The 117,144-nt window shown below is 34.9% G+C and overlaps 1 protein-coding gene and 1 long non-coding RNA gene across 4 annotated transcripts; both read left to right on the top strand.

Moving 5' to 3' along the window:
• The first annotated feature begins 36,199 nt into the window (after positions 1-36,199).
• LOC127850864 (potassium voltage-gated channel subfamily KQT member 1-like) lies at positions 36,200-96,704 on the top strand. Of its 3 annotated transcripts, none has more exons than XM_052384205.1 (15): positions 36,200-36,293; positions 60,715-61,424; positions 63,136-63,226; positions 75,080-75,206; positions 75,645-75,723; positions 77,816-77,912; positions 78,885-79,013; positions 80,065-80,175; positions 80,846-80,941; positions 82,242-82,470; positions 83,133-83,259; positions 86,375-86,450; positions 86,807-86,901; positions 95,243-95,345; positions 95,963-96,704. In XM_052384205.1, the coding sequence occupies exons 2-15, from the start codon at positions 61,087-61,089 to the stop codon at positions 96,065-96,067; spliced, it is 1,803 nt and encodes a 600-aa protein (XP_052240165.1). In that variant the 5' UTR covers positions 36,200-36,293; positions 60,715-61,086; the 3' UTR covers positions 96,068-96,704. The 3 variants fall into 3 exon arrangements, with proteins under 3 accessions (XP_052240165.1, XP_052240164.1, XP_052240166.1); XM_052384204.1 differs by lacking the exon at positions 63,136-63,226 and adding an exon at positions 62,966-63,056 and having other exon boundaries at positions 95,963-96,703; XM_052384206.1 differs by lacking the exons at positions 36,200-36,293; positions 63,136-63,226 and adding exons at positions 43,114-43,207; positions 62,966-63,056 and having other exon boundaries at positions 95,963-96,703.
• Positions 96,705-97,368: 664 nt separating this feature from the next.
• Positions 97,369-100,436, top strand: LOC127850866 (uncharacterized). The gene is made up of 2 exons (XR_008035543.1): positions 97,369-99,276; positions 99,418-100,436. It is a non-coding gene; the product is annotated as an uncharacterized LOC127850866 (long non-coding RNA).
• Positions 100,437-117,144: the final 16,708 nt, after the last annotated feature.

The raw sequence follows: 117,144 nt of genomic DNA, 5'->3' as shown, positions 1-117,144 counted from the left end.
TTTGTGTCAAAAAAACGTACAAAACTCGTCTTGAGCATCTTCAAATCGCAACAATTTGCTGAAAAGAGCTCATGAACACTTTAATAGTGTTCTTCTTTGTTCTACATAGCTTGTAACAATAGGCCATTATTTTGACCGATGAAATTATTTAGGGTAATCGTTTTGCGCCTGGCCCGTTAGACATCAAAGCTCCGAACGCGAAAGCCAAATGGCTTTCAGGCCGTTATAATAATGCATTTTCCAAGCATTGCTATTCTTCTACTGAAGATCGGTCTGAAAATTGCATGCACATAGAAATAGGTTTATAAGTATGCAAGTGCTTATTTTTTTCGATGTTAACAGTAAGCGTTTCTTATAGTTACAATACACTAAATGATCGCTTCATGTAGGGCTGTACTCTCTAAAAAACTATCATAGTTACAGGAAGGCCATGTTTTTACACTTTTTACCATTATTCGGCATGCGGGTGTTATCTTGCGGAATAATGGTAGGGCACATGGTGTTCACAACTGAATCCCTGAAATATGATACACTTGAGACTAATAAAACCATTGCCGTAGAAAAGGTTACATTTCACTAAGAAACGGCCGAAAAAAAAGTTGCAAAAACAGTCGATTTTGATTTGTCAAGTTCTTTCTTGCTTTGACATGACATATCTTTTTTATTGCATATATCGATTCCGCTTAGAATGGCCTTTAAGAAAAGTATGGTTATGGGGGTCTCTATGTGCAAAATGTTGCATTTATTTTCGCTCAAAGTTGTCGCTTTTACATTGAATTATATAGGGAAACTATTTGGTGTATTATGACCTAAACGCAAAACCAGGCCTAGTCCACAAAGGAGCTGTATTTACAGAAAATCATCATTGTTTTAGTGGGATATGACGCGTTTTGGCAAATTTCACGGAATAAATGCGTTTGTTTCACGAATTTAAGGAGCATCGTGAGTTTTTAAGAAAAAAATACGTTTTCAGAGGAAAATAAGAAAAAAAACGTACAAAAACTCGTCTTGAGCATCTCAAATCGCAACAATTTGTGCTGAAAGAGCTCATGAACACGTTTTAATAGTTGTTTACTTCTTTTTCTACATAGCTTGTAACAATATTCCAGTATTTTGACCGATTGAAATTATTTAGGGTAATCGTTTTGCGCCTGAACGCCCGTTATAAATCAAAGCTCCGAACGCGAAAGCCACATGGCTTATCAGGCGTTATAATAAAATGCATTTTCAAGCATTTCTACGTGAAAGATCGGTCTGAAAATTGGCATGCACATAGAAAATAGGTTTATAAGTATCAAGAAGTGCTTATTTTTCGCGATGTTAACAGTAAACGTTGTCTTATAGGTTACAATACACTAAATGATCGCTTCATGTAGGGCTGTACTCTCTAAAAAAATATCATAGTTGACAGGAAGGCATGTTTTACACTTTTTACCATTATTCGGGTGTTATCTTGCGGAGATAATGGTAGGGCACGAATAGGTGTTCACAACTGAATCCCTGAAATATGATACACTTGAAGACTAAAGTAAACCATTGCAGTAGAAAAGGTTACATTTCACTAAGAAACGGCCGAAAAAAAAGTTGCAAAAACAGTCGATTTTGATTTGTGTCAAGTTCTTTCTTGCTTTGTACATGACATATCTTTTTTATTGCATATATCGATTCCGCTTAGAATGGCCTTTAAGAAAAGGTATGGTTATGGGGGTCTCTATGTGCAAAATGTTGCATTTATTTTCGCTCAAAGTTGTCGCTTTTACATTGAATTATATAGGGAAACTATTTGGTGTATTATGACCTAAACGCAAAAACCAGGCCTAGTCACAAAGGAGCTGTATTTACAGAAAATCATCATTGTTTTAGTGGGATATGACGCGTTTTGGCAAATTTCACGGAATAAATGCGTTTGTTTCACGAATTTAAGGAGCATCGTGAGTTTTTTAAGAAAAAAATACGTTTTCAGAGGAAAATAAGAAAAAAAAACGTACAAAAACTCGTCTTGAGCATCTCAAATCGCAACAATTTGTGCTGAAAGAGCTCATGAACACGTTTTAATAGTTGTTTACTTCTTTTTCTACATAGCTTGTAACAATATTCCAGTATTTTGACCGATTGAAATTATTTAGGGTAATCGTTTTGCGCCTGAACGCCCGTTATAAATCAAAGCTCCGAACGCGAAAGCCACATGGCTTATCAGGCGTTATAATAAAATGCATTTTCAAGCATTTCTACGTGAAAGATCGGTCTGAAAATTGGCATGCACATAGAAAATAGGTTTATAAGTATCAAGAAGTGCTTATTTTTCGCGATGTTAACAGTAAACGTTGTCTTATAGGTTACAATACACTAAATGATCGCTTCATGTAGGGCTGTACTCTCTAAAAAAATATCATAGTTGACAGGAAGGCATGTTTTACACTTTTTACCATTATTCGGGTGTTATCTTGCGGAGATAATGGTAGGGCACGAATAGGTGTTCACAACTGAATCCCTGAAATATGATACACTTGAAGACTAAAGTAAACCATTGCAGTAGAAAAGGTTACATTTCACTAAGAAACGGCCGAAAAAAAAGTTGCAAAAACAGTCGATTTGATTTGTGTCAAGTTCTTTCTTGCTTTGTACATGACATATCTTTTTTATTGCATATATCGATTCCGCTTAGAATGGCCTTTAAGAAAAGGTATGGTTATGGGGGTCTCTATGTGCAAAATGTTGCATTTATTTTCGCTCAAAGTTGTCGCTTTTACATTGAATTATATAGGGAAACTATTTGGTGTATTATGACCTAAACGCAAAACCAGGCCTAGTCACAAAGGAGCTGTATTTACAGAAAATCATCATTGTTTTAGTGGGATATGACGCGTTTTGGCAAATTTCACGGAATAAATGCGTTTGTTTCACGAATTTAAGGAGCATCGTGAGTTTTTAAGAAAAAAATACGTTTTCAGAGGAAAATAAGAAAAAAAACGTACAAAAACTCGTCTTGAGCATCTCAAATCGCAACAATTTGTGCTGAAAGAGCTCATGAACACGTTTTAATAGTTGTTTACTTCTTTTTCTACATAGCTTGTAACAATATTCCAGTATTTTGACCGATTGAAATTATTTAGGGTAATCGTTTTGCGCCTGAACGCCCGTTATAAATCAAAGCTCCGAACGCGAAAGCCACATGGCTTATCAGGCGTTATAATAAAATGCATTTTCAAGCATTTCTACGTGAAAGATCGGTCTGAAAATTGGCATGCACATAGAAAATAGGTTTATAAGTATCAAGAAGTGCTTATTTTTTCGCGATGTTAACAGTAAACGTTGTCTTAAACGCAAAACCAGGCCTAGTCACAAAGGAGCTGTATTTACAGAAAATCATCATTGTTTTAGTGGGATATGACGCGTTTTGGCAAATTTCACGGAATAAATGCGTTTGTTTCACGAATTTAAGGAGCATCGTGAGTTTTTAAGAAAAAAATACGTTTTCAGAGGAAAATAAGAAAAAAAAACGTACAAAAACTCGTCTTGAGCATCTCAAATCGCAACAATTTGTGCTGAAAGAGCTCATGAACACGTTTTAATAGTTGTTACTTCTTTTTCTACATAGCTTGTAACAATATTCCAGTATTTTGACCGATTGAAATTATTTAGGGTAATCGTTTTGCGCCTGAACGCCCGTTATAAATCAAAGCTCCGAACGCGAAAGCCACATGGCTTATCAGGCGTTATAATAAAATGCATTTTCAAGCATTTCTACGTGAAAGATCGGTCTGAAAATTGGCATGCACATAGAAAATAGGTTTATAAGTATCAAGAAGTGCTTATTTTTCGCGATGTTAACAGTAAACGTTGTCTTATAGGTTACAATACACTAAATGATCGCTTCATGTAGGGCTGTACTCTCTAAAAAAATATCATAGTTGACAGGAAGGCATGTTTTACACTTTTTACCATTATTCGGGTGTTATCTTGCGGAGATAATGGTAGGGCACGAATAGGTGTTCACAACTGAATCCCTGAAATATGATACACTTGAAGACTAAAGTAAACCATTGCAGTAGAAAAGGTTACATTTCACTAAGAAACGGCCGAAAAAAAAGTTGCAAAAACAGTCGATTTTGATTTGTGTCAAGTTCTTTCTTGCTTTGTACATGACATATCTTTTTTATTGCATATATCGATTCCGCTTAGAATGGCCTTTAAGAAAAGGTATGGTTATGGGGGTCTCTATGTGCAAAATGTTGCATTTATTTTCGCTCAAAGTTGTCGCTTTTACATTGAATTATATAGGGAAACTATTTGGTGTATTATGACCTAAACGCAAAACCAGGCCTAGTCACAAAGGAGCTGTATTTACAGAAAATCATCATTGTTTTAGTGGGATATGACGCGTTTTGGCAAATTTCACGGAATAAATGCGTTTGTTTCACGAATTTAAGGAGCATCGTGAGTTTTTAAGAAAAAAATACGTTTTCAGAGGAAAATAAGAAAAAAAACGTACAAAAACTCGTCTTGAGCATCTCAAATCGCAACAATTTGTGCTGAAAGAGCTCATGAACACGTTTTAATAGTTGTTTACTTCTTTTTCTACATAGCTTGTAACAATATTCCAGTATTTTGACCGATTGAAATTATTTAGGGTAATCGTTTTGCGCCTGAACGCCCGTTATAAATCAAAGCTCCGAACGCGAAAGCCACATGGCTTATCAGGCGTTATAATAAAATGCATTTTCAAGCATTTCTACGTGAAAGATCGGTCTGAAAATTGGCATGCACATAGAAAATAGGTTTATAAGTATCAAGAAGTGCTTATTTTTCGCGATGTTAACAGTAAACGTTGTCTTATAGGTTACAATACACTAAATGATCGCTTCATGTAGGGCTGTACTCTCTAAAAAAATATCATAGTTGACAGGAAGGCATGTTTTACACTTTTTACCATTATTCGGGTGTTATCTTGCGGAGATAATGGTAGGGCACGAATAGGTGTTCACAACTGAATCCCTGAAATATGATACACTTGAAGACTAAAGTAAACCATTGCAGTAGAAAAGGTTACATTTCACTAAGAAACGGCCGAAAAAAAAGTTGCAAAAACAGTCGATTTTGATTTGTGTCAAGTTCTTTCTTGCTTTGTACATGACATATCTTTTTTATTGCATATATCGATTCCGCTTAGAATGGCCTTTAAGAAAAGGTATGGTTATGGGGGTCTCTATGTGCAAAATGTTGCATTTATTTTCGCTCAAAGTTGTCGCTTTTACATTGAATTATATAGGGAAACTATTTGGTGTATTATGACCTAAACGCAAAACCAGGCCTAGTCACAAAGGAGCTGTATTTACAGAAAATCATCATTGTTTTAGTGGGATATGACGCGTTTTGGCAAATTTCACGGAATAAATGCGTTTGTTTCACGAATTTAAGGAGCATCGTGAGTTTTTAAGAAAAAAATACGTTTTCAGAGGAAAATAAGAAAAAAAACGTACAAAAACTCGTCTTGAGCATCTCAAATCGCAACAATTTGTGCTGAAAGAGCTCATGAACACGTTTTAATAGTTGTTTACTTCTTTTTCTACATAGCTTGTAACAATATTCCAGTATTTTGACCGATTGAAATTATTTAGGGTAATCGTTTTGCGCCTGAACGCCCGTTATAAATCAAAGCTCCGAACGCGAAAGCCACATGGCTTATCAGGCGTTATAATAAAATGCATTTTCAAGCATTTCTACGTGAAAGATCGGTCTGAAAATTGGCATGCACATAGAAAATAGGTTTATAAGTATCAAGAAGTGCTTATTTTTCGCGATGTTAACAGTAAACGTTGTCTTATAGGTTACAATACACTAAATGATCGCTTCATGTAGGGCTGTACTCTCTAAAAAAATATCATAGTTGACAGGAAGGCATGTTTTACACTTTTTACCATTATTCGGGTGTTATCTTGCGGAGATAATGGTAGGGCACGAATAGGTGTTCACAACTGAATCCCTGAAATATGATACACTTGAAGACTAAAGTAAACCATTGCAGTAGAAAAGGTTACATTTCACTAAGAAACGGCCGAAAAAAAAGTTGCAAAAACAGTCGATTTTGATTTGTGTCAAGTTCTTTCTTGCTTTGTACATGACATATCTTTTTTATTGCATATATCGATTCCGCTTAGAATGGCCTTTAAGAAAAGGTATGGTTATGGGGGTCTCTATGTGCAAAATGTTGCATTTATTTTCGCTCAAAGTTGTCGCTTTTACATTGAATTATATAGGGAAACTATTTGGTGTATTATGACCTAAACGCAAAACCAGGCCTAGTCACAAAGGAGCTGTATTTACAGAAAATCATCATTGTTTTAGTGGGATATGACGCGTTTTGGCAAATTTCACGGAATAAATGCGTTTGTTTCACGAATTTAAGGAGCATCGTGAGTTTTTAAGAAAAAAATACGTTTTCAGAGGAAAATAAGAAAAAAAAACGTACAAAAACTCGTCTTGAGCATCTCAAATCGCAACAATTTGTGCTGAAAGAGCTCATGAACACGTTTTAATAGTTGTTTACTTCTTTTTCTACATAGCTTGTAACAATATTCCAGTATTTTGACCGATTGAAATTATTTAGGGTAATCGTTTTGCGCCTGAACGCCCGTTATAAATCAAAGCTCCGAACGCGAAAGCCACATGGCTTATCAGGCGTTATAATAAAATGCATTTTCAAGCATTTCTACGTGAAAGATCGGTCTGAAAATTGGCATGCACATAGAAAATAGGTTTATAAGTATCAAGAAGTGCTTATTTTTCGCGATGTTAACAGTAAACGTTGTCTTATAGGTTACAATACACTAAATGATCGCTTCATGTAGGGCTGTACTCTCTAAAAAAATATCATAGTTGACAGGAAGGCATGTTTTACACTTTTTACCATTATTCGGGTGTTATCTTGCGGAGATAATGGTAGGGCACGAATAGGTGTTCACAACTGAATCCCTGAAATATGATACACTTGAAGACTAAAGTAAACCATTGCAGTAGAAAAGGTTACATTTCACTAAGAAACGGCCGAAAAAAAAGTTGCAAAAACAGTCGATTTTGATTTGTGTCAAGTTCTTTCTTGCTTTGTACATGACATATCTTTTTTATTGCATATATCGATTCCGCTTAGAATGGCCTTTAAGAAAAGGTATGGTTATGGGGGTCTCTATGTGCAAAATGTTGCATTTATTTTCGCTCAAAGTTGTCGCTTTTACATTGAATTATATAGGGAAACTATTTGGTGTATTATGACCTAAACGCAAAACCAGGCCTAGTCACAAAGGAGCTGTATTTACAGAAAATCATCATTGTTTTAGTGGGATATGACGCGTTTTGGCAAATTTCACGGAATAAATGCGTTTGTTTCACGAATTTAAGGAGCATCGTGAGTTTTTAAGAAAAAAATACGTTTTCAGAGGAAAATAAGAAAAAAAACGTACAAAAACTCGTCTTGAGCATCTCAAATCGCAACAATTTGTGCTGAAAGAGCTCATGAACACGTTTTAATAGTTGTTTACTTCTTTTTCTACATAGCTTGTAACAATATTCCAGTATTTTGACCGATTGAAATTATTTAGGGTAATCGTTTTGCGCCTGAACGCCCGTTATAAATCAAAGCTCCGAACGCGAAAGCCACATGGCTTATCAGGCGTTATAATAAAATGCATTTTCAAGCATTTCTACGTGAAAGATCGGTCTGAAAATTGGCATGCACATAGAAAATAGGTTTATAAGTATCAAGAAGTGCTTATTTTTCGCGATGTTAACAGTAAACGTTGTCTTATAGGTTACAATACACTAAATGATCGCTTCATGTAGGGCTGTACTCTCTAAAAAAATATCATAGTTGACAGGAAGGCATGTTTTACACTTTTTACCATTATTCGGGTGTTATCTTGCGGAGATAATGGTAGGGCACGAATAGGTGTTCACAACTGAATCCCTGAAATATGATACACTTGAAGACTAAAGTAAACCATTGCAGTAGAAAAGGTTACATTTCACTAAGAAACGGCCGAAAAAAAAGTTGCAAAAACAGTCGATTTTGATTTGTGTCAAGTTCTTTCTTGCTTTGTACATGACATATCTTTTTTATTGCATATATCGATTCCGCTTAGAATGGCCTTTAAGAAAAGGTATGGTTATGGGGGTCTCTATGTGCAAAATGTTGCATTTATTTTCGCTCAAAGTTGTCGCTTTTACATTGAATTATATAGGGAAACTATTTGGTGTATTATGACCTAAACGCAAAACCAGGCCTAGTCACAAAGGAGCTGTATTTACAGAAAATCATCATTGTTTTAGTGGGATATGACGCGTTTTGGCAAATTTCACGGAATAAATGCGTTTGTTTCACGAATTTAAGGAGCATCGTGAGTTTTTAAGAAAAAAATACGTTTTCAGAGGAAAATAAGAAAAAAAAACGTACAAAAACTCGTCTTGAGCATCTCAAATCGCAACAATTTGTGCTGAAAGAGCTCATGAACACGTTTTAATAGTTGTTTACTTCTTTTTCTACATAGCTTGTAACAATATTCCAGTATTTTGACCGATTGAAATTATTTAGGGTAATCGTTTTGCGCCTGAACGCCCGTTATAAATCAAAGCTCCGAACGCGAAAGCCACATGGCTTATCAGGCGTTATAATAAAATGCATTTTCAAGCATTTCTACGTGAAAGATCGGTCTGAAAATTGGCATGCACATAGAAAATAGGTTTATAAGTATCAAGAAGTGCTTATTTTTCGCGATGTTAACAGTAAACGTTGTCTTATAGGTTACAATACACTAAATGATCGCTTCATGTAGGGCTGTACTCTCTAAAAAAATATCATAGTTGACAGGAAGGCATGTTTTACACTTTTTACCATTATTCGGGTGTTATCTTGCGGAGATAATGGTAGGGCACGAATAGGTGTTCACAACTGAATCCCTGAAATATGATACACTTGAAGACTAAAGTAAACCATTGCAGTAGAAAAGGTTACATTTCACTAAGAAACGGCCGAAAAAAAAGTTGCAAAAACAGTCGATTTTGATTTGTGTCAAGTTCTTTCTTGCTTTGTACATGACATATCTTTTTTATTGCATATATCGATTCCGCTTAGAATGGCCTTTAAGAAAAGGTATGGTTATGGGGGTCTCTATGTGCAAAATGTTGCATTTATTTTCGCTCAAAGTTGTCGCTTTTACATTGAATTATATAGGGAAACTATTTGGTGTATTATGACCTAAACGCAAAACCAGGCCTAGTCACAAAGGAGCTGTATTTACAGAAAATCATCATTGTTTTAGTGGGATATGACGCGTTTTGGCAAATTTCACGGAATAAATGCGTTTGTTTCACGAATTTAAGGAGCATCGTGAGTTTTTAAGAAAAAAATACGTTTTCAGAGGAAAATAAGAAAAAAAACGTACAAAAACTCGTCTTGAGCATCTCAAATCGCAACAATTTGTGCTGAAAGAGCTCATGAACACGTTTTAATAGTTGTTTACTTCTTTTTCTACATAGCTTGTAACAATATTCCAGTATTTTGACCGATTGAAATTATTTAGGGTAATCGTTTTGCGCCTGAACGCCCGTTATAAATCAAAGCTCCGAACGCGAAAGCCACATGGCTTATCAGGCGTTATAATAAAATGCATTTTCAAGCATTTCTACGTGAAAGATCGGTCTGAAAATTGGCATGCACATAGAAAATAGGTTTATAAGTATCAAGAAGTGCTTATTTTTCGCGATGTTAACAGTAAACGTTGTCTTATAGGTTACAATACACTAAATGATCGCTTCATGTAGGGCTGTACTCTCTAAAAAAATATCATAGTTGACAGGAAGGCATGTTTTACACTTTTTACCATTATTCGGGTGTTATCTTGCGGAGATAATGGTAGGGCACGAATAGGTGTTCACAACTGAATCCCTGAAATATGATACACTTGAAGACTAAAGTAAACCATTGCAGTAGAAAAGGTTACATTTCACTAAGAAACGGCCGAAAAAAAAGTTGCAAAAACAGTCGATTTTGATTTGTGTCAAGTTCTTTCTTGCTTTGTACATGACATATCTTTTTTATTGCATATATCGATTCCGCTTAGAATGGCCTTTAAGAAAAGGTATGGTTATGGGGGTCTCTATGTGCAAAATGTTGCATTTATTTTCGCTCAAAGTTGTCGCTTTTACATTGAATTATATAGGGAAACTATTTGGTGTATTATGACCTAAACGCAAAACCAGGCCTAGTCACAAAGGAGCTGTATTTACAGAAAATCATCATTGTTTTAGTGGGATATGACGCGTTTTGGCAAATTTCACGGAATAAATGCGTTTGTTTCACGAATTTAAGGAGCATCGTGAGTTTTTAAGAAAAAAATACGTTTTCAGAGGAAAATAAGAAAAAAAAACGTACAAAAACTCGTCTTGAGCATCTCAAATCGCAACAATTTGTGCTGAAAGAGCTCATGAACACGTTTTAATAGTTGTTTACTTCTTTTTCTACATAGCTTGTAACAATATTCCAGTATTTTGACCGATTGAAATTATTTAGGGTAATCGTTTTGCGCCTGAACGCCCGTTATAAATCAAAGCTCCGAACGCGAAAGCCACATGGCTTATCAGGCGTTATAATAAAATGCATTTTCAAGCATTTCTACGTGAAAGATCGGTCTGAAAATTGGCATGCACATAGAAAATAGGTTTATAAGTATCAAGAAGTGCTTATTTTTCGCGATGTTAACAGTAAACGTTGTCTTATAGGTTACAATACACTAAATGATCGCTTCATGTAGGGCTGTACTCTCTAAAAAAATATCATAGTTGACAGGAAGGCATGTTTTACACTTTTTACCATTATTCGGGTGTTATCTTGCGGAGATAATGGTAGGGCACGAATAGGTGTTCACAACTGAATCCCTGAAATATGATACACTTGAAGACTAAAGTAAACCATTGCAGTAGAAAAGGTTACATTTCACTAAGAAACGGCCGAAAAAAAAGTTGCAAAAACAGTCGATTTTGATTTGTGTCAAGTTCTTTCTTGCTTTGTACATGACATATCTTTTTTATTGCATATATCGATTCCGCTTAGAATGGCCTTTAAGAAAAGGTATGGTTATGGGGGTCTCTATGTGCAAAATGTTGCATTTATTTTCGCTCAAAGTTGTCGCTTTTACATTGAATTATATAGGGAAACTATTTGGTGTATTATGACCTAAACGCAAAACCAGGCCTAGTCACAAAGGAGCTGTATTTACAGAAAATCATCATTGTTTTAGTGGGATATGACGCGTTTTGGCAAATTTCACGGAATAAATGCGTTTGTTTCACGAATTTAAGGAGCATCGTGAGTTTTTAAGAAAAAAATACGTTTTCAGAGGAAAATAAGAAAAAAAACGTACAAAAACTCGTCTTGAGCATCTCAAATCGCAACAATTTGTGCTGAAAGAGCTCATGAACACGTTTTAATAGTTGTTTACTTCTTTTTCTACATAGCTTGTAACAATATTCCAGTATTTTGACCGATTGAAATTATTTAGGGTAATCGTTTTGCGCCTGAACGCCCGTTATAAATCAAAGCTCCGAACGCGAAAGCCACATGGCTTATCAGGCGTTATAATAAAATGCATTTTCAAGCATTTCTACGTGAAAGATCGGTCTGAAAATTGGCATGCACATAGAAAATAGGTTTATAAGTATCAAGAAGTGCTTATTTTTCGCGATGTTAACAGTAAACGTTGTCTTATAGGTTACAATACACTAAATGATCGCTTCATGTAGGGCTGTACTCTCTAAAAAAATATCATAGTTGACAGGAAGGCATGTTTTACACTTTTTACCATTATTCGGGTGTTATCTTGCGGAGATAATGGTAGGGCACGAATAGGTGTTCACAACTGAATCCCTGAAATATGATACACTTGAAGACTAAAGTAAACCATTGCAGTAGAAAAGGTTACATTTCACTAAGAAACGGCCGAAAAAAAAGTTGCAAAAACAGTCGATTTTGATTTGTGTCAAGTTCTTTCTTGCTTTGTACATGACATATCTTTTTTATTGCATATATCGATTCCGCTTAGAATGGCCTTTAAGAAAAGGTATGGTTATGGGGGTCTCTATGTGCAAAATGTTGCATTTATTTTCGCTCAAAGTTGTCGCTTTTACATTGAATTATATAGGGAAACTATTTGGTGTATTATGACCTAAACGCAAAACCAGGCCTAGTCACAAAGGAGCTGTATTTACAGAAAATCATCATTGTTTTAGTGGGATATGACGCGTTTTGGCAAATTTCACGGAATAAATGCGTTTGTTTCACGAATTTAAGGAGCATCGTGAGTTTTTAAGAAAAAAATACGTTTTCAGAGGAAAATAAGAAAAAAAACGTACAAAAACTCGTCTTGAGCATCTCAAATCGCAACAATTTGTGCTGAAAGAGCTCATGAACACGTTTTAATAGTTGTTTACTTCTTTTTCTACATAGCTTGTAACAATATTCCAGTATTTTGACCGATTGAAATTATTTAGGGTAATCGTTTTGCGCCTGAACGCCCGTTATAAATCAAAGCTCCGAACGCGAAAGCCACATGGCTTATCAGGCGTTATAATAAAATGCATTTTCAAGCATTTCTACGTGAAAGATCGGTCTGAAAATTGGCATGCACATAGAAAATAGGTTTATAAGTATCAAGAAGTGCTTATTTTTCGCGATGTTAACAGTAAACGTTGTCTTATACGCAAAACCAGGCCTAGTCACAAAGGAGCTGTATTTACAGAAAATCATCATTGTTTTAGTGGGATATGACGCGTTTTGGCAAATTTCACGGAATAAATGCGTTTGTTTCACGAATTTAAGGAGCATCGTGAGTTTTTAAGAAAAAAATACGTTTTCAGAGGAAAATAAGAAAAAAAAACGTACAAAAACTCGTCTTGAGCATCTCAAATCGCAACAATTTGTGCTGAAAGAGCTCATGAACACGTTTTAATAGTTGTTTACTTCTTTTTCTACATAGCTTGTAACAATATTCCAGTATTTTGACCGATTGAAATTATTTAGGGTAATCGTTTTGCGCCTGAACGCCCGTTATAAATCAAAGCTCCGAACGCGAAAGCCACATGGCTTATCAGGCGTTATAATAAAATGCATTTTCAAGCATTTCTACGTGAAAGATCGGTCTGAAAATTGGCATGCACATAGAAAATAGGTTTATAAGTATCAAGAAGTGCTTATTTTTCGCGATGTTAACAGTAAACGTTGTCTTATAGGTTACAATACACTAAATGATCGCTTCATGTAGGGCTGTACTCTCTAAAAAAATATCATAGTTGACAGGAAGGCATGTTTTACACTTTTTACCATTATTCGGGTGTTATCTTGCGGAGATAATGGTAGGGCACGAATAGGTGTTCACAACTGAATCCCTGAAATATGATACACTTGAAGACTAAAGTAAACCATTGCAGTAGAAAAGGTTTCATTTCACTAAGAAACGGCCGAAAAAAAAGTTGCAAAAACAGTCGATTTTGATTTGTGTCAAGTTCTTTCTTGCTTTGTACATGACATATCTTTTTTATTGCATATATCGATTCCGCTTAGAATGGCCTTCAAGAAAAGGTATGGTTATGGGGGTCTCTATGTGCAAAATGTTGCATTTATTTTCGCTCAAAGTTGTCGCTTTTACATTGAATTATATAGGGAAACTATTTGGTGTATTATGACCTAAACGCAAAACCAGGCCTAGTCACAAAGGAGCTGTATTTACAGAAAATCATCATTGTTTTAGTGGGATATGACGCGTTTTGGCAAATTTCACGGAATAAATGCGTTTGTTTCACGAATTTAAGGAGCATCGTGAGTTTTTAAGAAAAAAATACGTTTTCAGAGGAAAATAAGAAAAAAAACGTACAAAAACTCGTCTTGAGCATCTCAAATCGCAACAATTTGTGCTGAAAGAGCTCATGAACACGTTTTAATAGTTGTTTACTTCTTTTTCTACATAGCTTGTAACAATATTCCAGTATTTTGACCGATTGAAATTATTTAGGGTAATCGTTTTGCGCCTGAACGCCCGTTATAAATCAAAGCTCCGAACGCGAAAGCCACATGGCTTATCAGGCGTTATAATAAAATGCATTTTCAAGCATTTCTACGTGAAAGATCGGTCTGAAAATTGGCATGCACATAGAAAATAGGTTTATAAGTATCAAGAAGTGCTTATTTTTCGCGATGTTAACAGTAAACGTTGTCTTAAACGCAAAACCAGGCCTAGTCACAAAGGAGCTGTATTTACAGAAAATCATCATTGTTTTAGTGGGATATGACGCGTTTTGGCAAATTTCACGGAATAAATGCGTTTGTTTCACGAATTTAAGGAACATCGTGAGTTTTTAAGAAAAAAATACGTTTTCAGAGGAAAATAAGAAAAAAAAACGTACAAAAACTCGTCTTGAGCATCTCAAATCGCAACAATTTGTGCTGAAAGAGCTCATGAACACGTTTTAATAGTTGTTTACTTCTTTTTCTACATAGCTTGTAACAATATTCCAGTATTTTGACCGATTGAAATTATTTAGGGTAATCGTTTTGCGCCTGAACGCCCGTTATAAATCAAAGCTCCGAACGCGAAAGCCACATGGCTTATCAGGCGTTATAATAAAATGCATTTTCAAGCATTTCTACGTGAAAGATCGGTCTGAAAATTGGCATGCACATAGAAAATAGGTTTATAAGTATCAAGAAGTGCTTATTTTTCGCGATGTTAACAGTAAACGTTGTCTTATAGGTTACAATACACTAAATGATCGCTTCATGTAGGGCTGTACTCTCTAAAAAAATATCATAGTTGACAGGAAGGCATGTTTTACACTTTTTACCATTATTCGGGTGTTATCTTGCGGAGATAATGGTAGGGCACGAATAGGTGTTCACAACTGAATCCCTGAAATATGATACACTTGAAGACTAAAGTAAACCATTGCAGTAGAAAAGGTTACATTTCACTAAGAAACGGCCGAAAAAAAAGTTGCAAAAACAGTCGATTTTGATTTGTGTCAAGTTCTTTCTTGCTTTGTACATGACATATCTTTTTTATTGCATATATCGATTCCGCTTAGAATGGCCTTTAAGAAAAGGTATGGTTATGGGGGTCTCTATGTGCAAAATGTTGCATTTATTTTCGCTCAAAGTTGTCGCTTTTACATTGAATTATATAGGGAAACTATTTGGTGTATTATGACCTAAACGCAAAACCAGGCCTAGTCACAAAGGAGCTGTATTTACAGAAAAGCATCATTGTTTTAGTGGGATATGACGCGTTTTGGCAAATTTCACGGAATAAATGCGTTTGTTTCACGAATTTAAGGAGCATCGTGAGTTTTTAAGAAAAAAATACGTTTTCAGAGGAAAATAAGAAAAAAAACGTACAAAAATTCGTCTTGAGCATCTCAAATCGCAACAATTTGTGCTGAAAGAGCTCATGAACACGTTTTAATAGTTGTTTACTTCTTTTTCTACATAGCTTGTAACAATATTCCAGTATTTTGACCGATTGAAATTATTTAGGGTAATCGTTTTGCGCCTGAACGCCCGTTATAAATCAAAGCTCCGAACGCGAAAGCCACATGGCTTATCAGGCGTTATAATAAAATGCATTTTCAAGCATTTCTACGTGAAAGATCGGTCTGAAAATTGGCATGCACATAGAAAATAGGTTTATAAGTATCAAGAAGTGCTTATTTTTCGCGATGTTAACAGTAAACGTTGTCTTATAGGTTACAATACACTAAATGATCGCTTCATGTAGGGCTGTACTCTCTAAAAAAATATCATAGTTGACAGGAAGGCATGTTTTACACTTTTTACCATTATTCGGGTGTTATCTTGCGGAGATAATGGTAGGGCACGAATAGGTGTTCACAACTGAATCCCTGAAATATGATACACTTGAAGACTAAAGTAAACCATTGCAGTAGAAAAGGTTACATTTCACTAAGAAACGGCCGAAAAAAAAGTTGCAAAAACAGTCGATTTTGATTTGTGTCAAGTTCTTTCTTGCTTTGTACATGACATATCTTTTTTATTGCATATATCGATTCCGCTTAGAATGGCCTTTAAGAAAAGGTATGGTTATGGGGGTCTCTATGTGCAAAATGTTGCATTTATTTTCGCTCAAAGTTGTCGCTTTTACATTGAATTATATAGGGAAACTATTTGGTGTATTATGACCTAAACGCAAAACCAGGCCTAGTCACAAAGGAGCTGTATTTACAGAAAATCATCATTGTTTTAGTGGGATATGACGCGTTTTGGCAAATTTCACGGAATAAATGCGTTTGTTTCACGAATTTAAGGAGCATCGTGAGTTTTTAAGAAAAAAATACGTTTTCAGAGGAAAATAAGAAAAAAAACGTACAAAAACTCGTCTTGAGCATCTCAAATCGCAACAATTTGTGCTGAAAGAGCTCATGAACACGTTTTAATAGTTGTTTACTTCTTTTTCTACATAGCTTGTAACAATATTCCAGTATTTTGACCGATTGAAATTATTTAGGGTAATCGTTTTGCGCCTGAACGCCCGTTATAAATCAAAGCTCCGAACGCGAAAGCCACATGGCTTATCAGGCGTTATAATAAAATGCATTTTCAAGCATTTCTACGTGAAAGATCGGTCTGAAAATTGGCATGCACATAGAAAATAGGTTTATAAGTATCAAGAAGTGCTTATTTTTCGCGATGTTAACAGTAAACGTTGTCTTATAGGTTACAATACACTAAATGATCGCTTCATGTAGGGCTGTACTCTCTAAAAAAATATCATAGTTGACAGGAAGGCATGTTTTACACTTTTTACCATTATTCGGGTGTTATCTTGCGGAGATAATGGTAGGGCACGAATAGGTGTTCACAACTGAATCCCTGAAATATGATACACTTGAAGACTAAAGTAAACCATTGCAGTAGAAAAGGTTACATTTCACTAAGAAACGGCCGAAAAAAAAGTTGCAAAAACAGTCGATTTTGATTTGTGTCAAGTTCTTTCTTGCTTTGTACATGACATATCTTTTTTATTGCATATATCGATTCCGCTTAGAATGGCCTTTAAGAAAAGGTATGGTTATGGGGGTCTCTATGTGCAAAATGTTGCATTTATTTTCGCTCAAAGTTGTCGCTTTTACATTGAATTATATAGGGAAACTATTTGGTGTATTATGACCTAAACGCAAAACCAGGCCTAGTCACAAAGGAGCTGTATTTACAGAAAATCATCATTGTTTTAGTGGGATATGACGCGTTTTGGCAAATTTCACGGAATAAATGCGTTTGTTTCACGAATTTAAGGAGCATCGTGAGTTTTTAAGAAAAAAATACGTTTTCAGAGGAAAATAAGAAAAAAAAACGTACAAAAACTCGTCTTGAGCATCTCAAATCGCAACAATTTGTGCTGAAAGAGCTCATGAACACGTTTTAATAGTTGTTTACTTCTTTTTCTACATAGCTTGTAACAATATTCCAGTATTTTGACCGATTGAAATTATTTAGGGTAATCGTTTTGCGCCTGAACGCCCGTTATAAATCAAAGCTCCGAACGCGAAAGCCACATGGCTTATCAGGCGTTATAATAAAATGCATTTTCAAGCATTTCTACGTGAAAGATCGGTCTGAAAATTGGCATGCACATAGAAAATAGGTTTATAAGTATCAAGAAGTGCTTATTTTTCGCGATGTTAACAGTAAACGTTGTCTTATAGGTTACAATACACTAAATGATCGCTTCATGTAGGGCTGTACTCTCTAAAAAAATATCATAGTTGACAGGAAGGCATGTTTTACACTTTTTACCATTATTCGGGTGTTATCTTGCGGAGATAATGGTAGGGCACGAATAGGTGTTCACAACTGAATCCCTGAAATATGATACACTTGAAGACTAAAGTAAACCATTGCAGTAGAAAAGGTTACATTTCACTAAGAAACGGCCGAAAAAAAAGTTGCAAAAACAGTCGATTTTGATTTGTGTCAAGTTCTTTCTTGCTTTGTACATGACATATCTTTTTTATTGCATATATCGATTCCGCTTAGAATGGCCTTTAAGAAAAGGTATGGTTATGGGGGTCTCTATGTGCAAAATGTTGCATTTATTTTCGCTCAAAGTTGTCGCTTTTACATTGAATTATATAGGGAAACTATTTGGTGTATTATGACCTAAACGCAAAACCAGGCCTAGTCACAAAGGAGCTGTATTTACAGAAAATCATCATTGTTTTAGTGGGATATGACGCGTTTTGGCAAATTTCACGGAATAAATGCGTTTGTTTCACGAATTTAAGGAGCATCGTGAGTTTTTAAGAAAAAAATACGTTTTCAGAGGAAAATAAGAAAAAAAACGTACAAAAACTCGTCTTGAGCATCTCAAATCGCAACAATTTGTGCTGAAAGAGCTCATGAACACGTTTTAATAGTTGTTTACTTCTTTTTCTACATAGCTTGTAACAATATTCCAGTATTTTGACCGATTGAAATTATTTAGGGTAATCGTTTTGCGCCTGAACGCCCGTTATAAATCAAAGCTCCGAACGCGAAAGCCACATGGCTTATCAGGCGTTATAATAAAATGCATTTTCAAGCATTTCTACGTGAAAGATCGGTCTGAAAATTGGCATGCACATAGAAAATAGGTTTATAAGTATCAAGAAGTGCTTATTTTTCGCGATGTTAACAGTAAACGTTGTCTTATAGGTTACAATACACTAAATGATCGCTTCATGTAGGGCTGTACTCTCTAAAAAAATATCATAGTTGACAGGAAGGCATGTTTTACACTTTTTACCATTATTCGGGTGTTATCTTGCGGAGATAATGGTAGGGCACGAATAGGTGTTCACAACTGAATCCCTGAAATATGATACACTTGAAGACTAAAGTAAACCATTGCAGTAGAAAAGGTTACATTTCACTAAGAAACGGCCGAAAAAAAAGTTGCAAAAACAGTCGATTTTGATTTGTGTCAAGTTCTTTCTTGCTTTGTACATGACATATCTTTTTTATTGCATATATCGATTCCGCTTAGAATGGCCTTTAAGAAAAGGTATGGTTATGGGGGTCTCTATGTGCAAAATGTTGCATTTATTTTCGCTCAAAGTTGTCGCTTTTACATTGAATTATATAGGGAAACTATTTGGTGTATTATGACCTAAACGCAAAACCAGGCCTAGTCACAAAGGAGCTGTATTTACAGAAAATCATCATTGTTTTAGTGGGATATGACGCGTTTTGGCAAATTTCACGGAATAAATGCGTTTGTTTCACGAATTTAAGGAGCATCGTGAGTTTTTAAGAAAAAAATACGTTTTCAGAGGAAAATAAGAAAAAAAACGTACAAAAACTCGTCTTGAGCATCTCAAATCGCAACAATTTGTGCTGAAAGAGCTCATGAACACGTTTTAATAGTTGTTTACTTCTTTTTCTACATAGCTTGTAACAATATTCCAGTATTTTGACCGATTGAAATTATTTAGGGTAATCGTTTTGCGCCTGAACGCCCGTTATAAATCAAAGCTCCGAACGCGAAAGCCACATGGCTTATCAGGCGTTATAATAAAATGCATTTTCAAGCATTTCTACGTGAAAGATCGGTCTGAAAATTGGCATGCACATAGAAAATAGGTTTATAAGTATCAAGAAGTGCTTATTTTTCGCGATGTTAACAGTAAACGTTGTCTTATAGGTTACAATACACTAAATGATCGCTTCATGTAGGGCTGTACTCTCTAAAAAAATATCATAGTTGACAGGAAGGCATGTTTTACACTTTTTACCATTATTCGGGTGTTATCTTGCGGAGATAATGGTAGGGCACGAATAGGTGTTCACAACTGAATCCCTGAAATATGATACACTTGAAGACTAAAGTAAACCATTGCAGTAGAAAAGGTTACATTTCACTAAGAAACGGCCGAAAAAAAAGTTGCAAAAACAGTCGATTTTGATTTGTGTCAAGTTCTTTCTTGCTTTGTACATGACATATCTTTTTTATTGCATATATCGATTCCGCTTAGAATGGCCTTTAAGAAAAGGTATGGTTATGGGGGTCTCTATGTGCAAAATGTTGCATTTATTTTCGCTCAAAGTTGTCGCTTTTACATTGAATTATATAGGGAAACTATTTGGTGTATTATGACCTAAACGCAAAACCAGGCCTAGTCACAAAGGAGCTGTATTTACAGAAAATCATCATTGTTTTAGTGGGATATGACGCGTTTTGGCAAATTTCACGGAATAAATGCGTTTGTTTCACGAATTTAAGGAGCATCGTGAGTTTTTAAGAAAAAAATACGTTTTCAGAGGAAAATAAGAAAAAAAACGTACAAAAACTCGTCTTGAGCATCTCAAATCGCAACAATTTGTGCTGAAAGAGCTCATGAACACGTTTTAATAGTTGTTTACTTCTTTTTCTACATAGCTTGTAACAATATTCCAGTATTTTGACCGATTGAAATTATTTAGGGTAATCGTTTTGCGCCTGAACGCCCGTTATAAATCAAAGCTCCGAACGCGAAAGCCACATGGCTTATCAGGCGTTATAATAAAATGCATTTTCAAGCATTTCTACGTGAAAGATCGGTCTGAAAATTGGCATGCACATAGAAAATAGGTTTATAAGTATCAAGAAGTGCTTATTTTTCGCGATGTTAACAGTAAACGTTGTCTTATAGGTTACAATACACTAAATGATCGCTTCATGTAGGGCTGTACTCTCTAAAAAAATATCATAGTTGACAGGAAGGCATGTTTTACACTTTTTACCATTATTCGGGTGTTATCTTGCGGAGATAATGGTAGGGCACGAATAGGTGTTCACAACTGAATCCCTGAAATATGATACACTTGAAGACTAAAGTAAACCATTGCAGTAGAAAAGGTTACATTTCACTAAGAAACGGCCGAAAAAAAAGTTGCAAAAACAGTCGATTTTGATTTGTGTCAAGTTCTTTCTTGCTTTGTACATGACATATCTTTTTTATTGCATATATCGATTCCGCTTAGAATGGCCTTCAAGAAAAGGTATGGTTATGGGGGTCTCTATGTGCAAAATGTTGCATTTATTTTCGCTCAAAGTTGTCGCTTTTACATTGAATTATATAGGGAAACTATTTGGTGTATTATGACCTAAACGCAAAACCAGGCCTAGTCACAAAGGAGCTGTATTTACAGAAAATCATCATTGTTTTAGTGGGATATGACGCGTTTTGGCAAATTTCACGGAATAAATGCGTTTGTTTCACGAATTTAAGGAGCATCGTGAGTTTTTAAGAAAAAAATACGTTTTCAGAGGAAAATAAGAAAAAAAAACGTACAAAAACTCGTCTTGAGCATCTCAAATCGCAACAATTTGTGCTGAAAGAGCTCATGAACACGTTTTAATAGTTGTTTACTTCTTTTTCTACATAGCTTGTAACAATATTCCAGTATTTTGACCGATTGAAATTATTTAGGGTAATCGTTTTGCGCCTGAACGCCCGTTATAAATCAAAGCTCCGAACGCGAAAGCCACATGGCTTATCAGGCGTTATAATAAAATGCATTTTCAAGCATTTCTACGTGAAAGATCGGTCTGAAAATTGGCATGCACATAGAAAATAGGTTTATAAGTATCAAGAAGTGCTTATTTTTCGCGATGTTAACAGTAAACGTTGTCTTAAACGCAAAACCAGGCCTAGTCACAAAGGAGCTGTATTTACAGAAAATCATCATTGTTTTAGTGGGATATGACGCGTTTTGGCAAATTTCACGGAATAAATGCGTTTGTTTCACGAATTTAAGGAGCATCGTGAGTTTTTAAGAAAAAAATACGTTTTCAGAGGAAAATAAGAAAAAAAAACGTACAAAAACTCGTCTTGAGCATCTCAAATCGCAACAATTTGTGCTGAAAGAGCTCATGAACACGTTTTAATAGTTGTTTACTTCTTTTTTCTACATAGCTTGTAACAATATTCCAGTATTTTGACCGATTGAAATTATTTAGGGTAATCGTTTTGCGCCTGAACGCCCGTTATAAATCAAAGCTCCGAACGCGAAAGCCACATGGCTTATCAGGCGTTATAATAAAATGCATTTTCAAGCATTTCTACGTGAAAGATCGGTCTGAAAATTGGCATGCACATAGAAAATAGGTTTATAAGTATCAAGAAGTGCTTATTTTTCGCGATGTTAACAGTAAACGTTGTCTTATAGGTTACAATACACTAAATGATCGCTTCATGTAGGGCTGTACTCTCTAAAAAAATATCATAGTTGACAGGAAGGCATGTTTTACACTTTTTACCATTATTCGGGTGTTATCTTGCGGAGATAATGGTAGGGCACGAATAGGTGTTCACAACTGAATCCCTGAAATATGATACACTTGAAGACTAAAGTAAACCATTGCAGTAGAAAAGGTTACATTTCACTAAGAAACGGCCGAAAAAAAAGTTGCAAAAACAGTCGATTTTGATTTGTGTCAAGTTCTTTCTTGCTTTGTACATGACATATCTTTTTTATTGCATATATCGATTCCGCTTAGAATGGCCTTTAAGAAAAGGTATGGTTATGGGGGTCTCTATGTGCAAAATGTTGCATTTATTTTCGCTCAAAGTTGTCGCTTTTACATTGAATTATATAGGGAAACTATTTGGTGTATTATGACCTAAACGCAAAACCAGGCCTAGTCACAAAGGAGCTGTATTTACAGAAAATCATCATTGTTTTAGTGGGATATGACGCGTTTTGGCAAATTTCACGGAATAAATGCGTTTGTTTCACGAATTTAAGGAGCATCGTGAGTTTTTAAGAAAAAAATACGTTTTCAGAGGAAAATAAGAAAAAAAACGTACAAAAACTCGTCTTGAGCATCTCAAATCGCAACAATTTGTGCTGAAAGAGCTCATGAACACGTTTTAATAGTTGTTTACTTCTTTTTCTACATAGCTTGTAACAATATTCCAGTATTTTGACCGATTGAAATTATTTAGGGTAATCGTTTTGCGCCTGAACGCCCGTTATAAATCAAAGCTCCGAACGCGAAAGCCACATGGCTTATCAGGCGTTATAATAAAATGCATTTTCAAGCATTTCTACGTGAAAGATCGGTCTGAAAATTGGCATGCACATAGAAAATAGGTTTATAAGTATCAAGAAGTGCTTATTTTTCGCGATGTTAACAGTAAACGTTGTCTTATAGGTTACAATACACTAAATGATCGCTTCATGTAGGGCTGTACTCTCTAAAAAAATATCATAGTTGACAGGAAGGCATGTTTTACACTTTTTACCATTATTCGGGTGTTATCTTGCGGAGATAATGGTAGGGCACGAATAGGTGTTCACAACTGAATCCCTGAAATATGATACACTTGAAGACTAAAGTAAACCATTGCAGTAGAAAAGGTTACATTTCACTAAGAAACGGCCGAAAAAAAAGTTGCAAAAACAGTCGATTTTGATTTGTGTCAAGTTCTTTCTTGCTTTGTACATGACATATCTTTTTTATTGCATATATCGATTCCGCTTAGAATGGCCTTTAAGAAAAGGTATGGTTATGGGGGTCTCTATGTGCAAAATGTTGCATTTATTTTCGCTCAAAGTTGTCGCTTTTACATTGAATTATATAGGGAAACTATTTGGTGTATTATGACCTAAACGCAAAACCAGGCCTAGTCACAAAGGAGCTGTATTTACAGAAAATCATCATTGTTTTAGTGGGATATGACGCGTTTTGGCAAATTTCACGGAATAAATGCGTTTGTTTCACGAATTTAAGGAGCATCGTGAGTTTTTAAGAAAAAAAATACGTTTTCAGAGGAAAATAAGAAAAAAACGTACAAAAACTCGTCTTGAGCATCTCAAATCGCAACAATTTGTGCTGAAAGAGCTCATGAACACGTTTTAATAGTTGTTTACTTCTTTTTCTACATAGCTTGTAACAATATTCCAGTATTTTGACCGATTGAAATTATTTAGGGTAATCGTTTTGCGCCTGAACGCCCGTTATAAATCAAAGCTCCGAACGCGAAAGCCACATGGCTTATCAGGCGTTATAATAAAATGCATTTTCAAGCATTTCTACGTGAAAGATCGGTCTGAAAATTGGCATGCACATAGAAAATAGGTTTATAAGTATCAAGAAGTGCTTATTTTTCGCGATGTTAACAGTAAACGTTGTCTTATAGGTTACAATACACTAAATGATCGCTTCATGTAGGGCTGTACTCTCTAAAAAAATATCATAGTTGACAGGAAGGCATGTTTTACACTTTTTACCATTATTCGGGTGTTATCTTGCGGAGATAATGGTAGGGCACGAATAGGTGTTCACAACTGAATCCCTGAAATATGATACACTTGAAGACTAAAGTAAACCATTGCAGTAGAAAAGGTTACATTTCACTAAGAAACGGCCGAAAAAAAAGTTGCAAAAACAGTCGATTTTGATTTGTGTCAAGTTCTTTCTTGCTTTGTACATGACATATCTTTTTTATTGCATATATCGATTCCGCTTAGAATGGCCTTTAAGAAAAGGTATGGTTATGGGGGTCTCTATGTGCAAAATGTTGCATTTATTTTCGCTCAAAGTTGTCGCTTTTACATTGAATTATATAGGGAAACTATTTGGTGTATTATGACCTAAACGCAAAACCAGGCCTAGTCACAAAGGAGCTGTATTTACAGAAAATCATCATTGTTTTAGTGGGATATGACGCGTTTTGGCAAATTTCACGGAATAAATGCGTTTGTTTCACGAATTTAAGGAGCATCGTGAGTTTTTAAGAAAAAAATACGTTTTCAGAGGAAAATAAGAAAAAAAACGTACAAAAACTCGTCTTGAGCATCTCAAATCGCAACAATTTGTGCTGAAAGAGCTCATGAACACGTTTTAATAGTTGTTTACTTCTTTTTCTACATAGCTTGTAACAATATTCCAGTATTTTGACCGATTGAAATTATTTAGGGTAATCGTTTTGCGCCTGAACGCCCGTTATAAATCAAAGCTCCGAACGCGAAAGCCACATGGCTTATCAGGCGTTATAATAAAATGCATTTTCAAGCATTTCTACGTGAAAGATCGGTCTGAAAATTGGCATGCACATAGAAAATAGGTTTATAAGTATCAAGAAGTGCTTATTTTTCGCGATGTTAACAGTAAACGTTGTCTTATAGGTTACAATACACTAAATGATCGCTTCATGTAGGGCTGTACTCTCTAAAAAAATATCATAGTTGACAGGAAGGCATGTTTTACACTTTTTACCATTATTCGGGTGTTATCTTGCGGAGATAATGGTAGGGCACGAATAGGTGTTCACAACTGAATCCCTGAAATATGATACACTTGAAGACTAAAGTAAACCATTGCAGTAGAAAAGGTTACATTTCACTAAGAAACGGCCGAAAAAAAAAGTTGCAAAAACAGTCGATTTTGATTTGTGTCAAGTTCTTTCTTGCTTTGTACATGACATATCTTTTTTATTGCATATATCGATTCCGCTTAGAATGGCCTTTAAGAAAAGGTATGGTTATGGGGGTCTCTATGTGCAAAATGTTGCATTTATTTTCGCTCAAAGTTGTCGCTTTTACATTGAATTATATAGGGAAACTATTTGGTGTATTATGACCTAAACGCAAAACCAGGCCTAGTCACAAAGGAGCTGTATTTACAGAAAATCATCATTGTTTTAGTGGGATATGACGCGTTTTGGCAAATTTCACGGAATAAATGCGTTTGTTTCACGAATTTAAGGAGCATCGTGAGTTTTTAAGAAAAAAATACGTTTTCAGAGGAAAATAAGAAAAAAAAACGTACAAAAACTCGTCTTGAGCATCTCAAATCGCAACAATTTGTGCTGAAAGAGCTCATGAACACGTTTTAATAGTTGTTTACTTCTTTTTCTACATAGCTTGTAACAATATTCCAGTATTTTGACCGATTGAAATTATTTAGGGTAATCGTTTTGCGCCTGAACGCCCGTTATAAATCAAAGCTCCGAACGCGAAAGCCACATGGCTTATCAGGCGTTATAATAAAATGCATTTTCAAGCATTTCTACGTGAAAGATCGGTCTGAAAATTGGCATGCACATAGAAAATAGGTTTATAAGTATCAAGAAGTGCTTATTTTTCGCGATGTTAACAGTAAACGTTGTCTTATAGGTTACAATACACTAAATGATCGCTTCATGTAGGGCTGTACTCTCTAAAAAAATATCATAGTTGACAGGAAGGCATGTTTTACACTTTTTACCATTATTCGGGTGTTATCTTGCGGAGATAATGGTAGGGCACTGAATAGGTGTTCACAACTGAATCCCTGAAATATGATACACTTGAAGACTAAAGTAAACCATTGCAGTAGAAAAGGTTACATTTCACTAAGAAACGGCCCGAAAAAAAAAGTTGCAAAAACAGTCGATTTTGATTTGTGTCAAGTTCTTTCTTGCTTTGTACATGACATATCTTTTTTATTGCATATATCGATTCTCCGAACGCGAAAGCCACATGGCTTATCAGGCGTTATAATAAAATGCATTTTCAAGCATTTCTACGTGAAAGATCGGTCTGAAAATTGGCATGCACATAGAAAAATAGGTTTATAAGTATCAAGAAGTGCTTATTTTTCGCGATGTTAACAGTAACGTTGTCTTAAACGCAAACAGGCCTAGTCACAAAGGAGCTGTATTTACAGAAAATCTCATTGTTTTAGTGGGATATGACGCGTTTTGGGCAAATTTCACGGAATAAATGCGTTTGTTTTCACGAATTTAAGGAGCATCGTGAGTTTTTAAGAAAAAATACGTTTTCAGAGGAAAATAAGAAAAAAAACGTACAAAAACTCGTCTTGAGCATCTCAAATCGCAACAATTTGTGCTGAAAGAGCTCATGAACACGTTTTAATAGTTGTTTACTTCTTTTTTCTACATAGCTTGTAAACAATATTCCAGTATTTTGACCGATTGAAATTATTAGGGTAATCGTTTTGCGCCTGAACGCCCGTTATAAATCAAAGCTCCGAACGCGAAAGCCACATGGCTTATCAGGCGTTATAATAAAATGCATTTTCAAGCATTTCTACGTGAAAGATCGGTCTGAAAATTGGCATGCACATAGAAAATAGGTTTATAAGTATCAAGAAGTGCTTATTTTTCGCGATGTTAACAGTAAACGTTGTCTTATAGGTTACAATACACTAAATGATCGCTTCATGTAGGGCTGTACTCTCTAAAAAAATATCATAGTTGACAGGAAGGCATGTTTTACACTTTTTACCATTATTCGGGTGTTATCTTGCGGAGATAATGGTAGGGCACGAATAGGTGTTCACAACTGAATCCCTGAAATATGATACACTTGAAGACTAAAGTAAACCATTGCAGTAGAAAAGGTTACATTTCACTAAGAAACGGCCGAAAAAAAAGTTGCAAAAACAGTCGATTTTGATTTGTGTCAAGTTCTTTCTTGCTTTGTACATGACATATCTTTTTTATTGCATATATCGATTCCGCTTAGAATGGCCTTTAAGAAAAGGTATGGTTATGGGGGTCTCTATGTGCAAAATGTTGCATTTATTTTCGCTCAAAGTTGTCGCTTTTACATTGAATTATATAGGGAAACTATTTGGTGTATTATGACCTAAACGCAAAACCAGGCCTAGTCACAAAGGAGCTGTATTTACAGAAAATCATCATTGTTTTAGTGGGATATGACGCGTTTTGGCAAATTTCACGGAATAAATGCGTTTGTTTCACGAATTTAAGGAGCATCGTGAGTTTTTAAGAAAAAAATACGTTTTCAGAGGAAAATAAGAAAAAAACGTACAAAAACTCGTCTTGAGCATCTCAAATCGCAACAATTTGTGCTGAAAGAGCTCATGAACACGTTTTAATAGTTGTTTACTTCTTTTTCTACATAGCTTGTAACAATATTCCAGTATTTTGACCGATTGTAATTATTTAGGGTAATCGTTTTGCGCCTGAACGCCCGTTATAAATCAAAGCTCCGAACGCGAAAGCCACATGGCTTATCAGGCGTTATAATAAAATGCATTTTCAAGCATTTCTACGTGAAAGATCGGTCTGAAAATTGGCATGCACATAGAAAATAGGTTTATAAGTATCGAGAAGTGCTTATTTTTCGCGATGTTAACAGTAAACGTTGTCTTATAGGTTACAATACACTAAATGATCGCTTCATGTAGGGCTGTACTCTCTAAAAAAATATCATAGTTGACAGGAAGGCATGTTTTACACTTTTTACCATTATTCGGGTGTTATCTTGCGGAGATAATGGTAGGGCACTGAATAGGTGTTCACAACTGAATCCCTGAAATATGATACACTTGAAGACTATAAGTAAACCATTGCAGTAGAAAAGGTTACATTTCCACTAAGAAACGGCCGAAAAAAAAGTTGCAAAAACAGTCGATTTTGATTTGTGTCAAGTTCTTTCTTGCTTTGTACATGACATATCTTTTTTATTGCATATATCGATTCCGCTTAGAATGGCCTTTAAGAAAAGGTATGGTTATGGGGGTCTCTATGTGCAAAATGTTGCATTTATTTTCGCTCAAAGTTGTCGCTTTTACATTGAATTATATAGGGAAACTATTTGGTGTATTATGACCTAAACGCAAAACCAGGCCTAGTCACAAAGGAGCTGTATTTACAGAAAATCATCATTTTTTAGTGGGATATGACGCGTTTTGGCAAATTTCACGGAATAAATGCGTTTGTTTCACGAATTTAAGGAGCATCGTGAGTTTTTAAGAAAAAAATACGTTTTCAGAGGAAAATAAGAAAAAAACATGTACAAAAACTCGTCTTGAGCATCTCAAATCGCAACAATTTGTGCTGAAAGAGCTCATGAACACGTTTTAATAGTTGTTTACTTCTTTTTCTACATAGCTTGTAACAATATTCCAGTATTTTGACCGATTGTAATTATTTAGGGTAATCGTTTTACGCCTGAACGCCCGTTATAAATCAAAGCTCCGAACGCGAAAGCCACATGGCTTATCAGGCGTTATAATAAAATGCATTTTCAAGCATTTCTACGTGAAAGATCGGTCTGAAAATTGGCATGCACATAGAAAATAGGTTTATAAGTATCGAGAAGTGCTTATTTTTCGCGATGTTAACAGTAAACGTTGTCTTATAGGTTACAATACACTAAATGATCGCTTCATGTAGGGCTGTACTCTCTAAAAAAATATCATAGTTGACAGGAAGGCATGTTTTACACTTTTTACCATTATTCGGGTGTTATCTTGCGGAGATAATGGTAGGGCATGAATAGGTGTTCACTACTGAATCCCTGAAATATGATACACTTGAAGACTAATAGTAAACCATTGCAGCTAGAAAAGGTTACATTTCACTAAGAAACGGCCGAAAAAAAAAGTTGCAAAAACAGTCGATTTTGATTTGTGTCAAGTTCTTTCTTGCATTGTACATGACATATCTTTTTTATTGCATAATATCGATTCCGCTTAGAATGGCCTTTAAGAAAAGGTATGGTTATGGGGGTCTCTATGTGCAAAATGTTGCATTTATTTTCGCTCAAAGTTGTCGCTTTTACATTGAATTATATAGGGAAACTATTTGGTGTATTATGACCTAAACGCAAAACCAGGCCTAGTCACAAAGGAGCTGTATTTACAGAAAATCATCATTGTTTTAGTGGGATATGACGCGTTTTGGCAAATTTCACGGAATAAATGCGTTTGTTTCACGAATTTAAGGAGCATCGTGAGTTTTTAAGAAAAAAATACGTTTTCAGAGGAAAATAAGAAAAAAAACGTACAAAAACTCGTCTTGAGCATCTCAAATCGCAACAATTTGTGCTGAAAGAGCTCATGAACACGTTTTAATAGTTGTTTACTTCTTTTTCTACATAGCTTGTAACAATATTCCAGTATTTTGACCGATTGTAATTATTTAGGGTAATCGTTTTAGCGCCTGAACGCCCGTTATAAATCAAAGCTCCGAACGCGAAAGCCACATGGCTTATCAGGCGTTATAATAAAATGCATTTTCAATGCATTTCTACGTGAAAGATCGGTCTGAAAATTGGCATGCACATAGAAAATAGGTTTATAAGTATCGAGAAGTGCTTATTTTTCGCGATGTTAACAGTAAACGTTGTCTTATAGGTTACAATACACTAAATGATCGCTTCATGTAGGGCTGTACTCTCTAAAAAAATATCATAGTTGACAGGAAGGCATGTTTTACACTTTTTACCATTATTCAGGGTGTTATCTTGCGGAGATAATGGTAGGGCATGAATAGGTGTTCACTACTGAATCCCTGAAATATGATACACTTGAAGACTATAGTAAACCATTGCACTAGAAAAGGTTACATTCACTAAGAAAAGGCCGAAAAAAAAGTTGCAAAAACAGTCGATTTTGATTTGTGTCAAGTTCTTTCTTGCTTTGTACATGACATATCTTTTTTATTGCATATAATCGATTCCGCTTAGAATGGCCTTTAAGAAAAGGTATGGTTATGGGGGTCTCTATGTGCAAAATGTTGCATTTATTTTCGCTCAAAGTTGTCGCTTTTACATTGAATTATATAGGGAAACTATTTGGTGTATTATGACCTAAACGCAAAACCAGGCCTAGTCACAAAGGTGCTGTATTTATAGAAAATCATCATTTTTTTAGTGAGATATGATGCGTTTTGGCAAATTTCTCGGAATAAATGCGTTTGTTTCACGAATTAAAGGAGCATCGTGAGTTTTTAAGAAAAAAATACGTTTTCAGAGGAAAATAAGAAAAAACATGTACAAAAACTCGTCTTGAGCATCTCAAATCGCAACAATTTGTGCTGAAAGAGCTCATGAACACGTTTTAATAGTTGTTTACTTCTTTTTCTACATAGCTTGTAACAATATTCCAGTATTTTGACCGATTGTAATTATTTAGGGTAATCGTTTTACGCCTGAACGCCCGTTATAAATCAAAGCTCCGAACGCGAAAGCCACATGGCTTATCAGGCGTTATAATAAAATGCATTTTCAAGCATTTCTACGTGAAAGATCGGTCTGAAAATTGGCATGCACATAGAAAATAGGTTTATAAGTATCGAGAAGTGCTTATTTTTCGCGCTGTTAACAGTAAACGTTGTCTAAACGCAAAACCAGGCCTAGTCACAAAGGTGCTGTATTTATAGAAAATCATCATTTTTTTAGTGAGATATGATGCGTTTTGGCAAATTTCACGGAATAAATGCGTTTGTTTCACGAATTAAAGGAGCATCGTGAGTTTTTAAGAAAAAAATACGTTTTCAGAGGAAAATAAGAAAAAACATGTACAAAAACTCGTCTTGAGCATCTCAAATCGCAACAATTTGTGCTGAAAGAGCTCATGAACACGTTTTAATAGTTGTTTACTTCTTTTTCTACATAGCTTGTAACAATATTCCAGTATTTTGACCGATTGTAATTATTTAGGGTAATCGTTTTACGCCTGAACGCCCGTTATAAATCAAAGCTCCGAACGCGAAAGCCACATGGCTTATCAGGCGTTATAATAAAATGCATTTTCAAGCATTTCTACGTGAAAGATCGGTCTGAAAATTGGCATGCACATAGAAAATAGGTTTATAAGTATCGAGAAGTGCTTATTTTTCGCGCTGTTAACAGTAAACGTTGTCTTATAGGTTACAATACACTAAATGATCGCTTCATGTAGGGCTGTACTCTCTAAAAAAATATCATAGTTGACAGGAAGGCATGTTTTACACTTTTTACCATTATTCAGGTGTTATCTTGCGGAGATAATGGTAGGGCATGAATAGGTGTTCACTACTGAATCCCTGAAATATGATACACTTGAAGACTATAGTAAACCATTGCACTAGAAAAGGTTACATTCCACTAAGAAAAGGCCGAAAAAAAAAGTTGCAAAAACAGTCGATTTTGATTTGTGTCAAGTTCTTTCTTGCATTGTACATGACATATCTTTTTTATTGCATAAATCGATTCCGCTTAGAATGGCCTTTAAGAAAAGGTATGGTTATGGGGGTCTCTATGTGCAAAATGTTGCATTTATTTTCGCTCAAAGTTGTCGCTTTTACATTGAATTATATAGGGAAACTATTTGGTGTATTATGACCTAAACGCAAAACCAGGCCTAGTCACAAAGGTGCTGTATTTATAGAAAATCATCATTTTTTTAGTGAGATATGATGCGTTTTGGCAAATTTCACGGAATAAATGCGTTTGTTTCACGAATAAAAGGAGCATCGTGAGTTTTTAAGAAAAAAATACGTTTTCAGAGGAAAATAAGAAAAAAACATGTACAAAAACTCGTCTTGAGCATCTCAAATCGCAACAATTTGTGCTGAAAGAGCTCATGAACACGTTTTAATAGTTGTTTACTTCTTTTTCTACATAGCTTGTAACAATATTCCAGTATTTTGACCGATTGTAATTATTTAGGGTAATCGTTTTACGCCTGAACGCCCGTTATAAATCAAAGCTCCGAACGCGAAAGCCACATGGCTTATCAGGCGTTATAATAAAATGCATTTTCAAGCATTTCTACGTGAAAGATCGGTCTGAAAATTGGCATGCACATAGAAAATAGGTTTATAAGTATCGAGAAGTGCTTATTTTTCGCGCTGTTAACAGTAAACGTTGTCTTATAGGTTACAATACACTAAATGATCGCTTCATGTAGGGCTGTACTCTCTAAAAAAATATCATAGTTGACAGGAAGGCATGTTTTACACTTTTTACCATTATTCAGGTGTTATCTTGCGGAGATAATGGTAGGGCATGAATAGGTGTTCACTACTGAATCCCTGAAATATGATACACTTGAAGACTATAGTAAACCATTGCACTAGAAAAGGTTACATTCCACTAAGAAAAGGCCGAAAAAAAAAGTTGCAAAAACAGTCGATTTTGATTTGTGTCAAGTTCTTTCTTGCATTGTACATGACATATCTTTTTTATTGCATAAATCGATTCCGCTTAGAATGGCCTTTAAGAAAAGGTATGGTTATGGGGGTCTCTATGTGCAAAATGTTGCATTTATTTTCGCTCAAAGTTGTCGCTTTTACATTGAATTATATAGGGAAACTATTTGGTGTATTATGACCTAAACGCAAAACCAGGCCTAGTCACAAAGGTGCTGTATTTATAGAAAATCATCATTTTTTTAGTGAGATATGATGCGTTTTGGCAAATTTCACGGAATAAATGCGTTTGTTTCACGAATTAAAGGAGCATCGTGAGTTTTTAAGAAAAAAATACGTTTTCAGAGGAAAATAAGAAAAAACATGTACAAAAACTCGTCTTGAGCATCTCAAATCGCAACAATTTGTGCTGAAAGAGCTCATGAACACGTTTTAATAGTTGTTTACTTCTTTTTCTACATAGCTTGTAACAATATTCCAGTATTTTGACCGATTGTAATTATTTAGGGTAATCGTTTTACGCCTGAACGCCCGTTATAAATCAAAGCTCCGAACGCGAAAGCCACATGGCTTATCAGGCGTTATAATAAAATGCATTTTCAAGCATTTCTACGTGAAAGATCGGTCTGAAAATTGGCATGCACATAGAAAATAGGTTTATAAGTATCGAGAAGTGCTTATTTTTCGCGCTGTTAACAGTAAACGTTGTCTTATAGGTTACAATACACTAAATGATCGCTTCATGTAGGGCTGTACTCTCTAAAAAAATATCATAGTTGACAGGAAGGCATGTTTTACACTTTTTACCATTATTCAGGTGTTATCTTGCGGAGATAATGGTAGGGCATGAATAGGTGTTCACTACTGAATCCCTGAAATATGATACACTTGAAGACTATAGTAAACCATTGCACTAGAAAAGGTTACATTCCACTAAGAAAAGGCCGAAAAAAAAAGTTGCAAAAACAGTCGATTTTGATTTGTGTCAAGTTCTTTCTTGCATTGTACATGACATATCTTTTTTATTGCATAAATCGATTCCGCTTAGAATGGCCTTTAAGAAAAGGTATGGTTATGGGGGTCTCTATGTGCAAAATGTTGCATTTATTTTCGCTCAAAGTTGTCGCTTTTACATTGAATTATATAGGGAAACTATTTGGTGTATTATGACCTAAACGCAAAACCAGGCCTAGTCACAAAGGTGCTGTATTTATAGAAAATCATCATTTTTTTAGTGAGATATGATGCGTTTTGGCAAATTTCACGGAATAAATGCGTTTGTTTCACGAATAAAAGGAGCATCGTGAGTTTTTAAGAAAAAAATACGTTTTCAGAGGAAAATAAGAAAAAACATGTACAAAAACTCGTCTTGAGCATCTCAAATCGCAACAATTTGTGCTGAAAGAGCTCATGAACACGTTTTAATAGTTGTTTACTTCTTTTTCTACATAGCTTGTAACAATATTCCAGTATTTTGACCGATTGTAATTATTTAGGGTAATCGTTTTACGCCTGAACGCCCGTTATAAATCAAAGCTCCGAACGCGAAAGCCACATGGCTTATCAGGCGTTATAATAAAATGCATTTTCAAGCATTTCTACGTGAAAGATCGGTCTGAAAATTGGCATGCACATAGAAAATAGGTTTATAAGTATCGAGAAGTGCTTATTTTTCGCGCTGTTAACAGTAAACGTTGTCTTATAGGTTACAATACACTAAATGATCGCTTCATGTAGGGCTGTACTCTCTAAAAAAATATCATAGTTGACAGGAAGGCATGTTTTACACTTTTTACCATTATTCAGGTGTTATCTTGCGGAGATAATGGTAGGGCATGAATAGGTGTTCACTACTGAATCCCTGAAATATGATACACTTGAAGACTATAGTAAACCATTGCACTAGAAAAGGTTACATTCCACTAAGAAAAGGCCGAAAAAAAAAGTTGCAAAAACAGTCGATTTTGATTTGTGTCAAGTTCTTTCTTGCATTGTACATGACATATCTTTTTTATTGCATAAATCGATTCCGCTTAGAATGGCCTTTAAGAAAAGGTATGGTTATGGGGGTCTCTATGTGCAAAATGTTGCATTTATTTTCGCTCAAAGTTGTCGCTTTTACATTGAATTATATAGGGAAACTATTTGGTGTATTATGACCTAAACGCAAAACCAGGCCTAGTCACAAAGGTGCTGTATTTATAGAAAATCATCATTTTTTTAGTGAGATATGATGCGTTTTGGCAAATTTCACGGAATAAATGCGTTTGTTTCACGAATTAAAGGAGCATCGTGAGTTTTTAAGAAAAAAATACGTTTTCAGAGGAAAATAAGAAAAAACATGTACAAAAACTCGTCTTGAGCATCTCAAATCGCAACAATTTGTGCTGAAAGAGCTCATGAACACGTTTTAATAGTTGTTTACTTCTTTTTCTACATAGCTTGTAACAATATTCCAGTATTTTGACCGATTGTAATTATTTAGGGTAATCGTTTTACGCCTGAACGCCCGTTATAAATCAAAGCTCCGAACGCGAAAGCCACATGGCTTATCAGGCGTTATAATAAAATGCATTTTCAAGCATTTCTACGTGAAAGATCGGTCTGAAAATTGGCATGCACATAGAAAATAGGTTTATAAGTATCGAGAAGTGCTTATTTTTCGCGCTGTTAACAGTAAACGTTGTCTTATAGGTTACAATACACTAAATGATCGCTTCATGTACTCTCTAAAAAAATATCATAGTTGACAGGAAGGCATGTTTTACACTTTTTACCATTATTCAGGTGTTATCTTGCGGAGATAATGGTAGGGCATGAATATGTGTTCACTACTGAATCCCTGAAATATGATACACTTGAAGACTATAGTAAACCATTGCACTAGAAAAGGTTACATTCCACTAAGAAAAGGCCGAAAAAAAAAGTTGCAAAAACAGTCGATTTTGATTTGTGTCAAGTTCTTTCTTGCATTGTACATGACATATCTTTTTTATTGCATAAATCGATTCCGCTTAGAATGGCCTTTAAGAAAAGGTATGGTTATGGGGGTCTCTATGTGCAAAATGTTGCATTTATTTTCGCTCAAAGTTGTCGCTTTTACATTGAATTATATAGGGAAACTATTTGGTGTATTATGACCTAAACTCGATGTCAGATCAATGTAGAGAGTATAAGATAGATAAGGGGAGGTAACCAATATATTTAGAACCCTCTAATTATGTCCCTTGTTAACAAAATAGCCATAAGTCGTGGTGTAAACACCATACATGTATAATGAAAAAAATAAAGGCATTGCTATTTCGGAAAGGATTAGCGATGTAAAGGTATGTTTAATAATAATGTTTTTATTCATTTGTTTGTTCCTTCTGTTTTGTCTCACGTGTTTACCGGCTCAATGGAAATATAATGTTATCTCTATCATTTATTTAAATTATGTCATTTTCAATGCAGTTGAAACATAATCAGGTTCATGGGGGGGATAAAATTCATTAAAACTGCGCTTTGGTTTTTCTTCATTGAATGTGGTACAATATGGTCAAACTATATATCATTTTAAAGCTTAAGACGGATAGAATAACATAAACACATTCAATATTTGTGTGCTTTATTCGTATTTTGGTTTAAAACCAATACTTTTTTACACTAATTTACAAAATCTCAATCTAAAGTTAGGAATGATATGCACTACCTTAAGTTGAATAAATACAAAGCTATATACATATACAAGGTCAAGTTAGCAACATTTCACAGAAAATTATTGTCATAAAACAACAAATGAGTTTTTATTCAACTGCCTTTTTTGGATAAATATCCTAAACATAGTTCTAAAAATAACTAAAACGTAACTACTTTTTAACAATCCAGGTATGGTGGATAATAAGAGTCACAATTCTATTTCAAAGGATAACAATTTTGTTATTTACCTCTCAACCAAATTGCAAATTTTAAACCATCTCAAATTGAAATAGATTGCAGACGACATATAAAATTGTAAAGGAATATAAAGAAATTGGCAAAACGATTGATTTTATATTTCGATTCCTTCTACCCATTTGAAAGCGTGGCCATCGCTGTGATCCGTAGAAAAACGTGCAAAACAAATCGGTCGAAACCACGTGCAGTGGTGAGAAAACCGGGTATGTGTATACACATACCTGAGATAACACATGCTTATTTTGACAGTTTGGTGGCAACTTGTAAAACAACTATTAACATTAATCAGCAAGAGATCGCACTAAATAACAGAAATGACCGCGTAGAGATATCATCACTTACCCTATTTGAAATAGTTTCCAGCTGAAAATTGTCCCCCACACGTCTTTTTAGTTAATTTGTATTGTTTTTCTGGAGCCGAAGTGCATCTCACAGAATATCCAACCAACTTCCGTTGTTTTCACTTTCGTTATTAAAAACTCCGTTTAAAAGAATTATTACTACTTTTAGATTGTTAAAGCGATGTATTATTATATATTATCACAGTCTTCGAAATTAGCTTTGAAAAGTTACATGCCAGTCGGGCCAGTTACTTAAGAATTTTTACATGCCAAACATATTTTGTACATGCCCGAACTTTTAAACCAAAAATATAACGAATCACAACATTTTAGCACTTAAACGCTACACATAGTAAAGCAGAACATTTGTTTCAATAGTAGTGAATACAATGACATCTAATAAGTCACTAGAATAAGGTCGGTCGTTCGTTACACCGGTTCTCTGGTGTCCTCGTTCCGTTTCTTGGCAGCAATGGCTTCCTTTTTCTCTAAATCATTGTCAATTTTCTATTTTGGAAGTGCTTTACTAGGCATAGCCCTATGAACATACCTTAGATACTGCATAGCCTCTTTGTCGACTCAACAATGACATTTGTCGACATTGACGAAAACAGAAGCGTATTACTTGATTGAAATAAAAAATTCAAAAAGCATCTACTCAATTTAAATTTCTAGAGAAACTATCAATAAGAACTGAATGTGACAGAAATGCATCGGTCAAATACAATAATGATGACAAGCGCAAGCAGGTGCGTGTTTGCATGTTAAACCAATCAAATTTCATTGTTTTACAACTTCCAGCAAGGTGTTTAATCGCAAAATTGAAAAATATATATGTAAATATCAAGAACTTACAATATTTTTTTTATAAACTGTCAATTGGCTTCAATAATTTACATGCCTGGCGGGCTACAAACGTGAATTTTTTATGTGCCCAGCAGTAATTTTACTCGCCACAGGCGATCGGGCGTGTGCTAATTTCGAAGACTGTTATCAATAGAATAGTATACCGTGATGAATTGAACGGAGTAATCTAGATCTTTCTGTCAGTCTGTAAGCGTACTATTTTATGCGCAATAATAAAGTATATGTGATTCGACAACGATTGTAAACATTGGTGAAATGCTTCTTACATAGTTATTCTTTTGAGTGTTTATGAGGTCTGATCGTGCAGTTTGCAAACATCAACGGAAAGATTACAATCCAATGCATTTGTCATCGTCAACCGTATGGAATGTCAATTAGGCGATGAGTGAGTTTTTAGCATGTTTCTTTCTATTTTATTAATTTAAAAATGGCTGCCCCCATGGTGATGAAATGACATGTGTTCGAGTTTTGATATTTCTAGATATGCAAACTTTTTTTACTATTTAAGCGTAACTTGCCCTCGTCAATGTCGATATCATTCACTAGTTATATAATTTTCCGCCGAAATACGTGGAATAAACATGATTCAGATTTTTGAAAACAATGAATATTTTAGTGTTAAAATCTCTTTGTATTTTGATTTATTTTGTGGATGTTATGATACGTTGATGTACAAAATTGGTAGCAGTTTGAAGGAAAAACATCCATTAAAGCATATATGTATACATTATCAATGTGGCACTCTTCCTTTAGTCAAATTTGAGTTCAATGCTAGGGGTCCCACATTTTTCAAAATGAAGCCTCTACATGAACCTTAAACTTCGTCATTTTTTTTAAACATTTATAATTTTCATACATCTTTACTGCAGTGATGATTGAATATATCATACTCAATGTGTTTAGATATTCAACGAATGAAGGAAATGAAGATTCTATTTTGTGGATAATGTACTTGCTGGGCCAACAACTCATTCACTCATTCAAGCATGGATTTTTCATTATAAATATATTAAATGTGCCTTTTCACAGATTTTGGCATGTATTGAAGTTTGCCATTAAATGCTTTATATTGGTAAATGTGAACATTGGATTTAAAAAGCTTCAGTAAAAAAACAAGAATAAAATTAAAGAAAGAAAAAAAAGTAACCCTCAACTGGACTCAAACCACTGGCACTGACCCCTTGCATAAAAGTCTATCGCTTACATCACTCGGCTATCCATGCTAATACAATGAGTCATGTATTTTAAACTTGATATAAGCAATTCTTGTAGTATCACAAAAATATAACGACAACAACAAAACTCTCCAAATTATTCAATCGTTTTGTGTTGCAGCGCTTTATAATTTTCAGTTTTTTAAACAAAACTTGAAAAGGCCCATTTAATTAATATTTCTCTATTGCTATCTCAGTGCTATTTTTATAATGAATACTCTTTTAAAGCTTTATATTTATTTTTATGTAAGTGTTAAAGTTTATGTATGTTGTGTGTACTTGTATTTGCTTCTGATAGACTAATCTTATTTGCATCTAAGCGCAAAGAATTAATTTTCATAAGTTTAATAACATATCTTGTAAAATGATTCTATGATCATTGGTCATTGCAATATGGAATATTTTCTGAGAGAATCACTAACATCTGTTTTTGTATCTCTATTAAGTATATGTTTATATTCCTCTATACATGCACGATCTATGAATGTCATATAAAATAAGTTAGCATGCATGGTAGGGTTAGACATCATAGTCACAAATCTTATAGTGCCTGTTGCAGTAATTTTTTATGCTCCCCGAAATAAAATTTCGGCGGAGCATATAGTTGCCAGTTTGTCCTTCCTTACTTCCTTCCGTCACACTTTTGCTACCGTTTCTCATAGTACCTTCAATTCTTTACTGATCTCTTTCATATTTGGCATGTAGGTACCTTGCATGGACCTCTACCTTTTGATGTGGTTTAAGGTCACTGAGGTCAAGGTCACCGAGGCTAATAATAGATTTTTTTAGGTGGTTATTAACACATAGATTGACAAAGCGCATCACAGGGGAGCATCCATCAGTTTCACTGATATTTTTGTTTATAACTGCTGAATTAAGATATATCAACACAATTAAAATTGTACTTGCATATAAAACTCTATCTCATAACTGTATATGATTCATAGTTTTTAGCTTTTATATTAATATAGCTTTATCATATAATGCATTCAAAAATGATTCTATTGTAAATGCTTTGATCACAATAAATCAACATTATTAGAAAAGCATTTGCATGTGACTTCATGTAATTCAGTTTTACGTTCTGTCTTTAGTTATCCGGTAATCCGCTTATTGTGAATATGGGCTTGCTAGAAAAGAGATGTAATACATGTGCGTAAAGTGTTGTCCCAGATTAGCCAGTGCAGTCCACACAGGCTTATCAGTGACGACACTTTTTGCTTTAATGGTATTTTCCTTTTAAAGATAGAAAAAATCCAGTTAAGACGGAGAGTGTCGTCCCTGATTAGCCTGTGCAGACTGCACAAGATAATCCGGGGCGACACTTTACGCAGATGCATTAAACCCCCTTTTCACAGAGCATTGCTCATTTCAATTTGATGCCTGGACAGTCATTGTTATATCTTACTGTGTGCGTGTGTATGTATTTCCAAGATTATGAGGTCCTTCCCAACCTTAAGCTGCATTATGTACGGATCAAGAGTATGTCCCAGCACTTCTTTATAATTATCTTACTAGACTCTTGAAAGCTGGGACACATTTTAAATTATAGCTGAAATTTTGAGCCATTTAGATTTTTATAAACAATTTCAATTGTGGTGTGGTCTTGTGTTATTTGGCTGGGGGGGACCCCTAATGTCTTTATATTCACTATCAACCAAAGTCACACTCTTTCTGGAAGGGGAATGGAACCTGAGTTGCAGCAGTGAGATGGCTTGTACAAACCATTGCTACTGCAAATCCCTTAATATTTTACTGAAAAGTTAATGCACTTAACCCTTTCCAACTCAAAGTGAAAATGGCTACCGGTATGTGCAAACAGCATAAAACCAGAACAGCCTGGGAATATGCTGTTTGCTGCTCATCAGTATAAATAAATAAAGCCTTTAAATTTTGAATATAGAAAGAAAGACATTTTATTAAAAATAACTTTCTAAGGGACAGTCCTGAAGGGACTACAAATGCCTCTAAATACGTATCTAAGTGGTAAAGGGTTAGTACCATCAAAGCCAAGAGTAACATACAATCTAATTAAGTTAAAATAAATAATGTTTGGGAGGGTCTTAAAGTGGTGAATCTTAGCTGATCATCAAGTTATTTTCCAAATGCATATTTTAGCTAGCTTTAATTGTTTTCTTCCTTTACTTTTGCTTTCATATGAAGCTTTTCTTAAGAAAAAGTAAATTTAGTAAGTGCTAAATATATAAAATATAATTACAGTGTCTCAATGTTTATACCTTGCTAAGAGTGTATCAATTTTCCAGATGTTGAAAAGTAACAAAAATCTTAGAAATAGTGACTTACTTTTCAATTTTACACTTTTCCCTATGCATTTATAGGATTATATTTATGCACCAAAGTTTAAACTTTCAACCATTTGTTGTTAATGTTAGGCCCATATCAATCTTTAATGTGTACAGTTATACCAGATCTCAAACTAAAATGAGAGTTGTGGCTTCTGCATTAGTGTTTGAGAAAATGAACTCCTTATTCTACTTTTTAGTCAATTGACATGCTCATCAAAGTAAAGTCCTTCCTACATTTATCTTAACTAAATATATTGATGGAACACAAAATTGGTTTTTTCTTTATATGGCTATTGTAAAACCTCGTTAACACTCTAGAGGCAACATGTATTGCCCAATCTTCATGAAATTTGTTTAGAAGATTGGTCTCAATGATATCTTGGATGAGTTTCAAAATGATAACGTTTGCTTGAAAAACATGGCTGCAAGGGGCGGGGCATTTTTCCTTGTATGGCTATATATGGCTATAAAAAAACCTAGTTAACACTCTATAGGCCACATTTATTGTCCAATCTGTATGAAACTTGATCAGAAGATTTATCCCAATACTATCTTGGACCAGTTCGAAAATGATGCCAGTTGGTTGAAAAACTGTCAGGGGTCAGGACATTTTTCCTTATATGGCTTTAGTAAAACCTTGTTAACACTATAGAGGCCACATTTATTTTCCAATCATCATGAAACTTGGTCAGGAGATTTGCCCCAATGGTATCTTGGACAAGTTTGAAAATGGTTTCGGTTGCTTAAAAACCTGGCCACCAGGGGGTGGGGCATTTTTTCTTATATGGCTAAATATGGCTTTAGTAAAACCTTGTTAACACTCTTGGAAGCCACTTTTATTGTTCGATCTTCATGAAACATGGTCAGAACATTTGTCCCAATGATATCTTGGATGAGTATAAAAAAGTTTTTGGTTGGTTGAAAAACATGGCCACAAAGGGGGCGGGGCATTTTTCCTTATAGATCTGTAGTAAAACCTTGTTAACACTCTAGAGGCCACATTTATTGTCAGATCATCATGAAACTTGATCAGATGATTTGTGTCAATGATATCTTGGACATGTTGGAAAATGGTTCCGATTGCTTGCAAACATGGCCACCAGGGGGCAGGGCATTTTTGCTAATATGGCTATATATGGCTTTCGTAAAACCTTAACACTCTAGAGGCCACATTTTTGTTCGACATTCTTGAAAGTTTGTCAGAAGATTTATCCTATATAGATCTTGGTGGCGTCTGAAAATGGTTTGAGTTGGTTGAAAACCATGGCAACCAAGGGGGCGGGGCATTTGTCCTTATATGGCATAATAAAACATTTTTTACACTCTATTTAAATATTATTGAAGTTTAAAACTGTTCATAACTTGATTTGTTTGAATTCCAATCATGAATGCACATTTAATTACTCCAACTGACCCTTATCAGCTGCCTGAGCACATATCAATACACATCTCTGGGTGAACCTTGATGTTCTATTTTTAGATCAGCAACTTGATACCTTGTTGTGCTATTTCTTTGATGTGTGGCACCATAGATAAGAGAAGATATACTTTTTGAGGCACACAGTTTATTGATGAGGTCTGAACTTTTTTGTGATTATCAAAGATTTGTGTTTTAAAACGGATGTATTGATTTTTTAATTGGAAATATAAATGCAAGGCGAGTCTGAAAATCGTTCATGTTTTTGTTAAAAAGCAAGGCTTTCAGGGATGTGGTAGTTTTTGTGTATGTCTACAGTTGTTTATAGTGAAACATTGTGAATACTTAAAGTTTTAGTCACATTTTTAGTTCAATCTGAATGACACTCGCTGAGTACATGGTGTTATCATATCTTGATTTAGTTTACTCAATTAGTTTTAAAGGGGCCTTTTCACAGATTTTGGTATATTTTGAAGTTTGTCATTAAATGCTTTATATTGATAAATGCAAACATTGGATCTTAAAAGCTCCAGTAAAAAATCAAGAATAAAATCGAACCAGTGACCCCCGGAGTCCTGGAGTAAGTCTGAAGTAAAAACGCATTAGCCCTCTCGGATATTCCGCCGGGTATACACAGTGTAAGTATTTTATACGTTATATAAGCAATCTTCGTATTTTCGTAAATTTAAACGACAACAACAGAACTCTCCAAATTATTCAATCGTTTCGCGTTGCAACGCTTTATAATTTTTAGGTTTTCAAATCATCAAAAGGTACATATAATGGCTATATTGGACTATGGTAAATGTTCAGTAATACTGTTTCCTCACAAATATAATAACTAAAACGAAAATTTGCGAATCTGAAACAACTTTTTTCAATTTTGTCAATTTACCAAACCGTGAAAAGAATCCCTTTAATAATATTATCTTCAAACATGGTGACAATCTTTATGAGCATAATATTTTTTGCTCATGGTTTTTCTTTGTGATCATCTTTTGTCAATTGTCTGTCTTCCGTTGTGCGTCATGAATATTTGCCTTGTTTACACTGTAGAGGCATAATTTATTGTCGGATCTTTATAAAACTTTGTCAAACGATTTGTCCTTATGATATCTTGGATTAGTTAAAAAATGGTTCCGGTCTGTTGAAAGACATGGCCGCCAGGGGCCTTTTGTTGTTTATTCTTCATGAAACTTGGTTAGAACATTTGTTCTATTGATATCTTGGGCTGCAAAGAACAGGACATTTTTTATATCAGGTGAGCGACTTTGGGACTTTCAAGCCCTCTTGTGTTAAATCATTTCATGAATTTACCAACAAAACTGTAATATTTGATAAACAGTTTTCATTGGTTATGATTACATGGAAAGAATTACCTGTCCTGGGTTTCGGACCCGGGACCTTTACTTAGAAAAGCTGTACAAACACTTGATAGTTATTACGATTTCCATGGATCAATTAATGATCTTATATTTTAAACATGTTAAATGTGTATAGTGAAGGGAGTTATTTTGCTTGTAAGAATTTTATGCATACATACTTTTTTGAAAAATTACACTTTTTCAACTGATATTTTGGCAAATTGTAAATAAGTCCCCTTTAACAATGCAAATGATATTAATCACACAATTGATCAGATAAAACAACGGTATGTTGTTCCAGTGTTTAATTTTGAACAATAAGACATTATGTTGGATAATGAATTATATTTCACTATAAGTAATCAAATCTATATTGAAACTCTACTTAACGGACATGTATAAGGGGGAAAATCTATATCATATTGTATATCAAGAGAAAATATTTACTTGTACATTTCGCCTCCCCCCACCCCCATCACCCACCCCAAACGATCTCTCGGTATGTGTGAATAATTACATGTGTCCCAAAGGAACATTTTTTTTTTAAATCAAACTCAGTGTCAATTATTCTTCTAAATAGCGTTTATAAACTACACGCTGGGTATGCGGATACTTTGATAGCAGATGGCACTTCGATACCAGATAACAACAAAAGCCACGCACGAGAGGTAATTCCTCAGTTTTTTTTAAGTTATATCATAAATATTAGTATTTAGACAATGTGCATGGTCGAGTTTATAAATTGTGTATCCTTTTTATATTGGAAAGAAAAAAATCACTGAAGAATGGCAGATTTTTCACCCAAAAATAGAAAATTCGGTCGGAAAACAGCATGAAATGGATGAACAGTTAACAGTTATTTCGGTAGGGTTAGTAAATCCAGTTCTATAATTGTTTAAAGGCATTTTTGAAATAAAATATATTTTGGTGCATCCAAAGGAGGTATTACCATGTATGTTAGAAAAATCCTGGTTATTAATATTCAGGATTTATTGAAATATGGCTATTTAAATTAAAGTTGACGATGCAGGGATTTTCCCATATTTAGCACTTTATTAACAAATTTCTTTAAAGGTATGCAAGTGAAAAAGTTTTTTCACCGACAATTATATTAACCAATGTCCCCGAGTAACATATCCGCCAGGGTTTCTTAAACAAGTTCGTATTGGTGGAAAAATTCGACTTTACATACAACGTGTTGATGAAAAAATGATATGACGTGGTGCTGTACAAAGATGTCGAGATATGACATGTGTGAAGTTCATTTATAAACTTAAAAGCTCTATTACAGCTGATGTATGCCCACTCTGACGCATTGTAGATCATTTTCATTGAACTTTGAGGTTTAATTATGATATCCGCTCTGAAGCTAAGTTAATTTTCAGCTAATTTGTATCTTTTGTAATTGTTTGAAAATCATTGTAAATTTAAAGCAATTGATTCATACAGGTAAAAGTATACACCCGGTAGGCAATCTAAATATTTCTAATAATATTTTTGCCTATAGTCCCAATTAAGCTCGATTGGTCATTGTCGGCTTGTGACATAACGGTATATCCATATTGTTTATTCTTATGATAGAAATTTAAGTACAGATAGATTTAATAATAGGGAAACATTTTAATAATATGTTTGAGTATGTAACGTTGCTGTATGTTGCGGGTATTTAGGAATTAACATAACAGATGTCAGTTCGGATGGGACATGTAATGAAGTTTGAAAAAATGATTAAGGAAGTATGGTTTCATTTCTTCAATGTAGTTCATTTATCGGGAACACGTGTTGATTTGTATTAGTCCTTGATTAACAATTTGGCTCATATTACTTCAAACCAATACATAACGAGTCCCATTTCAGATATAGTATATAATGAAATTTAAATAATTGATTATATAAGTGTAATTCCAATTTCCCAGATTGAATGTGTATCGAATGTGTATCGGGGTTTACATAATCGATTATATAGTGTTAGGTTTCATATTACCAATGTGGTTTTTCCATAGAGAACATCTGGTTATATGATCGAGTATGCTTAATGAAATTATCTGCACATGGTCATCACAAACTGTGACATATGGTAGATGCATGAGCGATCCATCCAATCAAGAAGGGTTATTCGAAGGGTTGGGTTTAGTAAATCAAGGAAAAAGTACAGTCAATCATTCAAGAATGGGATAGGAAATATCTAAATTTTATGTTTATGTACCCATGAATAAAATGCTGTGTGGTTGTTGTAAGAGAAGATTCTGCGGTTAGATTTGGAAAAGAACTTTGATAGTTGTCACGTCTTCTTGACGTGGTGGCCATGTTGGCCGCCGCGCTGTAAAATTGTATTTCACGAACAATAGTAAGCGTTGTGTAATAATATATTCAACAGAAATTAATCACGATGAAAAAGGAAATGAACTTTGTTTGTTACTGTGTGGTTTCCACGAACGATACATAAATACGTGACAGGCTCGGGTACCTCGGGTACTCTTAAGTATACTTACATGTACCCCGGGTACGGTAAATATACTAAAACGTACCCGGGAATTTGAACGCTTAATCGGTCGTTGTCTGCTTTTTTTAAAAACTAATTATGATCACATTTATGTCAAATTTTCTGTTAAATGGCCTCTATATTATCGAAACTCATACTCAAAAAAGCATGTTGAAGCAGTTTTTTAACAGAGAAGTTTGTTTTAGATAAACAATATCATTTTACGGTAATCGGTAGCGCGTTTTACGACATCGGATTTTTGGAGGGAATACAACTCAGGTACAGTCTAATATCGACCGGGTACGTTTAAGTATATTTACCGTACCCGGGGTACATGTAAGTATACTTAAAAGTACCCGGGGAACATGTTAGTAGTACCCGAGCCGACAACGACCAATCGAGCTAAATTGGGACTATAGGCAAAAAAAGATATTATAAATGTTTAGATCGCCTACCGGACGTTTATTTTTATGCCCCCCTTCGAAGAAGAGGGGGTATATTGCTTTGCTCATGTCGGTCGGTCGGTCTGTCCGTCCACCAGGTGGTTGTCAGACGATAACTCAAGAACGTTTGGGCCTAGGATCATGAAACGTCATAGGTACATTGATCATGACTCGCAGATGACCCCTATTGATTTTGAGGTCACTAGGTCGAAGGTCAAGGTCACGGTGACCCGAAATAGTTAAATGGTTTTTGAATGATAACTCAAGAACGCATACGCCTAGTTACCTGTATGAATCAATTGCTTTACATTTACAATGATTTTCAAACAATAACAAAAGATACAAATTAGCTGGAAATTAACTTAGCTTCAGAGCGGATATCATTATAAAACCTCAAAAGTTCAATGAAAATGATCTACAATGCGTCCGAGTGGGCATAAATGAGCTGTAAAAGTGAGCTTTTAAGTTTATAAACGAACTTCACACATGTCATATCTCGACATCTTTGTACAGCACCATGTCATATCATTTTTTCATCAACACGTTTTATTTAAAGTCGAATTTTTCCACCAATACGAATTTTTCTAAGAAACCCTGGCGGAAATGTTACTCGGGGACGTTGGTTAATATAATTGTCGGTGAAAAAACTTTTTCACTTGCATACCTTAAAAGAAATTTGTAAATAAAGTGCTAAATATGAGACAAATCCCTGTATCGTCGACTTTAAATAGCCATCTTTCAATAAATCCTGAATATTAATAATAACCAGGATTTTTCTAACATAAATGGTAATACCTCCTTTGCATGCACCAAAATATATTTTATTTCAAAAATGCCTTTAAACAATTATACAACTGGATTTACTTACCCTACCGAAATTCTTTGAAATATATCGGCTACATATCCTAGCATGTCCAACTTCTCACAGCATGTCGGGTTTCCGGGGGTGTCAATGAAATATAAACGAAGATAGAGCATGTTTTGATAGATGGTATTCATGAAGTTGCGGATTCTTTGATTCCCGATATAGGGCACTTCGGATAACAGAGACTTTCAACAAATTGGGCACTCTAATAACCGAGTTTTATTTTCTACATGAAATGCAATTATGTATATTATGGCTATTCTTACCAAACATATTGAAGTACGAATCAATTTGAATTGTCAAGCGCGACACATTGGGAATCTATGCGTAACGTAATTACATACACTTGTGAACTATAACCAATGGCGTTGTTCGTTTTCAAAAATCTTATTACTATTAATTTATATAATTAATATTGTGCAAATTTTAAATAAGATTAAAATGCTAAATTCTGCTTTTATAATTATGTCACGTATATCCAAGTTCGTATGCAGAATGTTTTGTGTTTATATTAATAACAATGACGGGTATGCATAACTTTGACACCACCATCGTGATTAAATCGACCGCCTGTACCATTATTGCTATTGTTTATTTCATGGCATTGAGCAAAACAGTTTAAAAAGAATTTCGGACCTGCATCGCTGCTGAAATTTATCCCTTAGCAGTTTTAGAGGAGTGATGTTTCATGACACGCTCTCTAGTATATAAGTAAATGGCCTTAGTACCTTCATTAGGACATAATTATACATGCTTTAGATCAGCCGTTTCGCTACAAAGAATGTAATTTAAAATTAAATTGTACATGAGGTGAAACAATTTACAATTAACATCTTCGATATGTCTGATGAGTTACATTTTAAATGTAATTTAAAATTGTTTAAGCTTGTGTACTATGCGAAGATCCAGCTGTTGGGTGACTAGAAAACTGGAAAATTTATGGCCATAAAGAATGTGCTCATAGGGCATATCGCATTAGTTTCACGTGTGTTTATCACATTTATACGAAATCATTATCATATTCCAAAGGGATAAGAACATGTTTCGGTAATTCGTTTTTAGCTCATCTATTTTTTGAAGAAAAAAATGAGCTATTGTCATCTTGGCGTCGGCGTTGGCGTTGCCGTCGGCGTCCGGTTAAGTTTTGCGTTTAGGTCCACTTTTCTCAGAAAGTATCAATGCTATTGCATTCAAACTTGGTACACTTACTAACTATCATGAGGGGACTGGGCAGGCAAAGTTAGATAACTCTGGCGTGCATTTTGACAGAATTACATGCCCTCTTTATACTTAGAAAATGGAAAATTTTGGTTAAGTTTTGTGTTTAGGTCCATTTTAGTCCTTAAGTATCAAAGCTATTGCTTTCATACTTGCAACACTTACCAACTATCATAAGGGGACTGTGCAGGCAAAGTTAGGTAACTCTGACTTGAATTTTGACAGAATTATGTGCCCTTTTTAGCTCATCTATTTTTTGAAAAAAAAGAGCTATTGTCATCACCATGGCGTCGGCGTTGGCGTCGACGTCCGGTTAAGTTTTGCGTTTAGGTCCACTTTTCTCAGAAAGTATCAATGCTATTGCATTCAAACTTGGTACACTTACTTACTATCATGAGGGGACTGGGCAGGCAAAGTTAGATAACTCTGGCGTGCATTTTGACAGAATTATGTGCCCTTTTTATACTTAGAAAATGGAAAATTTTGGTTAAGTTTTGTGTTAAGGTCCATTTTATTACTTAAGTATCAAAGCTATTGCTTTCATACTTGCAACACTTACTAACTATCATAAGGGGACTGTGCAGGCAAAGTTATGTAACTCTGACTGGCATTTTGACAGAATTATGTGCCCTTTTTATACTTAGACAATTGAAAATTTGGTTAAGTTTTGTGTTTAGGTCCACTTTATTCCTACGGTATCAAAGCTATTGCTTTCATACTTGCAACACTTATTAACTATCATAAGGGTACTGTGCAGGCAAAGTTATGTAACTCTGACTGGCATTTGGACGGAATTATGGGCCCTTTATACTTAGAAAAGTGAAAATTTGGTTAAGTTTTGTGTTTGGTCCACTTTACCCCTAAAGTATCATAGATATTGCTTTTTATACTTGGAACACTCGCAAACTATCATAAGGGTTCAGTAAAAGGACAAGTTGCATAACTCTGGTTGTCATTTTTACGGAATTATGGCCCTTTTTCGACTTAGTAACTTTGAATATATGGTTAAATTTAGTGTTTTGATCCTTTTTACTTCTAAAGTATCAAGGCTATTGCTTTCAAACTTAAAATACTTTCATGCTATCACGAGGTTACTGTACCTGGCAAGTTGAATTTTACCTTGACCTTTGAATGACCTTGACTCTAATGGTCAAATTATTAATTTTTGCTAAAAATGCCATAACTTCTTTATTTATGATTAGATTTGATTGATACTTTGACAAAACTACTCTTACGTGACATACCACAATAGACTCCACCCAAACCATCTCCCGTGCCCCCCCTCCCCCCCCGAATCCTCCCCCCCTAATTTTTTTTTTAAGATCATCTCACAAATGACCACCACACCCTCACACTATACCCCCCCCCACCCCACCCCACCCCCCCAATTTTTTTTCTAAACGGGTAAAAAACACAAATATTTATTTTTATTATTTTATTTTTGAAATACCGTCCAACCATCGCACCCAAGAATCCCCCCCGATGTTATTTTTTTTTTGCATTTTTTTTCGCATTTTTGGAAGATAATGTAATAAATGTCCACACCCCCACACTATACACCCCTCTTCACTCCACCTCTCCCTCCTTTGTGATTTTAATTGAGAGTCCCTTCTCCTTTAAAAAGAAAATAAATGATCGGTCTGCACCCGCAAGGCGGTGCTCTTGTTAATTTACGTCAATGCATACATTTTTATTTATTGCCTGCTTACTATAGCAGTATTTCACAGCGAATTCATCTTTTCTTCTGATTCACTAAATAGAGTGTGTTGTATCTGGTAAAAAGTGTCGAGTAATCTGGAATCGAAGTGCCATTGTCTTTGAGATGATCGGTAAACAATTGTCCATGAAAATTTGGCATCAGACTTTTAAAACATTTGAATTTCTTCAAATACGTTAGTTAACTAAAATTTAAAATGTTGTAACATAAATGGACATATTGATCTTTTATTTCGATTAGTTGGCACGTTCTTGATTTTTTACTTCGCAATACGAAGTACTTTACCATTAATCGACCAAACAATGTTACGTGTCTGAAAACCAAATGAACAGAACATAAATGCAAAAAAAGATGAAGAACTCATCTCTCGCGCATGGCTTTTGTTGTTATCTTGTATCGAAGTGCCATCTGTTATCAAAGTATACGCATACCCGACGTGAAATAGGCGCGTTTTGATTGTATTGGTCTGTTTTTAATCGGCCATTAGTCACGTGCATCAAATTAAAGTCATAGCGGTCAAAGTCTGTATGAAGCGAGGGATTGATTTAATGTTGGACATATTCTCTTGTCATTTGATGGAAACGGCGTTTCCGAATGTCATCAAGTTAAACATGTCCCTCGTTGTGAACATATTGCTTTTATGTCGTTTTCACGTCACGAAATTCTTACATATTTCATTGTCTACGATTTAAATTATTCGGCCAGACAAATGCTTCGAAATATTTAGACATTTGTAAAATGTTTTTTCCCAAACGGTCGATTTAAAGAATTGTCACAAATCCCCAATGGCAACTCAGAAGAAGTGCAACATTAATTTCTTAAAGTGACAAAAAGGTGGATAGCTTTATAATTTTAATGTTTGTCATTTCATTGATTTAAGGAAGACCATATTAATGTAAACTATAAGCCGTGTAAGTGTTTGCATATTTTAATGGCATGTGTACTTGTTCGTCGCTATGTCCATTATTTACACTACACCACCACAATCATCATATTAAATGGACAGTGATTGCCTGAAGCCATCTCCATCAATTATTTTAGATTTTATATTAGTTGTTATATTTAGTTGAAGTATCTTTCACAGGTTCTACTAATCGATTAACAATGTTAGCCAGTGTATATTCCATCATTTACTATTCATTTTTTACCAGATGTAATGTTTGTTATTTGAAGGTCACGCGACTGATTTGAATGTGCACCTGCTCAAGTTGTACTCTCTTGTCGTTTAGAGCCTTTAAAGGGGACTTTGTTCACACTTTTGAAAATGAAAATTTTCTAAACAACTGTCATAAATTAAAAAAAAAGAATGACTACTTTATATTTAGACAGGCAAAATGACATTCCTGGCTAAGAAATGCTTAGTAATGTATGTTCGTGTATTATTTATCATCAAGTCGAAATCGACAAAATAATGAAGCCTGTTAACGCTGTTCTTCGTTAATTAAACAAAAACGTGTATTACCGACATAATGTTAACTCTTTCAGTGCTGGAACCGAATTTTGAAGGCCTTTGCAAACAGTTTGGATCCAGATGAGACGCCACAGAACGTGGCGTCTCATCAGGATCCAAACTGTTTGCTATTCTGATAGTATTCTTTGAAAAAAAATAAAAATAAATGCTAATTTTAGAAATTAAGCAGACGACATTTTAGCAGACGACAAATTTACCAGCATGCAAAGGGTTAAAACTACCCTCCGCAATTCAAGTGCCTGCGTGGTGTAGTGGTAGCTTTTTATGTCCCCCACCCACTATAGTGGGGGACATATTGTTTTTGCCCTGTCTGTTGGTCTGTACGTTGGTCTGTTTGCTCAAACTTTAACATTTGCAATAACTTTATCAATATTCAAGATAGAAACTTGATATTTGGCATGCATGTGTATCTCATGGAGCTGCACATTTTAAGTGGTGAAAGGTCAAGGTCATCCTTCAAGGTCAGAGGTCTTTATATATGTGGCCAATATCGCTCATTTTATGAATACTTTTGCAATATTGGAGATAGCAACTTGATAATTGGCATGCATGTGTATCTCATGGAGCCGCACATTTTGAGTGGTGAAAGGTCAAGGTCATGGTTATCCTTCAAGGTCAGAGGTAAAATATATGTGGCCAAAATCGCTCATTTTATGAATACTTTGGCAATATTGAAGATACCAACTTGATATTTGGCATGCACGTGTATCTCATGGAGCCGCTCAATTTGAGTTGTGAAAGGTCAAGGTCAAGGTCAAGGTAATCCTTTAAGGTCAGAGGTCAAATATATGTGTCAACAATCGCTAATTTTATGAATACTTTGGCAGTATTGAAGATACCAACTTGATATTTGGCATGCATGTGTATCTCATGGAGCCGCACATTTTGAGTGGTGAAAGGTCAAGGTCATCCTTCAAGGTCAGAGGTCAAGTACATTTTGCCAAAATCGCTCATTTTATGAATACTTTGGCAATATTAAAGATACCAACTTGATATTTGGCATGCATGTTTATCTCATGGAGCCGCACATTTTGAGTGGTGAAAGGTCAAAGTCATCCTTCAAGGTCAAATGTCAAAAAAACATTCAAAGCGGCGCAGAAGGGGACATAGTGTTTCTGACAAACACATTTTTAGCTCGGCTGTTTTCGGACAAAACCCGAGCTATTGTCATTGGCCATAACTTTTTCAATATTTAACATAGCAACTTGATATTTGGCATGCATGCGTATCTCATGGAGCTGCACATTTTTAGTGCTAAAATTTTAAGGTGAACATCATCCTTCAAGGTCTAGGGTCGAAAAAACAATGTCGAGGGAACTAATAACCTTTAAATGGACACAGTTATCTGACCTGTCCACGTATATAATTTTTTTTCTAATAAATCAAAGCGGCGCAGTAGGGTACATAGTGTTTCTGACAAACACATTTCTTGTTCTACCTAAAATACCGGGATCGAGTCTCAGGGCAAACACATTCGTGTGTTATCATTTTCCTTGTTATTATAATTATTTAAACCTAATCCAAGTATTTTCTATATTGATTCATCATAATACAACTATAATATTTATTGCGATGACTAGATGCAATTGAAACACTATATGTCTGATTTGTTTGACCTCTTATTAAATGTTTCTATGCATTGCCTCGATAGAACCCAAAACGATTTCTTTCACAACGTCGCCAGTTGTACGCCATACCATATTAAACTGTAATTGAAATCGGCAGTGTATCATAACACATAATAACGCAAAGTTAGTGTTTGGGTTTTAGGAGTTTCTCTTGCGAATGTTTCTATAAATATACGGGGTAGGGGGGTCTTACACCTAACTACCAATTGTATTTTTAAGAATAGAGCAATATATATCGAGAGGGAAATGTATCGGATTACAAACATGCTTCCTTTTGCTCGTAAACATTTCATCTGGAAAATTAATCATATAAGCGCATCGAAGGTTCATTAGTAAAGTTTCTTTGATAAAACGGCGCGCTTATATTTAACATGCGTTAGAATGTCATAAGAAATCATTAGCACTAAATTATTCGATATTTAGTACTGATTTTTCTTTTTATCGCAAATATATAAGCGTTTAGTCAACAAAAGTACAACAAGAGTTGTCAATGGTTTCAACATCAGTCTTTTTGCAATGTACAAATAACAAATACTGGTTAGCAATTTTAACATTTGAGAAATGTATATTGGTTTGATTGCGTACAAGTGTCTTAGTGATATAATACACATCTTAAGGTCTGCTTTCTCATATATGAAACCCCCGATGATTTCAGTAGAGAAAATGTGATATTCATTTACTTAATTAAAGTGAACAATTACCTATATAACGTAGAGCAATTCGTTCAAAGCCTCATCATAAATGTGGTTAGCACCGTGGAACGGTCATTGAAAAGCATTTGAGTTTATACCAGTTGAAGACATGGAGGGCCTTGCACATTACCCAGGATAAATCGCAATGCATGCAGTTGAAAATAAGCATGAACTTATGCAATTTATATTTAAATATCAATTATAAATCGTGTGTCTATACAATCAAATTACAATTATTTAGTCAATAATGTATGGTCAGCAGAGCAACATAGTTGCATTTTTTTTAAAGTAAAATTCAAATATCAGCTATATACCTTCTAATAGACAAGAAAGCACCGTTATCATATACGTGTAGGACATAATCCACATTAATGTTCTGTCAATGCGTTTTAGGTTCTTTATTTGTAGTATTATTGTTGCATATATTTACCATTCATAATATTGAACTCTTTCTATGACTACTTTCTCATTTGGAAACGCAATCTGAAATAAGTGATTAAGATTGTTTTTATATTATCCAAATATAATCATTTTGCAAATAAACGGCTAGATTTGTCATCTGTTAAAATGCCATTTGTTCCTGCACTAAGTGCAAAATTTCGCTTTACGCTTTCACAGAAAGATGTTAATAAACCCACTTAGACCGACCTTGTATCAAGCACTAGGAAAAAAAGTGACATTTTATGTCACGAATCTGGTTATGCAATTTGTTTTCGGCTTACTATTTATTATCAGCTAACACTTTAAAAGCTACGACAGCGTTAAGTGTCTTTGTTTACGATGTCCAACCGCAACATTGCTGGCATCATATCGATTGCTGAAGGTGACCAAGTCCCTTGAGAACCGTAGTTAAAGGAGTATTAAATTATTTATTTATTTCAACGGCTGCTATGTCATGGCGTCCAATTAAACATGAACAACTGATAAAATGTGGTTTTCGCGACTGGTATTTCGGATTTGAATATGCCTAACAAAACAGTGCGTTGCCTTCAAAGATGTGAAAACAGTAGTAACCGTATAGATAAAAGGAAAAAAAACGTTTTACCAATGTTTTATACACACATTGTTTTCAGCTCTCAATGTTCAGATTATCTAAGCGTATATGTGCTAAGCGTATATGTGTCTTCATGGCGGTTGTTGTTTATCAATAAATTCATCCTGACGTGTTAACAAAAAAATACAATTGACTCATAAATATATTTAATATATGTTGGGTTTTATAAAGTAAGACTTTTTTCCAATTACTAAGCATGTTGCGATCGTAATACTATGTTGTAAGTAAGAATTGTTTTCTTTTAAGCTCACCTGAACACAACGTGCTCATGGTGAGCTTTTGTGATCGCCTTTTGTCCGTCGTCCGTTGTGCGACGTCAACATTTGCCTTGTTCACTCTATAGAGGCCACATTTATTGTCCAATCTACATGAAATTTGGTCAGAAGATTGTTCTTAATGATATCTTGGATGAGTTTGAAAATGGTTACGTTTGCTTGAAAAACATGGCTGCCAAGGGGCGGGGCATTTTTCCTTATATGGCTATAGTAAAATCATGTTAACACTATAGAGACCACATTTATTGCCCAATCTTCATGAAATTTGGTCAGAAGATTAATCCCAGTAATATCTTGGACGAGTTCGAAAATGATGCCGGTGGGTTGAAAAACATGGCCGCCAGGGGGCGTGGCATTTTTCCTTATATGGCTAAAGTAAAACCTTGTTAACACTCTAGAGGCCACATTTATTGTCCAATCTTCATAAAACTTGCTCAGATGATTTGTCCCAATGATATTTGGATTGGTTTAAAAATGTTAGCCTTTGCTTGAAAAACATGGCTGCCAAGGGGCTGGGCATTTCTCCTTATATGGCTATATATGGCTATATTAAAATCTTGTTAACACTCTATGGGCCACATTTATTTCCGATCTTCATTAAACTTGGTCAGAACATTCATCCCAATGATATCTTGGACGCGTTTGAAAATGATGCCGGTTGGTTGAAAAACATGGCCGCTAGGGGGCGGGACTTTTTTTTCATATATGACTATAGTAAAACCTTGTTAACACTCTACTTATGTTATAAAGTGCTGCTTTAATGTATTCTTACAATGAACACAATGTTAAGTTAATACCCTTCCTATTTTGCATATTAAACTTGCAATAATCTATAGATTCTTAAAATTAAATAACACCATTAATTCATAACCTCTTTAAAATTATTTATTTAATTCAGTTGCACAATCTTTATGAACTTTGGTCAGAACATTTGTTTCCTATGTAGTAAAGTTTGGTTTTATTATGTCATTATTATGTACCATTAACTGTATTATGTAATTTTTCATAACACAGAATTTTCATAATTAACATAACTGTTTTAGTCATTATTACTTATGGTAAGCCTATCAACTAAGAGATAGCTGAAAGAAAGACACCATGTACACAATTTTGCAGTATCTATCTCCCTTGTTTAACCTGCTGAGTCATGTTTCCCAATCTATTTTTCGGCGTTAGCTGTATTAAGCCAGCTTTTCACCCTGACTTGACCTTTGTAAGTGTCCAATAATATTCAAATAAAATTTCCCGCGGCTAGGTACGAATGAATACACTTCATTTATTTTATTGGCTGATTTGAGTATAACACCAGAACATTGGAAACATATCCGCGTCTTTGTAACACTGTTTTACTGCATGAAACAATTTTATCTCTAATGAAAAGGCTCAATAGATAGAACAGTTTTACAATCAATTTTCGACATAAATACAGTTTGCGCGTTCACCTTTTATTTTCAGAGAATTACCAGCGCAAAAGCGTTTATATTAAAGGCTATATTCTCATATTTAGTACTTACTTGCATTGCATTTCAACCCGCGAGGTTTCGGGTCAATACGCGGCCAGAGTGTGAAAGTCATAGTTTATATACAGTTTATCACCGGAGTTCGCAGAAGGGGTTGCGATCTTTTCATTGAAGGAAAAAAATGGAATCTATGCTATTTTTGTCTGATGGAGTAAATAGTTCGTTTAGTCGCTTTGTCGATATATCAATATTTTAGGCACAGCTGTTGCCTTGGTCGTGTACAGTTGGCGTTAACAAGCCGTCGTTTCAGCAGCAGAATTGTTACCTAACTTTAATGCATTGCATTCCAATCCGCAAGGTATCAAGGTCAGTTTGCGGTCAGTTGCAGAAATCTTTATATAAACGCCGTCTCGTAAACTTTGTGCACTTGAAGTCTGTTTTGATCAGAAAGATACTAAATAAAGATATTCGGCGATATTATTGTGGTAGGTCAGTCATCGATTTTTAATATGTTTTCAACATTTGCATGATAAGGACCAATTTTGATAAAATTAATTAGAAATATTTATCCATTTAGACCAGTTTATTAAGCATGAGCACAATAATTCACTATACTATAATTATGCAATTAAATAAGATTCGAGTATTGCCGGCTGACCTATATGCACTCGTTTATTTTCATGTTTCTTGTGTTTTTCTATTCTGTAAATATAGATATCTGAGTAATAATATCACATAAAGCAAAATAAGCCACGAAATCTGGCGCAACACCCCGTAATTGATTTGCTTGTGATGTAGCTAAGAACTGCGCAGAAAAAAAGGCATCCGCTACTTTTTATCTCATAGAGATAACTTTTGATCGTTCATAAACATCGACCACAATCAACGCCGTATATCTTTTTTAAAGATATTTCTTGTTTCTTCTGCTCTAGAATTTGTTAGACCCCTTGGTTTCAAAACACTTAAAGGGTAAATACTTCAAAATGCATATTTTTCTAGTGTAATGACATTTTTAGCTAAGTTGTAATTTCTTGTGTAAATCTGTAATCATTGTTTTGTCACATTTGTTATCAGTTTGAAGCAAATTAATCTATAATGGGAACTATAACTGATAAGCCATCTTTGAGAAATTCCCTGCAGATATTGATCATTGCAGTGTGTAACTTTTTACCACTCAGCTTTCTTAGCCAGGTAGTGTCTGATACAGTTAGAAAACCAGCATGAGTTGCCCTGAACAAATTGATAATGACCACAGACTTACAGAATCATGATTCCTAGGTACTTAATTATCCTCTCACTGTGCTCTATGCCAGAGGTTAATATCAGTGGTCAGTAATACAAGCTAGTTGGAGTGTTTGATATATTTTATTTCACAGAAGGAGTATTAATTGCATGTGTTTAACAATTAACACAAAATATGTAATTTAAATGGGAACTTCATATCAAAACAAGATTCCATAATAATTCACTCTATATAATCATATTTAGGATATGTTAACACATATCAAATAGATACTCTATGAAAACAATAAAGAACTAATTTAAATTATAAGTTTCTGGAGATAGAAATCAGAATCAGAATAACCTTCAAAGTCAAGATTTACCTTTCTTATTTGCAGAGTTCATTTATCAAGATTTAATCATTTTCAGGCTTTATGTATTTAAACGATGTCAGAAAATTGAAAATAAAACGGTAATGAATGATACACAATAATAATAATAATAATGAAATGAAATATAAAATCGATACATTTTCATATTTCTAAATTGTTTAGTGTAAAACAGCCTACTGTTGAATAATACGTTTATAAAATTATATTTAAGTAAACGGCAATACCTTTAGTTAATTGAATTAAAACCAATCAGCGGTGTCATCTTGACCGGAAATAAGCGTTTGTCGAATAAATATTTCCGCATTACATAAGTGCTCACGAAGTAACATAACCCGTAACCATCCCGTGACCGGTTCACTTGCGTAAGCAAACGAGACCGCAATACCACACCTGGATACGACAGTTGAGTTCGAAAATGGTTTGGAACGGTAAAAAACATGGCCGCCAGGGTTTTTTTTTCCTTATATTTACAGTCACATTTTTTGCCTAATGAAATTTTGTCAAAACATTAGCTATGTGGATGTCTCGGACGAGTTTGAAAATGGTCGTGATAAGTGGAAAACATGGGCACCAGGTGGTGGGGCAGTTTTCTTTATATGTATAAAGTGAAAACATATGAACAGTCTAGAAGACACATTATCTTCATGAAATTTGAACATATCTTGGATGAGTTCAAAAATGGTTCAGGTCTGTTAAAAAAAACATGGCCGCCAGGGGGCCATTTGTTGTTCAGTCTTCATGAAACTTGGTTAGAACATTATTGTGTTTCATTGATATCTTGGGCTGCAAAGAACAGGTCATTTCTTTTTATCTCAGGTGAGCGCCTTTCAGGCCCTCTTGTTTAATTTTCGTACGCATAATAAATTTGTCTTCTATGATTTTACATTTCACTATTAAATGTACAATTTGTTTCCCAACTTTAGTAAATAAAATCACAGCACAGCTTTCTCATCTATAGACGGGTGGTTAAATTAACACATTTATGCCTAGTGGACTCTTCCATCCTTCTAGATTGGATCGATTTATTTCCAAAATTAGGGATGTCTAGTATTTTATTTCTATATTTATAATATTAATACAGAAATTCCTTTAAGCAAACAGCGCAGACCCTGATCTGGGTCTACCCTGTTTGCCAAGGCCTTTTTTCTAGACGCTAGGCTTAAATGGGTAAATGGGGGCGATAATTATTTACTCTTGATCCTATGCATTAGCAATATTTGTCGAAGTAATTATTGTATTGAAACACGACGTCGATTTTTTATGTAACTCGTTCACAGTCCATTCATGCCGTAATAATGTTAATTGTCTGTTCAATTCAGCTTGTTTTTAATCCTCAGCCCACTCACTTTCCATGGTTTTATATTAATAAAATATTTATTTTCAGTGTTGAATTCCCTTCGGATGTCGCACTGTGTTGGGCTACAATGATATTATGGTCAATAGAGCGAACAACAAGAGGCCAGAAAGATAATTGTTGGAATAATAATGAACCAATAATGTAAAATATTAGAGACCGCTATGCAATCCATTGGATCTGCAAGATGTGTCAAATCAACGAGGAACACTCCAATCTACTTTATATTTGAATTCCTGCATGTTTATTCGCGTCGCGAATTGAATAACAGCAGGGGTTGAAATGGGAATTTTATCGTAGAATAACGACTATTGGATAATAAACACCATTGCGTGAAAATAATGTGGAACTTGCTGGAAAACCGTTTGCAAGAAAGCATAGATTAACTTCAATAAAGTGATCATGGATCCCGGTATGAATTACGAAAATGTTAATCCGGTGAAATCTTTTCTTCCAAAGGACATTGGTCGGCGAGGTAACAAGAAACTGTTTGAAATGACGATAGGTGCCAATACAAATACGCCAAATGGTTGCGCCGTACAAATGTCTGAATGTCCTGAATCAGAGGACAACGCAACGGAATCCACGCCCATGCAAGAAGGCAGTGGAAAAACGAACAATGTACCGCATCTCATATATAAAAATTATCACAGACATGGACAGTTGTCTATCCAAGTGAAAATATATAACTTTCTTGAACGGCCTACTGGATGGAAATGTTTTGCATATCATTTCACTGTGTAAGTATATATGTGACAGTTTTTGTTGTGTAAATGACACTGTTGTGCGTCTAAAATCAATAGGTTAAATATTCAGTATTAACCCATGTATGCCTAGCGTCTAGAAAAAAATGCCCTGGCAAACAGCGTAGACCTAGATGAGACGCCGCATGATGCGGCGTCTAATCAGGGTCGGCGCTGTTTGCTTAAAGGAATTTCTGTAAGAAATATTCTAAATGTAGAAATAAATATACAAGACATCCCTAATTTAGGAAATAAATGGATCCAATTTAGAAGGATGGGGGAGTCCACTATGCATAAATGGTTTAATCTCGAGTTGGAATTGTACAAGTATTGCACTGTACGACAGCTTCGACAATTACCTTTAAAAAAATTAACACAATGCACTCATAACGCATGAAGAAATGAGCCATAATTTACCAATTAGCACAAATTGACTAGCGGATTGTAAGAAAAATGATTAAATCTCCTTTTATCTCGGAAATATTCAAGATGTTTTATTATTCCTATTTCTCGCACTATTTGTATATCCCAAACGATGTTGTTTTCGAAAACAATACCACCCCTTCTATCACTTTTGTAAAACGTTTCTCCGAAGCATTGTTGAAAAATGAAACAGTATTTTTTTCTCATATATATTTCGAAAACATTTTTACCGACATAATTATAAAATGTTCAGTTACTAAACTGATGAATAAATACCTGAAAGGCAAAAATTAACAAAAATGCGTTTACATATGGAATGGAGTTTTACGTTTCGAATCTATCGACACAAACGTGAATAGAGAGTTTATTCGTCCTGACCCACTTTGTTTGTTGAACATATATTTAATAAAAACCCAGATATGCTACACAATAGAAGTTGTGGTTATAAAGTACAATATGCGCAACATGCATTATGTCGAATTTCCTGTCAAGTTTTGTGCACACACAATTTTTTAAAAGTACATAGAGTTATCGAAATAATTACTTTATTTATCTAAATATAGTGAAAAATACCAACTTGCTGTCAGAAAACACAATTATCGAAAATTGTGTAATCGATACGATAGTCTTCTTTGAATTAAAACTAATCGTTATTCCTTTGTATAAATACTGACGTTGTTTTCCTGTATGATGCTTTGAATACACATTTTAAGACACAAACGTATTGTCATGGTAGCCTGTTGTCATTACAACCATATGAGCCTCGCTCAGTAAAAGGGGGCGTGATGCATGTGCAATAAGTGACGTCCCAGAATAGTCTGTGCATTCCTCACAGGCTAATCAGAGACGACACTTTCCGCTGAAACTGGATTTTCGCTGAGAAGAGACTATCTTTCAACGACAAATATCATAAAAGCGGAAAGTGTTGTCCCTGATTAGCCTGTGCGGAACACACAGCCTGATATTAGATGACAAACGGACATGCATTGAACCATTTTTCTCGTATTTGTTGCTATAGAACTTTCGTAGCAAAAGAAGATAAATCCAAGGTTACACATTGTCATTAAGACCGTTTTTATTAACGTTCATTTATGTTTATGTTTCTTTGATTCCAGATTCCAAGCCATGCTTTCGTGTCTAATAATTAGCGTTCTCTCTACCATAGATGAATATTCTGGCTTCGCCAACAAAATCCTATTTTATCTGGTAGGTCCTGTCTTTATTCAGTATGCGTCTTTGTGGTTGTTGTAAATCATCGGTTCATTGTGGTGATGCTCTCTTTCAGGTTTATGATGGTTTTGTTCTGCCTCATTAGCAGTGTCCTATCTACCATCGACGATTATGCCGACTATGCTAATCACGCTTTGTTCTGGATGGTAAGTTAGGTGGAATAGGTGCTACCTATAATCACGACCTTCCAAGGTTCTTAATCCACTGCCACCCATATCTACAAGGCATGTCTTCCGCTGAACTTGCATGCTCTCTTTCCAGTATTGGCATGATAGTTATATCCTCTTCGATGTTATTTCAGTAGGTTTTGTTTTTTATTTAAGTTTATATTTGTGTACTGCTTATACTATACATTCTATGCGTCTTATGTTTCAGATGTATACATGTTTTTTTTTGTTTTATTTGATATATTGTTGTGTTATATCCAGAAAAAGCGCATACCAACCACTAAGCTTACATTAAAATATACAAAGTATATTTAATCGTCCATATATTGGATATATGAAACTAGTTTTTGTAACACTTTTTTGTCCCCTACCGGTTTCACCAGAAGGGACTTATGGTTTGCGCTGTGTGCGTCTGTCTGTCTGTCACATTTTTTTTTGATCCTGCGGTTACTTAAAAAGTTCTTATTTTTAGCTCACCTGAGCACAACGTGCTCATGGTGAGCTTTGGGGATCGCCTTTTGTCCGTCGTGCGTCCGTCGTCAACATTTTGCCTTGTGTACACTCTAGAGGCCACATTTCTTGTCCGATCTTCATGAAACTTGGTCAGAACATTTGTCCCGATGATACCTCAATTGAGTTCGAAACTGGGTCATGCTGGGTCAAAAACAAAACTAGGTCACTAGGTCAAACAAAAGAAAAACCTTGTGAACACTGTTGAAGTCACATTTGATGCCCAATCTTCTTGTAACTTTTTCAAAATGTTTGTCCTAATGATATGTTGGTTGAGTTCAAAAATTGTTCCGGTCCGTTGAAAAACATGGCCGCCAGGGGGCGAAGCAGTATTTCTTATATGGCTATAGAGAAACCTTGTGAACACTCTAGAAGTCACAATTTTTGCCCAATCATCATGAAAATTGGTCAAAACATTGGTTTCATTGATATCTCAGATGAGTTCGAAAATGGTCCAGATCGGTGAAAAAACATGGCCGCCAGGGGGCGGTGCAGTTTTCTCAATATGTATATAGTGAAAACATGTGAACACTCTAGAAGTCACATTTTTGGTCCAATCTTCATGACATTTGGTCAGAACATTTGTTTCTTGAAAACGAAGGTTGAGTTTGAAAATGGTTCGGATCATAAAAAAAAAATGGCCGCCAGGGGGGGGGGGTTCCTTATATTTATAAAGTAAAAAAAGCTTGTGAACACTCTAGAAGTCAAAATTTTGCCTAATCATCATGAAATTTGGTCAAAACATTGGTTATGTGGATATCTCGTGATTTTGAAAATAGTCGTGAACATTTGAAAAACATGGCCGCCAGGGGGTGGGGCAGTGTTCTCTATATGTATATAGTGAAAACAAGTGAACAGTCTATAAGGCACATTTTTTGCCCAACCTTTATGAAATTTGCTCAGAACATTTGTTTCTTGATTCGACGGTTGAGTTCAAAAATGGTTCGGATCGGTAAAAAAACCTGGCCGCCAGGGGGGATTCATTTTCCTTATATTTGTTTAGTAAAAATGTTTGTGAAATCTCTAGAAGTCACATTTTTTTGTCCAATCATCATGAAACTTGGTCAAAACAATGGTTTTATGGATATCTTGTTATGATATATAAGCCGAGTTCCTTTATGGTTGCGGTCTGTTGAAAAACATGGCTTTAACTGGCTTTATAGTGTAACCTTGTTTCCACTCTACTATGAAATTGCCGATGTACACGTTAAATGAAATTTATGCATATTATGATATTCATGATCCCCATGCAGTCATGTGAATATTAATATTGCCGATAAGATATACAGTTAAATTGCCAATTTTTTATATTTATTTTTGTTCCTTTCTGAAGAGGATTATTATGTTTATGATTGGTTGGGGATGAAGTGCAACAAAGATATTTTTGCCATCTGAAAACCCTTTATTAAATAATCTCAAAATTGTAAGTAGAAATATATTTCACAGAAAATTACTTAGGGGAGAAACAACTGTAATTCAGGCCCCTATTCCTGTGCTGGCCATTTTTCACACATTTTGTTGCATGTACTTTAATGACCGCAGACCAATGAAATAACCATTAGCCACAGCAGGTACCTTATTATCTCTGACAGTTGCTTGATGCCTAACCCCTTGTTTACAGCCCTTTGCAGTGAACAGCATGGAATAGCAATTGCTATACAGTGGTATCAATTATATAGAGATAAACACATAAATACATCTGTCTGGCATTTATTTTCGTATAAAAATCAGCATGCTGACTGCATAAAAAGAAGAGATTACAACATTGAAGCAAGCTCTTGAAATATCAAATTATGTACTTATATATTTCCAAGAAATGTGTATACAATATATATATATATATATATATATATATATATATATATATATATATATATATATATATATATATATATATATATATATATATATATATATATATATATATATATAATTTAATGGGCATGATATTTCATATTTCTTAGCTTTAAGTTCAGTGATGCCTGATTGAACTTACTCAATATGGCTATTATTTAACTTATAACTATCACAAAGTCCCAGTGTATATTATGAATATCAAGAAAATATAAAGATATGTACGTAAAAATATCCTTTACAGCTTAGGCAACAACTGTTGTCAAAATTCTATTATATTGATCAATAAAAAATAGATTGAAATATTCTCCAACTTTACTGTTGAATATTTATTGGCACAAAACTATCGTGTCTACATGTACACATATCATATCACAGATATACTACTGTTCAAGAATTAAAGAGATAGAGAAAATGTACTTAAAACCAACTATTTGCGATACTTATGATATTAAATTCAGCTTGTATTTGAGAATAATTTTCATAATTTTCACAATTAAAATGCATTTTAGTTTTGCATTGGTTGTAAATAAAGAGTAGAAGCGTAGAGGAATTGTTTACAAACAACACTTACAAATGTGAATAATTAACAAAAAAATAACTCTTTAATGAAGTATGAAATTTCATTTTAAATCATAAATACAGATTGATCTACAAAAGTCATGTAGGCCTACATGGATGATATGTGAAATGCAGTATTATGTGAAAGTCAGAAATACCATAATTCTTATTAATTTTATATACAGACGTCATGTATGATATGTGAAATGCAGTATTACTTGAAAATCAGAGTAATCATTGTTCTAAATAACATTGAATGCAAAACCAGTGAAGACGTATTTTAATAATAGAGCACACTATATCTGTACCACCGCCTGTCTGCTCAGCACTCGTCCTCTTTTGAAGATTTTACACTAAATAATCGAACTATAAAGCGCAAGTTAAGTATGCACGCCGGTCTGTATGAAGTACTTTTATTATTTTGAACTCCACCTTCCCAGAATAGTTTAGTTCCTTTGGGTCTCAGGTGAGCGCCTTAGGGCCCTTGGCCCTCTTTTTTCATGAAACTTTAAACGTGGATAGATGGCAATATGGCCATTATGAACGTCATTTCATTTTGTTCCTACGTCAAAAATTCTGGTTGCTTTGGCAACAAATATATAAACAAAAAATGTGAAAATGGTGGAGCCGGTAGGGGACATATATTGCTTGGCAATAGTCTTGTTCTTCTAAGTTAGCGTGGTTATTGTAGTATAGAGTAACGGCACTCAATAAACAGTTGTGTGATTAAGTATTGTGGTGAAGTTAACAATATACGCATGCTGCATGATTAAACGCCTTAATAAAGCGTGATAGAAAATACTGTGATTCCATTCAATCTACAAAATCTACGACGGACGTCATATTTAGCAATTAAGTAGTATTTCATGCCGCCACACACGCGCCAATTAATCCGATTGTACAACTGGGAAATCAGAAAGTAAAAACAAAATAGCTTTATTGGATTCGCCAATGATTGGAATTAAGGGAAATCGCACAAACAATGATATGCGCAAGTTTCACATCTTTAATCACCAGTAAGCAAGATGTCCAAAACACACGAAAGCCCCATCACATTGCATGTTCCGTTCAATGCATATTATATAAATAAATAAATAAATAAATAGATAAATAAAAATAATAAATAAATATAAATATATAATATATATATATATATATATATATTTATATATATATAAATAAATAAATAAATAAATAAATAAATATATATATATATATATATATATATATATATATATATACACACACTGAAATGCATATATATCACACATTTCCATAGTACAGATAAAAACTTATTGGACGTGGTCACTATATAAAGAAACATGAGTAAAACACCTGTGTCTTTGTTTATTAGTTATTTGCTTAATATATGAGGCTAAATATAAGCAATGTGAATGGTATGGCGCATAATGGATTGGCATTTCTTTGTAACGATGGACATGTTATATAGTTTTAATGTATGTATATGTTTTTAGTTTGGATTATTTTGGACGCGTTAAAGGAGTATGCTTTTCGTGTTCGATCATATTTTGATTCCAGTTGGTGTAGAGTATATCTTGCCTATGATTGTAAAACAAGCTATCTGGGTCCGGTTTAATGAAAAACTACAAAACCCGACCGTAGTCGGTTGACTGTGTGGTCGACCGACGCTCGTCGGCCGCCAACTGACCGTTCGGCGCGTTCAAGGAGCAAGTTGCCGCGACTGTGGTCGCCCGACGGTGTGGTCAGTCGACTGCGGTCGTGGTAGTCGCTATTTTTATGAAAATTACCACTTCCGCCATAAATATCCGACGGCGAAAATACACGCGAAATATGAAAGACGAAGACAGCAACGATTCGATTCAGTGCCATTCGTGGTCCAATAAGGAGATATCATTTTAGAGCTTGTTATCGAGAACAAGAACCTGCTGGAGGGAAAGCACGGGCAATTGATGACCAAGGCAAACAAGCGGAAAAAGTGGCAGGAGATTGTGGCAGCCATAAACGCGTGTGGGGTGGCGTTGAGGACAGCAGACTCATGTAAACAAATAGCTACGGGACATAAAAAGGAATGCACTAGACTGACCACTCGTCGCGTTCAAGGTACCAGCAGGAGACTCCCAGACAGTCTGAGACGGTGCAAAGACCGCCTTGACACCTGCAGGAGACTCCAAGACTATCTGCGACGGTGCAAGACAGTCTCCCAGACCAGCGGAGCACCAGCAGGAGACTCCCAGACAGTCTGCGACGGTGCCAAGACCGTCTGGGTACCTGTACTAGTCTTCCATACAGTCTGCGACGGTGTAAGACAGTCTCCCAGACCGGTGGAGCACCAGCAGATGACACCCAGACAGTCTGTGACGGTGCCAAGACCGTCTGTGTACCTGCACTAGACTTCCACACAGTCTGCGACGGTGCCAAACAGTCTCTCAAACAGGCGGGGCACCTGCAGGAGACTCCCAGACAGTCTGTGACGGTGCCAAGTTAGTCTCCAAGACCGGCGAGGAACCTGCAAGAGACTCCTAGACAGTCTGCGGCGGTGCCAAGATCATATTAGCACCTGCTGGAGACCCCGAGACAGTCTGCGACGCTGCCTGAAAGTCTGCCAGACCGGCGATGCGCCTGCAGGAGACTCCCAGACAGTCTGCAACGATATCATGACCGTCTGGGCACCTGGAGGAGACTTCAAGACAGTCTGCGACGGTGCATGACAGTCTTTAAAAACAGCGGGGCACCTGCATGAGACTCCGAGACAGTGTGCGACGGTGCCAAGACCGTCTGGGCACCAGTAGGAGACTCCCAGACAGTCTGTGACGGTGCCAATGCTTTCTGGGCACATGCAGGAGATTCTCAGACAGTCTGCGACGCTGCCAGAAAATCTCCCAGACCGGCAAGCCACCCACAAGAGACTCGTAGACAGTCTTCGACGGTACCAGGACCGTCTGAGCAGCTGCAGGAGACTTCCAGACGGTGCCATAAGTCTCCTAGACCGTCAGGGCACCTTCAGGAGAATCCCAGACAGTCTGCTACGGTGCGAAGACCTAGTCTAGTCACCAGCAGGATACTCAAAGACGGTCTGCGACGGTGCAAATACCGTCTCGGCACCTGCAGGAGACTTTCAGAAGTCTTTGACGGTGCAAGACAGTCTCTCAGACCGGAGGGGCACCTGCAGGAGACCCCCAGACAATCTGCGACGGTGTCAAGACCGTAAGAACACATACAGGAGATTCCCAGACTGTCTGCGATGGGGCCAGACAGTCTCGCAAACCGGCGGGGCACATGAAAGAGACTCCCATACATTCTGCGACGTGCTAGACTTTCTGTGCAACTTCAAGAGACTCCCAGACAGTCTGTAACAGCACCCGACAGTCTCTCACTCTGTCGAAGCCTATTTAAGAATCTCCTGCAGGTGTCCAGACGGTCTTTGCACCGTCGCAGACTGTCTTGGAGTCTCCTGCAGGTGCCCCGACGGTCTGGGAGACTGTCTGACACCGTCTGAGAGTCTCCTGCAAGTACCAGGACGGTTATGGCACCGTCGCAGACTGTCTGGGAATCGATTGCAGGTGCCCAGACGTACTTGGCAACATCGCAGACTGTCGGTGAGTCTCCTGCAGCTGTCCAGACGGTCTTGGCACCGACGCAGACTGTATTGGAGTCCCTGCAGGTGCCCCACCGGTCTGGGAGACTGTCTGTGAGTATCCGGCTGGTGACCACACTGTCTTGGCATCGTCGCCGTCTGTCTGAGAGTCTCTTGCAGTTGCCCCGACAATCTTTGAGAATTTCTTGCACCGTCTTGGAGTCTTCTGCAGGTGCCCTGTCGGTCTTGTCACCGTCGCAGACTGTCTGAGAGTCTCCTGCTTGTGCCCCGACGGTCTGGTATATTTCTGGCGCCGTGTGCGAGTCTCCTGCCGGTGCGCCGACGGTCTGGGAGACAGTCTTCAGGTACCAAGACGGTCTTGACATCGTCGCCGACTGTCTGAGAGTCTCTTGCAGGTGCCCCGAAGGTCAGGGACACTGTCTGGCACATTCTGGGATTCTCCTGCAGGTGCCCGGACGGTCTTGGCACCATCGTAGACTGTCTGGGAGTGTCCACCAGTCTTGGAGACTGGCAACGTCGCACACTGTCTGGGTGTGTTCTTCAGGTGCCCAGCTGGTCTGGGAGACCTTCTGAAACCGTCGCAGAGTGTCTGGGATTGTCCTACAGGTGCCCAGACGATCTTGGTACCGTCGCAGATTGTCTGGGGGTCTCCTTGCACGGGGTTTGGGTGCCGACAAAGCGTCAAGCGACGAGCAGTCGTGAATGTGAGAGGTGGACTGCGGTCGCTCGACAGTATGTCGAACAACGCGCGGTCGACTGACGATCGTCGCTCTCTATTAAACCCGGTTATCGTCGCACGACGATTATTCGCTGGTACAACCATAGTCGCCCGACCATGGTCGCTCTTATTAAACCAGACCCTGGTTCGATAAGTGGGTTGACGTTGTGGATTTAGTTAACGCGTTTCTTAAATTGTAGTCATTAATTACATTGTTCATCATTCGTGGTATGTTCAAATTAGAAATACAAGTGTAATATAGAGGAGATATGTGTAGACAAATACAAATGTTGGTAGAAATTATCAAGAATACATTTTCGTATAACGTGAACATTTATTAATAAATTATACTAGTTCAAAATATAATCTTGCCCCTCTCGTTCGTTTGCTCGGTCATTTTAAGATAGAGTCTACTAACATCTTTCCCAAAAGTTTACTCTCTTAATCCTTTTCTGAATATAAGATTTTCACATTCGCTTCATTAGACATTCATATATTTAGATAGTATACTCGCCTTAGCTTGATTTGCGTCGAAAAACAATTATACGGCCAATTTAATATTTTCGATTTTGCTCCTTAACAGAACATCATTAGACGACGTGGGATTTGGTTGTATGTAATTTTATATGTATCATTAAGCCGTTCATGCCTAGAGATACATTCCTATTAATGACTTGAATTTGATTATATGTAATAAACTCATATGTATCATTACGCCGTACATGCCTAAGGAGACACGCGTATTAGTGACTCATCGTTTAGAACGAGATATTATGCCCAGAGTCGAAAAATATCAGAATTATGGCGTTATCGGAAGGCTCTTTTCCCGTCTAGCCGTATGTGCCACCGTCCGTCCATAAATTGGTTATGTCCGCTCCATATTCTTTGAAGTTTTTGTTGAACACTGGGCTTAAAATGCTGGCACATTTAGATCTACTCTATACTACTCAGGCATTCCTACTCAGAGGTCAAGGTCATACTGAAGTGAAGTGTTCTGCTTTAATATGAGCCGTGCTCTGTGAAAAAGGAGTTCAATGCACGTGCGTAAAGTTTCGTCCCATATTAGCATGCGCCACAATGATTTTTTTTGGTATCAAAAAAGTCTCGTCTTAGCAAAAATTAAGTTGAAGCGGAAAGTGTCGTCCTTGATTAGCCTGTACAAATTGCAAAGGCTAATCTGGGACGACACTTACGCACATGTATCAAACTTCCTTTTCACAGAGCACGGCTCATTTATGTTGTATTTATTTAACGTGTATGTTTGACGTGCTTACACAATTTTATATTCCATATTCGAACCTATATAAGTTGCAATAATGTTTAAATAAAAATACAAAGAAAATGTAATATATTTATGACGGTTATAAGCGAGCGTCAGAAAAACTTGCATACAGTCATAAAACATTTATTAGTGCAGGGTACTATGGGCATTCAACAAGTCCCTGCAATAACCGTTCTACATTTTAGATTACAATTTAAAACACACACACAAACTGTTTCAAACATGAATGCTTCTTTTTAAGAACAATGTGCAGAACATTTGTCAATTTACTTATCAGATCATTTGTCACTTTACTTATCAGGACATTTGTCAATTTACTTATCAAGAAATTTGTCAATTTACTTAACAACATTTGTCAATTTACTTATCAGGACATTTGTCAATTTACTTTTCAGGACATTTGTCTTCTTACTTATCGGGACATTTGTCAGTTTACTTATACGGACATTTGTCAATTTACTTATCAGGACATTTGTCAATTTACTTATCAGGTCATTTGTCAATTTACTTATCAGGACATTTGTCAATTAACTTATCAGGACATTTGTCAATTTACTTTTCAGGACATTTGTCTTTTTACTTATCAGGACATTTGTCAGTTTACTTATCAGACCATTTGTCAATTTACTTATCAGGACATTTGTCAATTTACATATCAGGCCATTTGTCAATTTACTTATCAGGACATTTGGCAATTTACTTATCAGGACATTTGTCAATTCACTTATCAGGACATTTGTTAATTTACGTATCAACATTAGTCAATTAACTTATCAGGACATTTGTCAATTTACTTTTCAGGACATTTGTCTTTTTACTTATCAGGACATTTATCAGTTTACTTATCAGACCATTTGTCAATTTACTTATCAGGACATTTGTCTTTTTACTTATCAGGACATTTGTCAATTTACTTTTCAGGCAATATGTCAATATACTCATCAAGACATTTGTCAATTTACTTATCAGAGAATTTGTCAATTTATTTATCAGGACATTTGTCAAGTTACTTATCAGGCCATATGTCAATTAACTTATCAGGGCATTTGTCAATTTACTTATCATGACATTTGTCCATTTACTTATCAGGACGTTTGTCCATTTTCTTATCAGGACATGTGTCCATTTACTTATCAGGACATTTGTCCATTTACTTATCAGGACATTTGTCTATTTACTTATCAGGACATTTGTCCATTTACTTATCAGGACACTTCTCCATTTACTTATCAGGACATTTGTCAGTTAACTTATCAAGTTAATTGGTCAATTTACTTATCAGGACATTTGTCAATTCACTTATCAGGACATTTGTTAGTTTACTTATCAGGACATTTTGGTCAGTTTACTTGTCGGGACATTTGTAAGTTTACTTATCAGGATATTTGTCAATTTTTTATCAGGGCCTTTATCAATTTACTTATCAGAACATTTGTAATTTTTTTATCAGAACATTTGTCAATTAACTTATCATGACATTTGTCAATTCACTTATCAGGAAATTTGTCAATTTATTTATCAGGACGTTTGTCAATTTACTTATCAGGCCATATGTCAATAAACTTATCAGGACATTTGTCAATTTACTTATCAGGACATTTGTCCATTTACTTATCAGGACATTTGTCCATTTTCTTATCAGGACATTTGTCCATTTACTTATCAGGACATTTGTCCATTTACTTATCAGGACATTTGTCTATTTACTTATCAGGACATTTGTCCTTTTACTTATCAGGACACTTCTCCATTTACTTATCAGGACATTTGTCAGTTAATTTATCAAGTTAATTTGTCAATTTACTTATCAGGACATTTGTCAATTCACTTATCAGGACATTTGTCAGTTTACTTTTCAGGACATTTTTGTCAGTTTAATTATCGGGACATTTGTAAGTTTACTTATCAGGATATTTGTCAATTTTCTTATCAGGGCATTTATCAATTTACTTATCAGAACATTTGTCAATTTACTTATCAGAACATTTGTCAATTAACTTATCATGACATTTGTCAATTCACTTATCAGGACATGTGTTAATTTACTTATCAGGAAATTTGTCAATTTACATATCAGGACATTTATCAATTTACTTATAAGCACATTTGTCAATTTACTTATCAGGACATTTGTCAATTTATTTATTTCGTTTCGGCGAAGTACATTTGTGTTTGTTCAAAAATCGATTAAAACGTCTCCCTATACGTAACTTCATACACTATTTTAAAAACCAAAACAAATATGAACTCAAAATGTAGCAGCGTCCATAGACATTTTCAGGACAATTACGGCGCAAATATATACATATCCGAAGGCTTTTGTCACACAGAATATAATCATGTCCTGCAATCAGGTTTCAGTAATTTGTACGACACTATAGACAGATAAATGAGAATGTTTCGCACCTAATTTATCCTAAATTTGATTTTCTTTGGTCTAGATGCCCATGGGTATTGACGCAGAAAGAACTACTTGTACTGTCAAGTCTGCTTTTCCTATAGTATGTTCAACGTGAAATGATGTGCTTTAACTGCGGAAACTCAACAGCTGGCCATGTCTAGAATTTCAGGTTATTCTTTGCGAGTAACGCCCATTAATTTATCAGATGCTATACCCTGTTTCCCATGTAATACGACCATTACATATTTTTTTTTTATTACACATGTATAATACAACATTTTTAAGCGTTTTCATTTTCTTAGTTTTCGTTTATTGACCAATCGCATTTTGTTATTTTGCTGAAATGAGGTTGCAACGTCAAATGACGTCACGAAATGTAAACAACACTCGGGATTTATCACTATGATTGCGAAAATATTTATTTAATTTGCTCATCTAAAAGCATGTGATAAAAAAGCTCTGACACTCGATGTCATATCATACCATATTTTATTAAACTAGTCCAGGAAATTCGTAAGTAAGCTCGCCAAAGGCTCGCTTACTAACAAAATTCCTGAATGCGTTTAATAAGATATTGTATGATATGACAACTCGTGCCAGATCCTATTATGTATTACTGCTTAAATTGTATTATTATATTTGTAATAATTTTAAAAATTGTTTTTATTATTATTATTACCGTGTTATTTTTACCGGTATTATTATTATTTAATTATTATTATTATTATTATTATTAGTAGTAGTAGTAGTAGTAGTATTAGTATTATACAATGTGTGTGTCTTAAAAAATACGAACGATCTGTGATATCTTGTGTAAGTTTTTGTATACCTTAAAAAGCACAGTGATGGCAAAAACCCAAACTTATTCTATTGGTGCTTTTATTTTTGACCCGAAGGAATAATGGATTAGTCGTAATTTTTCACTTCAGGAGATAGTTCTGGTTGTCTTTTTCGGCGTCGAGTACGTCATTAGATTATGGTCGTCAGGATGTCGCAGTAAATACATGGGAATTAGAGGACGGATTCGATTTGCCACAAAACCAATCTCTGTTATTGGTAAGAATATAGCGATAATGTGTTTTACAAGACAAAAAAAACATTCATGAACGTAATGCAATATGTGCGGATGGGTGAAGTATATTTACCCAATTCCAAAGTATGCGCCGTGTATGCCGAAGACTGTCTGTTCCTCGTTAGCCCACTATATCAAAGTATTCCAGCAGCTAATTAATATTATCCTGATAACGATTACGCACATTGTGTTAAACACATCAACACAATCTATTATTTAAATAATTATATTTGGCAGTTTGTCGATTTTTTCTGTTTAATAAATTAAATGATTTGGTTTAATAAATGTATGCATGCATATCTTTATAAATACAACAAAAATTATCATGACCTAAAATATGGGCTTCAGCCTTTAATAATGATATCCTACATTTAAAATGGATAAATAACGATGTAAATTGACAGTTCAATTCTCATTTACAGATTTCCTAGTGGTTGCAGCGTCAATAGTCGTGTTCCTAATTGGTTCAGAGGGACAGGTGTTCGCGACGTCAGCAATAAGGTGCTTCTTGTTATCTCTTGTTACACGAGACTCGTCCTTTGAAAACTGTGTTAAATTCATGTGCGTTACGTGTCGTCTCAAATTATCCTGTGTAGTCCGCACAGGCTAATGTGGGGCGACTGTTCTGCTTTTATGATATTTTTCGTATAAAGGAAGTATCTTCATAGAAAAAATCCAGTTTAGGCGTTAACCCTTTGCATGCTGTGAAATTTGTCGTCTGCTAAAATGTCGTCTGTTGAATTTCTAAAATTAGCATTTTCTTCGAATTTTTTTCAAAGAATACTATCAGAATAGCAAACGTTCTGTGGCGTCTCATCTGGATCCAAACTGTTTGCAAAGGCCTTTAAAATTCAGCTCCAGCGCTTTAAGGGTTAAGTGAAATTGCTACCTTATAACAAACCCATCTGGTGATCTACTTGCACGTACTACATTATAAAAAATCGTACATGTCAGATAGTACATGTTGCTTTGTTTGCAAATTAAATGATTAAAGTGTTCTCCGAATAAATAAAATCCAACGTTTAACATGCCATTTTCTAATAGATTCTCATAAAGAAACCGTGACACATCGATGTTAGACATTTCCGTTTATAGTCCGAAAAAGGCATAGGCACTTTAGCATCTGAGTCAAGTGAACGGTGTAAAAGCGATGGTTTTGTTTTATATAATTCCAACCTGTCAACAGCGATCTTTCAATGTTCGGTTGAGACATTAAATACCACGTTGGTTGCGCTAAAGTGCATCGCTTTTATCGTTCCTCATCCAATACCTTAGTTGCACTGATAAGAATTCGTTAATCTGGAAAACTCTGGAGTAAATTAATGTGTAACGTGGATTTGCGCTTTATTTGATCAGTTCATACGATAAGGCACACAAATAACTTCACCAAAAATGCCCTCATAACATCAATTGTTGTTTTATTGTGTGCCATCGCTCACACAGAAGTGGTTCTTGCTAAAAACCTAAAAATACTTCGAATGCACTGCTACTTCACGGGATGTATTTACAATTAATAAAGCAACTCACACAATAACTAAATCTAGTAATGTAAAACAAAAGAATTGATAAAAACATTTATCTATTTTTGTTGTTTTGATTTCATGACAAAAACAAAACGCATGCATTATAGACTTTCAACTTGATATTACGGACAATGAGATTGCGTTCAGCAGCTGTTTATCTCCATACGGATTGCAGCTGATCATATACAATTCTGGCAAATTCAATCAGGGACGAACATTAAGCTTTTCTAATGGCTTCCTATTAGATGATGGCGCAATTGGAAGATATTTAAGTATTGCGTAATTTTAGGCACGCTGACTTCTCATTTATACAGTGTTTGTGAAAATTTAACCAAAATTGCAAAATAAAAAAAATGTATGACGAATCGACAATTTGTTGTTCATGATTAGCTGATAACCCGGATATAATTAGCAAAGTATGTTCACATAACAGTTGATTTTTCGCGTATAGATGTTTGATTTGTTGCATGTTTTTGTAATTAATGCAAGTTACATCTTATTAACTAAAAAGACAATATGGTTTTTACAATATCAATAAACAAATGACCCGCGTCACGCGAAAATGGGTCTTATGCAACATTCGGTCAGCATAGTTCTAGATTCTAGTCCGAATCATAACTATACCTTACTTATTCAGACCTCTAACCACTGCCTGACATTACAGCGGTCAAGGTAGCTCCTGGTCAGACTGTGGTAAAGCGCGTGCTGGTCTGGAGCTACACTGACCGCATATGGGAAAATATGAGCCTTGTTTTGATAGAACTGGGCATTATGCATGTGCGTAAAATGTCGTTCAAGATTATCCTGTGCAATCCGCACAGGCTAATCAGGGACGACACTTTCCGCTCTAATGACATTTTTCGTTTAAATGAAGTCTCTTCTTAGCAAAAATCCAATTTAGGCGGAAAGTGGCGTCCCTGATAAGCCTGTGCGGACTGCACAAGCTAATCTTGGACGACACCAAACGCACATTCATTTGCCAAATTTTCACAGAACAAAACACGTATGTTCACATTGCGCGCCTCAAAGTAAAAATACCTAATACTACTGTGTGTTTTTTCTGTGTTCAGGGGTGTGCGGTTTCTACAGATACTGCGCATGCTCCACGTGGATCGTCAAGGTGGCACGTGGCGGTTGTTAGGCTCAGTAATTTACCTGCACAGACAGGTATGGCCATTAATACCCGGTTAACTCTGCAACAACATTGATTGCATTACAGTTTTACCGATAAAACTTTATCCCAATTCGGGAAGTAATATATTCATTGTGACAGCATTTTAATATAACATATTCGAATTTAAGATACTGTTTTTCTGGGCAACATTCACAAAAACTATTGCAGTTCACTATTTGTGTTTCTTGTTGCCTTATACACTCTATCTTAAGATCAACGTTGAGTTTATAATCGGTTGAAATTCAAAACGATCTACCCTTGTTTATCGCAAAAGCATTAGTTTTATGGGTTCAGCTAGACACTGAATTTCACATATAATTTAAAGTGATTACATATTTTTATACTTCACTTATCTTAGCGATGATAGCCCGAAAGTTATCTGATGTTAATATTATGCTAAACAGAAGAATGCGAACGATTGCAAGAAATAAAATTTTGATAAACATAGTGTGGAGTTGTATCATTCATTGACTGTTCTAATGACGCGACTCAGTAAGCATTCAGCGCATGGCAACGTTTGTCTTTAATGATGTCGTGTAGTTGTCAGTTAGAGAAGTTGACATGCTAATAAACAGCTTTCACTTGCCAATCATGAACATTTTTTGTAACAACACTTTCATCACGAGTCAGGGGCGGATTTCTTTACATTGCCTTCAAACAATCGTATAAAGTATTATGTATCGTACATGATGCGATTTCTTTATATCACTCTTTCCATAGGCTCATATCTCGATGGTTTTTCTCCATCATAGTGCAGGGTATGTGTATCATTTAGATAATTTTTCATTTCACGAGCTCATAATGAAATTGTATGTTTGTTTCCTAGAAATTATTTTTGTGGGACAGATTTTCACGTCGTACAAAGATTGTCTTGGTTTAAAATTGATGAAATGGGTTTTTCATGAATTGAATTACCAAGTTTTAAATATGTTTCATTTGTTTAATGTGTATGTATTTTATTTCAGGAACTGATCACCACGTTGTATATAGGTTTCCTTGGTCTCATTTTCTCGTCTTATTTTGTCTACTTGGCGGAAAGGGAGTTGAATAGCCAAGACTTTAGTAGCTATGCAGACGCTCTTTGGTGGGGCGTGGTAAGTCAATCTTAAGATAAATTATACTTTATAAGCTATGAAGACGCTCTTTGGTGAGGCGTGGTAAGGCAATCTTAAAATACATAAGACTTTAGTAGCTATGCAGACGCTCTTTGGTGGGGCGTGGTAAGTCAATATAAAGATACATAAAACTTGAGTAGCTATGCAGACGCTCTTTGGTGAGGCGTGGTAAGTCAATCCTAATAGCATAAGACTTAAGTAGCTATGCAGACGCTCTTTGGTGGGGCGTGGTTAGTCAATCTTAAGATACATAAGACTTGATAAGCTGTGAAGACGCTCATTGGTGGGGCGTGGTAAGTCAATCTAAAGATACATAAAACTTGAGTGGCTATGCAGACGCTCTTAGGTGGGACGTGGTAAGTCAATCTTAATAGCATAAGACTTTAGTAGCATTGCAGACGCTCTTAGGTAGGGCGAGGTAAGGCAATCTTAATAGCATAAGAATTTAGTAGCTATGCAGACGCTCTTTGGTGGGGCGTGGTAAGTGAATCTTAAGATACATAAGCCTTCAGTAGCTATGCAGACGCTCTTTGGTGGGGCGTGGTAAGTGAATCTTAAGATACATAAGCCTTCAGTAGCTATGCAGACGCTCTTTGGTGGGGCTTGGTAAGTCAATCTTAAGATACATAGTTTATATAAAAAATTCTTCCGAAGCTTAAAGATATAAAATATACCAAAGAACATAGGAACTGAGATAAATTTGAGTTATTAAAGCTTTCGATTTTCTGAAATTTTGTAATTAAATTGGGTATATTATCTCTCATATAATGATGTTGGTTCGTAAGTTGTATGCTACATTAAGATAAAAGTTTAACACTTAAAGACAAATAAGGTTTCATTTAATTAATATGATTTGTTTATCAGTTATAAGCCTTTATCAGTCACAGGCTAATCTGGAACGACACGTTTCGTCCCTGATTAGCATGTACGGACTGCACAGGCTTATCTAAGACGACACATTCATTAAGACCCATTTTCCCAGAGCGCATCTCTTATTAAATCCCAAGCTCGGATTGTGTTTTTTTTCCAGATAACGGTGATGACCATAGGTTATGGGGATAAAGTGCCGAGGACGTGGATGGGGAAGATTGTGGCCTCGTGTTTTGCTGTGTTTGCAATATCTTTCTTTGCTCTACCTGCGGTAAATATACAATTTTATACATTACCTGTTAACCAATGTGCGTTTTTATTGTTTTTATTTAGTATACGCTTCCCAATTTAATGTTGTTTAACTCATTTGATATATAATTGTAAGTGATCTTAGATGCTGCCACATTCAGACACAATGTAAATAATAAATGAATTCAAACAACTTCGTCTTTAATGTTAAACTACTTCTAACTGACTTCTTATTTCTTATTAAAGTTGTATTGTTCAGCAAGTGGTACATTTTTGTAAAAACATCATTACATCGACATTAAACATTTTCATCGTTTTGGCCAGTGAAAATGAATTGTTTGTGTAGAAATAAAACCTCGTGACGTGTCTTGGTCAATTTGACGTCGTCTGTTTTATTATGCATAATGTGAGCCGCGTTCTATAAAAAACTGGGCTTCATGCATGTGCTTAAAGCTTCGTCCACAACTAGCCTGTGCATTTCACACAGGCTTACCAGAGACGACGCTTTTCGCTTCAACTTTTCTTCATTTTCCTAAACGAAACATTCCAAAGAAGCGGAAAGTGCTGTCCATGATTAGCCTACACGGTCTGCACAGGCTAATCTGGGTTGACACTTTACGCACATCCTCTACCGGTAAGCCCAGTTTTCTCAGAGCGAGACGCATGTTGTCACATTGACACTTTGTGTGCAGGGTATACTGGGATCAGGCTTTGCGTTGAAAGTTCAACAGAAGCAGCGTCAAAAACACTTCAACAGACAGATCCCGGCGGCCGCTACTCTCATTCAGGTAGGAAATACACCACAATAGGACACACTGGAATACAAAAAAAACGCTGGATATACAATGTATCGCCGGGCGTTTAAACTTAAGTAACACCAGTTGGGTATTTATAATGATTGCACCAGAGGGACAAAAGGTTGACCTCCGGTCTGTCCATCTGTCTGTGTGCTCGCACGGAGCTTGATCCTGCGATAACTTTAGAAGTACATTAGCTAGTTTCATGAACGTGGATAGAGCGCCATATGGAGCATATGCACGTTATTCAAGTTTTTTACAGAAATAAGTGAAAACTAACCGAAAATTGTTAATCTTGGGAACAGCTAGTTTGATTAAACTCGGGATGTGGATATATGGAGATATGCATGCTATTTCTGGGTCAAAATGTTGATTGCTATGGTCACAGAAATAATGGAAAACTGCAAGAAAAATCAGGGTCTTGCGATTATTGACAATGCACTAAAGCGACACCGATGTCGGCAGAGAGTGCTATTTTCGGAATAAGTATATCAGTTTAATTCGTCAGACAAAAATGTGGTCGCGTTAAAAACAGAAATATTAAAACAAATCTCACATCATGATAAAAGGGTAACTTAAACAGTACCGAAGCAAGGTTGCTGAAACTAGGTGTGTTCATACAAAAGGCATTAAATGAATATACACGCCATTTTTTTTTCGTCACACCAAATTGTGTGTTCGTCGGAAAAAATCGAATTCTTTAATAACTCAAAAAGTACTCATAAAACTCGGTGTGTAGCTGAAGGGACATAAACGTTATTTCAGACAAAAAGTGTGGTTATTATGGTTTCAGAAAAAAAGAAACATAATATCTGGATCCTGCCATAAATGTAATGTACTTTATGTATTAAATTAATGGAGATTCTGTCCAACTGGGTATTATGGTTTCAGAAAAAAAGAAACATAATATCTGGATCCTGCCATAAATGTAATGTACTTTATGTATTAAATTAATGGAGATTCTGTCTAACTCAGACAACGTTAATCCGTTAGGGGGCTTCTGTTATGTCTGTGGCAAAGCTCTTAGCTCTCATAAGTTTAGTTAACAATAGCCTATAAGCCACAAGACAATCTACACAGAAACAAAAGTTACCTAAACATAATTAAAAGTAGGGCGCCACACTTTTCCTGGACAAACTCAACCGATCAAAGACATTTTTCAGTCATAAGTGCACATGTTTACGCCAATAGCTGAGAAGTGCGCTACATTAATGGGAAATCCTATTCATGCATGAAAAGGTTCGAACACATTACTAGCCAGGTAATACACTATGCAAATCGTTTTTTCAAGTGCCTTTGGAGGGTTCACGCTGCCGAACCCGCTTCAAAATCCGAAGCCACCTGGCGTATACACATTCACGACACGAGTTCGGACGAGACCGTCCTGGCCCGCATGGCGCGGCGAGCAAGTCTGACGTTACGTAAGCGACGTTTCAGCACGCGACTCGACGCGGGGTCCCTCAGTCACGTTCCGAGGGAGAGCGTGTCTTCGTCAATAAATTTCGATAACGAGAAAATGGGTAAGCTTTTATTTCATTTGACAGTCTTCATAAACGTTGTCAATAAAATGATGACAACAAGTTACCTTCAGTGTATGCTGTATACAATGCTGTGATCTTAACGTGTGTGTTAAACCCATTCATGCCTAGCGTCTAGAAAAAATGCCTTGGCAAACAGCGTAGACCCAGATTAGACGCCGCATGTTGCGGCGTCTCATCAGGGTCTGCGCTAATTGCTTAAAGGAATGTCTGTAAGAAATAGTATAAATATAGAAATAAGTATACAAGACATCCCTAATTTTGGAAATAAATTGATCCAATTTAGAAGGATGGGAGATTTCACTAAGCATAAATGTGTTAAGAACAAGTAGTTTTTTTTATTAACAGCCACGAGAAAATGACATTATCAGTAGAACGCGGATTTAGAAACTGAAACATTTTGGAGATTCTTCAGCCCACGGCTTGTTTTTTGTAGACACATAATAATAACAAGTGTATTTTAACATGCACATAAAAAAGTATCCAATTTACAAAACCTTGTTCTGGTCGCCGTTAAGACGAACGTTTCTTTAGAAAACGTTCCACTTTGTTTAGACTTAAAACAGGTATGCATTAAGGCACACACTAATGCTTGTACTAATTTTAAGTCCATATTAAGCACATAAATATGTTTGTGCACCTAGCCACACCAAAGTCGCACAGGCGAGACAGTTTCTGGAGCCACAGGCCCAGTATCATAGGCTTCAACTTTGGGAGGGACGACATTGATGACACAGACGCCGAATTCGACGAACCGGAAAAAGTGGTTGTGTACGTATCCTGTACATATATATGGAGAGAAACGCTCCAGAGAAAGGGGCTTATTGAGACTCGGTGGGGTTGTTAAATAATATGTATTATACCTGACCATAATAATAAGTGACAACACCCCGCTTTTATGGAATTTTACGGTTAAAGTAAGTCTCACTAAACGGTTAATCATGTCGTGCCTTTGCGGACTGAACAGGCTAATCTGGGACAACACTGTACGCATATGTGTTAAGCTCTATTTTCAAAGAGGCGGGTTACATATATTTTAATCGAATACTTGGAATTTAAGATGGGTAGGTGAAAAAAGCAAAACAACTGAGCTTTTAATTTCCGCATTTATCGAAAACTAGTTATCAAAAGTGTGAGGAAGAGAACACCAAACATGTTTTATTTACAACAAAAAAACACACACGACATTTGATTAATACAATTTAAAGCGAGCGCTTGCACTTATATATTGTACTTCAATGTTGTACCTATGGTCAATCCACCGCAGTGAATATTTAAAAAAAAGCATGAAAATAAATATATTATTGATTTATCATTTCACTGGTTAACATGGTTAACTTTATTGAATAATTTGTTGTTTTCTTTAAATCTTAAACCATACACGGAAGCAAATATAAAGTTTAGCTCTAGTGTTTTGTTTATCTCAGGAGTCTATAGCCCTTACATATTTGCCAATGCTTGAAACAGACATCAACTAATTTACACAGAAATCAATATACATTGACAAATAATGCAATCACTAAAATGAAAAATTAAATCCCAAAGTGACTGTTACACCTTTAAGTCCACAGCAATTCGCAAAGAATTGTACTTTTATCGTAATTGCTACAACTCGTGTGTACGGTAAAGGTAATTCTCAAACGGAATTGAACACATCAGGTACCTCGGAACGATGAGCGATTAGGAAGAAATCTTTTCTTTGTCTGCTGGCTACAGAGGCGGCTAGATGCCTCTTTTTGATCAATTAATGGAGTTTATTGAGTTGTTGGTATAAGCCCGTTTTACAATAACATGAATACGTGGATTATTCGTAGTTTAAGCCTGTGCAATTATCAATGGGTTTGTGCCTGAGTATTTACAGTACAATACGACAAGATATGATGCGATTCGATACGATAGAATACTATAGAAAACGATACTATAAATACAAAATACGAAACAATGATGTACAATGTTACAGAAAAAATGTTTGGCTTGATGTGTTTGACAATCTCACAATTCAGATTATATATGCATGTACTGGACAAACGGTAATTAAGACATTTTCATTCATATTATCGTTGTGTATTTGTATTACCAGCGTAATTGGGTTGTGAACACCAGAACCAAGGTACATAAAGCACAAGCGAAATCTTCACTGTATTATATGAGTCGCGTTCTGAGACAACTGTGCTTAATGCATTGCGTAAAGTGTTGTCCCAGATTAGCCTGTGCAGTCCGCAAAGACTTATCAGGGACGACACTTTCCGCTTTTATGACATTATTCGATTAAAGGAAGTCTCTTCTATACGAAACTCCAGTTGAGGCTGACCCTGATTAGCCTTTGCGGACACTTAACGCACATGCATTAAGCCCCGTTTTCTCAGACCGCGACCCATATAGTTGTTCTTAAATACGCTAGACGTGCACGCGTATGGCTCTGTCTACATGTATTTTAATTATGCACAATTGCAGCATAACAAGCGTTCAATCGCCGTTCTGGTTTAGTTATACAAAAGCTAATCGCTTTTACTTTACTATGCAAAAAGATCATTCTTGAATATGGTTGCCCCGCAGAACCAACATTCTATATATAACATGTCGGACTCACTAAAACAGTAGTTTGCTGCCATTGGAAAACACACAAAGCCATAATTACTTGTAAACTAGCTGTCATCGGCTGAATATTCCGCCTTAATGCATTACGTAGGCGAAAATTAAGTGCCCGCTTTGCCGTTGGGACCTCGCGTGCTGATTAAATACGGTGTTTGAAATCCGTTCTAATTTAGCAATTAGAGTGTGTGTACTTTAGCATAATACGAACATTTTAAATGTGTTATTTTTTTGTTATTGTCAGACTTTACTTTTGGAATATTTGTTTAATATTGAGATATTGTTAAATATATGAATGTTAATGTGTAACAGGCCCTATATTTAACTTAGAAAACAACATTCGGCCGTGCTATGTGAAAACGGGGTTTAATGCATGTGCGTAAAGTGCCGTCCCAGATTAGCCTGTGCTGTCGGTAGATCTCATCACGAAGATCTGCAGTGCACACGATTTAGAACTGTTTCCATAGTATATGAGTTATAACCCTTTTGTGTATTTCGTGCGGAGCTTATCTTGTAATTTAAAAACATGGATCGACTAGAAAACGTTTGAGTTAGCAAGATCACATTATGGGGGTGTGCAGTGCAATAACTCTTGCTTTCAATTTTTTAGAACTATAACTCTTACTCTTAAATGTTATACATATTGACCTTGTCCATATTATCCTATTGCGTATAAAATATTTATTCAAAACCTTGAAAGGTATCATCATGGCACTTAACCCATTAATGACTAGCGTCTAGAAAAAAGGCCTTGGCAAACAGCGTCTCATCTGGGTCATACGGCGGCGTCTCATCTGGTTCTGCGCTGTTTGCTTAAAGGAATTTCTGTAAGAAATATCATAAATATAGAAATAAATATACTAGACATCCCTAAATTGGGAAATAAATTGAACCAATTTAGAAGGATGGGAGAGTCCACTATGCATAAATGTGGTCACCTCACTGAACTCAAAGACTAGTTAATGGTAAAAAAATATTTCGTTATTGTTATTTTTCTGGATTAGTTGTTTATGTCCTCCAGTCTATACTGGGGGACATATTGTTTTTGCCCTGTCTGTTTGTTGGTTTATTTGTAAAATTGTTTGCGCCAAACTTTAACCATGGCCATAACTTTTGCAATATTGAAGATAGCAATTTGATATTATGCATGCACGTGTATCGCACAGAGCTGCACATTTTGAGTGGTGAAAGGTCAAGGTCAATGTCATTATTCAAGGTTAAAGGTCAAATCTATGGGAGGATATAGTGTTTCACAAACACATCTTGTTTTAAGATTTCTTTATTTTATTTTCAGATTGACAGAAGCTCATAAAACAGCTATAAGAGTTCTCCGAAAAATTAAATACTTCGTTGCTCGAAGGAAGTTTCAGGTATTTTTTAGTTTTCCTTGCCCGAGCTACACGGTCTATCATACTTTCTTAATGTTAGACGATCTAGTAGTCATATCGTTACTGTATGATAAGATATATCAGCCACGCCATGACACCACCTTGTTTCACGAAAGCGTATTTTGTTGGAAAGTTAGCAAAAAAGTATGTTCTGTAATTGTTTAGCGTTATGATGTACGTCATTGTTAAAAACATATTAAATTATTTCTGTCTTCTTTAAAAAAAATTGGAACAAATATTGGCGCATGGAAAAAGAGCTTCGATATAATATGCAAATGGTTTTGCGTCAGTAATCTTGAATTAGTAAACTCTATAAATATAGCTGTGTTACATTTCAGCAAGCGCGCAAACCGTACGACGTTCGTGACGTCATTGAGCAATATTCTCAAGGTCATCTGAACATGATGGTGCGGATCAAAGAACTTCAGCGCAGGTAATAAACAGGATTCAGTTAATCACATTGTAGCAGAACATAAACCAGTCTCAGTAAGGACATGTTTTACATTATACCGTATTATAACCGTAACATTTAGAACTATATTCAGATTTATGGTAGTCATTAACTGCTTCTTTATAATGTAAAGCCTATTTCAAGTATGTGTCAACAATGGGATTTTTTTCACACACTGCTTTAATCCAACATTAAATATTTGATTTATTCATTTTTTTCATCTTCTGTACAAATCATTTCCCGGTCTTACAATTGCAAAGCGATTGCACTTTCATGTTTGTTTACGGATTTACGGAATAACTCGATCGCTAGTAATCATAATGTGATGATTTACGGCAAATCATACGTTTGCATTTTAAAGCGTGACGTCACAGCAATTAACTCTTCTTGGCTCAGATTTATATAAACAATAAAATATGTTCTAAAAATACTGACTTTTGCACAATTTTTACGAATTGAATAATGCAGTTTTAATAGAACGTCATAGAATTAAAGATGTTTCTACAATAACTTTTTGACACATTTATATAAATAAGGCTGAACATCGTTTTCATAAATCCAAACTGACCATCGTGTCTTGAAAAAGCGTTCATCAACAAATGTACAAAGATATACAATCACAACCAATTTTGAAACGTGTTGGCTTTTTCAAGGTCTTAAATGGTTAATTTTTAAAAAGCAAATCAATGCTTTTGCGGGTGTAACGAGCACATTTCCACCTAGTTAAATCACTAATGACATAAAACCATTGATTTCAAAATATAAAAGTTTCAGTATTAAAAAACCTCGATTTCTGTTCGTTCTATTAAAAGTGTATGTATTTTTTCTTAAAGAAAAGCCCGAGCTAAAGAGGTGGTGCTAATAATAGAAAATGGCACCCTTGCACATTTAAAACTACGTATTATGTTTAATTGATTTACCCTTTTATGTTTATTACTTCACTTGTCGAATAGTTATGAGTCATGTACGTATTTACAAAACAAAAGTAAAAACAAGTTGATAGTTCAGACTCACGTATCATAGATGGTTTGCATTAGTAAATGTTAATTACTTAAAAGCGGTTAGTCCGCTTTGAGAACGTTTCGGCAGACAGGATAAAATTACCCATGCAAATATGCAAGCCCTGATGCAAATGCCAGCCCCATGTAATGCACTTGCAAGAGTGAATAATGTTTAGGACAATATGGAAACGTGCATCCGAGTTTTGGGACAGACTCATGAACGTTACGGAAGTCTGTTAGAACCAGTTATTCTGGACTAGATTCCGACGAAATGCAGCATAGACTACGGGAAGAGTAACACACAGATAGGCGATCTAAGATGGTATTGATTAGGCAGAACAATTATGTTCTAGGTTTCCAATAACATCGCCAAAAGTTGGTACATCGGCCAACTAGTTTTCCCCGCCATGATAATGGCAGAAGAACACATAGTTTCACCCTTGTCCTTTAATGTTAGTACACGTATATGTATGCGTGAGTATGCATGTATGATTGTATGTGTATGTGGAGAGAGTGAATTTCTTGTCCGACTCGTACTTGATATATCATTGAGGCATTTAGAAATAAAATTGTAGAAGATATCATCATATGAAGACGACGTTTCGCTTGCAACTCATTTCGAGTGTGTAGCGTACAGACTGCTTTATTTAAGTTTATGACCTTGTTTGGTCCTTTAATGTGAAAAAATGGCAACTGTTATTTTGTAAACGTGTTGATATTATACATAGATTTGGTATAATATATGTTGAAGAATAAATTATCATACGAACATTGAATTTTAACTACCAAAGTAAAGTCATGTGATAATATTATTGTGATATGACTGTCTAGTCAGATATCGTGCTTTGGCAACTAATTGTTTTTTTTACAAATGCACACATCACGGTGCCTATTCCACGTGACTTTTTTGGATCTGTGTTGGGAGAATAAAGCACGACCCAGTTAACATTTTTAAGGATCTCTTTTTAAATATTTCACCATTTTTAATGGGATGAAGTGGAGAGGCCGCTCATTCGTAAGTTTTCTTTAGGTATTCGCGCGTTTGAACGGTTAGAAAAATGTCGGATCAGTGTGGGGACTTCATATTACAAACGCGCGGTTGCACTTTACTGAAAAAAATACTTACTTGTTTAAAAAGCTCATGAAACCTATAGAAGACTGTCACGAATGAGCGGGCTCTCCACTCTATCCCATGAAAATGGTGAAATATTTAAAGAGGCATCATTAAAAATGTTAACTTGGTCGCGCTTTATTCTTTCAACACAGATCTTAAACAGTCACTTGGTATAGGCAACGTGCACATGTCTAGCAGAAAAACCAGAAGCCAATGTTTGTGTTAAGAGAGCAACCTGTATGTTTTGAAAGCATTGATTTTTATAACGCCAACATGTGACAAATTGTAAAGGCCCTTACGTTTTCAAATGAGTAGTGATTGTATTTTTGTATATTTTTTTATCGATAAATCTTACATGAATCGGACCACATCGCCAACTGTTTAAACTTATTCGAAATATTAGGAAATATAGCACATTACACCTACTCATCCTCTTAATTTCTCCTTCGTTTTCAACCAAAGCTTGATGTCGCTTGCGCTACATCAGCAGTATAATCGGCTGTGTTAATATTGCATCTCAAAAGGTGACTCCATTGTGTAACTGGATTCAAATGGCACAACTGTATATTTCGTCATGATAAAATTACACAATTAAACAAAATAATTCGCGAATATTCACAAAATGACAATTATTGGGCGTATTCACAAATTTTGATTAAAAACACCTGTTAATATGTTTTCCGTCAAATAACTCATTCGTCGCTTTTTTCTGCTGCATCTACATATTGATTACAACTAATAAGGGCCGCTGAACCTTCGCCAACGTAGTAAGCCAATAAAATAATACAAGTATAATACACGGAATTTATGAAGGGGCCTTAAATAAAGTAAAATTGAAATATATATATAGGTGTTTATTTCTATCCAATACGCCATAGTAGGCACATGAGGACAACATAAATTCACAATAAAATTAACAACAACGTAGGCAAAGCAAAATGCAAAAAATAAATAAATAATAAGGATAATAATACACACGCACGCCCATCCGCATACACCCACACTCATTCACGCGCACACGAATACACCCACTCCCATACACACATGCCCACACTCACAAGTAAACTAAACATACATAAAACGTACATGGACAACACAATAATCATGAAAACAGGCGGAGAAGCCCATTATGAGTGAAAAACAATTATAATCGAAAAATACATTACAAAATAATAATAATCTAATAATTTCTGAAATGAGCTTAAAAGAGGCGATCAAGAAATAATTTCCGATCACAAGTAAACAAAACATACATACAAAGTACATGAACGGAGGAGCCTTTAATAGAGGCGATTAGGATATAATTGCTGATCACTCAGTATGAGTATATTAACGCATCATAATTTTCTGTGTACATTGGATACATGAAAACGTAAGAAAGAACAGTATTATGAACACCAGCAAAACATAGATAAGTTACTTTTCATATGACTATTTTAATTACCGGTAAACAGGATAAGCAACTTAAGTTAACAATTCGTAATGAAATATGTCAAGCTATAAATGTATGGAAGCTTTAATTTAATGTTAAGTTAAACAATTCGTAATGAAATATGTCAAGCTATACATTTATAGGAGCTTTAGTTTTATGTTAAGTTAAACAATTTGTAATGATATATGTCATGCTATACATGTATAGGAGATTTAATTTAATGAATGACATTACTTATCTAAAGAATTATGGTGTTAATTCTTAACTTTAAAACCATGAAATGTAAAAGAAGCTAGTTTTCTTAATGTTAGTGCATTTTGGGAGTTTATAAGTGCAATACATTTTTGCATGTTAGGTCGTAACCAATACTTTTTATCGATATATTTCTTTCTTAAGTCATTTAGTAAAGAACATTCTAAAATAAAATGATATTCGTCATCATTTTTTTGACAATGTGTACATTTTCTTTCATTATAAGGAGTAGCAATGGGTTTATGCCAGCGGCCAGATTCAATTATCAAACGATGAGATGATACTCTGAGTTTAGAAAGAGCAATGCGATGGTTTTCATTTGAGATGCTTGTAAGGTACATTTTTAAATCATTGTTTATGTTAAGATGCCTGTAAAACAAGGCTCGACTAGACTCCGTTAATCGTGAATTCATATTTTGATAAAAACAATTCTTAATTCTTTGTTTGAATAATGACAAGAAAACTTCTTTTTGTCCTACCCCTTGGTGAATCCATACTTCTAAAAACCCTAAACTTGACAACAGTTGATGCAACGAACTAACCCAATTTTTTTTGACGGTGTTAATTCAAAGTCATGTTTCATTATGTTATATATAAGTTTAATATACTTATTTTCTTTGCTTTCTATTATTTTAAACCAGTATTTAACTATTTTAAAATATCTACTTACAATAAGCGAATGTTGCCCTAACTCACAGTAAACGAAATCATTTTGGGTTGCCCTTTTAACACCCAAGATATTTTTACAAAATTGAGTATGAAGACGTTCAATATTTTGTGCTTTATGAAAGCCCCATACTTTGCAACCGTAGTTCAAAATTGGTTTAACAAGTTTATCAAACAATTCTAATTGATGGCTAACTGATATATTTGTAATGGTATATAAGTATTTTTTCATTTTAAAAATGGCCTTTCTTGCTTGCCCTGCTAAGGTTATTTGCGTCTGGTTAAAAGATCCACCACTCGTGAAAACGACCCCAAGATAAGATATATTACTATCAATTTCAATATTTTCATTATTATATGTAAATTGTATGTTCCTTGCAAGTGGTCCCGCTTTTCGGAACACAATAAACCTTCGTTTTGTTAACATTAACTTTTAATTGCCATTTTTGACAGTAGCTGCTAAGAATTTCAAATCCGCATTGTAAGGCTTGAGGTGTAACCGCAAATAGTACAATGTCATCAGCATATAAGAGAATAAATATTTGAAACATCAAAAGGTCGACCCCTTCGTACCCATTTAAGATGAATGTTTTTCTAAATCGTTTAAAAATAGAGAAAACAGTAATGGAGATAGGCACTCACCTTGTCTTACACCCAAAAGGCAGTTAAAGTCTTTTCCAACTGTGTTATGAATTTTAATTTTGGATTTAATTGAATTATACATACTTTGTATAACATTTAGCATTTTACCTCTTACACCAAGACGGATAAGCTTACACCACAGGTTTGGTCTGACCACATAATCAAATGCTTTGCTAAAATCGACAAAACCACAGTATACTTGTTTATTATTATTAATCATATGTGTTATAAGGCCATGCAAAACAAAAATATTATCTGTAGTACTCATACCCTTTCTAAAACCTGCTTGCGCTTCAACGTAGACAAAATACTTTTCGGCCCATGAATCTATTCGATTGCTAATAATTCTAGTGAACAGTTTACCCATTGAGCTTAATAAAGTTATGCCGCGATAATTGTTGCAATTATTAATACTCCCTTTTTTATGAAGTGGAACTATAAAACCCTCTGACCATGTTTCCGGGAAAAATCCTAATGATAGTACTTTATTAAATATAGAAAGTAGGCAATGCGAAAACGCTTTATGTCCGTACATAAAAAATTAATTAATCATTTTATCAGGCCCGGGGCTACGCCCTCCTTTTAATTGTTTTATTGCTTTATTTATTTCCTCCTGACTTATTTCACATTCAAGCTCATCAAACATAACTTGAAATTCTTGTTTTACAAACCTCTCATTAAAATATAACACGTCTTCATTTGGATTAAAGAAGTGATCATTTGGATTATATATGCTCTCAAAATATTGTTCAAAACAAGACATAGGTATGTTTGGTGTCGGCAGGCCAGCACTTCGTTTAAGCATTTTCCAATATTCTTTCGCATTTTTTACGCGTTTAGTATCTAGCAGTTTTGATTGTTTATTGTCATATTCAAGTCTACACTTACGTAAGGTTTTCTTGTAGTCACCTCTAACCTTTACTAACTCAATTCTATTCTGATTCGAATTACATTGTCGAAATTTATTTAATGTATAATTGAAATGCAGCTTTTTATTTCTACAATTATCATCGTACCATGTATTGTTGTTGTTGTTGCTATGGTTTTCATTGTTATTATTATTCGTTGTTTGTTTTTTAAAATACGGGACTGCTACTCCTTCAACAATATCAACAAAATCATTAACGCATGCGTTTAAGGCGTTTTTATCTTCATGTACATTGTCAAGAGCATTCAATATTGCTAAAAATTGGTTTTGTGTAGCCTCACTTCTAATTGCATCGAGAAAATCATTTTCATAGTCTTTGTTCCAAACAAACTTGTATTGAACCGTGTTACAATCTTCATTGCGTATTGTGCTGTGAATACTATTGTTATGCAAAATACATTCATATTCAAAATGTATAACACAGTGATCCGATAGAACATTTGGATCTTCTACATTGAAAGTTTTAAACATATGCATACATTCCGGCATTACTAAAACATAATCGATGAGACTAGAGCCTCTGCTTCCAATATAAGTACAATTTCCTATACCGTTATCGTTTCCTACCCTTCCATTTAAGATTCGTAAGCCCGACTGTATGCACATATCAATAAGCAAATTTCCATTGTTATTAACACACTTATCTTGTGTAAATCTAGATAAAAATACATCAATATCATAATCATCGGGTAACGGTAAATAATCTGAGTCAACATCGTTAGTGACAAAATCTGGTATATCAGATGTACGGCTATTAAAATCACCACAAAGGATTAATTGGGAACTATTTGAGACGCTTTTAATTTTCACAATCGAATCCAGTATTACAAATACAAACTTTAAGTGCACGTTCAATTTTAAATAAAATCACGTCGTTCATAAAGTTCTTTGTTCCCTCACGCATCGCATCTGTCTCAGAGCTATACAATCAGAGCTTTAGAATCGACATCTTGATATAACATTAAACTAGGAAGTAGTTAAAGACGATATACTGTTTTAAGAAAATGAAATCAAAACTTACGCGTGAATCATGCGCCAGCGTATAGAGATCGATTGCGGGTCATAGTGTTTAGAATTGTACTTACTTTTATTTGTATGACGCATTTTATTGTCAGAGAATTTCAGTACTCTCTCCTGAACACACAGTGCTCAATATAAGCTCTTGTGGTCACCCAAAGTCCGGCATCCGTCGTGCGGTGATGTCGTAAACTTTGAAATTGTAACCTCTCTAGACAGTGGCTACATTTTTCTATCACATCTGAATGCAATCTGAGTAAAGATGTTTATCTTGACAATATATAGGCCGAGTTGGAATCTGGTTTTCACTAGGAAAAATAAATGTAACGTTTTGAAACTTGATGCTATATTTTGCGCAATCTGTCTTGGTGTAACTTGGTTAGAATGTATATCTTTAGGCCGACTATGAATCTAGATCGCTTTCGTAAAAATACATCGCTAGTACGTCAAGGCTTATTTTTAGCTCGGCGTTTTCGAAGAAAACCCGAGGTAGTGTCATAGCCAGCTTGTCGTGTCGTCCGAGGTCCGCCGTCTGACGTCCGACGTCCGCTGTCTGACGTCCGCGTCGTGCTAAAACCTTAACAATGGCTATAAAATCAAATTGCTTCCACCTACAACTTTGAAACTTCAAATGTAGATTCACATTGATGAGTTCTACACGCTACACCCATTTTGGGGTCACTAGATCAAAGGTCAAGGTCACTGTGACCTCTAAAAAAAAAAATTCTGACAAGCTTTCATTTATTCAAAACTGCACTCGTAGCCGAGCGTGGCACCCGCTATGCGGTTCTCTTGTTAAAAATGTGTTATTACTCTTTACGCCACGTTTATAACTCAATCGCGTTAAAACATCAGAATGTTTATCTTGACAATTTCTATGTTTAACTTATGGTTATGTGCACCCGAACTCTAGGTCACCAGATCTAACATTATAAATCCTTTTAACCTCTCTTGAGGAAACAATTATCTCAATCGTTATAAACCTTGGTCGGAATGTTAATCGCGACAATTTGTATGCCAACTTTGAATTTGGGTCACGTGTTACTTAAACTTAGGTCGCCTTGTCAAAATCTAAGAAAACCCATGTTGCCACTCTAGAAGCCACAATTATGACTCAGTTTGTATCAAACTTGGTCCGAATGTTTATCACGACAATATCAAGGCAATATTTAAATCTATATCAGCTATGTAACCAAGTTATTTATTCGACCATTGATGTTCATTTAACTCCAGTGGGCGCTTAAAGCAATGATGTCTTTCTTGTTTTTCAGAATCGACCAGTCGCTCGGAAAACCCGGTATACTGCAATCCAAAAGTTGCAAAGAAAGGGAACGCCAAACAATAAGTGCTAGAGTCATGAAAATTGAAAGTCAGGTAAATCGACTTCACAAATGGCGACGTTGCATTTTTTAATTGATACAGAATTATCATTATTTTTTTACAGTTTGCATTACATTATTCAATATTCGTTCATTGGAGTTAAAAAAGATAAGAAACGTCTGTAAAAAGTAAATGTAATTTTTAATATACAGCACACTGTCTTAACCATATTATAGTTGATTTTTATAATCCACATACCTCTTAGCGTTTTAACTCGCATCAATCTACTGAAAAACGCAAAACAAATATAATTAATGATTCGCATAAAGTTAATAATAATTTATGTTACAAAAAATATATTTCAAAATAATTGTGTATCATATCAATGATAATATGTTCAAATAAGCCTTGTTCTATGAAAACAAGGCTTAATGCATGTGCGTAAAGTGTTGTTCGAGATTAACATGTGCAGTCCGCCCAGGCAAATCAATGACGACAATTTCCGCTTTGGCTTGAAGTGGTTTAAAAAAGACCTCATTTAAACGCCATCAGTAAAAGTTTAGTCCGTGATAAGCCTCTGACGACTGCTTGGACTAATCTGCGACGACGCTTAACGCCCATGCATGAAGCACAGTTTTACCACAGCGCAACCCGTTTGAATAACCTTTCAGGTATTCAAGATGGACCAGAAGATCGACCAGGTGCTGGTACTATTGCATACCTTGGTAAAGAGGCGACAAGTGGTCAACCAGGAATCCAAGGAGGACGAAGTTTGAGATCATATAATAGATAACCAATCACGCAAAGTTGTGTAAATTAAATCTAGTTTAATTAAACTATGATGTGGTGTTTTGCTCATGAACAACGGTTTGTTTTGAGTGTTTTATATTAACCATCACAAGTCTGTTTTAAACCAGGTTTTCCGAAGGAAAAAACTGGTTATTAGATTGGCGAATGCGGGCGGGCTGGCTGGCTGGCTGGCGGGCTGGCTGGCTGGCTGGCGGGCTGGCGGAACAAGCTTGTCCGGGCCATAACTATGTCGTTCATTGTCATATTTTAAAATCATTTGGCACATTTGTTCACCATCATTGGACGGTGTGTCGCGCGAAATAATTACGTCGATATCTCCAAGGTCAAGGTCACACTTTGATTTCAAAGGTCAAAATTGGCAATAAATGAGCTTGTCTGGGCCATAACTATGTCATTCATTGTGAGATTTTACAATTATTTGGCACATTTGTTCACCATCATGGGACGGTGTGTCGCACGAAAGAATCACGTCAATATCTCCAATGTCAAGGTCACCACAACTTAAAATAGATTTATTTTGAAACAAACTTACAAAGGGGGTTAATTTTTTTTGTTCATTTCAAAATTTCAGTTTGAGTTGTCTCCCTTAATCAGATTTTTTTCACAATGAAAACCTGGTTTTGTGACAATTTTGTCCCTTGTTTTAAATTGTAAAGGTCATTTAATCTAATTGCTTTACATGGTAATACACTTAATATAAACAGCAAGTCTCACACACGGACATCATTACAGAATTTATTGTATATTAAAATTACACGCATTAAATAATTACATACCTTTATTTACAAGTTAATGTTTAATGGATTGAATCGCCCGTTTAAAATATTCAGAATATTGACTCTTTATAATATCAACACGTAAAAAACGGTGTTCATTTCAACAATATTTTAATGTATATTTTTAGATGTTTATCCGCAAAAAACAAGGATATTTCTGTTAGTATTCAAATAGCAAAACTAGTTGGATTGACTCTTGACTTGAAACAAAACCAGTGCAATATTAAGTGCAACTATATTCCAAATTACGGGTATTTGGTTTCTTAGTTTCCTATTTGTGCCAGGTTTTAATTTGATAAGCACGATGATTGTGTGTTTGTTTGTAGAAAAATATTTATAGAATGCATGTAAAACACGGCACTTAGTGGCGATGATGTGTTAGTATTGTATATATATTATATATTAGATGATACGAAACAGGGTAAAATGGCATATGCTGAGCTAGAACAAAAATATAGTTTGCATACTGAATGGTTTTCCGTATGCTTAACTTTAGCATGAAAGCGAAGCTAATCATTTAGTACTTTCTCATTTCTGTAAAGCTCACATGTGCACAATCTTCTTATGTTAAGTTATTGTGATAATCCTATGTTCGGCGTCCTACGTTTTCCTGTGTCCGGTGTTCGTTATGTGATTGGCGTCGTAAACTTTAAGCTCGTAACTACTATAGAGACCACATTTTTATCCAATCTTTATGGTCAGGATGTTTAGACTATATTTTTCCGAGTTCGAATTGGAATGACATGCGTTCAAAAACCAAGTTATCCGGTCAAATCGTAATATACATCTTGGTCAAAATATGAATCTTGACATTATCTTGTAATAACCGTCTCCCCTACCGCAAAATAAGGTTACATGTAAAAGTTGGAAGACAAATATGGTCATAAAACAGGTTGAAAATTCCAGTATCATTAATACATGTGCCATATATTGATGTGTTTTAAATAACTTGGCACTAAAACATAAGACAGCACGTTGCATTTAAACCTTCACTCCCTACGTCAACGATGAAGTCATGCTTCAGAGATTAATTAAGAGTACAAAGATCAATGTTGGCAAAAAAATATTTTTCACACTGTTAATTTGTCATTCATCATGCTATTTTTTGATAGCATACCACAAAAACGTACGCGAGCAGACGGCAATATGTGTGTGACATCTGTCTCCCTACCTCCAATGTCAAGGGTCTTCTACAAAGTCAGAAGAAACATTTGGTCAGCTCGACAATACCATTCTAAGCTATATATTGTCTTTAAAATAAATTGCTACAAATGCAATTTACCACAAGACGTCATTTTGGGCATTATAATTCGCCTTTCTAACTCAAAGTTTAAAGGCACACTTTATAGATCAAAGTTGGCATAAAACATGTTTTGCTGTCTTTAAAATAGCTTACCACTAATAATAACCAAGTGTACTCGGCATTGCGCGTGTGAAACCTGTCTGTCCCATTGGTCATGGTAAAATTAGGAGGTCAATTGTTCACTTTGGCTATAAATCAGCTTGCCCAGGATGTAACTGTTTCATTCATAAATTCAATTCTAAAATAATTTGCCACAATTGACTTTTGTCAGTTGACTGAATCTCTCGTGCATTGCCTGTCTCATAATCTTAATGTGAAGGTCACATTTAGTGGTCAAAGGTCAAATATGCCCATCAATAGTTTGTCTTTAACATAAGCGGAGTTGTGGGACAAAAGAGAAATCTAAGAGAATTCGTGGTCAGTTGACACATGTCATGTTCATTTAGGTTAATCATATCGTTCTCTTACTAAATACATACTCTTGTGAAGTCTTCAGCAATTGGTTTCCGTAAACTCAGATGAGTGCTTAAAGCCCGCCGTTGCCATCCTAGAACTGTATTGGTATCTTTTATATTTCTTTGGGATTTGTTCCTCCATTTTGGGAAAACGCTACATATGAAATTTGGGAATTTCTCGTCATAAAATTTCCCTTTTTGGGTAAACATCGCTGCTTATATCTTAATTAGAAAAATAATTATATATGGTTTGGAGATTTTTAACCATTTTCATTTTATTGGTAATACAGTTCAATTCAATTGTATCCTAAATTAAACGAAATAATATTATTCGGAATTCAAATTCTTGCATTTTTATTCCTACTTTTTACAGGGTTACTTTTAACTTAGAATTAATCGACCGAAGTATCAATACATATCGATAGAAAGGGGTACCATTAAGCTAAAACGTTTCGGTCCGAGGTACATGTAGCACCTAGTAGAACTCCCTGACTTAAAAGAAGTTTTTAATAGACGCACTACTTAGGTTCATCGCTATATGAGCGAATGTTAACAAAACAACCATTAGTGTATGCCATAAAGAATTATTGCATTAAAGTGTGTATGAACAGACCACACACAATATCATTGTCAATTTTATTGTCAATAATGAAGATTGACAATAAAATTGAAAGTGAATGAATGATATTGAAGACACCGTCAATGTATTGATGAAAATCAGAAATCTCAAATATTTATTGACGCATCGTCAATTTTCTTTCTTGTTTGAATGATGACCGAAGTACAAATGAACAAAATATTGATAAATATTTTTTACATTGAGGGCAAAAAATGTTCTGTCAATATTATTGCGTCAATAAAATTGACAATGATATTTCGTGTGGATGGGCAGCTAAGTTATAATTTTGTCTGTTAACAATTTGCGAAAATATTAGCAATAACCCAACCATAACCAACACCGACAATTATGTTGATCAATGACATGTATATAAGTTCAAGTTAATCCACATACATTTTCGGTTGAATGTGCATCGTTTAGGAACAAAAGTAAATATGTACAGTGTATTGATCAACATGGAAAATAATCGAAACGCAATATATACCTATGTTTTGTGCTATCCCGGTTTTGGAATTAGTTACACTGTGTTCTGTATTCTGTCCATTCCGTATTTTTCTTTTTTCATCTTCAAACGAATGTCCTGTCATCTGTAAATACATGCATCTTGTTGTCTGTGATATAAAGCTCAAAAGAGCATTAGTTTTTGAACTCAGTAATCTTGTGCCAAGTCACCTGTACTGGAAGGTTGTAATGTAGGAAACACGTAGTGAACATTTCTATCAATGTTGTTAAACATGAAAATGTATTGCTATCATCATTATTCATGTATTGTTTTAGCAATATGCTCTTGTCAAAAATAAGTTTGATATGACTACAGTAATCAATTGGGCCATATACACTTTAGTCAATAAAAACATGTGCATGTGTTTGCCCTCCTTAGATGGATACAAATAACAAGTCCCAAAATACGATTAATTTGTAATAATTTTTGCTGGTAAGGGGCTTATTGAAAACTACTTTGCTTCGTGTCGTAAACTTTTAAATAAATATATTATTGTAATAATTATTCAATGCATAAATTATGTACACGTTTTATTGACCATGTTCACACTAGCCATTTAAAAGTGTATTTATATATTAATGCATACCCATTTTGTACAGTTCTTTTGTATCGTAACTCATTCATGTTGTTATTTAAAGAATGGAAACTATGAAATAAAAATTCTATTTTGTTGTTTATAAGTTCTGTTTGGTTGGTTATTGATTTTCAGTAATTTAAGGCGTTCGGTTCTTTGTCCAAGGTTGTATATCAAATCGACTGGATAATGTGTCTCCGTTCATTTTGGTTTATTACAACATGTATACAATTCACTGATCGGTTATTCCAGTCAATGAGTTAAGAGTACCTTTCGATAAATTGTCAATTAAGACAAACCAATAAAATAAAATAAACATAAACATACACAATTAGTCCAATACTTGTTTAGCGCAATCTTGTTATATACATGATTTGAAGTATTTTATTTTCAAAATTACATCAATTGAAAGGACCTGCTTTAGTAAAGTGTTCGTTATTATATCATTACTAGATTGGATTTTGCTATACTAATTCATTCACTTGACACTTAATGGATTAAAGTTGTAAATTATGCATTGACTATCACGAATATATCAATCAGGGTTTTGTATAAGACTGGCAGTTAATAAAACAAACACATTTCCACGTTAAGTGTATAGAATTTCAGTATTCTTACATTCTGTAAAGCATTGCATATTCAGTTCTCAGCTCCATCAATATTACAATATATGGCAATAGTACAATTGCTGTATTTCTAAAAAAAGACTTTATACGCAAATGAAAGTTATCATTGACTGCAAATAACGTTATTTCTATAAAACATTTCATTGAATAGAAAGTTTGAAATGTATATTCGTTAATAAAAACGTGTGTACGCTATTAGTTTAAAATTGATGGGTGGAGTGTTAAGTACAGATTTGTATAGGCCCTACGTCCTTTTAAGTAACACATCCGGACGATATTAGGGATACACCAATATAAAAACGCATGACATATGTGTGGATATACAATTGTCTAAAGGTAGAGTGCGTGTCGCGAGTATCTCAACACTTTGTGTACAGGTATATAGTCTTCTGAATGTTTATTTTGTTAGTTATGCATTTACTGGTATATCGTTTTATTTACTGTCAATTATTTAGTAGGAAATCAAGTATTCCCAGAAACATGATTGTATGCACGTACTCGTTCTGACTTACACGTTAAAGTACAAGACTTTTCATTTGGACTGAATGTTTCTTTAAATGTAGCTATTAAAATAAGAATACATGTACACGACTATGTTACATCATAACTATGTATTGTTCTTTAAATGAAAAACGTATACACTGATTAATACAATCATTCGAGTAATGAAGGCGCCAACGGCATTAATTAATCTTCAGGGTGCGCTGAAGACACACATATTTATAGTTGTACATGACAAACAAATAAACGACGTTATTCGTCGCTGCACCTATAGGCTAGTCAAATGTACCCAAAATGGGGGTCAACCTAGAACTAATTGCAAAACTTTTGAAAGTTAGTTTTTCTGTTACTACTATATGTCTTCAAGTACCCTAAAACATTCATGAACTAGTGCAGTTGCGGATTTTGAAATGCTGACGTGAGAAAAGAGGAGATAAAGGGGATTTCTTGAATATATAAAAGTCTCTCATTCGCCTGAACATCCATATTTATCGTGAATATTTAGTTTGCATTATTTGAATCACAACGAATTTAGTATGAACTAATAGTTTACATTTTTTTTTTATTCAATTTGATTTTTTTTTAATCATAGGAAAGTACTTACGAGGACTAATTTTGTTGTAATAATACCCCACCCACTCATGTCTTTCCGTCTAAGAACCAGTACAAATTTGTGCAAAATATAATTTTTTGAAACCGTTTCGAATGTTTGCTTTTCTGTTATGTGTATGTACCTAAAACTAATCATCGAAATTCTTCGCTTGTTGCATCTGAAGATTTTTAGATTGCTATTTGAATACATGATAGTTGTTGTATACAAAATCCCGGTAACGAGACTGTACTACAAATACATCGAAAATACGTCATTGAAGAGAAAAATAAACATTTCATCAAGAATGAAATAAGTTTATCAACACATACACATAGGTCTTGCAGACACACTATAATATCACACTTAATCGAAGTTTGAAATAAATGGATACTATCATTGACAAAACTAACTCGTGTACATAAGTTAATAGATTTTCAGATCTTTGAGCGTGCTATTGTATTTCCATGTATCAATAAAGTATAAAATAGTGATGTGTCCCAGCAATATTGTGTGACACATGTGTCTTAATAAGTATGATCTTTTTACGCGTTATTATTTATTTTCAACTTACCTCATGTCATTATTATATGGACTTTTGTCTGCATTCATTTACAATTATCTGCTCATGACGGTATCGAAGATTCACAAGAAATAATTGTGTGATAGCTCTTATATTAACCATTATACAGAAAGCAGGCCTTGTGCATAGTTTTTTTTTATATTTTGTTCACAACTTTTATCTTTTAAATGTCTCAATGTTTACAGATATTTTTATTTATTTTTCGAACCCCTTTATTAAGATAGTAATATCTTTCGTAAAAGCACGTATATCTTCTGTTTATTTAATCAGTTTTCACAATTGTAAGCATTGCACATTTGCCTCGTCCATGTATGCCACCATCGTTGCTTAAATGTTGGTGCTAAGGTTACATTGTTTTAATATTAAATTGGCTCAGAGTAAAGATTATTTATATGTAACGTAACAAAAAGCATATTCAACCATGAATGTATTATTTTTGTCGTGTTATGTTACCAGAATATTATATTTTGTGTTCGATTTTATCAACGTAAGATATGGCGGCTATTATTTGCCGTTTCCGCTTGTATCCATTAAGCGCGTTCTATAGTTGGTCATTCTCGATGACCTAGCGTTCTTTGTCTTTGTCATTTACACGGTCTGTTGGGATGGAACAACATCTGTTGTTTACGTGATGCGTTTATGGGATCTATTTATGGTTTGGTCGTTTTAGGGGCTTCCTCCCTCAAAGTGTATAAAATAAATGATTGTTCTTAGTAGCGGACGCTTCAGCGGTTAGTTGTTTGAAAAACAGTATCGTTAAATTTATGTCCCTCACCAACTGCACCTATTGGATTTAAGGATTGATGCATAACCCTTGTTATATGGTGCAGTCTTAAAGAAATAAAACATTTGTAATAAAATTGTGTTACATTTTACCCTAGTGTTTGAAATTGACCTTTAACTTAACCCTGAAGACCTAAGTCTTACATGTGACACACTGCCATAGTTAAGTGAACAATGGTAGGAAGTAATTACATAATTCTTTTTTTATACATAGTAAAGTAATGGCTCAACTATGATTAATTCATCCAAATTAACCTTTGACTTTGATTTATGGCTTTGACATTGTCTTAAGGGTTATGGGTCTTGCATGTGACTCATTTGTATGTACCTTGCCCTAAGGGACCGCAGTCATGCCTGTGACACACATACCGATAAAGGAGAACAGTTTTGGAAATGTATTGCAGAATCCGTTGATGCATAGTGAAGTAATGGCTTAAGTTATCACATTTGTGATATTTGATCTTATGTAAGACCTTGATCTTAAGTCTATGGTGTTTGCATTTGACTCATCCAAAGATGATTGAACAAACTGTGGTTAGTTGAATGACTGTTGCTCTTGTGATATTGGATATACAGCTCAAGGCAAAACAATGTATATACACAGTTTATTTTCGAAACACAAGGGCCATAAGTCCGTTATTAAGAAATGATTTGCGTTGCAAATATACGTGCATTATCCTCGTATCCATTAAAAGACTTATAACAACTTTCATTGAAATCTGCCGTTGATGTTCTGAGATGTTTCACCAGATACAACAGTGTGAATATTTTCAAGTCTAGTGCGGAAGGTCGCAGGCACGATTTTGCACCAAATCGCGATTATATACGAGGGTAAGGTGATTCGATTAAACGAAATCATGCGTGATTTAAATGCAACATTTGAAATCGTATTACATTTCTAGTTTTACTGCCCGACGCTTGTTTTAAGGTGACCGCATAATTTATGGCTTTGCAAGCCGTGTTCATATCGGCTGAATTGTTTACTCTCATGAAAGCACACACTTCACAATGCAGTGATTAATGCGTCCACATACAGTCTGGAATATTGAAAAAACAACACTTTATGAACGTGTGTTGCCTATAGTGTATTGTATTAATATATTGTGTTCATAAGAAACATTTTAAGATTATTAGACGAGGCTTTAAAATTTAGCCCATTCGTCGGCTTTGGCAAGGACAATCAATTTGTTGTATACATGACAAAAAAACTGGCAACGTGCGCTGCCTACTTGTAGGGATTCCTGAAATAGCGTCTACTTAATCGACGTCATCCCTCATATGTGCCCCATAATATATCTCCTCCTGAAATATTTGAATACATACATTGAGCATTAGCTGTTGCATAGGCATAACAATTACTTGTATAACTATCACTCATTCCCTGCTTAATATATACTAGGCGAATACACGTATTGTTGAATCATTTAATAAATGGTGTGTTTATGTTCAATACATAGCATTAATCGGGTAAATGAATATGTGTGACGATGTTTTTATTTCTTACAAGTAGAAAATTATAATTTTTGCATGTACCTATATTCCCAGACAACATCAGGAAAGAAAGTATAAAATTTCGTTCAGGTTTTGCAGTGACCATTTTCATCTATAATACTTGCAAAACAACGTTTGTTTTTCGAAACCCTCTATAAACGAAAACATGTTGAAAATAACGCCCTCTTTAAAAATACACATCATGCTTTAAATCAAGAAGAAAAACAACTGTGCGACGGATTACTTAATGAATATGAATGTGGAATAGCACTTAAAGAAATGCAAAATAACAAAAGTCCAGGACCTGATGGCATCACAGTCGAATTTTATAAAATATTATGGAACGATATTAAAACACATTTAATTAATTCACTCAACTATTCATTTAACAACAAAAACCTAACTACGCTACAAAAGCAAGGTATAATATCACTCATTCCAAAACCTGGAAAAAACCTAGAATCCTTATCAAACTGGCGCCCGATTAGTCTACTTAACAATGATTATAAAATTGCAACTAAAAGTATTTCAAACAGAATAAAAAAAGTATTACCATCAGTCATTTCAAGATCACAATCTGGTTTTATTAAAGGACGATACATTGGTGAAAATGTACGTCTGATACAAGAATGCATAAATTATTTCAACCAACCAAACAATTCTGGCCTCATCTTCTTTGCAGACTTTGAAAAGGCTTTCGATTCACTAGACCATTCGTTAATGTTCTCTTGCTTAGAAAATATGAATTTCGGTGAAAGTCTCATTAAATGGGTAAAACTATTTTATACCGATATTAACAGTATAATAATTAATAATGGCTTCTTCTCAAACAGTTTTAACATCGAACGAGGGGTACGAAAGGATGTCCACTCTCATCCTCACTATTTATTATATGCATCGAGTATCTATCACACTATATCCAATCAAATAAACATATAAATGGAATATCGCTAGAACCTGACGAAGAAATTAAGCAGTCGCTATTTGCTGACGACGCAACTTATTTTTTAAATGACAGTATTGACTCATTCAATAATCTAATAGAATCGCTTACCCTTTTTAGAATGGCATCGGGTCTTAAACTTAACAAAAGTAAATGCACTGTGCTACGAGTAGGTAAATTTAAACAAAGTTAATATTCAACTTAAAAAAGAAATGAAATTCCACTGGACATCAGATGAAGCAACAACGTTAGGAATAACATTCACAAACAATGAAAATGAAACAGTTCTAAAAAACATACTGCCTAAATTACAAAAATTTAAAAACTGTCTAAAATCATGGCAGCATCGTAAACTAACACTAATCGGGAAAAACACGGTGTTGAAAACGTTTGCACTACCTAAATTAATTTATACACTAACAGTTCTCCCAAACCCACCAAAAGATATTATTAAAGATATACAATCAGAAATATTTAATTTCATATGGGACGGTAACCCTGATAAATTTACGCGAACTCAGTTAATTCAATCTGTAGAAAATGGAGGTATCCAATTAATGGACATCTACTCATTCTTGAATGCAATCAAATGCAGCTGGGTTAAAAAATATCTAGATAATACCAAAACAAGTAAATGGAAATTATTCTACCAGAAAATCCTAAAAAAATATGGTGACTCCTTACTTTTTGAATGTAACATCAGCAATACCATTTTGCATGAAATTGCAAACGAAAACATATTTCTATCAAATGTTTTATCAGCATGGACTAATGTTACTCATAATTTAGAAACCCAAATCACCAGTAAAACTATTCTATGGAACAATAAAGACATAACTTCAAACAATAAGACTTTTTTCAATAAACATTGGTTTGAAAAAAAAACATTAGATATGTCGACCAATTGTACGATTACAGAATAAAAGACTTCTATTCTTTTGAGAAATATGTTATATATACGGAATACCTTCAGGCAATTTCTTAATGTATTACACATTAATTAAAAGCATACCCTTACATATTAAATCTACAATTAATACAAATAACACACCATGTACTCGAACATCATTCACGGAAAACATACTTGCAAAACAAAACAAAACAAACAAAATATTTTACAAACTACAAATTAAACACCCTGCAGAAAACTCCAAGATTCAAAATAAATGGCAAAGCATTCTTCGAGAACAAGAATTAAATTGGAAACAAATATTTATCATGCCATATAAAACAACTATAGATAGCACACTGAGAAACTTTCAATATAAATATGTCCACAGAATCATAGCTACAAATAAATACCTTTTTAAGTGCAACCTATCCAACACAAATTTATGTGATATATGCAGCGAACACATTGAAACAATAGAACACCTTTTCTGGGAGTGCAAACATATTTAAACTCTATGGAACCAGTTAACAACTTTTCTAGAGAAACAACAATTAAAATTAAAACTGTCTCTCTTAAATATCAGTTTCGGTGTGAATACTTTTAAAATACCAGAAATTAATAACACTGTGAATCACATTATCATATTAATGAAATTTTTATATAATTAGCTTTAAATACAAAAAACAAATACCTACTTTCAACTGTTTTATAAACTATTTAAAACTAAAGATCCAAATTGAAAAAGAAATAGCCCTCAACAACGATAAACTTCATATTTTTGAACAAAAATGGAAACGCATAAACTTTCATAACCCAGTCCAGTTGTCATCCACCTAACTCTACGCAACTCATCTATAGGATTGATTATTATATTTAAAAATAACAGCATATTCCACATGCAACCAAAGCAAAAAACATTATATCCTAGCATATCATGTATTATATGTGTTTGATATTATTACTGTTGTATTATACCACCTTTGTTTTTGCTTATGCACATATTTACATTGTATGTTTTACATTGAATAAAAAAAAATAATACTTGCAAAACACAAAGCAAAAGTAACTATGTTGTAACGGTCATAACCGCTTAAAAATATTTCGAACATAACGCTCGTTCAGTTTATATTTGCAATAAACACGCAGTTGTAAATGAACAATAATGTCTTAACATTCCAATTGTATTATAATATTTATAAAACCTAATATAAATTTAATTCTGGTGTTAGCTGCATCCCTGCTAATTGACAAGATATCGTTTTAATCATAAAGTTAATAAAGGACATTTGTGCTTCTTCAGTGCGTTTTCTGGCCTTTATTGGTGGTATTATTGTTGCACATAAATACCTTACATATTATTGAACTCTTCATATTATTAAAGTATTATTTTCCCCTGATTTTATAATTAGAATTTAGTAGTGATTACGCTTTTATTTAATCCAACTCTAATAATTTCGTGAATAAACGTGTAGATTCCTCATTTAGTATATTAAAAGCCGTATCTGGCCGACGTGCAAATTTTCCTACAACGTTTAAACTACTATTTGCAACGAATCTCTAGGAAAATTGATGTAACTTTCTGTCATGTATCAAGCTCAGCACTTTGTTGTCGTCTTTAATATGTGTTTTCAGCTAAGGCATTAAAAGCTATACATTTGTAGCGTTCAGTGAGTTTTGTTAATGGTTGGCTTTATATCGATCGACGGAGGTGAACCATTGCGTGCTGAAAGACGCGTAATTTAAAGGTACTTGTTAACATATTGAAGCATTTCATGCAGAGTGTCAGTTAATGCATAACTTGCTTTATTTTTACCAACAAACTGTAGAGCCCCATCAAGAATAAAATTTTATAACACAAATTTAAGTGTCCACAGCGGGGCTGGAACAAGTTTCATTTAGCTAAACCATTCGGAAATCCATACTGTCACTAAATTCTATACATTGTATATTTTATATAAGTGTTACAGGTGTTGTAACTAATTAACTTAAACGACATAATGTGTCTTAATTATTTAATCGATTTGCAACTCTATATATTTTTTTGTCGATTTCATATGTTGATAATTCATGAACGAATCTGTATTCAGTATTTTAAGTAATGATTAATATTTTGCTTCTTGATTTATATCGCGTTTTTATGTTTTGATTATGTGTCTCAAAGTACAAAAAATGTATTTCAAACAGTTTCTCTATAAATGTTTCCATTAAAACATGAACATGACTCTTTCAGTATTGCGAGCAGCAATATGCCCTACAAAACATTGCGCTTCCTTCCAGGGTCCGACAAAAAACAATGTTAATTAACATTGGTAGTTAAAATCTAACAAAACAACGATACTTTGGTATCTTTTTATAAACACATTGTTGTTGCTATAGATTATCCGAGCGGTTTAGTTATGAGGTCCAAACGTGAGACTTTATAGAGTTTGTTGTTAAAAACTCGTTTATCCGGAAGTGTGTAAGGTACCTTATATATATCATGGTTGATGCATACATTCGTATTATAACAAAGTGATTCCCCAAAAACATTTACAACATAACTAATTTGTATGATCTCTGGTCTACTCTTATATACGACAATTGTCCAAAAGCATAGACAATGCAGGAAAATATACAAACCATAAAACATGCACATCATTAAAATTTGGGTCACCGCTTTGAAATGATCGATTCAAAGCATTTTTTATTTATACCGGTTGATCACAAGCATGATATCACATGTGACTTAGAAATAATGTCAAATCCACAATGTTATATAACCTTAAAGCTCATTTTTTTTACATATAGAGCAACCCAATAAAATATGCATTCGATGGGATTTCAATATTAATTACTACATGTAAATTGTTAACAAAGACCAGAGATACAAGTTTGTTCAACTTTGAGATATCTTCAAAACATCAAAAACACACCGAAATCTAAGGTTTTCAGCAAAAGCATATTCTACATTTAGGCATAATCTGCTTTTAATGTTGCTTTACTTTAGTCTGTGTAAAGGCACATATAATTTTAAAGATAGGTATTAAGGAAAGCTCTTTGGAGTGCTGAGCGCAGCATCCTCTGTCCTATGTGTCGCATTATTTAAATGGAGCAATAGTGTTACATCCTTTTGAAGATAACAATTCCATTAATACCTCTCTAATGGAGGCATGACTTATCTAGAAATTCTCATATTACACCTTATCAAAAAGGACATTAGTTGCGTACTCTTGGAACAAAAATAAGGCATTTGTTCACTGACCTACTAACCCGTTTTGACCCTTTTGAAAGATGATACAATTTCAATTAATATGATGATCTATTTAAACCGTCTATAATAACTTGTTTCGTTCGATTAGTTGAGCATTGAATACAAAAATATGTTTTATAAAGCGCGGTTCTTTTCTCACTTACTTATCATTTTTTTAAAGGATGTCAATTGCCATATGTACTAAGGGATAAAGGGGTTTGGGATAAGTGATATGCGGTTAGTGGACGCGTGACTTCTGTTTGCCCTATAACACATGCCGGAACTAACTAATGACGGTTGCTATTATGTTAACTCCACGTTACAATGTTTGTTAATGACAACACAGCTTGAAATAAAGAATAAAATCACATAAAGAAGCATCAGAGTAAACAGAATTGAAGGTTAGCGCCTTATATGGGGAAAGTTTATCGGGCTCAGCTCACCGGACAAAATTCCTACGCCGTACATGGTAATGTTTCCCCTTTCACCGCACTAACCACCTATTCTTTATATGATTAATATCATATGATTACAACGAGTTTCACTGAAATGTGTTCCCGGAGTGTAACAGATGCAAACGGACAACCAAGGTATAACTACGGAGGTCCCCAGACCATATATGTCAGCTATATGGATCATCCCGGATGCTGTCATCATCCCGGATTGTCAAAGATCAACAAGGCAGTATTGAAACAAGGCAGTACCCAAATATACCGTGTTTGCATCACGGAGCTGCAAGGGAATCGCCGGACGTTCAAGGATCGACACGGAGCTTCACGGCGGCTGCACGTTTCATATGCCGACTAGTATCGGATATATTCCTTTCTGGTCATGCATCTGTATAGGACTGGGGCTACAGGCTTGATCATCAGAATATCCGATATCTGTTAAAGTACATAATATACAGAAAAACTGTTATCAGGGTCCAGAAAATTGTTTGACACTTTCGATAGATAATTGAGAATGTGTCGTGCCTTATTTAACCATTGTCTGATTTTTTCGCGTGTATATTGGCGCATGGGTACTATCGAAGAGATGATCTATAGGTACTGTCGAGTCTGCATCTAATATCTGTGTAATCTATTAAACATTAAATGATGATAAATGCTGTAGTGTAAAACTTGGAAACTGTTCATTTATAGAATTTCAGGTTATTCAGTACGAGTAAAGTATATGGATGTGGTTTTTTTAATGTTCATAACACCCTTATAATGCTGATAATTATTATAAACAATGCAAAATGTATATGAATATATTGAATATTAATTTAAGTTATCGTTATATATTGTTGATCTCCAGAGTTATGTGAGTGTGAGCACAAGTAACAATATTGTCAAACAAAACGCTGTATAACTCATTTTTACTCTTGTAAAATGTTCATGGTTTCATCCTTCAAATTTTATGTACAAATTAATAATTAAATTAATTACATCCATCATTTATACATGTGTATATTTGTCGCGTAATACCTTATTATTGTAGTTTCATATTTTGTAATTTGCAGAGACGTGTTCGTCGAATTTATTATTTATATTCAAAAAATTGATTAATCTTTTATTAGTCGAACAAAACTCTTTATAACAGTTGCATATTTTGTTATTTGTGTTAAATCACACAAAATGTATTATTATATAAGTGATTTACTTCACGCGATCAAGATTATATTTAGCTAAATGCAATTATGCTAACGTTGACATAAGTATATGTATATATATTTCTAACTATTTGTGAATTACAAAAAACTGTAAAGTTTACGTCAACAAAACATTCTGTCTGTCTGTTCAAACTCGAGCAGCAGCTTTAGTATTCTGTCTATAATTATGCATAAACAGCGCCCTGTCTATTAAGGTATGCAAATTGCAGGATAATAAGCGTGGACTCGCCGTTTTGATTTACATTTCAAAAGCCACTCGCATTAATATTACAAAGCAAAAACATACCTAATCGCATTAATATTAGTATGCATAAACATACAAAACCCGGTTTCTCTCTGGGACGTAAATTTAATATTGAAAACATTAGCCGATTCATTGAAAAATCAGTAATCAAACAAAGCCATAATTACGTGTCGACATAACGTCAACCGCTCATAAATCTTCCATAACGCATTACGTAGGCGGACATTAAGTGACTGATGTTGGCTTTGGAACGTTGCATGCTAATGCTGTTCGGTGTTTTAATAGTGCGTGTACTATTTCATTATACGTATCGGTAACATTTCAAATACATTTAACGAGAATCGGAAACACAAATATGATAAATCAGAATTATCTTATCTGTTTCGAGATGGTATTTTTATTTTATTTAAACTTTGCATTCAAGTGAATTTATGCATACATTTCACACTGAATTAATGACATTGTAATAATTATTCTCAAACTTTGCTTACAATAATTGTGTTACATCGCACTGGTTTACAATGCTATCATGATGATAATATATACTGTGTGTGCAACTTTTTTCAGGGATATTTTACTGAAGATAACCATAATTATAGAATTCATTTCAACATTTAAAATTGCCACAGCTTGCATGTGCCTGCATTATAAATTATTGATTGTTTTGTTCTATCAAACAACATTAAATCATTCGGGTAAGGTAAAATATGCAAAACGAAACCATTTCGTGAACATTTACATGTGAAGCAAAGTTGCTGCAACGTGAGGGTTTATAGCTGACAGCTTACATTTAATCAGCTTGACGAATTACTATATTCGTATGTCTAGACAACTGATTCGTCTAACACTAATCAAATCATCTGTGCTGCATCTAGTGCTAAGTACTATATTATATGCAAGTAAATCCTGGACCTTTCACGCATCCCAGGAGAAAAAAATAAGCGCCTTCCATATGCGCTGCCTCCGACGCGTACTTGGAATATCATGGTGCACACGCATGATAAATTACGATGTAGTGGTATGTCCTAGCATGGTCACTTTTCTCCGTCATCGTCGTCGCAGATGGCATGGTCATGTGCATCGGATGGACAGCGACCGAATACCCAAAGACCACATTTACCATGAGATTGCATCAGGCAAGTGATGAACCTGTCGGCGACATCTCTGCTACATGGACATCTGCAAGCGCGACCTTAAAGCCATTAACGTTCAACCCAGCATCTGGGAAGCGCTTGTTCAGAACCAATGCAACTGGAGTTAGACGTTGAATATAGTTTAAATTAACATTCCCTAAAGTAATATATTTAACACTATTTACATCTTTAATTTCATTATATACATGTTTAATTTAATAACAGTGGACGCAAACAAATAATGAAACATCAGATGCAAAATCATATTGGTGGTAATGTGTTTAGTTTTAGTTTCGCGCTACTGATTGTTCATGGAGTTTTTTCACTCAAAGGCATGTTTGAGTGTCAAATCACAGAAGTTGTTCGTCGGAAACCCATGCAGCTCAAATTAAGCTTTCCAACAGGCTTGATACTTTAATATCATTCCGCATCAGTGAGGTTTCATTAAAGTAATGGAGCCTAAAATAATAATTCGTTTCTTCACAAAAACTAGAACAAAAAGTATCATAAATTGATGAAACTTTACACGCAGCTTGGGACGGTGATTCAAACGTGATCACGACGTTCCTTTTATTTTATTTTTTAGGGTAGTATTGCCCCTGTCATTTATTATTAAACATTTTATAAACACGTGATATATTGTCACGACAGATCTCGGGAACTAATAATGCAAGTTTGATTGAATATATTGTGCAGTGTACTTATTGGATGGATGTTCACATACTCCCGTGACAGTTTGCAAGAGTGATTTTTGGGAGAGTTACCGTGATGTCTTTTTCTAGCCCGCCTTTCCAAATTACGTTTAGATTTCGTTTAAAAAATTATACATCAGCAATGTTAAACCTATTCGCAATCTATTTCAGAACGCTTTTCATCCGCAGATTTTCCACAGCTTTACATTTCACGAAGCATACACATATTTTGTTCATGTAGTTTAAGAAAACGCATCTGCATCTCAAATGTGCGGTTAAGACATTATAAATTTGTCAAAGACTCTACCGCATTTTATATATGTTGCATTATGCCTTGGATTTGATTGGTACAACCAAGATATGGCAGTCGCTATTCCTTTTCGCAGCGCTTGTAGATGCCCACATCGCGTTTGAACGGCCTGGACAATATTCATTGAAATCCGACATGGCATTTTAATGTTCATTTCTTCATCCAATTATTGATATTAATGAAGATATATTGAGGTCATAAGACGTCTTAAAAGTTAGTTATATAAAATGAATAATCAAAGCCATTAACTTACAAAAAATATAATAGTTGTTCCTGTTCAGACCTTTGCAAATTTTCTCAGTTAAGTGGGAATTTTACAACTTTTCACTCGCGCGATTTTCTTATTAAAATAGTTATTTTTCTCTATTGACTTACAAAGCTATTTCTCAGTTTCATCTCGGAAGAATACGAATATCCTCCATTTACCTATAGACTCTACTGGTCTTTCGTCTTGGACGCAAACCATTGTAACCATTGCGTGATTTTTATTTTGCATTATATTCCACAAAACTTTTAAGTTTTGTAACAGCTTTGCTTAAACATAGATAACTGTTTTTATACGTAACCTTTTGCGGAAACATGTTTATACCCCCCCCCCCAACAAATACTGCTTTACTTACACTTTGATTACTGAGAGGTGAAGATCCTTTCGTTTGTGTATAAGTCTATTTTAGGAACTAGGTTAGTTCTTGTATAAAAATACATTTTGTAAGATGTTTTTATTCTGTTTAAATAGAGTTTATGTTTTTTATTTTATGTTTTCAATCTGTACGCCGTCATTCACAGTTAGTATAATATTTAATTGGTGTGTGTGCATGTCGAGGTTTATAAGGTCATCTGCACATGTGGCTTCTTTGCGTGAGGATCCACAGTGTGTCTCATTATTCCCAGAAATAAATTTACAAGAACCACGAAAGGTTGGAATATTTTTTTAAGATGCAATATCCAGCTAATATTTTTGTATTAAGGCATTCAATTTTTTGAATTGTCTTGTGCGGAGGAAAGTGGTGTATAGTGACCACTAGCCCAGCTCATATGCGTCAAAAACTAGGAATTTAACCGGGTCGCATAGGTAAGAAGCATATGTACCAACAACTACATTAACAAGAAAGTTGATGTATTTGATGGCAAAGCTTCAACAGTGCTAATATTCCTACATATAATATTAAACTTTGTTTCTCCTGTTTAAGTTTATGTTGTTTATTATTCCTATATAAAACTAAGCGCAGTCTTAAGTCTGTGTGTTATATGGTGAATTCTTCATGTACAAAGGGACGTAATATACAACCAGCATGCCGGTCCACCAACCAATAGTTACTCCACGCTCTGCAAAGGAAAACAACAAAGAGCTTTGTCTTCGATTTAACAGTCAATTGGAATGTCTTCTTTTTAATTGATTGTGTTTTAAATTATGTTTCAGGTCCTTAATTTAAAACAAAGACCATACAATGTATTTTCATATTGCCAGCAATACAAATTCAGTTAAAAACCGAAGCCGAATTTGGCTTGTGAATAATGTTATGTTCTTTTTAACCGGTAAACTTTTTTCCCAGTATGTGAACAACTTATTTACCTGTATGCGATTCATTTTTTAACGAGTATGACGTACTGTTGCGCCATATTAAATATGATACACTATTTCACCAGTAAGCGATCCACTATTTTACCAATATGTGATACATTTTACACAAATATGTTATACCTTGCTAAAACAATATGTGCTAACTGATTACACAGTAGTGTAACATTATTCTAACAGCAGCTTGGTGTAAGTAAAGTTATTTATAAAGTGAATTAGAGCGGCTAGTATTATTCCGGCCATTTACTTAGTATGGAGATCGTTTTATTATGGCAATTTTGAATATTTATAACATAGAATGATGTAACAACAAGACACACGGGAGGTCAACAATATACTTCTTCAAAGCATATGTATATTGAAAGTAAATGTATGTATTTAAATATTATATATTATTATAATTATGCTTGCATCATAATACATATGAATGTTGCATTTATATATATTCAAACATTATCAAAAGAGGTCGAATAGATCATTTCAATAAAAATAGCAAAACACTTAGCATTTATATATATTCAATTTAATATTGACTGGAAAATATAGAAGCATAAGCTTTTATGTCGTGAAGGCTTGCGATCACCACTTATCGATTGATACTCGTGTCTTCATCTGGAATAAACAACAATTATCTTACCAACATAAGTAAATCAATAAAATTTTCTATATCGCTAAATAACTTAAGGGCATTCACTTTTGTTGAAAGAATTCACAACAAAATATTGTACGTGTGACGTAGTGGGTATTGCACACTTTATTTATAGTTGTTCATTAGCTGAGGAGATTCACACAGATCTACCTTATTATGGTTGTAATGTCCAATTGCTTAAGCTTCGATAATAAGCAAAAATATCGTACTGAGCGAACAACGTTTACGACAACATGTGTACACATGCATAGCACGAGTATCGTCTTCCGATGAGATTCTATCCTACGAACTTAGTATCACTTCTGTCAAAATAACTAATTTTGGTTTAACACGTCTCCTTTTTAAACAACTTTATAATTGTGTCGCTGTTTTAGGAATATTCACGCAGCTTCCCATGTATAGATTACGTGATACACACTGCGTTTATCGATGATTTTTTATGTGCTTAAATCAACATATTACGTAGTACTCTGCGTTTGAAATCCACACATCAAAGTTTACCCCGTTATTCGAATATGGACGTGGACATCAATCGAGGCTCAGAAGACATTATTCAATCCTATCACAACGCTTACAGCACGTGCGATATCCATGTGTCATTCGTAAACAGAGACAATGGTTTACAATGAGTGCATGTCTAGCGGTAAAATGCAAACGAGTGTTAATTTACGTGTTAGTTGGCGATCCCTCGAATGTAAATTTTGTATTGACAATGAACAAGATATTGCTAAATGCAAATACATAATTTAAACAATAAAATCAAAAGTGTACAATAAATGTTATTTTTGTTGAATGTATAATATCATTATGCTTTACTGTAAGCATTTGTTAAATCTTGATTAAAATAGTGATCCTTTATTTTCCATGACGCACCGTGTGACTTTAACTTGAAATTAGTTTAGAAAAATTAGTAATA

The sequence above is a fragment of the Dreissena polymorpha genome, chromosome 11 (assembly GCF_020536995.1).
Source record: "Dreissena polymorpha isolate Duluth1 chromosome 11, UMN_Dpol_1.0, whole genome shotgun sequence".
Classification (NCBI taxonomy): domain Eukaryota; kingdom Metazoa; phylum Mollusca; class Bivalvia; order Myida; family Dreissenidae; genus Dreissena; species Dreissena polymorpha.
This window is presented reverse-complemented; position numbering and strand designations above follow the sequence as displayed.

What these genes read in the sequence shown, in the direction of transcription:
- LOC127850864 (XM_052384205.1), top strand. Translation starts at nt 61,087, where the DNA reads ATGGATCCCGGTATGAATTACGAAAATGTTAATCCGGTGAAATCTTTT. An exon ending in GAACCGGAAAAAGTGGTTGT is followed by an intron (nt 83,260 to 86,374) that starts GTACGTATCCTG and finishes TTTTATTTTCAG; the next exon opens with ATTGACAGAAGCTCATAAAA. An exon ending in TCATGAAAATTGAAAGTCAG is followed by an intron (nt 95,346 to 95,962) that starts GTAAATCGACTT and finishes ATAACCTTTCAG; the next exon opens with GTATTCAAGATGGACCAGAA.